We start from the raw sequence: 138,770 nt of genomic DNA on the forward strand, positions 1-138,770 counted from the left end.
GGCAGTCGGGGAGGGCTCGCCTGGAGCCTGGAAGAGGGGGAAGAAGAGACCAAAGGGAGGCCTCCGTGCGGGCTTTTCAGAGGTAGATTCTCTGACTTGGAGAATTTATAAGTGGAGACTACAAGGCTATCTTGATTCTCGCATTTTCTAACTGGGCCTAGAAACTAGGCCTCTATAACCTCGGTGCCCCCAAATGGAAACCGAAGATAATAAATACCTCAACTCAGCGTGTTGAGGGGCAAACACTATGGGACCTGGCCCCTGCCTCCTCTCCAACTTCACCCTGTGCTCCTGCCCAAACTCATTCTTGCCTCTGGGCCTTTGCACATTCTGTCCCCTCCCTCTAGAATGCTCTTCTCCTGACTAGCTCCTTCTCATCACTCAGGTCTCAGTAATCTCAATGTTGCCTCCTCTGAAAGACCACTGCTGTGTCAGGGAGCCCCTCCCTGTATTCTCCTTCATGGCCCTTGTTATATTTGAAACTATTGTTTTTTTGTATTTTGTCTGTCTCTCCTTCTGGAATGCCAGTTTCTGGGAGGCAGGAACTTTGTTTCATTCACTGGAGTTTCCCCAAGGCCTAGAACAGTGCCTGGCTTTGGGCAGAAGCACTCAGCCAGGTTTGTTGAATGACAAACTAAGCACCCTACCAGGCCTTGAGGACCCAGTGGCAACTAAACTGCCTTTATGGAATGTTTAGACTGTTACACCCTCTGTGCCCAGAGGAGAACTCTGAATGTTCTACCTGTCAGCATACAAGCTGAGTTCAAGGGACACTGAGCCCAAAAGTGAGAGAGCATCCAGTCCTGGAGCTCCACCCTCCTCCCTCCAAGGACAACTTGTAGTGTGTGACCCTTGGAAAGGTGTTGCCAATGACACCAACTGTTATTAAAATAAAGACACACTTTACTGGCAATTCATTCATTCAAAAAAATGGCCACCATGGGCCAGGCATTGTTGTAGTTGGTGGCAGGCAGAGCTTTGGACAGAAAGGAGGTAACCACAATAATCTCTTACCCCCTGCCACTGCCACACCTTATGTAGCAGAATCGCAGCCCAAAGATGATATGATTTTACTCTGATTCATAATGTTGAATCTTTACCCAATTTCCCTTTCTTTACTTTTTATTTTGAAATAAATATAGGTTTACAGGAAGTTCCAAAAACATTACAAAAAGGTCTTACGTACATTTAGTTTCCCTCAACAATAACATCCTGTATAAAACCAGAAAATTGACATTGGCACCATCCACAGATTTTGCCAGTTTTACATACCCCATTTGTGTGGGTGTGTGTAGTTCTGTCAATTTCATCACCCGTGTAAATTCATGTAACCTCACTATAATCAACATATGGAACTGTTCCATCACCACAAAGATCTTGCTCCTGCTACCCCTTAGTAGTCACACACATCCCACCTTAGTCCCCCATCCTTAACCAACCCCTGGCAATCACTAATCTATTCTCCATCTCTCTAATGGTGTCATTTCAACAGTATCGTAAAAATGGAATTATATGTCACCTTTGTGATTGGCTTTTTTCACTCAGCATAATTCCCTTGAGATCCTCCAAGTTGTCACGAGTGTCAATAGTTCATTCCTGGTGACCTCCCTGGTGGTCCAGTGGTTAAGAATCCGCCTTCCAATGCAGGGGATGTGGGTTTGATCCCTGGTCAGGGAACTAAGATCCCACATGCTGCGGGGCAACTAAGCTGGCACGCCCAGAACTAGAGAGAAGCCCGTGTGCTGCAAAAAAAGATCCCACGTGCCCCAACTAAGACCCAACCACCCAAAAATAAATACATACATACATACATATTTTTTTTAAAAAATCATTCATTCCTTTTCACTGCTAAGTGGTATTCCACCATCTGGATGGACTACAGTTTATCCATTTACTCATTGAAGGACAATTTGAGTTGTCCCAGTTTGGGGATATTAAGAATAAAAATGGCTATTGAACTTTTGTGTGTATATTTTTTGTGTAGACACGTTTTCATTTTTCTGGGATAAAATGCCCAGGAGTGCAGTTGGTGGGTCATATAGTAAGTGCATGTTCAGTTTTTTTTTGTTTTTTTTTTTGCGGTACACGGGTCTCTCACTGTTGTGGCCTCTCCCGTTGTGGAGCACAGGCTCCGGACGCGCAGGCTCAGCGGCCATGGCTCACGGGCCCAGCTGCTCCGCGGCATGTGGGATCTTCCCAGACTGTGTCCCCTGCATTGGCAGGCGGACGCTCAACCACTGCGCCACCAGGGAAGCCCGCATGTTCAGTTTTATAAGAAAATGCTGGGCCATTACCATGGTGAAGCTGGGCAAAGCAGCAGAGCAGGGGCTGCAGCAGCTCTTCAAGAGCGGCCAATTTGCCACTTGCTGGGGGTTTTTATGCCTATCTTGGTTTACCCAGGATTTAAGAGGGGTGCAGATGCTGGGAATGGCTGAGCCAACCTATTTTGAGCTTACTTTGGGGTCAATGACTATTTGGTCATCTGGATTTGGAAGCAATCAATGGACAGGAACAACATGGAAGGTGTGCGCTCTGGCTGGGATGAGCTGGAACAGTGCTCACCAACCAATGGCACACGGCTCTTACTTCACAGATGCATCTCTACTGACTTATTTATGATAGACTGCATCAAAATTAATATTTTAAACACGGTTTTAAAATATAAAAAAGAAACTGCCAAACTATATTCCAGAGTAGCTGTGCTATTTAACATTCCCACCAAAAACGTATGAGAAATCAAATTTATCTGTATCCTTGTCAGAATTCGACATTGTCACTATTATATTAGTTGTTTTAATAGGTGTAATAATCTTATTGTGGTTTAACTTGTGTATCCCTAATGGCTAATGGTGTTGAACACAATAAATATCCTCTTTGCTAAAATGTATGTTGATGTCTTTTGCCCATGTTTTAATTGGATTGATTTTCACTGAGTTTTGTGAGCTGTTTATATATCTGACATGAGTCCTTTGTCAGATATGTGACTTGCAAATTAGGTTTTAATTTTTGACGAAGTTCAAGTTTCAGTTTTTTTCTTTTATGGACTTTTTCTTTTTTTTAACATCTTTATTGGAGTATAATTGCTTTACAATGGTGTGTTAGTTTCTGCTTTATAACAAAGTGAATCAGCTATACATATACATATATCCCCATTACCTCCTCCCTCTCGCGTCTCCCTCCCACCCGCCCTATCCCACCCCTCTAGGTGCTCACAAAGCACCGAGCTGATCTCCCTCTGCTATGTGGCTGCTTCCCACTAGCTATTTTACATTTGGTAGTATATATAAGTCCATGCCACTCTCTCACTTTGTCCCAGCTTACCCTTCCCCCTCCCCGTGTCCTCAAGTCCATTCTCTACGTCTGCGTCTTTATTCCTGTCCTGACCCTAGGTTCTTCAGAACCATTTTGTTGGGGTTTTTTTAGATTCCATATATATGTGTTAGCATACGGTATTTGATTTTATCTTTCTGACTTAACTTCACTCTGTATGACAGACTATAGGTCCATCCACCTCACTACAAATAACTCAATTTTGTTTCTCTTTATGGCTGAGTAATATTCCATTGTATATATGTGCCACATCTTCTTTATCCATTCATCTGTCGATGGACACTTAGGTTCTTTCCATGTCCTGGCTATTGTAAATAGAGCTGCAATGAACATTGTGGTACATGACTCTGTTTTGAATTATGGTTTACTCAGGGTATATGCCCAGTGGTGGGATTGCTGGGTCGTATGGTAGTTCTATTTTTAGTTTTTTAAGGAACCTCCATACTGTTCTCCATAGTGGCTGTATCAATTTACATTCCCACCAACAGTGCAAGAGGGTTCCCTTTTCTGCACACCCGCTCCAGCATTTATTGCTTGTAGATTTTTTGATGACGGCCATTCTGACTGGTGTGAGGTAATACCTCATTGTAGTTTTGATTTGCATTTCTCTAATGATCAGTGATGTTGAACATTATGGAGTTTTTGGTATCATACCTAAGAATTCTTCACCTAGCCCTAGATCCCAGTGAAGATTTTCATTTGTTTTCTTCTAAACGTCTTCTAGTTTCATGTTTCACCTTTAAATTTATGATTTTTTTCTTTTTGCTTATGGCTTTCCAATTACTCCAGTAATATTTGTTGAAAAAAACTATTCTTCATTGAATGTTCCAAAATCAGTTGGTTGTACTTGTGTGGGTCTATTTCTGGGTTCTTTATTCTGTTCCGTTGATCTATTTGTCTATCCCTCTCCTGATAAACTGTCTTAATGCATCTCTTCAGTGAAATATTGCAATCAGGCAGTGATTCTTCTCACTTTATTCTTGTTTCTAAAAATTGTCTTAGCTACTCTGGTTTCTTTTACCTTTTCATGTAAATTTTAAAATAAGCATGGCAATATGTCAAAAAAACCCACAAAACTTTGCTGGATTTTAATAGGAATTGCATTAAACCTAGAGATTACTTTGGGAAGAAATGACAATTTACTATGCTGAGTCTTCCAATCCAAGAACATGACATGTTTCTCTGTGTAGGTCTTTGCCTTGTTTCATCAGTGTTTTGTAGTTTTCAACATACAAGTCTTATGTTTTGTTAGATTTACATGTTTCTTTTGTCTTTCAAGTGATTGTAAATAGTATCATCAGGTTTTTAATTTCCATTTCCATGTGTTCATTGCTAGTATGTAGAAATAATACAATTAATTTTTGTATATTGATCTTATATCCTATGACCTGACGAACTCATTTAGTTCTAGTTATTTGTAGATTCCTTGGAATCTTCTACATAGATCTTCATCATATCATCTACAATAGAGTTAGTTTGATTTCTTCCATTTTAATCTGCATTCCTAATTTCATTTCCTTTTTCTTGCCTTGTTGTGCTGGCTAGGACTTCCAGTATGATGTTGAATAGAACTGGTGAAAGCAGATATCCTTGCCTGTCCTGATCTCAGGGCTGGTAAGCACCTAGTCTTTCACATCATTAAGGATGATGTTAGCTGTAGGTTTTTGTATAGATGATCTTGTCAAGTTTTATCATGAATGAATGTTGAATTTTGGCCAAAAAAATTTTTTTGCATCCATTGATACGATCTGTGATTTTCCTTTCCTACAGGCTTTTTGAAATACTGAAAAAAAGCTTAGAGACTTCCCCATCTGACAATTCGCTCAGACTGGGAACTCAGCTCCTACCACTCATCTAGTGCACCATGCCTCAGTGTGTTCCAGAGAATGCAACTTGGCCTGGCATGTGGCCAAAGAATCCCAATGTAGGAAATGCTGCCCAGAGTATGTATCCACTGCTAGACATTTACAACACACATCAGCATAGCCAAGGCTCAGAAAAGCCCTGCGATATAGGCTGTTACTCTCAACATGGAATTTCCCAAACTTATCTTACCAGAGTCCTTTTTTGCACAAACTCCATTATGTTCCACAAGACTTTCTCTGAAACACACTTAGGGAGCCACTCAACTGAGTCTGACCCTTAATTTGCCGATGATCCAAAGGTTGAAAGAGAAGTCCCCTGACCAAGGTCACAGATAGTGGCATCACAGACAGGCACAACAGGTCTCCTGCCCCTGACCATGCTGCTTTGACATACTACCAAGTCAGCGGGCAGCCCTGCCATACCACACGCCACCATGGAGAAGAGGAACGTACCCACATCACCAGTCTGGCCCCTTTAGTGGCTCTCGGGCCCTTCGTCCCCACTGAGCTTGAGGATCAGGGGCTCAAATCCTTATAGGTTCAGTGGGGTCCATGGGTGGTGGGTATGTAATGCAGGCTGGGCCAGTCATGCTGTTCTAGCTCCCTAACGGTAGCACACGTTTCAGGGATGGGCGTGCAACCTGTTGGTCTAACAAGACTCCAGACCAGGAATTATTAGAATTACTGGGGGGGAAAAACAGTTTTTGCATGGAGATGATGCTAAATTAGAAGAAACTGAGCTAGAGGTACCAGGAAGCACCAGGCAGAACAAAGTTGTAAGATGAAGAGAGACCTGGTTCCTTAGGACATGCCTGAACCCCATCTGGTCAGGCTGAAGCAGAACCTCCCTCCAGAACTTAAATGACAGACTAGTTAAGTGCCGCTTCCCTCAAACCAGTTAGATGGAATCCTGTCGGTTGCCAACAGAATCCTAATTTGCCCGTGAAGCAGTGTGGCCTGGAGCAAGTTGTCACTGAACTGGCCCTGTAGATCCCTTTCCATCAGGAGGTATCATTTCCCCCAAGATTCCACAGCGAAGAACAATCTTTTCTGCCCCCCTCATCCCTGTCCCCTACCCACCCTCAGACCGACACCCCCATGCGCGCTTCCCATCAAAAGGATGAGAACACAGGCAGTCAAAGGCAGCTTGGGCAGTACTCGATATACATCATACATTTATTATTAGTGAATATCCCTCTGAAATCAGCAACAATATTAAAAAAAATAATGATTGCACTACTTGGTCAAGCAGAACTAGCAAGTTTCATTTTAAAAAAAGTACAAATCTGTTAAAAATTTCAATCAGTATACACATATATAATACAACATACTAGTTATGTTAAATGCTACAAACCAATGTGAATCCAATGGAATGGAGAAAACCACACATTTAAGCTTTAAGAACCATTTTTTTCTCTATATATTAGCATTTTCTCAAATACATACATGGGAAAAATGAGGTAACTGTAAAATGTGCAAGGAACAGGGCCCCCCAAATTACATATATTTATATATATATATGTAATTTTATATATATATATATATATATATATATATATATATATATATATATATATAAAAAAGACCTTTCTAACACAGAACACAGGCACTGGGCCCAGCCAGGGCTGGGGGACAGCACCCACTGTCATGCCTAGGCCAGAAGTTGGTAAATAAAAGAGTAAACAATGACAAGCCCCCACCACAGGAAATCATTGGTAACATGGCATCTATAGCAAGGTCGGCAAATCACAAACATCCTAAATAATTGTTTTATAAATCTTTTTTTTTTACTTTTTTTTTTTAAATGTTGTGTTTCCCCCCCAATAGCTGCTCGTTGGAATCACTGCTGCAGTCAACACACCATCCGTGAGCCTGTTTCCACCTGCCCCAGGAACCGTTAAGGGTTTCGAAAACCTTTTTTTTGGGGGGTGGGGAAGGGAGGGGGTCGGAGAGGGTAGTTCTCTGTGTAAAACAGGTGGGGTTTCAACACGCTATAAATATAGAAATGTCACCTGGAGTTATATACAGTAAGACTCTGGGTTCTCCATGGGGTGGGGGCCAGGCTGATGGGGCCCCACGGCAGGCTGGGGGGAGGTGGTGGGCCAGGGCCGCTGCGGGAGAACGAGGGTGGTTGGAGCATCCCTGAGGCAGCAGGCGCCAGGGGCTGCCTGCTAGGATGTGCCGGCCCCACACGCGGTTCGTTCGGGGCAGCAACCCCAGCGGGGGGGTGAGGAAGAAACGGAATGGGACCCGGGTGGGTGAGGGTAGGGAGCTCGGCCAGACCCTCCGGGGGCTCCTCCAGGTCTTGGAGGGCAGGGCTCAGGCTGGGAGGGGGCCCCTGGAGGCGGGGTCCACACCCTCCTTGGACCCTGTCCCCCTGGGACTTCCCTGGAGGAGACACGCCCAGGCAGGTGGGAGACAGGCCCTGGCTAGAGAGGGAGAAATGCCCTGAAAAGCGTACGGTCCCGGTAGGCTCTGGGGACGTGTGCAGTACAGTGCATGGCAGTTATCAGCTGAGCACAGACCCCCCCCCCGCCCCCCCAACCCCACCCATGACCGCCAGCCGCCTGGCCCCGCCCCAGCCGCGCACATGCATGCAGACCAGGCGGCACCACTAGACCATTCCCTGCCCCTGGGCACCTGGTCCTTGTTGGTCCCTATACACCCCCCCGCCCATTAAACCAAAAGAAAAGAAATTGTTTAAAAAATCCACACCCTCAAATCCTACACGTGATTTTGGGCCAAATGAATAAACAAAAACTGCTGCTCCTCACGTTCATGCAAAACGACAGAGAGGGGAGATGGGGCATGGGTCTGGGCCCTGTCACCGCCAGGCAGGGGCAGCCACCAGCAACACAGGAAATCACTCTCCCTGGCCTGGTCCAGGCCCCCTCAGGATACATGCCGTCCCGGGTCAGGGCCTGCCTCCCACCTGCTCGGGAGGTTGGCTCTGATGCCCTCCAGCCTGGGCTTGGGGCAGGAATGTTGTACCCGAGGTGAGGGTCCTCTAGGGAGCCAGCCCCACCCCACAGCAACCTGGGTGGGGCTGGCTGCCTGAGTCTGTCTGGGGTCAAGGCAGGAGAACCCACTGGCCTCCTGCCACTGTCTGTCCACGCCTGTCAGTGCCACCTGAGCAGAGAGCACACCACTTCAGTGCAAGAGACCAGGCGACCGAGGACAGCACCCCCTTTGCCCATCCCGGGGCCAAGGATCTCCACCAGCCACACGAGGGGAATGAACCCCTGGCTCCCAGGGCCGGCAAGAAAAGGAGACAGACCCGAGGGCAAACAGGAGAGACTGAGTTAGGGACTCAGGCCGCTCCCTGGCGGGCGTCTTTTAGACTGGTGGGCAAACGGGGAGGGAGTCTTTGGAGCTTGGCAAATGCAAGGGCTTATTGCAGGGGCTTCTCTCGGGCTGACCCTGGCACCAGCTCTGGAGATGCAGGCAGGAACGGCAGGGCAGGCCTGGGCCACGCCCTCCCCGGCCTTCCGGGGCCCCCGGAGTTTCCAGAGCTTTGGGCAGGGTTCTCCTGGGTGGCTGTGGACCTCACTCAGCCTCCCTGGGCACCTCGGAAGCGTCAGCCCGACAAATGGGACACGTCCGGTTGGCCTGGGGGGAGCAGCCGCACATGAGGCTCCACTCTCACCGGACCCCCAACCCATCCGGGGCTGTTCTGCTGCCCGGTGGGGACCTGGCTCCCTGAGTGGAGCCGGAACTTCTGGATGCTGAAGAGGACACGAAGGGAAGCCCTCCAGTCCACCCTCCTCCCTCACTACACCAGGAACACCTGGGAGCGGGCGTGGCTACGTTACCTTCAACCACTTGTCGACACACTTGGTGTGGAACTCGTGGTTGCAGGGGAGGACCCGGAGCAGCTGCCGTGCCTCGAAGTCACTGAAGCAGACGACACACCTGGGAGGAGGGCACAGAGCGTCACCCGCACACTAAAGGCGAGGGCAGGTTCGCGGCAGAGCACGAAGCGCTACCCTGGGAAGACCGCAACCCATCTGTGCTCACAGAGAGACAGGAGGGGGCGCAGGGCACTCACAGCGTCTGCTCTGACTGGTGGCTGTCGGGATGAAAGCGGTACGATGGAAGCTGCTCGATGTCCGCTTTGGTGAGGCCGCGAGGCTTGGCGTCTCCCAGCCGCTCTGCCAGGTTCAGGAGGGCCTGGACATGTGCAGGAGGGGAGGGTCAGTGGCAGCCAGGGCTGGAAGTCCCCCAAGCCCCCACCTCCCAGGACAGGGCTCCACGGGACCTCATAGTTCTCCATCTCCACGTCATCCACATCAAGATCCAGGCTGATGGTGGGCCCCATTGCTGTTGGTGACATTGGCAGCATCGAGCTAGGGGGAGATAGGTACGCGGGCCCGGGGTCAAGGTCAGTAGGTGTAAGGGGCGCAGAGCTGCTCCCGACTCCCGCCATGAAACAAAGCCCAGAACTCTGCACTGTTCACACCAGGGACCCCAGTGTCTGTCCCAAGATGTCGCAGTAGGGCAGGGAGCCCAGCTGGTGAGCGTGAGTGTGCATGTATGGTTTGGCGGGGATGCTAGGTGGCTCGAGGCCCCGGGACCCCACGGGGCTGTGTTTGGGTCTAACCGCTAGAGGCCCCAGAAGAACAGGGCACCACAGCTCTGGGGCAGATGTGCAGGTACTTACAGGAAGTAGGGCAGGAAGCTGGGGTAATACGGTGGTGGCGGAGGCGGCGGGGGTGGTGGCGGGAGCGGCTGTTGTAGGCGGTATCTCTGGGTGCTCAGTCTCCGGGGCATCATGTGGGAATATGGCTGCAAGAGGGGGGCCCGGTGCACGTCAGCCATGGGCCTGTCTCCCGGTCACCCTAGATCCTGGGTGGGGACTGGCACTTACCACACCAAAGGACAGCTCCTGGTGCAGGGTATCGTGGGGCAGGTAGTGCAGGGGCACGGATGGGGACAGAGTTGGGCCCGGGGCAGAGGTGGAGTAGGTGAAGCTCCCCAGGGGGTGCTGATCCCCCCGCAGGTCCACATCACTGTCGAGCCGCTGCAGGGGCTGGGAGAAGCAGGGGTGAGTCAGCAGAGTCAGTGACAAGGAAAGCCCCCACCTCCCTGCCCCACTTGCCATCCCCTCTAGCATCAGACCCATCGCTCAGACTCACCATACGTGGGTGCTGGGTCTGCAGCGACACAAACTGCCCAAGAGGCGCCATATGAGCGGGCTGGGGGTGTGGGGCTGGCGGTGGAGGGTGCAGGATATAGTGGTCACTGGAGATAAGGTGGGGGTAGGCCTGATAGGGCACAGGGAGCTGCTGCATGGTACATGCCTGGATCAGCTGCTGAGAAAGGGGGCAGAGGCTGGAGAATGTTCTTCTGGGCTCTGGGCTGGGTCTGCTTGTGGCTGGGCCAGGGGCCATTCCACCCAGCGAGTGGTCCCAATCAAAGGCCTCTGGACCATCCATCCCTGGCCTAGGCCTCCCAGGCAGGACGTCTTGCTCTTAAGACCCACAGTTACCACTCCAAACCATAAAGCAGGAACTGGGAGCAGGGAGGTCTCTGAACTCTGAAGTGCCCTCCCACTGGACGTGAACGCACATATGCCGTTCTGGACAGGGCTGTGGCCTGGAGCCGAGCAGACACTGACAGCCTGGATGGGCGCTGTAAGCTCAGCTCAGTTCCGACACTGGCCTGTGCCTGGGGCCTTCAGCTGGGGGCAGGGCAGGAGGCCCAGGCGCTCACTCACCGGGGGCGGGAGGCAGCAGAGGGGATAGTGCTGCCCGCTGAACATCACGGAGCATGCTGGGAGCTGCTGGGTGCTGCAGCCAGGGATGTGTTGGCCTGTAGGCAAGGGGAAGCCTTGGGTCGTCACTGTGGTGACTGTGTAGGACAGAGGGACAGGTCCCTGGTGCACCTGCAGGAGGAGAGACCCAGGAACTGTAGGGAGGCCACTCTGCTGCCCCCAGGTGAGAAGCAAAGTCCTGCCGGGCCAGCTCTGGTGAAGGTGAAGTCAGGGCTTGTTCCCTCTGCTCCTCAGACCGGCTCGCCAGAGGCCAGGGGCAGCGGGGCGTGGGCGTGGGGGGGTTCCGCTTACCTGCTCGTGGAGATCAACCATGAACGGGCTCTGCTGGGAGGCTGGGTGCAGCATTCGGGGGCTCCCGCCGGCAGGAGCCGAGGCTCGGCGCTCCTCTACGGGGAGGTATGCTGGTCGGGTCGGCGGCTGCTGGGAGGGTAAGCGCTCATCCTGGGTAGGTGGGCTGGCCAGGGGTCCCTCACGGCCAGGGCTGCACCACAGAGAGGAAGCCCCAGTAGCACTGACGGGGGCCGCTCATTCACAGAGCATGGAGAGAAGCCAAGGTCACTACCCACTGGGGAAGGAAGACAGCTCAGGGCCCTGTGCCCGACCACCCCTGGCCCCTGTGCCCCAGCCCAGGCTGAAAGCTCCAGTACCAGGGGCTCCGGGCTCCACAGGACTGGGAGGTTCCCTCCTACCTTCCCCAGAGCTGGCCTGGGCTGCTGCTGGGTCCTGCAGAGAATCGCCGCTGACCCACAGGGGCAGAGGGCAGCCACCTAGTCACTGCCAGAGCCCATGGCTGCATCAGGGGAGGCAGAGGGGTGGAGGGGCTGGGCCAGGGCTCACAACCCTAGGAAGCAAACCGACAAAGGAACTAAGGTACAGAGAAGTCCAGTCCCTTGCTGCATTAGGGGTCGGGGAGACAGATTCAAACCTCTGCAGCCTGGTTCCAGAGGCCACTGATGCCCACCACACCCTGGGCTCCCCAGGCAGTGCTGCGCTCTGGCACTAGGGTTCAGGCTTGGCCTGCAGGGAGTCCAGGCCTTAGTTTCCTGCTCTGCGAAATGAGATCAGGGTCCGCCTCAGGGTAAGTTCAGAGGGCTGGCCGGCATGCTTCCAGGCCAGGGGGCTCTGGTAAGGCCCCCTCAGGGTGGGGTCTCCAGGAAAACCTGTCCTGGCGTGGGGATCTACAACTCTGACCTCTAGGTAACTGGGGCTCCTGAGGGGACTCCAGCTTCCTCCCTTCTGTCTGGTTGGCTCAAGATGGATTGCAAACAGGCCTGGGGCCTAGTTCTCCTTCCACTAGTAACAGGTGAGAGGTTCTGACTTGGTTCTTGCCCTCGGGGTTCCCAGTCCAAGCCAAGTCAGTACAGTCGTTCCTCAGTATCCACGAGGGATTGGTTCTAGGACCCCCACGATACCAAAATCCGAGGATGCTTAAGTCCCTTATATAAAATGGTATAATATTTGCATATAATCTACACACATCCTCCCATGGACTTTAAATCATTTCTACATTACTTATGATACCTAATACAATGTAAATGTTATGTAAATATGATGTAAATGCTATGTAAGTGACAAATTCAAGTTTTGCTTTTTGCAACTTTATGGAATTTTTTTCCTTAAGTATTTTAAATCTGCAATTGGTTACATCCATGGATGTGGAACCCATGGATAGAGAGAGCTGACTGTATACTTTCTTTCCATAATCTGTTCCCACAGTGCCTACCCAAATGGGACTTCACCTACTTTTCAAGTAAGGTACTGTTAGCCTCATTTTGCAGAAGAGAAAACTGAGGCTCAGAGACGAAAGGACTTGCCCAAGGCCTCACAATAAGTGTCAAAGCTGGGAGGTGGGCTGACTACCAGTCTCTTGCTGCACACTGATGCTGATGGGAAGGGGTCCAGCCCAAGGGTTCTGGCAGGACGTGATGAAGGAAGTCAACCTCTGGTGAACTGGTGGGTCTGGCGTGCAGCCAGGCCCTTTGTGTGTGGGGGGAGTGCATGCAAACCAGACCCAACACAGCCCCCAAGTGGGAGGTGGGGCTTGCTGAGAAAAGAGGAAGCAAGAACCTAAACCTAAGGGAGGAAGTTGAGTGAGAATGGGGCGGGGCAGGAGCTAGGGTCCAGGTGGGGGAAGTTGGGGGGACCACTCATTAACTCCAGAGGTTGGAATGAGACCCTGGCAGGGAAAACTCTGGAACCTGTCAGACCCTGCAATGCTGAAGGGCGCATCCAACAGGACCAGCCTTTGGCTGTTCCTGCCACAGGGAGCCCTGCCTCCATCTAACAAAACTCCTATGCTTCCTTCATACCCAGCTTTAAGTGTCACCTCCCTGCTAACACAGCTAGGGAACCGGTGTACTGTCCCCTCAACACCTTGTTCCTTTCCTCTGTGCTGGGCTTTACGTGCATGGGCCCTGACTTTCAAAATGAGCCTGAAAGGGAGGCTCTTCACCTGATAAGACAGCACAGGGCCAAGGCCACAGCCACAGTAGAGCTGAAATTCACATTTCTCCCACCCAACCTGGGCTCCAGCACTTGGCAGAGGGGTGGGCAGGGCCCAGTGACCAGCTTGTGTCCAGCACAGGGCAGGCCTGATGTGGTAAATGCACACTGGAGAGCCAATTACATAGGTCTAAGGCCATGTCTGGCAGCAGTGAAGTTAGTGCCAATGATTAAAAACTGGGACATAAAAAAATCTGTCCTTTCAGTGTGTTGTGTGTGTGGCGGGGGGAAGGAAGCAGAAAATCTGGTCCCACTGGGCCCTCATTTCTGCTTGACCCACCTCACTCTGGGCATGAGTTTTCTCTCCAGGCCACCCCAGGCCCATTCCTTGCCTGCCCACCACAGGTGACTGGGGTCGTGAGCCCCCAGCGTGGGCCAAGTGCATATCCTTACACTCATGTGTACACACACAGCCTCCTTGATTCCTGCTGATAATCCAGCCAAGCAAACAAAGGCCAAGAGAGACTCAGAGGAAACCCCTAAATAACTTAAACAGCAGACTCCTGACCCACCCCAGATTTTTGGATCAGAATCTTTGGAGGGTTGGGGAACAAGGGCACCTAGATTTCTACTAAATTCCCCAGCAGTTTCTACAGCACAGGCAGGTGCTTGAGAACCTCTGTTCTAACTGACCTCTGAGATCCTGGGAGCCCACAGTCCTGCCTATGAGGAGTACACAATACTTCCCATGTGCCATCCTGATAAGTCCTCATAGCAACCTTCAGAAGTAGGCATGCTGAGGCTCAGAGAAGTGAGGTCCAAGGCCAGTCAGTTGGAGCTGTGAGTGCTCTGGGACATGGCAGTGGCCTCAACTGCTCCTCTTGTGCCAGGCTGTCTTGAAGTCCGGGCAGTGTCAAGGCTCAGGGGTGCAGAATCACAGAGGCCTAGGCCCATGGGAATCTGCTCTGGCCAGCCTCTTCAAGGACACCCACACCTCAGGAAAGGAAGTGGCAAGGAGCCGAGAAACCCAACCACCAGACAGAAGGCCTCTAGCTGTGACTGATGGTGCCAAAGATGACAGTGTTGACCCTTGCATTCTTACACACAATACCCTGACTTCTGGCCAGAGTCTTGGCTGAGGATTGGGCACATCGCTCCCCTCTCTGAGCCTCAGTTTATTTATCTGTAAAATGGGAATAGCCCAATAATCACCTCCCAGGACTGCTTAAAGGCTGCTGCACTGATTTGTAAAGCTTAGGTGTGAACGATCACTATCAGAAAATACAACAGGCTGACCTTCACTCCCACCCCCCAAGCAGCTTAAAGATGCTATTTTAAGCTCTGCAGGAGGCAGCTGGGAAACATGCCTCCCTCAGGGAATATCCCCTCGCAGCTGGCAAGGGAGGGGACCCTGGTTCTTGACTGGAGACAGAGATGGCCCATGGGGAACTCACCCACTTCACAGTTGAGGAAACTGAGACCAGGAGAAAGAAAGTAACTTGCTGCAGACCACAAAGCCAAAGAAGGACAGAATTAGTCCTGGCTGGCCCGTTAGGCCCAGATTTCCTCAACCCCTGACTCTCATTACCATCAGTAACCTCAAGAATTACCTAATGCCAATTCTCTACCGCAGGCCCTAAAGGAGATCAGGAGAGCTTTCTCCTTCAGGCATCCTGACTAGACCTATTGTGGAAAGAAGCAAGTAAGGCCCAGAGCTGGAGCAGCAACTTGCTCAAGGTCAAACAACAAGGCCACCACCTAACTGCTCTGCCTTTCACCACACCTCCTCTGCGCTGGGCTCTCAGTGAGGTCTCCGTAAAAGGGTCTTGAGGGTCCCTAAATCCAATCTCGCCCAGAAGCAGGGACTGCACCTTGCATCCACCCCCTCCCCCAGGAGGCAGCCAACTCCCTACTTCCTATCCCCATCCTGGTCTAGGGAGACCCTGACATATCATTTGGGCCTGGGGGCTGTTTGCAGGTACAGGGACTGTTTTGCAGATAAGCTAAGTCAGGCCCTGAGAACAGGAGCAGACTCAGGCAGGCTGAGAAGCCCCCCTCCCACCCCTCAAAAAAGAGGCGCGTTGGGCCCAGCACTGACTGGTGGGCAAGCAGAGCTCCCTAACTGTGGTGCCTGGAGGCAGCTGAGAGCAGGACCACCAGGCTTTGAGTTAAGAGTTGTTGGCCAGCCCAGACTCCCTGGGTGACCTTGGTCAAGGAAATCTTCCTTTCTGTGAGCCTCAGTTGCCACAACTGTAAAATGGGAGTGGAAATCTCTCCTTCCCAGAGCTCCCAAATAAAGCCACAAGAGGCAAGACGCAAAAAACCAGGTGGTCACATTACTGGGGGAGGAAACCAGTGTCCCTGAGGAGCAGGCCCCTCCTCAATGTGGGCCAGGAGCAGGTTGCGGGATTCGGGGAGCTTCCTCAGCCATCCCTCCCTGGGACTGGGGACGTGGGTGGGGAGGACGTGGTACAGATACTCGCCCAGAGAGGGGCCTCCCTCGTCCCCCTCTCACTCCTTTGTGCCGGGCTCGGAGGGACATCGGGGGCTGGAGGCCATACGGCGGCGTCGGGGCCAGAGCGCTGTGACTTTAAGAGCCGAGGATCCCGGACCATGTGCTCGGCGTGAGACAAAAGCAACAACAAAGGAAGTGGCGGCGGCAGGGGGAGGGGGCGGCTCCTTCCTCTCCAACCGCAGCGCTCTGCCTCTGGAGAAGGGAGACTCGGCCTGGCCTTGGGGGGCGCTGGGGGTGGGGAGGGGTCCCGGATTCTAGAGGCCTCGCCATCTCCCCTCCGGACTGCCCGTAATTAACTCCTGCAGAGCCAGCTAGATCACAGCCCTCAGTCCCAGGGGAAGGGGGGGCAGGAATTCCAGGGATGCGGAAATCGGGAGCTGGAGGCTCTGGCCCCGACTCACCTTCGGCCGCCTGGCCACACGTTGACTCCTTTGTTCCCGATCTAGGACGGCCAAGCTGGGCAAGAGGCGGGGGGTGGGTGGGAGTGTGCTGCCTGGACCCTTTAAGAGCCCCCGCCCTGAGGAACAATGTGCTCCCTTCCCCACCCCCCCGGTCCGGGGGCAGTCCGGCTCCTTCCGGGGCCCTCTTTCTTTGTTGTCCGTCCGCCGGGCGTCTGCCTCGCGAGGCCCACGCGCGGTCAGTCTCTCGGCCCAGGCCCTCTGGGAGCGGGAGGCGGCGCAGGACGCGGCCGGGTTTGCGCAGCTGCCGGCGACTGGCCCTTTAAGAACTGTCCGCGGCGGCAGCGGAATGTAACAAACCCCACATTTGATTCACAACATTCGAATCGGCGGGGTCGCGCGCCGGGCGGGAGGGGGGCTCGCGGGGGCGCGCCGGGAGGTTCCGGCAAACAGTAGCCGGCTGCTCCCCGCGAGGGCCCCGCCCCTTGCTAAGAGTTCCGCCCCTCGGGGGCGCCAAGAGCCAATCATTCGCCGAGACTCGGCACGTGATTAGTGGGCCGCCATCTTGGAAGGCAGATTTTTTTTTTTTAAAACCTCCTCTCGCCCCCACCTCCTCACTTAAAGTGCCCGCAGCCATCACAGGAAAGGGGCGGGGCCACATGGTCTGACCTAAAGACGGGAGACAGCGCGGTAAGCAAGACAAATTGGCTGTAACTCTAACTTGCTATGCAAACTCAGAAATCACTCATGCTTCTGAGGCTCAGTTTCCCCGCCATAGAAGTGGGTCCCGCCGGGAGAGCCGCAGCCCGGACTTACTGTGTCACGGTCCCCTCCTTGGGACGGCGCCTGGGACACAAGTGCAATGGACCTGACCTTCGACGGGGCAGGAGCGGCTCTTAAGCCAGTCCGAGTGGTTAGGAAGGCTCTAACAGCCCTGGGCCGGCAACCTCCCCGGAGATGACGTCAGCCCCGAAAGCTACTGCGCCGCGATGACATCATGGCCTGGCCGCCTCGCATCTCCTTGTTTATACTGCGCGGTGGCTTTAAAAAGTTGGGAGGGGTTGGATTGCCCAACGAACCAATAATGGGCAACCCATGCAAATAAGCTAACGCTTGTCGGGAGGGATTGGCCCGGCTCGCGTTGCCGTCACAGAGACATTTAAACACCCCGCCCCCAGCGTGGCCCGGGAAAAGGGCGGGGAACAGTTTGAAGCTGGAGCAGCAGTCGTCCCGCGCTCTAATTGCTCTAGGCGAGGCCTCGGAGAGCTCCCTGCTTAGGGGGATTGGGGAACTAAACCCAATGAAGTCTTTAGTTTTCTACTGTACTCCTAGCAATTATGAGACGCATTTCTACAACCTGCCCATTTTACAGATGGGTAGAATCAAGAGGGGTGTCATTCACCCCAGGTTACAAAGCGAGGAAGAGTGGCCGAGCAGATACTTGAACCCAAGCCAAAGCCCAGCGTCGTTCCCCTTTGCCTCGACGCCTCCCCAGGCAGACGTTATACAAAGTGGGGTATTATCTCTACATCGATAGCAAAAAAAAAAAAAAAAAAAAAAAAAGCTGGGAGCTGGGAACAGGTCAAATAAATTATGCATATAATCAATAACTGGACTCCTCTGTATGCAGCTGCACTGACATAGGGTTACCTCCAGCACAGCCCTAAACAAGATACCAGCAAAAAATGTTAAACATTTGTTAAGCCTGTGTGGTGGGGTTGCTGGGTGTGTGTGTGTGATTTTCTATGCTTCTTTGGTATATTTCATAATCCCAAATTTAAAAACTGAAAGAAAGATACTGAACAGAGTATAACAGTATCAATGTTTTTAAAAATTGGATATATACAGTATCTGTATATAGAATATTCCTGGAAGGATATACAGGAGACTGATTAATAACTGTCCTCAGGGAGAACTGGAGGAGAGCACTGGGTCAGGATAGACTTTTTATTGTATACACTTTTGTACATTTGCTCCTTAAAAACAAAACAAGAAAAACTCTATACAGTATAACCTACTGAAAATTCTAAAGAAAATTACTGTGAAAGAGTATGTTTTAAATATTTTAAGCCATAAAAAACTTGTGTTCCTTTAGAGTCAGAAATCCCCCTTTGGAAAGGGTATCCAGTGGAAAAAATCCAGAAGGAAGCTGGGGAACAGACATGCTTATCCAAGTGTTGTTTAGACCAGCAACAATCTGACACCACAATGTGGATGGCAGCCAGCAACACAATGACTGAAAATGGTACCCACTTAGAGATATGTTTGCATATCTCTAAGGACAGAAGATCAAGTTCATGATGCAGTGCTACAGATGTTACCTGGAATGCCAAACTCTATCCATCATAGTTAAACTACGTGTGCATGAGAATAAATGGGGTTGCGTTTCTCTAACCATCTCCTTATCAGCAACTGTCCCTTCTCCTAAATCCCTTCCAACCTTTTATTTTTCTCACTCTGTAAAAGCAATCAGAAAATCCTTCCCACATTCAAACTGCCTACATTGTTAAGACCACCCCCCTGCTTGCCTGTGTAGGGATAGAACCTGCAATGGCTCCCTAATGCCTGGCTTTCAGGGCTCTGTTTAACAAGACAAGCTTCCCTTACCAAACTTTTTTTTTTTTTTTTGCGGTACGCGGGCCTCTCACTGCTGTGGCCTCTCCTGTTGCGGAGCACAGGCTCTGGACGCGCAAGCTCAGCGGCCATGGCTCATGGGCCCAGCCGCTCCACGGCATGTGGGATCTTCCTGGACCGGGGCACGAACCTGCGTCCCCTGCATCGGCAGGCGGAGTCTCAACCACTGCGCCACCAGGGAAGCCCCCCTTACCAAACTTTTCAGGCTCACCTCTCCCCAGCCTCTCTCCCACGACCATGGCAGTGCTCCCTCTGGCCTTCCCTGCCTGAGATGCTCTCTCTCTTCCTTCCTACGAATCCATTCCTCTTCTCTGTCCCTTGAGGCTCTGCTCCCATCTCACCTCTTATAGGAAGCTGTGAAGTCTCTAGCTTGTACTGAACTCCTCTGTCTCTGAACTCAGGCCTAGACACACCCTGACCTTCACTTCATGCCATTTAATTTGCACACAACCCTGTTATGATTGCTTCGTGTCTCACTCAGTAATCTCCTTCTGGGCTTCCCTGGTGGCACAGTGGTTAAGAATCCGCCTGCCAAAGCAGGGGACACGGGTTCAGTCTCTGGTCCAGGAAGATCCCACATGCCGTGGAGCAACGAAGCCCGTGCACCACAACTACTGAGCCTGTGCTCTACAGCCCATGCGCCACAACTACTGAGCCCGCGTGCCGCAACTACCAAAGCCGGCGCGCCTAGAGCCTGTGCTCTGCGACAAGAGAAGCCACTGCAACAAGAAGCCCGCGCACCGCAACTAAAAGTAGCCCCCACTCGCTGCAACTAGAGAAAGCCCGTGCGCAGCAGCGAAGACCCAACACAGCCAAAAATAAATAAATAAATAATCTCCTCCTGGCGGAAGAGGATACAGCATTTTTAACTGCACTGACATTCAGCCTTCACTGAGAGGCAGACACCACAGGGGTAACCAGTCTCATTTTATGGTTGAGGATCTGAGGCTCAAGGAGGTGAAGTGACTTGCCCGAGGCCACAATGTGAAAATCCTTTACCACTCCCCACCCTCAGAAAGCGACTCCAGTAACCACTCCACAATCCAGTTACTCCTTTGAAGCCACCAAGCCTCTGACTGTGCCATTCTCTCAGTCTAAAATGTCCTCAACACCCCTACTCACCTCTGGCCAAACCCTGCTCAACCTTCGGGGCTCAGCTCAAAGGCTGCCTCCTCGGAGCCTCTCCTGACCATCTGCTGGCTTCTTCAATATACGGCATGACTATTATCACATCACATCAGGATGGCAGAAGGTATCTCCATGGAACTGCTCTCCCTACCCGCAGCAGGGCCTGGCTCACACTTCCTTGGATGCCCAAGGAAGGGACTCTGTATTGCCCTTCCTTGCCCCTGATGCTTCAGGGCCAGGAAATCCTTGCCCTGTGTTCTCTCATGCATGACCCTCTAGTTTACGCCCCTGGGAGGCCCTCAGTAAATTCCCACAGACCTCTGGGTTCCCCCGAGGACCGGAGGCCAATAACACATCTCCCTCTGAAAAACCTTGCTGGGTGCATGCAGAATCACTCTGGAGCAAGAGGGAGGGAGGCTCAATTTTACCAGATTTCCCAGAGAAGTCAGAAGTCTGGACTTTCCTCTCAGGTTCACTGACAAGTCTTATGCTTTGGAACCCCAACGTGGGCCCAACGGCCTGCATGCCTACTCTGTGCCCCATTCTTATCATCCCACCCCCACTCCCTTGAAGGCAGGTTCTGTTACTTTCACCTTACACAGATGAGGAAAGTGGCTAAGGAAATGACTCCCCTTGCCACAGATCCCAAAAGTGTGGCCCAGGTGGGGGTGGCTCACTCTTGCCCAGGCATCTGCCTCGAAGCTCTGTGGAGAAATCAGGGTTCTAGAGTCTTCTGCATGATCTGGGCAAATCCTACCCTGATCATCTCATTGGTCCTTCCAATGACCTAAGAGCTAGGTACCAGTGTTTGCTCCAAGAAGCTTGGGCAAGAGAGGATATGATTCACCCACCATCACACAGCCATCAAGGGGCAAACCTGGGATCACATTTTAAACGAACATTAAGTTTGGTGCATGCAATGCAAATGCCAACACAGGGTCCCCAAGTGTTGCTCAATAATCAAAAGCACAGATGTCCTGGGGCAAGAGACTCTCCAGATCCCAGAGTGGAAGAGTGGCAGAGAGGGATTTGAATCCTGGTCCCTCGAGTGCAAAGTACTGGATGCTACAATCCAGCTTCCACTCCCAGGCCTCCTCTGCAGGAGATGGGAGGGATTCTGTGCAGGCAGGAAGAAGGTGGGGTCATCGGTTCCTGCTGGAGCCCTCCCCTGCTCCATCTGCCTACCTAAGACCTGGACAGCTGGCTGCCTCTTTCCCTCCATCAGGATCAGAAAGTACTCCACTCCTTTTTTCTAAGACCCCTCAAGCTCTCCTCCAGATGCAGGGCCTTCCCAAGTGGAGCTGGCAGAACGTAGAGATTGAGGGACCATCCAGGGACACACAACACAGCCTGGTAAAGCCAGCTCAGGACACAGACCTCCCAGCTACCCCAGGGCATCAGACTTGAGCCTCACGCTCCAGGCTGGGGGTTGACAGGCCCCCTGCCAAGTCCTCTCTGCTCAGGACAGGCCTGAACACACCTGAGCCCCAAGCTTTGTCTCCCCTAAAAAGCAGAGGCTGTTTGTGCATATGGGGGAGGGCAGAGTGTCTGTAAAGGTGTTCCCAGGTCTGGCTTCAGGGCTGCAGCACTCTGGCTCCAGCTTTGAGACTTGGTCACTTACGTGGTCTCACTCTTCTTCAGTCTCATCTGTAAAACCAGGATGATGACAACACTAATGACAGATGACATTTACTGAGCACTTAGTGTGTGTAGCACTGCTGTTCATCTCCTATAGGCTACTGAGGGGGCAGGCATACACTGATGGTTAAATACAGAGCCTCTGAAACCAGCCCACCGAGGCTTGGACCCTGGCTCTGCCTTTTATCAGCTTGGTGACCTTGAGGAAGTCACCACCTCTATGAGGCTCACAGTTTGTCCAGGTGTAAAATGGGGGTGATTATACCTACCTCAATGAGTCAATAGTGGCTCTCACTTGTGTGTGCATCTTCGGCGGTACCTGCCTGGCTTTCTGGGTCTGGGTCTGCGCTTGAATGTGTGAGCTTTGAGGGTAGGGCGTTGGGAGGGGCTCCCCTTTCTGACTACCTCCCCGCTGTAGCTCTCACCACTGGAACCCGCAGGGTCTGCAGAGGAAGGAGCCAGGTACCATCACCACATCATCCGGTGATGAAAATCGGGGGCTGTAAGAATGGGGGTGCCTGGCAGACCCAGGGAGAGATGAATCCAGCCGAATTCCCCATTTTCCCTCTATCCAAGGCCAGTTTCCTACACCCACATCTCCTTCCTGCCCCCGACACCATCTCGACTCGGGCTTAATAGCCCTCAGGCAGCAGAAGGTGTGTGACCTTGGACAAGACACAGACCCTCTGGAGTCCCCGCCTTCCTACGCCCTCAAAGCAGTAACCAAGCCGCTGGCGCGCGGCGGTCTGTTCCCCGGACCCGCAGCAGCCCCAGGGCAGGGCTCGGGTCGCTCTGGATCCCCAGCGGCTGGGACAAGGAGCGTTGGTAAAGTGTTTGGGGCAGCCGTGACGAGGCCAAAGGACTGCAGCTCTGTCCCGGGCGCCTGGGGCCCAGCCGAAGCCGACACTCGCCAGGGGTTGCGATCGGGGCATGAGTGGGGCGCAGGGCACGCTGGGACTCGTAGTTCCCAGGGCCTCCCGTACTCGGGCTCTTAGACCTACCGGGCGGAGCAGCTCTGGCTCCGGGTCCCGGGACAGCGAGCTCCGGCTCTGCGGGCGCAGGCAGCGGCCTCGCTGGAGGTCCCTGTGCTACACTGCCAGCCCGCGGCCGCCCCCTATCGCTCCGTCTCTCTGGCCCCGCGCCTGGGGCGCAAGGCGCAGGGTCCAGGCCGGGCGTTACCTGGGGCCGCGGCGGGGCTCCACCCCCACCGGGAGGCCGAAGCGTCGCTCCCGCTGCAGCCGGGGGTCCCGGTCCAGCTGCGGCTCGCGCCGCCTGCCGCGGCCCCCCCTCTGGCCCCAGGCAGTGGAACCGTCCACGAACCTCTTCGCCCGGGCGCGCGCACGCGCGCGCGGGGTCCACGCCGGCTGCGCAGCTTCACCCTCCCTCCCGCGGGTGTATGGAAGTACCTGGACTGCACCAAGCGCGCGGGAGCGGAGGGTGGGAGGAGGAGGAGCGTGTTTCGGCCACGCCCACTCAGTGTCCAGCGGCAAAGGGCGCGCAAGGGCAAAGAGTCCGGGGCCTGGCCTTCCAGCCGCCCCCTTACTACTGTGTGCCCTTGGCGAGTGACTAAATAGGAAAGATATTACGACTCCGTGGTCGTTCAAAGAACCTTCCCTTAGCGGACAGTTTGTTCCCCTCCCTCAGCCTCGGAATTGTGTGTGTGGGGTGTGTGTGTGTGTGTGTGTGTGTGTGTGTGTCAAGGATCGATATACAAAGATTAAAGACTATGGGGTCAGCAGTTCTTGGTTCCTCCCTTTGTGTCGTTCTGTGAGCTTCAGTTTCTTCGTTTGTGAAATGTGAGCGATGATACCGCCTTTGGGCGGTAGGGAGACTAGTGATAAGAGAATGCGTATGCCCATGGCTAGAGCTAGCCTGGACCAGAGCGTGGCTGATACCTGCTCAGGCCAGGCATCCCCAGTCCCAGAGGGGATCCCCGCTGCCTGCATCCTTGGGTATAATTAGCCGGCAAGGACTACAACTTCCAGCGCGCCCCGCTCCGGCTGGGTCTTTCCGGGAGTTGTAGTCCCCGAAGTCCTCACCTCTCAGAGGCTGCCCTCAGGAGGCCCCCTTTTCTGAGCCCAAGACTTGGCACCTCTGCAGAGGACTGTTTTAGACCCGCTACCTCGAGGCCAATTTATTTTTTAAAGCTTGCATTTGTTGAGCTCTTCCCACGTGCCAAACAATATTCTAAGTGCTTAAAATGAATTAACTTAGTTGGTCCATAAAATCCAGCAACCCAGTGAGGGAATATTATTATTGTCCCTGTTTTATAGATTTGAAACCGAGACATAGCCAGCTAAGGGATTTTGCTAGGAAGCAACAGGGCTCAGGATTTCTGCTCAGGCGGGACATTCAGAGCCTGCTTTCTACCCCACTCTGGTTCAACCTTTAAACAAATGAGTTTATTTGTTTTTTGGGTTTTTTTTGTTTGTGTTTTTCTTTTTAAATCAGAACTACATTAAAGCCTAAATTAGGGTATACTTTGTAACTCTACAGTAAAATAAACAAATCTTACGTGTATAGCTTAGTGCATTCTTCATAAATGTATACCTCTGTATAACTAAAATCCAATCAAGATGTAGAAAATTTCCATCACTCCAGAAAGTTTCCTGTCACCCACTTCGAGTCAATTTACTCCGGTCATAACTATCGATCTGTTTCCTATCACTATAGATTTGTTTTTCATGTTTAGAATTTCATGTCAATGGAATGGCTGACTGTATAAATACTGCCTTCTTTCATTCTGCATCATGTTTTTTGAGATCCAACCTGTGGTGCGTATCAGTAGTCTGTCCTTTTTTTACCCCCAGCTTTATTGAGATCTAAGTGACATATAACATTGTGTAAGTTTAAGATGTACAATATTATTCGATACATGTGTATATTGCAAAATGTTTCCCAAGATAAGGTTAGTTAACACATCCTTCACCTACACAGTTGCCATTTTGTTGTTGTTTTGGTGGGAACATTAAAGGTCTACTCTCATAGCAACTTTCAAGTATAAGATAGATCCAGGGTTTCCCCGGTGGCAGAGAGGTTGAGAATCCACCTGACAATGCAGGGGATACGGGTTTGAGCCCTGGTCCATGAAGATCCCACATGCCGTGGAGCAACTAAGCCCATGTGCCACAACTACTGAAGCCCGTGTGCCTAGAGCCGGTGCTCCACAACAAGAGAGACCACCGCAATGAGAAGCCCGCGCACCATGGCGAAGAGTGCCCCCCGCTTGCCACAACTAGAGAAAGCCCGCGCGCAGCAACGAAGACCCAACACAGCCAAAAATAAATAAATAAAAATAAATAAATTTATTTAAGAAAAAAAGATAGATACAGTACTGTTAACTATAGTCGCCTTGCTGTACATTAGATCCCCAGAACTTACTCATCTTATAACTGAAAGTTTGTATCTTTTGAGCAACACCTCCCAGTTTCCCACAGCCCACAGCTCCTGGCAAACACCATTCTACAACCTGTTTCTATGTATTTGACTTTAAAAAAAAAAAGGTCTACACATAAGTGAGATCATCCAGTGCTTGTCTTTCTTTATCTGGCTTATTTCACTCAGCAAGATGCCCTCCAGGACCATCCATATGGTCACAAATGGCAAGATTTCTTTATTTTTTATGGCTGAATAATATTCCATTATGTGTGTGTGTGTGTGTATGTGTATATATATATATATATATATATTATATATATCACAGTTTCTTTATCCATTCATCCATTGCTGGACACTTAGGTTGTTTTCAAGTCTTGGCTATTGTGAATAATACTGCAATGAGCACAGGTAAGTTTTTTGTTTTAGTTTTGTTGTGTTTGTTTTTTAACTTGCTGTCTAGTAATTCATCGTATGAATGTACAGTAGTTTTTGAAACCCAATCCTTTGAACAAATGACCCCTGAGTTCCAGCCACCTTGGTCTTTCAGTTCCCCCGAGGGCCCGGTTCTTTCCACAGTGGGGTTTGGACACACTGTTCCCTCTGTCTGGGCTTCCCTTTCCTTCCTCTTGGCCTGGACTACTCTGCTCTCATACAGAGTGTCCCTCAGTGGGAGCAGGGATGCCGGTCCCCACCCCACCAGTGCCCACCGCCAAGCACAGTGCCTGGCTAAGGTGAGCAATAAGCCCCTGTCTGCTGAATGGACCCAGAAGTGGCAGCGGACCCCAGGAGGGCCGTGTGACACCAGGTTGCATTCCTAGAGGGCTCAGAGGCCTGTTCAATCTCAGAGCTCCACGAACTGGACTGACAGAAAAAAAGCACATGTTATTTCACTTCCCCCTATTTTCCTGATGTGGAAACTGAGGCTCAGAAATGGAGAGTGGTTTGCCCTAGGGCACACAGCCAGGAAGGGACAGAGCTGGAATGGGAACCCAGGTCTGCCTGGCCGTAATGCGGGCCTGGGATGGTGGTGGTGGGGAGTGATGGGAAGGGCCCGAGGGAAGGCCCTGGGAGAGTTTTTCCAGAGCAGAGTGGGGAAGTGGGGCCTGGTGCTCCGGAAAGTCCAGCCCCGTGGAAGTGGCCGGGCAGCTCTCAACTCAATAAAACAAATACAGTTGTGGCCACGGAGTGGAGGTCATGGGATGAGGTGAGCTCCCCATCACTGGAGGTGTGCAAGCCGTGGCAGAACAGCCCCTTGGAAGTGGTCCTTTAGAGGGACTGTGTGCCCTGGGAAGGGGCTCAGTGGTCTGGGGGGAGGTGAGGAGTTGGTCTTATGGGTCCCCAAGTTCTTTCTAAGGTGGGAGGTTGAGAGTCTCTGACACCAAGGGGCTCCTCTTGGGCTGGCCCCTCAGCTGTAAGACAGAGCGATGAAAAAACTTTTACTCTGCAAAGCTGTGTGCAACAGGGAGGGATGACTGGAAGGTTGAGGAGGGATCAGACACATGCACAGAAAAGAGCCACACTCAGCGCAGGCTCTCCAGGTCACCTCTGAAGCTGCACGCTGTGGGGGAGGGGTGGCGCCTCCATGTTGCTGATGAAGAAGTGGCAGCTGAGGTGAGTGACTTGTTGGACATCATACAGCTGGTCAGAGGGCAAGTGAGGACTTGATTTCAGCTTGATTAATTTCTGAGCACATAGTGAGTGCACACAATAGGTTGCCAGCAAAGACAAGCAATGAGAAGTTTTTCTGATCAAAACCTTTAAAAACCACACCCCTGAGACAGTGGCTATGAAGGATCCCTGATGTGTGTCTGAATTGCTACCTCAGGTGCACACCTCTTTATCACTTGCCCTGTGCTGGTGCTTTACCATGTTACCTGCTTCATCTTTTTTTTTTTTTTTTTTTTTTGCGGTACGCAGGCCTCTCACTGTCGTGGCCTCTCCCGTTGCGGAGCACAGGCTCCGGACTCGCAGGCTCAGCGGCCATGGCTCACGGGCCCAGCCGCTCCACGGCATGTGGGGTCTTCCCGGACCGGGGCACGAACCCGCGTCCCCTGCATCGGCAGGCAGACTCTCAACTGCTGCGCCACCAGGGAAGCCCCGGCTTCATCTTTACAACAAACCTATGAGTTGGTTTCTGCTGTTGTGCCCATTTTACAGATGAGGATTTTGAGGGTCAGGGAGATGAACTCCCTTGCCCAGGTCCCCAGCTGGTAAGCGGTAGGGAGATGATTAGGACCCAGGTCATCTGAGTCCACATTCTGACCTCTTAGCCGTACTGTGTGCCTGGCTGTCTGCCAGTACCCAAAGCTGACTCTGGGTCTGGATCTGTGACTCAGACCTGGATCATCACAGCCCAGAGCCCAGTGAGCTTTTCAGGCCGCCTTGTGGCAGGCAGACAGGTGCCCCTTGAGATGGTTATGGCACCATCTGGCCATACCCGGCTCATCCACACACTGGCCAAAGGTCTGGGCAGGCCAGGACATGCCCTGTTGGGGTCGGAGCAGTGATCCAGAGCTGTTGGCCCCAGCGGTCAGAGCAGGGAGGGATAGCAGGGCCTTAGGTTGGGATCTGCCCTACTTGGTCCTGGGCAGAGAGACCAGGCTAGCTCCCTTGGTCTGCGGTGGGCCTGGAGCCTGGAGCTTTGGGCAGTGTTGCCTACCTCTCCGCCTACCAATTAAGCCACCAATGATCCCACCACACCACTACAAAGCTAATATTCCATGAGCCTTCACTGTTAGTCACTGTGCTCGGGACTTTAAGTGCATGAATTCATTTCTTCCTTACCACCACCTTCTGAGGTAGGTTTCATACATAACCCATAATTTACAGATGAGGAAATTGAGGCTTAGAGAGATTCTGTAACTTGCCTCACTACAATTGAACCCAGCCCCGACTCTGAACCTGATCTCTTGACAGCTACGTTATAATAGCCGTGTCAAGTGCCATCCAACCTCCTGCAGCATCCTTTCCTTGGAGACACACAAGAGGAAACGCTTCTTAGGTATTAGGAATTGCACCATAGCTCCCAGATCCTGGTTCACGATTCCTCTCTCTCTCTTCCACCCCTGGTCTCTGTTGCATGGATGCTGAACTTAATGGATCCCAGATCCTGTTTCCCTCTTTGCCTTGCCTGCTGGGAAGCTCAGAACCCAATTCATGGCCTACCTCTGACATTTATCCAGAACTTCAAGGTAAATATTTAAATATTTTATGGACTCTACTCAGACCTAAATTTTCCTCATTTTTCTCATTTGTTTTCCTTTCATCCAGGTTTCTTCACTTTTTAAGCTTGTTGTAGCACATAATTTTTCCAATTTTTAAAAATTGTGGTAAAATATATAACATAAAGTTTACCATCTTAACCATTTTCAAATGTACAGTTCAGTGGTATTAAGTACACTCATATTGCTGTGCAAACATCACTGCCATCTGTCTCCAGAACTTATTTCATCTTGCAAAACTGAAAGTCTGTATCCATTAAACAATTACTCCCCATTCCTCCCTCCCCCAGCCCCTGGTAACTACCATTTTCCTTTCTATCTATAATTTTGACTACTCTAAGTAGCTCCCATAAGTGGAATCAATTTTTGTCTTTTTGTGACTGGCTTGTTTCACTTAGCGTAACGAGGTTCATTTATAGCATTTGTAGCATGTGTCAAAATTCCCTTCCTTTTTAAGGCTGACTAATATTCCATTGTGCGTATAGACCACATTTCGCTCATCCATCCGTCAGTGGACATTTGGGTTGCTTCCACATTTTAGCTATTGTGAATAACGCTGCTATGAACACGGGTATATATGCAGCATATATATTTTGATAATCTGTTTTAAAATTGGAGGTTTAGGAAACAAACATTCTTTTAAAGTGCCTGGCATATTGTAACTACCTGATACATATCTATTGAGTGTAAGTCAGATGTGGCACCTGCCATGAGGAGAGGGCCACCCAGGATGATGACAAGACAGTGGGCATGTGTCCTGAGCAAGCTATGGATTCAATGCCCTGGGAGCTCAAACAATTGGTGGGTGGGGTCCTTGCTATGTGCCAGTCCCGTGCCAGGAACAGTATCTCAGTGATCTGGTTTTATCCTCACAAGAATCCTGTGAAGTAAGGAATATTATTTTCTCTAAGTTATGAATGAAGATGTCCAATATCATGCTACAGGGAGAAGTGGGGACTCCAGGAGGCTTAACAGGGAGATGGCCAAGCCAAGTTCAAACTCTGGCCTCTCTTACCCTAACTCTGTGCCCCATCCTTAGCATCTGGGTGGGGCGGTATAGGGATGGGGAACTTCCTGCCTGAGGGGCATTGTAGTCAGGACAGACTAACTCAACCAGACCTAGCAAAAAAAAGAATGTATTGTTTCAATAATGGAAGAGTCTGGTGGTGATGGCTTCAGGCATGGCTACATCTAGGGGCTCACACAAAGTCTTCAGAAGTCCACGTGTCTCCATTTCTCAGCTCTGCTTTACTCAGTCTTGGATTATTTCTCTGTAGATCTTTCCCTCATGGTAGTAAGACAGACAGCTGTTGGAAGTCGCTTTCTCACAGCTTGGACATCCCAGCGGGGAGCAACGAGGTTCTCATTCTCAGCAGTTCCAACAAAAGTCCTTTATTTGAGTCTCACTGGTTATAACAGACCCAGCTTTGGGGCACATACCCAAACTCAAACCAACAGCTCTGGCCAGGGGGATGCTGTGTCAGGCTGGTCAGGCCTCATCACATGCACCCCATGGGGTAAGGAGAAGGAGGGGCGAGGAAGTTCCCCAAAGGAAAACTGGGTGTTGTTACCAGGGAAGCGAGGAGAGCTGCTAGGTGGCCAGAACAGGGGGTGGGCAGGGGTAAGTGTGGAGGAGGCCCCACTGGGTGAGGAGAAATGGGGAGGGCTGAGGTGAGCGAGGAGGACTCTTCCCTCATTGCAGGGCCTTGGTGCTGCGGTCAGAGTTGGTTCCTGGCTTACGGCCACTTCCCCTCTCTGAGCCCCATGACACTTCTCTGTAGCGTAGGCATGGTTATAATGGAACCTGCCTCTCCTGGGCAATGTCAGACATCACAGAGACCATGATGTAAAGCACACCATAGGTGCTCAGTAAATGCTGATCCCAACTCCACTCAGGAGGCACAAGGACATCCTCCCCTAGGACTTCCCTGGAGCTGAGAGTGTATTTGCATCTCACAATCTCTTTTGGTTGTTTGAGGGCTCACTGAGTGCCCATCCTGGGCTGGGTGTCTCCCTGGCCACCCTCACTTGCCCCTGGTGTGGGAGGACCCAGCGCCCCACGGTCCAGACACAGGCAGCATGGCTCAGAGAGGGGCGGTGACTTCCCCAGGCCTCCCAGCCCCAAGAGCTTGAGATCCCCTTTCTCCTGTGTCAACACGGGGATGGTTGGGCCTGAGACTGGAGGAGGAGTTGGGGGTTCGGCCTCTGCTGGGAGGCCGTGGGTTCTGGGAAGATATTTAAAGCCAGTCTGAGGGTGGATGAGCTCCTGGTGTGTGGGGGGTAGATACCCTCTGAGGGCCTCAAAGGAGGGGAACAATCAAGGTTGCCTTCACTCCTCAGTGAAGACCTCGTGTTTGATTATTATGCTATTTTACTAGTTCCCTTCCCTGACCTATTGCCTTTCTCACCTTCCTCACAGGTCCTCTGCCACGGAAGACTCTTGTAGCAAGGAGGGGATGGAGGGCTCACCCTCCCTGCCTCCCGCCTGCCCCAGGGCTGGGCCTGGTTCCCACATTATCTGGGCTCGGTTCTGCCAGACCCTGGCTCCTGTGACCTAGGCCCCCAGGCCTGGGAGCACAGGGACTGTCACCTTGATCCTGCCCTCCTACCCTCTCCTCATCTGTGCTCCGGGCCTCCTGAGGAGTCCTTCCCATCCCAGGAGGTGTGGTCTCTCTCAGGGTTAATGATTGCTCAGGAGAGGCGGAGGTGGTGTCAAAGTCTGCTGGCCGCACCACCGCAGGCCCCAGAAGGTGCCCACCTGTGCCGCAGGGCCCATCATCTTCCTCCGGGGCCCCTTCTGGGGCACAGGTAGGGAGGGCACAGCTCCTCTGCAGCAGGGCCGCGGGGTCTCCCGGCCAGGGGTAGGGACCGAGTGGGGCGGTTGGGGCCATGGCGTGCTCTGGGGGTCTCCCCCGCAGCTGGGTGGGAGCGCTGGGAGGAGGGAGCAAGCACTGAGCAGACCTGGAGTGAGTCCCAGCCTGGCCCAAGGCCTCAGTGTCTCTTGCAGCGTGAGGCTAGTAATACCTATTCTCAAGGTTCCGATGGCTCCCTTCCTTCTAAGGCCTTGGGCGATTTGGATCCAATGAGGTTTCTTCTCAGGACAGAGGGAGGCAGGTGCCCTAGAAAAATGAATTCACATGCCCCAGCCCCTTTCACGGGAAGCCTGAAGTGGGGAAGACAGGGTGGCTGAGCCAGGGGCTCCAGAGCTCAAAGAGAAAGGACTGGGCTCCAACTCCAGGTGCTTGGGTTCAGATCCCAGCTCCATCCTGACTTTGGGTGGGCTCCATAACTCTTCTGGGCCTCAGTTTCCTCATCTGTAGAATGGGGACGGTAATAGTGCAGGAAAGACGCTGGAGAGCCCCAGAGCAGTTTGGCCTGTGGTCGGTAATGAAGTCCGGTGCCTCCTCGGCCCAGACTCGGAAGTGTCTAGTTGGGACTCACTACAGGTGGCCCCCAGCTCTGGCACATTCCCAGGCCCCGACACATCTCTTTGCCCTGGGGTACCAGGTGGAGACTTGGCTGAGAGCTGAGCCGAGCCTGGGCCTCTTCCCTGAGGCAGGGACTGCTGAGTTGGGGCACCAGGCACAAAAGCAGGGGCCTGGGGACACTGAGATCCAACTTATGGAAACAGGCTGTGACCAGTGTGTGGACTCTGGTTCTTATCCACATCCTATTCTCAGGCGGGGGCGGGGGGGGGAGAAACTGAGGCCAGGAGGATAAGGCCTTGCCTGGGGTAAGTGAAATGTGGCAATCCAAACTCCGGATCATTTGACTCCATGTCTGTTTACCAGGGAAGCAGCCTGGGGATGGGACTGGAGGGGCCCCAGGGCCCTGGTGGCATCAAGTGGAGCCCAGATCGAGGCTGGCCCAGGGGCTCCTGGCTTGGGAGCCAGTCTGGGTCTAACACTCTGCCCCTTCCTCTGGGCCATCCCTCTCTGAGCTTCTCTGAGCCTCAGTTTCTTCACCTGGACCCCAGAATAATAATTCCTACAGCTGGGAAACAACTGTGAAAAGTAAACAAGAAGGTGAGAAAGCAGAAATGAGAGTTTGTGGTCAGTTGGAAGTGGTGGAGTGGCTGGTGGCTGAGCCTGCCTGCAGGGGCCCCATGGGTGAGGAGGGCCACCTCCCTCTCTGACCCTCCTGGAGGCCCTGAGCAGTCCTAGGGTCCACACTCCCAGTGCCTCCGAATTCTAGAAAGTCTTGGAGCTGTGGGCTGTTGAGAGCTGTGGCTGTCGCAGGGGGTGGGTATGCCCCTCCCAAAGGGACAGGCCCAAGGGCCTGCATGTCTCATGGGGTGGGGGCCAGAGCCACTCTAATTCACCTCTGCATCCTTTTTGTTTTGTTTTGTTTTGTTTTTGTTTTGCGGTACGCGGGCCTTTCACTGTTGTGGCCTCTCCCGTTGCGGAGCACGGGCTCTGGACGCGCAGGCTCAGCGGCCATGGCTCACGGGCCCAGCCGCTCCGCAGCATGTGGGATCTTCCTGGACCGGGGCACGAACCCGCGTCCCCTGCATCGGCAGGCGGACTCTCAACCACTGCGCCACCAGGGGAAGCCCTCTGCATCCTTTTTGACCCTTTCCCAAGCACTTTTTGAGGGCTGGGAAATGGGAAGTGCAGAGAGAGCTTTGGGGACGGGGCTTGGGGGAAAAGAAGCTGTAATTTCTAGAATGTAGGTAGCCTCATTTTTCAGGAGACAAACTGAGAGTCAGAGAGGAGCAAAGCAGAGCCCCAGGGCTCAGCTGTGCAGGGACTGGGGCCTGGAGAAAGCCATGCCTCCTTCACTCCCATGCCTCGGCCTCGGGCTGCCTGGCACGAAGGAGCCCTGGGGAAGGGACTGGCCTGGGCCCTGTCAGGTCCCTTCCCCAATATAGTCCATGGGCAACTCCATTCAATTCTCCTCCCCCTCTCCCTCCCCCTCCCCTCCTCTTCTCTTCTCCTCCTTCTCCTTCTTCTTCTTCTTCTTCTATTTAATAGTATTTTCAATGTTGTTAGTTTCAGGTGTATAGCAAAGTGATTCAGTTATACATATATTCTTTTTTCAGATTTTTTTCCCTTATAGGTTATTACAAAATATTGAGTATAGTTCCCTGTGCTATACATTAGGTCCTTGCTGGTTATCTATTTTACTCCATTCACTTCTTGTTCATTGGTGCTCACTCTGTCCCTTGCCCCTGCTGGCGTGCCACGAGCTTAGGGGCCAGTGGAGGGGCCACCAACGCCTGAATTCGGCTCCACACCTGACCTGGCCTTGGAGGATAGAGAGAATTTGCACATATGCAGAAGACTAGGGAAGGTGTTCTGGGCAGAGGGGAGGACTTATGCAAATGTCTGGAGGCAGGAAAACAGGCTGTGTACTGAGAACAGGAGCATTCAATGCCCATGGGCCACAGGAGGAGAAGAACGGCTTGTGTGGGAAGAGACCCAGCAGCTGTGAGGCCCTAGCTTGCCAAGCAGAGGGACAGGAAGTGGCTTCCGCAGCCAGTGGGAGCCATGGCGGAGGTTTGAGCTTGGGAGTGGCCGAGCCTGGTGACGTGGGCAGACTCACTGGTGGGGCAGGTTCAGCCTGAGCCTTCCCCAGCTCACACAGACTCTGTGCATTTTTCTCAGGTGACTGAATCCAGAGGATGATGCTCTGACTGTAGAACTTTGGCCTCATTATGATCAAATTAGTGTGCATTTATAAAAGTTTTTGTGACAAGGAGGAGGCAAGATTGCGTGAAACCCAGGGCTGGGGCGAGGCAGTGAGAAAGAGCGCTGGACCGGGAGGCAGCAGGTTGGCGTCCAGGCTCTGCCCTGGGCGTGGCGTGTTGAACAGGAGCCTGAGCTTCCCTGGGACTCAGCCCTCTCTTCCTTCCTGGGGGATGGTGAGGGCTTGACGCAAGTAAAAGACTCCGTGTGCCTCACACAGAACATCAAAGGTCATCATGCTGCTCTGAGTAAGGGTCACAGGCTTCTTGAGGCCCCATGAGAATGACAGGGGGGAGTCAGAGGAAACTTTGATGAGTGATGGGTAGAGCTGGGTGGGGGAAGGGGGCCTGGAGGCGGAGGCCTCAGGGACCCTGCAGAATGAAGCCTGTGTTTAAGGCTGTTCTGCCCCCATCTCGACCCTGGGGGCTCTGCACGGCCTGTGGGAGAGTCTGGCCAAAGGGGAAGAGAAAACCAGAAGCCTGGCAAGAGAGAGCACAGACATCCTGCTCTGAGTTCTGATCCCATTACTCATTGGGTCACGTCCCTTTCCATCCAGGACCACAGTGTGCTGAGGAATCAGTGGTAATGGGTGCAAAGTTCCAGCCACAGCACTCGGCCATCGTGCCTGCTCCCTTCCCCTGGGGACTGGATCCCAGGACAGGAGTCTCCTGTCTTCCCTACTGCACTTTGACTTGGTGAGGAGCACGGCTGGCATACCTGAAGCTGCACACTTAAGTGTCCAATAGTCCTATGGCTGCTAGGAGGGGAAGCCTCTAAAGGAGGGGAAGCGAGGGAGCAAAAGAGGTGAGGGTGTTAGGTCCAAGATCACACCCCAAGGGGGTGCCAGGGCTAGCTGCATCCGGCCAGTGTTAAGTGTCCCGGATTTTGCTCACACAGTGGATGCCAGCAGTCTATCAGCATCACCGGAGCCCAGCTCCATCTGCATCTCCACTATCAGCCCACCACCACCATCATCATCTCCGCCCCACAACCATCAGCACCACCAGCTCCATCTCATCCCCACCCGCATCATCACGATCATCACTGTTGCGTCCACCCCCACCTCATCCCCACCGCCATCACCACTTCCATGCCCTCTGCCATACCTACCCCTAACCAAACTGCTCTCTCTGAACCCCAACTCCATCGCGCCAGCACCTCTCATGGCATCGCCATCCCCACAGCACAGTCGTCGTCTCACTGAGGACTGTGGCTCAGCACACGTGATTCTGAGGACTGAGGGCTTTTTTTTTTTTTTTTGTGGTACGTGGGCCTCTCACTGATGTGACCTCTCCCATTGCGGAGCACAGGCTCCGGACGCGCAGGCCTAGCGACTACGGCTCACAGGCCCAGACGCTCCACGGCATGCGGGATCTTCCCGGACCGGGGCACAAACCCGCGTCCCCTGCATCGGCAGGCAGACTCTCAACCACTGCGCCACCAGGGAAGCCCCTGAGGGCTTATTAATTCCTCCCAGGAAGCGGGTCCATCTGCACTTCCCAACCTGGCTGAGCGTAGCCCTGCTGTCCAGCGTGTGGGCTGTCCTCAGCTATCATCTTTGGAGACCTTGGCAAGCCAATAGTTTTCACAGCCGCTTCCCCAGGGGCACTGGCTAGAGTCCCACTGCAGGTGATGACCCAGAAATACAGCCCTTGGTGTCATCCACACACAGCCCTGCCCTGTTCTTGACCTCTACACTCAATCTCAGGGCATGGGCAGGATCATGGGCACAGGGGAGAGACGGGAGAAGTTTCTGTGGTGACTGCACTGGGAGTAGCAGTCATAAAGTGAAGATGGCCCCACAAGATGCACAAGGAAGGGATTTGCATTTGCTGAGCACCTACTGTGTGCCAGGCACTGAGCTGGCACATTCTATTCTCATTCGCCGCCTCCCCCCCTCCGCCCCCAACTTATCACTTATTGGAGGTATCATTCCCATTCTACAGATGAGGAAATAGGCTCAGGGAAGGGCAGTGAATTGCCCAGCGCAGCTCTGCAGCTTCTCATCTCTGTAAACTCAAGCAAGGCTCTTCACCTCTCTGAGCTTTAGTTTCCCCAGGTGTAAAGTGGGTATAATGGCTTTCACCCTTAAGTGCTCTTGTGAGTGTTACATAGCACCCGGGCCAGGGTCTGGCACGTCGTAGCTGTTCCTTACGTGGCAGCTCTTACTGTTCATCACCACAATGTTGAATGGCTGCCACACGTTCTGCCAAGGGCTCGGCCACATTTTTCTTAAGCATTTGCTTGTGTCTCATGTTTAGGTTACTTCCATTTTCCAAGGTCAGAAATAATCGCTTGTGATGAGCAACTTCCTGCAAAAAGTTTCTTTATTTTAGGTTAGTTAGATTACTGGGTCAAAGAGGGCGCATGTTTTAAAGATTTTGAGTCCACAGCTGAACTGGGTTTTTCCTCCCCTGCTGGAGTCCTGGTGGAAGGTGGGGCTGCACCCTTCCCTCTGTGCATGGGAGAGACCAGGGCCTTGAGCTTGGAGAACTGTGTTTGAATCCCACTCATTTCTAGCTGTGAGATCCTTAGCGGATCCGTCTGAGCCCCAGTTTCCCTGTCTGCAAAAGGAGATTAAATTATGTGAATTCCAAACATCCGGCCTCCAAAATATATCTCTACTCTCGCCTCTTCTCTCCAGCCCTGCTGCCACCATTTCAGCCCACTGGCACACAGCAGCTGGAAAGATCTTTAAGAAAAGTAAATGAATCCCTGTCACTCCCCTGCTCAAAACCCTGAAATGACCTTCTGTTTTTCTTAGAATAAAACAAACCATCCTCACCATGTCTTACAGGGCCCAGCATGATCTGGCCCCAGCCTACTTCTCCAGGCTCATCTCCCACCCCTCTCCCCTCTGTCCCTGTGCTCCAGCCACACAGCCCCTCTTTCAATTCCTGGAACACACCTGGTTCTTACCTGACCCGGGGCCATCTCTTGTATTGTCCGTACAACCTGGAAGGACCCTATAACAGTGCTCGCTCACAGGGCCTGCCCAGATGTCTTAATTGTAAAACCTGTGGGATTTTTATTTATTTATTTTTATTGAGGTATGGTTGCTGTACAATATTATATAAGTTTCAGGTGTACAAATAGTGATTCACAATCTTTAAAGGTTACAATCCACTTTTAGTTATTATAAAATGTTGGCTGTATTCCCTGTGTTGTACAATGTATCTTTTTAGCTTATTTATTTTATACCCAGTAGTTTGTACTTCATCCCCTACCCCTACCTTGCCCCTTTCTTCCCTGTTCCCACTGGTAACCACTAGTTTGTTCTCTATATCTGTGTCTGTTTCTTTTTTGTGATATTCACTAGTTAGTTTTATTTTTTAGATTCTACATATAAATGATATGATACAGTATGACTTATTTCACTTAGTATAATACCCTCTAGGTCCACCCATGTTGTTGCAAGTGGCAAATTTTTATTCTTTTTTATGGCTAAGTAGTATTCTACTGTATGTATGTGTGTGTGTGGTGGACACTTAGGTTGCTTCCATATCTAGGCAATTGTAAATGATGCTGCTATGAACATTGGGGTGCAATTATGTTTTTGAATTAGTGTTCATTTTTTTCCAGATACATACATGGGAGTGGAATTGCTGGGTCATATGGTAGTTCTATTTTTAATTTTTTGAGAAACCTCCATGTTGTTTTCTTAGTGGCTGTACCAATTTACATTCCCACCAACAGTGTACAAGGGTTCCCTTTTCTCCACATCCTCATCAACATTTGTTATTTCTGTTCTTTTTGATGATAGCCGTTCTGACAGGTGTGAGGTGATATCTCATTGTGGCTTTAATTTGCATTTCTCTGATGATGCTCAACATCAAGCATCTTTTCATGTGCCTGTTGGCCATCTGTATGTCTTCTTTGGAAAAATATCTATTCACATCTTCTGCCCATTTCTTAATCAGGTTGTTTGTTTTTATTGATGTTGAGTTTTATGAACTGTTTATGTATTTTGGATACTGAGCCCTTGTCAGTTGCATCATTTGCAAATATTTTCTCCTACTTGGTAGGTTGTCTTTTCGTTTTGTTGATGGCTTCCTTTGCTGTGCAAAAGCTTTTAAGTTTAATTAGGTCCTTTTTTTAAGTTTTGCTTTTATTTCCTTTGATTTAGGAGGCAGATCAAAAAAATATTGCAACAATTTTTGTCAAAAAGTGTTCTGCCTATGTTTTCTACTAGGAGGTTTATGGTTTACCTGTCTTACATTTAGGTCTTTAATCCATTTTGAGTTTATTTTTGTATATGGTATGATAAATTTTTCTAATTTAATATTTACATATAGCTGTCCAATTTTCCCAGCATCAGTTATTGAAGAGACCATCTTTTCTCCATTGTACATTTTTGTGTTTTTTTTTATTTGGCCACGTTGCACAGCTTGTGGGATCTTAGTTCCCCAGCGAGGGATTGAACCCAGGGCCTCGGCAGTGAAAGTGCGGAGTCCTAACCACTGGACTGCCAGGGAATTCCCCAGGATTTTTAATTTATGCAGATGACGTAGTGATGACCTGGAGAGGCTAAAGCCATTGAAGGAAGATTTTATTACTCACAGTTCCCTAGAGGAGGGGGCATGCCACTCCATGCAGGGCCACATGGGGAAGCACCAGGTTTGGTCAGGAGGCAGAAGAAGCGAGGGGAAAGCAGGGCCCAGAGCCCTTACTGCATTTTCCATGGGAAGGAAGGTGGGAAGGAAGCTACAGGTTAAGCAGCTGAGCAGGCTTAGGATTGGATAGTTTGACTAATTTTGGCAGGTTATAGGAGTCATGCTTAGTCATCCAGTACCTAATGCTGGGGAGATTTGAGGCAGCGGGAATATTGGTTTGGTGTGTGAGAGTTGATAAAGGTGGCAGCTGGGAATACAGGCTTTGATTTGGTTGGTTTATACATGAGAGGAGTGTTTGCAGACAAATCACTTGTTATCTCTAAGAATTAGCTAGCCCTGAGAGGGGCAGCCTTTCCCAGACCAGCAAAGCCCCCAAAATGTCAAAGCATCATAAAATACAGAAAATAAAAACATGATGAATGCACCAGATTGAAGGGGAGCAATTCTCACGTCTTGCTGAGAGGAGTCTTAAAAAGTCTGCAGCCCACTTTATCTGCCAGACTGCCTAAAGTAGTGTCCCTTTACTGTACTCTCGCAATGCCCACATTCTCTTCCTTCATAGCACTTAATGCAGTAAACAATTAGACAGTACTTTCCTTGCTTGTTTAGGGTCTGTCTTATTCACTAAGCATAAATTTGGTGAAGGCAGCACCTTGACTGTTATACCTACTGTTGTATCTCCCCAGTGCTGGGAACAAGGTCTGGCACATAGTGGATCAAGGACACCCAATAAGTATTTGTTAGGGGAATGAATGGATAAATAAGGGTACTCAGCACAGAGTAGGTGCTCAGGAAATGCCAACAGATATTTAAAATGACCAACCCTCTTGATACCCCAGTAGATCTGGGCAAAGTTGGGCAAAGACAACTCTTGAGTTGAAGGGGGAAGACTAAAGCTGGAACTTCAGGACAGGTGGAGGCAAGCCAAGCCCAGAGGATGGTGGCCAGATTGGTGCCAGTGTCCCTCTGGCTATCTAGGGGACATTGACCGAGAGGGGCCTGTGAGGTGACCAAGGCTGGCCAGGGCAGAATATGGGGCTCCCAATGATGAGGGGGGCAGAAGACAGACTTTTATCTCCTCCATAATAATAGTTGCTGACATATTTTTGCTAACATACTTTGAGCCAGGCACTGTGTAAGCCTCACACAGACCCTGTAGTGTAGGTCCTGTTATTATTCCCAATTTACAGATGGCGGAACTGAGGCCTAGAGAGGTTAAGTTACTTGCCCAAGATTACATTGGATTGACCCTCAGGCTCTCTAGCCCGTATGTTTACCCCTTGCACCCTGCCCCATCTCTCAGGCTTTCCACGTCAGGCCTCTGGGGTTACAGTGATTCACTGGCACACTTATTTATTCATTTCTGAAATGCCCCCTGAGCTTGCCCTGGGCTCAGCCCTGGGCTCTGTCCTGGGGTCACAGAGATGAATCAGACCTGGACCTTGCCTTCACATCTCTCCTGGTCTGGAGGGAGAGGCTGATCTGCAAAGAGATAATGGGCCCTGAGAGCTACAGAGGTTAGGCTAGGATCTGAGCAGCGTCTGGTGAGGTCTCTAGGCCAGCGCAGGAGTCAACTCCTCCTGTGGGAACACTGAAGGAGTGTCTGGACAGAAGATGACCTTGGGGCTGCTCATCAGTTAGCAAGGCAGGGAAAGGCATTCCAGAAAGAGGGAACTGCATATGCAAAATGAGGGAAAACGGAGTGGGTCTGTGGATGTGGGAGGTGTGAGGGAGGGAAGCAGGGCCGGATGGTCTGTTCGAAGCCTTTGTATGCAGTTTGGCAATGGGGAGTCACTGAAAAGTTTGGAGCAGGGGAGAAAGGTGATTAGAGGGAGTGAGGAAGGATAATTTTGGTTGAGAGGACTTGATTAGAGATGGAAGGGAAGGAGACCGTGAGGAGGGCTGAGCCGGGGAGAGAGGAAGCCTGTTGCAGGATGGAGAGAAGTGTAAGAGGTTCAGGGACTGGATTGGATGTGGGACATTCGGGAGAGGGGGAGTCAAGGGTGATGGGGGAAATGGGTGATCCCTGAGGCAGGAACACAGGAGGAGGGGTAGGTGGTGGGAGGGAGAGGAGTTGTGGTTTCTGATGTGTTTCACGGTCAAGGTTCAGCTCTGGAAGCCATTCCACATCCCCCTTGGAGGGCCTGTCATATGGAGTCTACCGTGGGTGAGGGTCCCTCCTTCTTGGTTCTCCCGTAGCTTTGGAGCCGGGCTCCTCTGGAAAACAGTGCTTGTCTCAGCCGCACTGGGGCAGGAGTGGGAGCTGCCCAGGACCCAGTGAGGGTGCTTAGCAGCAGCTGTGTTCCTTTGTGTGCTTTATAGCTTTAACTTATCTTTGGAAAAGTTAATATATTCACTTAGCACGAAATCCCAAAGGTACAAAAGAGTATGCAATAAAAATCCTGTCTTATGGAATGATTATGTACATGCAAGCACGCAACACATTTTCTTGACAGAGAGCAAGAAGCATTTGCGAAATGTATCCTGCTCTCCCTCTTGCTTTGGTAACAATTGTCTTTTGGGATGAAAGAGCCTTGGGGGTTCAGGTATCTCTTGATGACAGTGAATCAAAGTCCCTCTTTTCCCAGATGAAGGATAGCTTGCAATGTAAGATGACCAAGAAGACTGGGCAGGGCAAGGTTTTCCAAGCGTTCCTGCCCAGCTGTCAATCAGCAAGTGGAGCACAATGCCCTTCCCAAACTGACTTGACCAGGGAACCCTTCTGTTATGGGACATCTTACAGGGCTGGGGTTCCATGGAGTACACTTTGAGAAAGGATGCAAAGGCAGCTATTAATTGTGTCAGCAAGTGGGACAAAAGACCGAGCCCCCCCCCACAGAGGCTCTGGATGGTCCTGGACAAGTCATAGTCCCTCTCCAGGCCCCTGATTTTGAAGGATGCTATTAGCTTGGACTCTAAACAGGCAGGTTAGTGCAGTGGTTGAGGGAATGAATTCTGGGGTTCAAAAGACCTGTTTTCAGAGCATGGGCTTGCCATTGACTCTCTGTGTGGCCTCAGGCAAGCCCCTTAGCAGCCACCTAGTTGTAAGAATAAAGAGATTATGCACGTAATATACTTGGATCCGTGCCTGCTACACAGTGGGCACTGAACCCTGGGGTCAAGTTCAGGGTCAGTCTCAGGCTGGGGCTCTAGATCAGGCTCAGCTACCCTGCCCCTCCCTGCCATGCCTCCCAGCTCCCTATCCCCTGGAACATCTGGCAAATGGGCAGAATTTTTTTTGTGTGATTGAGGTGAGTTGCCTGGGTTCAGACCCGACTGATCAGGGTCCACCAGAGGAGGGAGGCCTGGGTTCATGTGCCCCTCCCCTGATGCCTCTTCCCCCAGGACCCTCCAGACGTGATGGTGTGGCCGTGGCTGTCCTGCCTCTTGCTTCCTGCCCTCATGGTGTCTGGTGGGTACCTCCCCTCCCCCACCAGGGCAACACTAACCTGGGGATCCTCAGCAGAACCCTATGGCCCAGCCCCGGGCTTGGCTGCTCTGGGGAGGCCTGGAGAGGAATCCAGTCCTGGGCCGGTGAGCTGGACTGAAAGTTGGCCAGTGGGACTGGTGTGGGCTCCCACAGGGGCAGATGGGGGTCAGTCTTTATGGAGGTGTCCAGATGTTCCAACACTCTGTGTCCCTACAGTGTCAGCCAACGTGGCCCCAAAATTCCTGTCCAACATGTCGTTAGTGAACCTGCCCGAGGACCTACCAGTGGGTGAGTAACTGTCCCTGTGCCCAGACTGCACCAAACGCTTACCCACAAGAGGGCCCCAGGGGCTCCCCTGTGGGCTTGCTCGCCATCCCTACAGCTCCACGGCTTGTCATGGGGCAAAGGTGGCCTGAAGGAAGTTTGTTCCAGAAGTTTGTTTTCTCCTTTGCAGCTTTTGGGTCGAGGGCCCTCACACAGCACCAAATAATCAAGACTCACCCCAAGAGAACATTCCTCCCATTTCCCATCTCTTTCAGTCCTTCTGATTTCCCAAGGGAGAAAGTATCCATTTGGTACCATTATTTCTCTTCTACCTCTCTCACTTGCTCAGCTCTCTTCCTCCTCTGCAATTTTTTTTTTCAGACAGAAAGAGAGCAGGCTTTAGGCTCAGAGCCTTTCATGCACACATCTCACCAGAAATTGATACTTTTGCTGTCTTCGTTTGTAGAGTTACCTTCCCTCTATGGCGAGTGAGATGAGTTTTCTACGTCCAGTAGCCATCTAGTTTGCTTTTAAAATAAATGTATTTACATGAAACAGTAAGTCAGTTAAAAGGAGGGTCATAAACAATGAGACGTGGATGTGGTAATGATCTTGGTAGTGTACAGGAGTGAATGATGTTCATGAAACATTGTTTTGGATGAAGCCACAGGGACTGGATGCCAAATTCCCAGCAGGCAGGATGGGGGTTGAAGAAGCTGAAATGATAGATGACTGTATTCATTGAGATACAGGGTCAGCTGCACATAACAGACCCCAAATAACAGAGCTGTAAACGAGGTCAAAGTTTCCTATTCTCTTACATAGTCATCTAGAGCAGTGAGCCCAGGGCTGTCAGAGGCTCTGTTCCATCAGGCTGCTCCGTGCCCTATGCTTCTGGCATCAGGGACCCTCCTTCCATTTCCAGGTTCTGCCTCCCTTAGGGCCTGGCCCTCATCCACATGGTCCTAGATGGCTCATGTCACGCCCTATTCCAGTGAGAGCTGGGGGCAAGAAAGCGCCAAGAGGGCCCATTTCTTTCTCCTAGGGACAGGGCTTCAGGTTTTACACATGTTACTTCTGCTCACATCTCATTAGCCAGAACTTAGCCACATGCCCTAGCTGCAAAGGAACTGGAGAAATGAGGTCTTTATTTTATTTAGCCATGTGCACAGCTCAAAATCTGGGGTTCTATTAGTCTGAGAGAAAGGGGGCTGTGAATACTGGGGGACAATTTACAGTCTTTGTTGCAGTGTCAGAATTGGGTCCCCAAATATCTAAATCTACTAGATGAAGCAAGAGACTGCATCAAAGGTGAAATCCAAAGTCTGCCTTGGAATCCAGAAACCCAGGTCTAGGTACACGAAGAAAGGTTGGGCGATGGGCTTCAGAGCCACGAAAGCCACATCCATTTGCATGTGGTTGCCGGGACAGCAAAATCTACTAAGGGTTATATTAATAAAGGTTTAGATCCCAGGATGAGGGAGGTGATAGTCTCATTACATTCTGAGTTGGCACAATCCTCCCTGGAGGACTGGGCTGAGGTCAAACTATTTGATATCTGTGAATACAACAGAGAAGTAGTATATACACGTTAATGATATTTTATGTATGTTTTCATAGCTGTTTGGTTGTGGATAAACACACACACACACCTCCAAACAAATGTTACAAACATATGTAACCCAAATGTCCTCAAGATCTCCATTCTCTTGGGTGACCCTTTAACGTCAAGTCTGATCTCAGGCAGACCAAATGAGAGTCTTTTCTTTGATAACCACAGGGCCCCTCTCTGGGCTTTCTTAATCCGAAGAGCAATTTCTTCCTTTCTGAGATGAATTGCATGGCTCTCTTGGGATGAGAAAGCATTTTCAGTCAGGTTTTTAAAAAATGTTGTTTAGACCTTTTATTTTGAGGTATAATATATATACATGGAAGCACACCGACCCCCTCTCTGCCCTTCTAGTCACTCCCTGTCCTTTCTCTCCTGCAGAGGACCTGTTTTCTTGACACTCACACTGTATAATAGTTTAGTTTTGTCAGGCAGATGTTTTAAAATACGTCAGATTTGAGTTTAAAGACAGACACCTAATATATGTCTTTTATTTCTGTAGCTCTTATTGATTTATTTGTTACAGTTAATTCTTTTTCAGGCAGACTTTTAAAAAAGCTTTTTCTCCCTGATCCTTCTTTCTGTGTCCATGAACACATGTTTACAGAGAAGGATTTACACATCCCCACTCACTTCCCATGGGTATGGGTATAAGGGCCATATCAGTTTACATTTTGACATTTTTGAATCAGGATGTGTCTTATATTTGAGATAGTCAGTTAACACAGAGTGACTCCCCACCCCAGCAGTCATTAAATTGACAGTGTGTCTCACAACAGAGGAAACATACTGTAGATACTAACAGCTTTCTAGCCCGATGGTCTTCCTGGAGGAGGGGGCCTGGGTGGGAAGGGACCAAGCTTTCTAAGGAGTTTCTGGAGGAGCCAGAACTATTTGGTCAAAGAAGAGCAGACTCCAGATGTGCTGCCCAGACTGTCCCTGCAAGGCTGTCGTGGGCAAGGGTGGGGGCATGCTGGTTCTCTGAGAGTCTCGGGCTGGGTGCTGGGCCCCCCCACCATGTCACTGTTCTGGCACTTCTGTTTTTGTAGGCCTCTCCCTCCAGAAAAATACATTAAAAATATACTTTAATATACTGCATTGGCATAAAGACAAATATCCTGAGGGCTAGATTATAATCATTTATTCCTTTTGATTTTTTTTTTTTACCGTTTGAAAAAATGAGGTATAATTGACATACAATATTATATTAGTTTCAGGTGTACAACATAATGATATATTTGTATATATTTCAAAATGATCACCACAGTAAGTCTATTTAACATATGTTACCACACATAGTTACAGATGGCTTTTTTTTTCCCTTGGGATGAGAGCTTTTAAGACCTAATCTCTGAATAATTTTCAAATACCCAATACAGTATTGTTAACTCTAGTCACCATGCTGTACATTACATCCCCAGGACTTATTTATTTTATAACTGGATATGTGTAACTTTTGACACTCTTCACCCATTTCTCAGTCCCCTGCACCCCACCTCTGGCAACCACCAATCTTCTCTGTATCTATGATCTTGGTTTTTTGTTTTTAGATCTCACATGTAAGTGAGATCATACAGTATTTGTTTTCCTTTGACTTATTTCTCTTAGCAGAACTCCCTCTAGGTCCATCCATGTTGTCACAAATGGAAATATTTCATTCTTTTTTTAAGGCTGAAAATATTCCATTGTACATGTATACCACATCTTCTTTACCCATTCATCCATTGATAGACATTTAGGTTGTTTCCATGTCTTGGCCCTTCTAATTTTAAAAGAAGTTTGACATTCTTGTGGGCCTCGTGGGCAGCTTGGCCAGGCCAGCATTGAACTAGGTGGCCGTGGACCCTGTGCATTCCCTGTCCCGTCTGCAGGTACTGAGGTCTTCTGGCTGATAGCTCAGGACCCGGACAATGATCCTCTGACCTATAGGATTAGTGGCTCCTATGCCTACTTCTTCAGTGTCACCCCGAATACTGGGGAAGTGAAGCTGGCCAACCTTCTGGACTATGAGGTAAAGGGAAGCAATCTGAGAAGGCCTCGTGCGGGATTGGGGAGGTAGGGAGGGCTCTGGTGGGCACCCGAACAGGGCTTACCTTGTTTCCCTTCTCTCTGCCCACTGCAGACACTCTACTGGTTTCCCATCAACATCTCTGTGAGCGACGGTCACAATAATCCAGTGAGTCAGAAGTGGGGAGGGAAGGGAGGTCCAGGGATTAGAGAGCAGGGGACTGAGGGCCCACTGCTAATTGCCCACCGCAAATAAGCAGAGAGAGCCCCAGCTAACAAAAAATGAATTGAATGTTTATTTTTATTGAAATTACACTTCTCCATTTTTCGTCATACAATATTAACCAAGATTTTAGTATTTATTATAATTTATATTAATTTATACAAATATATGGTTTATCTTTTGTGTATTTTGTATATCTATTGTATATCATTAATTACATTATTATTTTTTAAAAGATTTATGTACTATTTTTTATTTATTTTATTTACTTTTGACTGTGTTGGGTGTTAGTTGCAGCATGCAGGATCTTCACTGAGGCACGCGAGCTATTCGTTGTGACGTGTGGGCTTCTCTCTAGTTGTGGCGCATGGGTTACAGAGCACATGTGCGCTGTAGTTTGCAGCAGGCGGGCTCTAGTCGAGGTGCGAGCTCAGTAGTTGTGGCGCATGGGCTTAGTTGCCCCGTGGCATGCGGGATCTTAGTTCCCTGACCAGGGATTGAACCCACGTCCCCTGCATTGTAAGGCAGATTCTTTACCACTGGACCACCAGGGAAGTCCCAATTACATTATTAACTTGTATTAATATACTTATTAATAAAAAAACAAGTGCCAAATACCTCCCTACCCTCTCTCCACTGAGGTCATCACTTTCAACCCCTTTGGCTGATGGGTTGGTCTCAGTGTTCATGTTTCTCAATAACACACTTATACAGCTGTGTCTTGTGTCTGTGAAAGTTGGGGGTTTTGTCTTTATAACCTATTCCCCAAACCCTATCCATTAAAAAAATCATTTTAATGACTTGGATATTCATAAATATTTTCTCTTTGTAAACAGTTTTAAAAGTGCAGATAGAGCTCAAGTCCCCTTGGGCAACCCTTCCCAGCCCACTCCCACCTGAAGTGTCTGCCATCACCGTGTTCTTTTCTATCCGTCGCTAAACACTGACATGCATATATGCATCCACGGAAGAGAGATGGTAGTTTTGGGTGCATTTTCTGAAATCCAAGTGGGATCCTACTGCATATATGGTCTTGAACTGCCTTGATGACTCCACAATCAGCTTTGGAAGACTTCCCTGGTGGTCCAGTGGTTAAGACTCTGTGCTTCTGCTACAGGGAGCCCGGATTCGATCCCTGGTCAGGGACGTTCCGCATGCCACGGGGTGCAGCCAGAAAACAACAATCGGCTTTGGGGTCCCTTCTGTGTCTGCACATGAGTCTCCTGTTTCCTGTATGTCTATAGCCCAGTGTGGGGACTATAAGCTCCATGGCGCTTAGCTCGTCTCCTCAACACTTAGGTTGTTCACAGCTTTACGCTATGGCTAACAAAGCTAAAAGGAACATTCTTGTAATAGGACATTTTAGATTTTTTTTTAATGATTTCCACAACATACTCTCCAAATGGTTCAGTAAATCTGTGGAGAAGAAAAACTAAATAAGGGGTAAATCTGGATGAAGAGTATCAGGAATTCTTTGTACCATACTTGCAACTTTTCTGGCCTTTGAAATGGTATCAGATAAACACAGAGGGGAGAGGGGGAAGCTGGGGCAAAGTGAGAGTAGCATCAACATATATACATTACCAAATGTGACATAGATACCTAGTGGGAAGCTGCTGCATAGCACAGGGAGATCAGCTCGGTGCGTTGCGACGACCTAGAGGGGTGGGGTAGGGAGGGTGGGAGGGAGGCTCAAGAGAGAGGGGATATGGGGATATATGTCTTCATATGGCTGATTCACTTTGTTGTACAACAGAAACTAACACAGCATTGTGAAGCAATTATACTTCAATAAAAATGTATAACAAAAAGTCACCCCAGACGCCACCTGATTGTTCTCCTGAGAAGCTATACCAACTTGCACTCCCGTCCTGATACTCCTGAATTTGTTTTCTCAAGCTCCCACATTTTCTGGGCTCACCTGGGCTTTCTCACTTGCAGGTGCGGAAGGAAATGGTGGTGATCGTGGAGGACAGAAATGACAACGCACCCATTTTCCAGAACACAGACTTCTCCATCAGAATCAATGAGGTAACATCTGCCTTAACGGGGTGTGTGTGTAGGATGCAGACATCCCACAGATCTGCTCAGAGTGGGAAGGACCAGAGATAGACAGCAGGGCATCCAAGATTGGGAAGTGCACCTCCTAGAAAGGGCAGCTTGATGAACCAAATTCAGGGGGTTGCGTGTAACCCCACGTACCATAGTTACAGCAACATTTTGCAATCTATCAGACTGGATTGGAATTCTTTAAGTTATGATAGTCAGGGGTGGTGGGGGGGAAGGAATTGATTTTCTCATGTTTCTGAAAAATTTAACAGTATATCTGACTTCAGGCATGGCTGGATCCAGGTACTCAAGCCATGTCATCAAGAAGAGATTTCTCTCTACCTAGAAGCTCTGCTTCTCGTGTTGCCATCATCCTGGGGTGGGGCGAGCAGTTCTCCCTTACGGTGATAAAAGTGTCCCCCAGCAGCTCCAGGCTCATATCCCACTGGCTTTGCAATTGCAACACAGACTGTCTCTTTCTCAATGGTCCCAGCCAAACCCCCAGGACTGACTCTCATTGGCCCATTTTGGGTCAGGTGCCCATCAGTTGAGGAGTATGGAATGCTCCAGTTGTCTAGGTCTGCATCATGTGCTTTCCCCTCTAGCAAGAGGAGCAGCCCCACTTCAACTGCATAGGCAGGGAGGAGGTTTCCCAGTGGTCCCAGGGCAGCAAACACAACACCACTCCTGAATCTTCATTACCACGTGGCTTCAAAGTCCTGACAGGTGTGGGTCCCCCTCCCCCAGGCCAGACTTGAGGCTGGTGAGGTTCAGACAGCCCTTCAACAGGCTCTGATTGAGCGCCTACTGTGTGTCTGGCACTGTCCTTGGTGCTGAGGATATCCAGTGAAGACAGACTTGGTCGCCACCCTCGCTAGCTCACATTGTAGTGAAGAGCACAGACAACAAAACATTTAATCAACAAAGTATTAAACAAACAGGATTATTTCAGATGGTGATGAGCTCTATGAAGAGCATAAAACATGACTGGGGGGGGGCCTGCTTTAAGTTGAGCCAGTCAGGAAAATCTTCTCTGGGTAGGTGACATCTGAGCAGAACTAAATGTTGAGGAGCCAGCATGGGCTGCTCCAGGAAAAGGATATTCCAGGCAGGGAACAGCAGCTGCAAAGGCTCTGAGGTGGGAATCAGCCTGGAGTGCTGTAGGCATAGCCAGGAAGCTCATGTGTGTGGGGGGAGGAGGCTGAGGAGAAGGTGAGGTCAGAGAATTGGGCAGTGGCCTGAACCTGGAGGGCCATGGAGGCAGTCTGGACCGTATTCTGGGCAGAATGGGGGAACCACTTGTTGGTTTTGAACACGAGACTGATGTGGTCTGGTTCAGGATTTTCAAAGATCTTTTTGGCCACCGTGAAGAAACAGTGAGGGTGTGGACAGGTCCTAGAGGAAAAGCCTCCCAAAAGAACCTTCCAACTCTGTGAGGTGCTGCGTGGAACCTATTGCTGGACGCTACAGAGAACACACAGGGCTGTTTAAGCAGAGGAGTGGCACAACCTGAGTTCTGGAATGGTCACTCATGGTGGTCCTGAGGGGCGCTGCAAATCAGAAGCCAGCTCAGGTTTCAGGGAGGCTGTGTGGGGAGAGGAGAAGGGGGAACTCTGCTCCCTGCCTCCATCCAGATGCCCCCAGAAGCCCAGCCCAGGTGGGAAGGAAAAGGGGACATCTGTGGAATGCTGGGTTTCAGGCTCTGGAAGGTCCATCGCTATCCCCGTGGTACAGTTGGGGGCACTGAAACTCCAGGAGGGGGCATGATGTGCTTGGGCATGGAGGAGATGTGTTGGAGCTCAGAGGTGACAAAACCCTTGTTACAGACCTTGCCGGTTGGCTCCCTGTTGTTCTCTGTGCTGGCCAAGGACAAAGACACGGGGTCCGGAGGCGCCGTGGTGTACTCCATAGAGAAGGTAAGTGTGTGCGGGTCCACGTGGGAGTGTGGGCGCCACCTCTCCTCATGGCCGCCAGGGGGCAGCATCTCCCACACAACCTGCAGGGACCTTACGGAGCACGGGCTCTGCGACGGCCTAGCCCTGGTCCCCAAGCCTTCCTCTGGCCCCCCCCGGACCTCATTTGGCCCAGCCGCCTAAGGAGGGTGCCTGCTGCAGACCGGACTCTCCTTCCCACCCTCTCGCCTGGGGCACTGTCTGTGTCTTTGCGCGGTTAGCGTCACACCACCTGGTGGCTGCGGCAATCCTGGCTTCAAAGAAGAGGAAATCAAGGCTCAGAGAGGTCCAGGGTCTTGTCCAAGGTCACACAGACAGTGGCGGGTGTGACCCCAGTTTCACGAAGACACATTGGCTAGCCACGGCCCCCATCATTGAGCGCCCACTACGTGCCTGGAACCTACCTTAGCTCACTTGACCCTGTTTTCGTCCCACTGAGGCGATATCCAGCCCATTTCCCAGGCTCAGAGAGGTTAAGTGACCTGGTGAGGTTGAGAGCAGAGCCAGGATTCGACCCCAGGTCTCTCAGAGCAGGTCCTGGGGGCAGGGCCGTCCGGGGGAGCCTGGCCTGACTGTGCTCTGCCTCAGGTCATCCCTAGCACGGACAGCAGTGAGTACCTCTTTGAGATCCTGCCCAACGGCTCCATCATCCTCAACGGCAGCCTCAGCTACAACAACAAGAGTGCCTTCTATCAGCTGGAGCTGAAGGCCTGTGTGAGTGCAGGCGCAGGCAGGGTCGGGGGCATCGGGACCCGAACCCCTGGCTTCACGGAGACCCATCTCCCGGCAGGACTCGGGCGGCGAGTACAGCAACAGCGTCATCGTCCAGTGCTCCTCGCCTGTCTTCGTGTCCATCTCTGTAATCGATCAGCCAGACCTGGACCCCCAGTTTGTCAGGGAGTTTTACTCGGCCTCTGTGCCTGAGGATGCACCCCAGGTGTGCCAGGGAACTGGAGGGGTCTGGGTGGAGACAAGAGGTGGGGAAAGGGTCTGGCCACTGACCATGCCTTCTTGCAGGGAACCTCGGTGCTGAAGGTGGAGGCCATGGATGGCGACAGAGGCATCAATGACCCTGTGATCTACAGCATCTCCAGTGAGAATGGGGTGTCCCCAGGCTGGGGCTGAGGCAAGGGAAGGGGTGGGGGCTCCGTCAGAGCCACTGGAAGTAGCTGCTCCTGCTGCCTTTTCCCAGACTCCACAAGGCCTGGCTGGTTCGACATTGGGCCAGACGGGGTGATCAAGGTCAACGGTTCCCTGGACAGAGAGCAGCTGCTGGAGGAGGATGAGGAGGTGCAGGTGCAGGTCACGGTGAGTGAGAGGGCCACTGCCCACTTTGTACCCTGACTTTCTAAACTCTGACCTTTGATCTCAGCTCTCTCTGAATTCTGGTTTTCTGATCTCTGCCTCTCGGCCTCTGCTCTGCTCTCAGGCCACCGAGATGCACCCCAACATCTATGGGCAGGAGGCCAAGGTGAGCATATGGGTCACGCTGAGAGTGACAGACGTCAATGACCACAAACCTGAGTTTTACAGCTGCAGCCTCCCAACCTGCACCTTCACCCCCCAAGAGGCTCAAGTCAACTTCACTGGCTACGTGGACGAGCACGCCTCCACCCGCATCCCCATCGATGACCTAACCATGGTGGTCTACGACCCAGACAAGGCAGGGGCACCCAGGCCACGCGCGGCATGGGTTGAAGTGATGGTCGGGAGATCGTTGGGGGAGGGAAGTGGCGAGTGACCAGCAGAGTGCAGTACCACAGCGGTCGGTGGGGCAGTGGGCAGTGGGCAACAGTGGTGCTGACCATGAGTGGTGGTCAGAGTTGTTGGGTGACACTTGGAACTGCTGAGTGACGTTGAGCCGGCTGGTAGTCTTGTGTTCAGGGTGGTGCTACGTGGCGGAGAACAGAAAGGCAGCACTGAGTGGAGGTTGGTCCTGGATGCTGGGTAATGTTGAGTGGAATGTAATTTTTGGCGGTGTTGAGTAGAGGGGGTAGTGATGTGTGGATGGTGAAGTTGAGGGGTGCTGGGGTAGTACTGGGTATTGGGGGATGTGGGCAGTTTTGAGCACAGTGTGGTCTGGGTGGCTGTCAAGTTGGACAGTATTCCTAGGTGGAGGTTGATCCTGAGTGGTGGGTGATTTGGGTAGTATTGAATGCTGAATAACTGAGGATGGTGTTTGGTAGTATTTGGTGATAATGAGTTGGTACAAAATGTCGACTGGAGGGTGATATTGGGTAGTGGTGGGTGGGTGGGTGTGTTGAGATGGTGGTTGGCCTTGACTGGAGAGGGGTGTGGAGTAGAGGGCGTGTGGATAATGGACCGATGTTGGACACTGATGATGTTTGGTGTTGGTATGGGTGGTGGAGGGCGGTGCATGGTGGCTGGTGCGGAAGACTCAAAGGGAGTGAGGGGTGTGTGTCCAGGCGCTGCAGCCCAGGCTGGGGCCTCAGGGAGGTCTTCTTCTGATGAGCCCACATTGACAGGGACTAGGGACTAGCCTATCCTCCTGGGACCTGTGGCCAGGGATTGGGAGAAAGATGCAGGTGGGTACATTGCAGGAGTGGGGTCCCTAATATACAGCCCACGTCTACAGGGCAGCAACGGCACCTTCCTGCTATCCCTCCGGGGCCCTAATGTTGAAGCCTTCAGCGTCTCCCCGGAGCGGGCGGCGGGCTCAGTGGACGTGCAGGTGCTGGTGAGAGCACCGTCACTGGTGGACTACGAGACACAGACGGTGATGCTGGTGCAGGTGAGGGGTACTCTGGGGCACCACGGAGAGCGGGCCATGGGGTGCTCCAGTCCCAATGTCGCTGCCTCTTCCCCTGTCCTCAGGTCGTGGCCACTGACTCGGTCAGCAGAAGCTCCTCGGTAGCCTTGGTGACCATCCACCTTAGAGACATTAATGATCACAGGCCCACATTCCCCCACAACCTGTACAACCTCAGTGTCTTCGAGCACAGTGCGGTCGGCTATGTGGTCACCAACAGCATCCAAGTGAGTGATGGGGGACAGGGCTGGGCAGGGCTGGGAGAGATGCGGAGATGGGCAGGCCTGGGGCTGTGGCCCTGCTGGAGTCCCTGTATCATCTGATGTCAGCGGGGGCCAGCAGGTGTGTATGCGCGTGCACATGTGTGTGATGTCTATGTGTCAGTCTGAGTGTGTCGGGGGCTTCTCCCTCTGGGTCAGGAAGCAGGACGGCCCTGTCCTCGTCAACTGCACGGTTGACAGTGCAGGTATGGCTTCTGCTCAGTGTCGCATTATCTATCTCTCTGCCTCACAGGCCTCCGACCCAGACACGGGCGAGGGGGGCCGCATCACCTACAGCCTGCTTCCGGGGAATGGGTAAGTTACCCGGGTGGGCAGCGGGCAGGTGGGCGAGGGGGACCCAGGCTCACCTCTCTGCCTCACAGCAGGGCTAGAGGAGTCAGATAAAGTATAGGGTACCCAGTTACATTTCAACTTCAGATAAACGATGAATGGGTTTTCTTTCAGTATAAGTAGGTTGCAAATATTCCAAAAATATTCCTAAAATATTTTTCATTGTTTATCTGAAATGCAAATTGAAGTGGGCATCCTGTATCTTTATTTGCTCCATCTGGCCACCCTGCACAGGGTGGACATCTTTGCGGTGGATCCAGGCTCGGGGACAGTGACGGTGAGAAACAGTGAGCTGCTGGATCAGGAGAAGCAGGCCGTGTACTACCTCACGCTGCTGGCCACGGACGGCGGGAACCTGTCGTCCTCCACCACGCTGCAGATCGTTGTGCTGGACATCAATGACAACAAGCCCGTGGTCAGCGGCTCCTACAACATCTTTGTCCAGGAAGAGGAGGGCAATGTCTCCGTGACCATCCAGGTGTGAGCCGGCCTGTAGCTGATGGGTGGGAGGGGCACACGACACCAGGCCCGCCTCTGTAGTCATGCTGGTCCTGGGTTGGAATCTGGGCTCTGCTGTGTAGTCCTGAGAAAGTCACTCAGTCTCTCTGGGCCTCCGTTTCTTCTTTGGAAAATGAAGACAATCTCAGTACTTATTCCCAGGGTCATAACGGATGTAAAGTGCTCGGCACAAGGCCTAGCACAGAGCAAACCCTCAAAAACATATTGCTCTTTTAAATTCAGGCGCCTGCCTCATTCCAAAAAGGATTTGAGGTGGCTTAGATTTAAAAGTGTGATAAAAGAAATAAGGAAAAAGAGAAAATAAGGATGGTATTTTTTTAAAGTGCACAAAGGTAGAAGCCATACAATTGCTAAGAGTGGGCTGAATACTCAGTTCTGAGCTTCCTAATGGCCAAAGCAAAAATGGAAATGAGATCAGTGGTCAGGTTCACAGACTCTGTGAGATAAAAACGCACTACTGGCTCCAGAGGAACACTGGAAAGAAGCTTCTCCCCTGATTCTGAGGCCTTCAGAAGCTTCTCCACTGAGTCATCTGTAAGGGGATCTTGTGAGAATTGAGAAACCAGGTCCTCGGAATGACAATCACATGGCCGTGGAGCCCTCCCATCTTTCTGGGGCTTGTGGTTTCCAGAGTACATTCCCATCCCTGATCTCTTGACAAACTTATGAAGTAGGTGCTCTAATGCTCCCCATTTCACGGAAGGAGAAAACTGAGGCTCAAAGAGGTTAAGTGACTTTTCTGTGGTTATACAGCCAGTCAGTGGCAGTGCTGAAACCTGGGCCTTCCTTCATGCACCTCAGTGCTCCTCACCCTGGTCTGTGAGCTCTTTGGGGCAGGAGCATTTCAGATCTGCTGCCAGAACCATGGTGCCCAGTGTGAGCCCTGAGAAGTGCTTGGTGAATTAACCAGCCTGAGTTCAGAGTGCCAAGGAATGAACAGACAGAGTTTTTCATTTCATAAACACGATCCCAACAGATCTGAAACAAAAACCTGAAGGTGGCAGTGGGCAGAGAGGAGGGGAAAGAATTGGATCCAAGTGGGACTAGCCTAGCTCTGTATTCAAAGCCATGTTTGCTGAGCACCTACTATGCACCAGGCCCTTTGCTGGGCCCTGGGTCCTCCGAGATGAACCCACCATAATTCCTGCCTTCAGGGAGGGTGGCGGACCATCATCCAAGGGTGTCACTTGTGCTGTACTGAAGGTAGCACAGGGGTTGTGGAGGACCAGGGGAGGCACCAATCTGACCTGGAGTCAAGCAGACAAGGTGTAGAGGGCATTCATGTGCATGTGCAAAGGCCTGGTGGCAGGGAAGAGCATCTTGTGCTCTCCATGCTGGATCACCCCAAAAGCACACATGTGTTCACAACCTTGGTAGGACAGAAACACACACACACACACACACACACACACAGATTGGATGAAGAATTTCAGCTATTTAAAAAATATAGCACTGAAGTAGTCATCATGGGAAAGTCAGAATCTTGTTGGACTTCACACTTATTTATTTATTTGGCTGTGCCGCATGGCTTGTGGGATTTCAGTTCTCCAACCAGGGCTTGAACCCGGGCTACAGCAGTGTAAGCCCAGAATCCTAACCACTAGGCCACCAGGGAATTCCCCCACACTTTTTTTTTTTTTTTAATTAAATTTATGGCTGCGTTGGGTCTTCACTGCTGCGTGCAGTTTTTCTGTAATTGCGTTGAGCGGGGGCTACTCTTCGCTGCGATGAGCGAGTGGCTTCTCTTGCTGCGGAGCACAGGCTCTAGGCGCGCGGGCTTCAGTAGTTGTGGCTTGCAGGTTCCAGAGCACAAGCTCAGTAGTTGTGGTGCACGGGCTTAGTTGCTCCGCGGCATGTGGGATCTTCCCGGACCGGGGCTCGTACCCGTGTCCCCTGCATTGGCAGGCGGATTCTTAACCACTGCGCCACTAGGGAAGTCCACACACATACACTTATTTTTGTTTATTTTAAACTTCGACTGTCTATATTATACTGCCCCCACTCCTCCCTCCCCACTAGAATATCAGCTCCATAAGGGAACTGTCTTGATCGTGGCTCTATTCCCAGTACCTAGAACAGGGCTGAGCATGTGGTAGGTAAACATTTGTGGGATGAATGAGTGACCTCAATGTTTCAGACCTCAGAAGCTCTTGAAAGCTGTTGGTCTGGCCCTCTCAGATGCAAGACTGAGACTGGGAGATTGGGGAGCATCCCTCTGGCTTTAGGCCCAGTTACTGCCCTCATGGGCCAGCACTGGAGGGAGAGTCCAGACTGCAGGGCAGGGGCTGGGGCCGGGGAGCACCTGATGGCTGACGTCCCAACCCTGCTTACCTGCACAGGCTCACGACGATGACCAGCCAGGCACCAAACACAGCCTTCTGCGCTTCAGCCTGCTGAGCAGCCCCTACAGCCACAACTTCTCAGTGGACCCCGACAAAGGGATCCTCAGAAACCTGGGGCCCTTGGACCGAGAGGCCATCAACCCCACCCTGGGGGGCCGCATCGTGCTGACGGTGCGGGTATCTGATTGTGGCGAGCCTGCCCTCTGGACTGACGTTAATGTCACCATCACTGTGGAGGTAAGGTCTGGCTCTGCCGGGGACAGGGTCCAGGATGAGCCCTGTACTGGGGGGCTCCTGAGCAGATGGCCAGCTCCCCGTCCTCCCAACTCAAGTCACATTTCTGCCCTTTGCAGTGCGGTGGGTAAAAGAGTTCTGGAGCCAAGCTGATGGGTCAGAATCCTGGCTCATTTGTTGTGTGGTCTTAGGCAATCGCTCAACTTCCCTGTGTTCTCAAGTTCCTCATCTGTAAAATGGGGATGAAAATAATATAAAACGAGTTAAAAAATGGAAAGTGTTTCAAAGAATGCCTGGCCCAGAGAATACACTCAGTGTATTCCTGGTCCTGCAAGGGAGGGATTGTTTAGCACCATTTTATTGATTAAGGGACTAAGGCACACAGAGGTTCTGTAGCCTGCCTCGGGTCACAGAATGGGGTTTTGAATCCAGTCTGTCTGGTTCTAAGGCCGCCACTGGGTCACAGGCACCTTCCTCTATGATGTCCACAATGTGGTTGGTGCCCCCTCGGGTTGTGCAGTGCACAGCCTGAACCACCCCACACAGCAGCCCTGTTTCCCACTGGGTTGGGATGTGCCGCTTTCCCACGAGGATCAGAATGAGACCTCAGGGAAAATAGAGAAACAGAAGTCGGATGAGGACTTGCCAGCTGTCCTTGGGGTGGAAGTAGGCCTCAGAGAAGGAAGAAAGCGAAATTGCATTTCCTGAGCCAGAAGAGTCCTTTCACATCCATGAGCTCTGTGAGTAGGGAGGACCACTCCACTTTGCAGATGAAGATATTGAGGCCCAGAGAGGTCAAAGTCACATGTGAGGAAGAGGTGGAGCTGGACTGAACTCAGAGCTGTGCTCTTAGCCCCTCCTGTGAGGTAGGACGACCTTGAGAGTGCAGCTGGCCATGTGCACGGAGGCAGTAATGCCATTGCTGGGAAATTGCCATCAGAAATTACATCTGGTTAAGGGGGAGAGGGCTCAGTTTTCAAAGATGTTCTCTCTACCATTATTTAGAAAAAGCTGAAAGCAAAAGCAGACACCTCTGGGCCATCCTGGGGAAGGATTGGGAAAGCCAAGGGCGCCCAGCACGCACCAGCATCAGGGGAGGAAGCACAGGCAGAGTTGGCCTGATGCTGTGACAACAGGGGCAGCACTCTGTCTGGGCGGGGTGACCAGGGCTGGAGAGGGAAGGCGAGAACAGAACACAGCGGACGTCTCAGGACAGGACCAGGTCAAGCCCTGGCAGGTGCCCCCAGCCCAGCCCCACCTGAACACAGAGTGTGTGTCTTGGGGTTGACCGAGGGCTGGAGGGACAGGAGAAAGGAGGGGACCAGGGAAATCTTGGGCCTCTGTGGGATCATGGTGGTATTGGGGCCAACCCAATAAATCCGAGAGATGGGGAGTCAAGCTGGGCCAGACAGGGACACAGGTGGGGACTCAGAACTATCCCTCCCAAGAGCAGGGTCTAAGACGGCTCTGAGTGGTGCACAGGGAAACAGAGTGTACACCAAACTTCAGAGTACCGCCACAGACCTCTGAGCCTCAGGGGTGGGGTCTGGGCGAGTTCTGTCTGCTTGAAGCCTGTTTCATCATCTAGGAAGCGGGCAGTGCTGTCTGAGGAGACCTGGACAGAGAGTCTGGGCCTCGGGCCAGGGGAAGTATGGGCTTCTCAGACTGGCTCTGGGGATGCTGAACCTGGGGTCTCCTGAGTTCCCTGGGCTCAGAACTGCCTCTGTCTGCAGGACATCAATGATAATCTTCCCATCTTCAACCAGTCCAGCTATTCCTTCTCAGTGAGGGAGAGGGACCCAGGTAAGTCCTCCCTCGGCCAGGATATACAACCCCTTCGAGGGCAGGCCTGAAGCCCCCAAGGGGAGTGAGGACAGAGGATGCCCCCAGTGGCCAGGTCAGGGGTCCCTCCACACTCTGCCCCTCATTCACAGGAGTGGTGGTGGGCGTGGTGGAGGCCTGGGATGCAGACCAGACGGAAGCCAACAACCGCATCAGCTTCAGCCTATCAGGGGGTGGTGCCAACAACTTCTTGATCCGAGGCTTGGTGCTGGGGTCTGGGCTGGCAGAGGGCCACCTCTGGCTGCCCTTGGACGTGAGCCTGGACTATGAGACACAGGACTTCTTCAATCTGACAGTGAGTGCTGAGAGCCCAGACCCCCAGGGGCGTGACGCCACAGCAAAAGTCCTCGTGAATGTGGAGGACGTGAATGACGTGCCACCCACCCTGGACTCAACCTCGCTCCGGGGCATCCGTGTGGCTGAGAATGGCTCGCAGCATGGTATAGTGGCTGAGGTGGTGGCTCAGGACAGGGACACCATGTCCCAGGTGGAGGTACAGCTTGTGAACGTCATCTGTACCAAGGCCGGGGTCGACGTGGGCAGTCTGTGCCATGGCTGGTTCTCTGTGCTGGCCAACGGCTCTGTGTTCATCCATCAGAGTGAGGTCATCGACTATGAGACCTGTGACCTGGTCACGCTGGTTGTGCGGGCCTATGACCTCACAACGGACCCCCGCTTCCAGGCCTACAGTGACAATGGTGAGGCAGCCTGGCCTGCAGGGCTCAGCAGGCTGTAACATAGGGGCTGTGGGAAAGAACTGGCACCTGCAAGGTCTGGGTTCAAATTGTGGCTCCAGCCCTTACCAGCTGTTCCACTGGGAAAGTCATGACACCTCCCCAAGCTTTAGTAGCCCCATCTATCAAGTGGAGCTGGGTAGTAGGTTGGCTGTGAAGATTAAATGAGAATATATATGTAAAGCATTTCATGCAGTGTTTGGCACATAGTAAGCACTTAATTAATGCTATTATGTTGTGAGGCAGCATAAAAGAAAGAGCACACTTCAGAGCCAGATGTGCACTCAGATCCCACCTCTGACACCAAGTAGCAATAACAATCATATTAACAGCTAGCGTATATTGAATCCTTACTACAGCCAAGAGCTATGCCAGGTACCTTGCAAGCATTTCTTCATTTTATTCCCACACAATCCATGTGGTAGGTGGTCCCTATCCAATTTTATAGATGAGGAAACTGAGGCAGTTCAATAATCTAGATTACACAGCTAGTAAGTGTCAGAATAATGTTATGGTCAGGTGGGACATACCTGGGTTGGACTCAATCTTGGCCCACTGCTCTTGCTGTGTGACTTTGGACAAGTTGCTTATCCTCTCTGAGGTCTGGGGAGGATGCGCCCTCCTACGAAGGCCAGAGGAGACTGAGTCAGCATCCTGAGTCAGGAGCAGGGGAGGGGACTGAGCATGGGTGATGCATGGGAGGGAGGCTGCTAGGAGCAAGACTGAGGATGAGACTTTCTGGGTCAGGTCTTTGCTTAGATACCAAGACCAGCCAACATTTCCCCCCTAGGAAGCCTCCCCATCACCATCGAGGATGTGAATGACAATGCACCCTACTTTCTGCCTGAGAATAAGACTTTTGGTAAGCAGCAAGCCCCTCCCTCCCCACCCACACTGTACTCTTCCAGGACTACCTTTGGGCAACTCCCACAGATGCTCCTCAGACCCCAGGTGTGCACTTAGAAAGGGAAGAAGGCCTCCAACCCTGCCTCTCCCTCAGGGTTTCAACAGGAGGGGAGACCTGAGTTTTCACCCCAGCTCTGTCCCAACTCACATCTGACCCTGGGGCAGGCCCTCCTTCTCTGGGCCTCAGTTTCCCCATCTGCACAATGAGAGGTGGAGGACCTGCTAACTAACGGCTTAGGGGTAGTTGTAATGGGGGTCTCTGGTGGTAGAGAGGTTAAGGGCAGGTTTGGTGGGATGAGCCCTGAGCTGGGCTTACGGTCAGCACTTGGCCAATTGGGCACTGGTCCTGACCCCACTGACCTCTTCCTGTCCACACCTGTAGTGATCATCCCAGAACTTGTGATACCCAACCAGCAGGTGGCTTCTGTCCAGGTAAGTCCTTGGCTCCAAACTTTGTCACTCACATTAGCTCCAGGAGACACAGGGCCTAGGCCTTTAGGTCCTTCAGCTGCCCCCAGAATGTTTTAACACTAGAAAGAAAATCTATTGGCTCCGACATATGAAAAGAAAACCTCAGAATGGAAATGAACACCTGCTTAATTGATATGATTAAACTCCATTAACTGTTAAATGTAGTATTCATAAAAATTTCATGACCGTAAAAATCACTTGCAGTGGTTTTCTCACTACACCAGAATTCTGGAGTATTACAGAGAAATCATAGTAAGTGTAAATTAAAGAAGTTCCTCGTATTAAATAATTTTGAGAGCAAAATTGTAAAAATACTTTCAATTTTTATGGCATTGTATGTGTTTATTAGAGGGTGGCAGCTATGACAGGGGGGGCGGGAAGTGCGGCCTCCCACACAGCCCTGGGGCCTGGGCCTGGCTGGGCCTCTTACTGAGCTGGGGAGCTGCCACACCTTTCTGGAACTCACTTTCCCTCCTGGACAAGGAGCTGTCAGTTCTTTGCAGTAACGCCTTAGGGTTAAGAGATGGGTTATATGTGGGCGTCACGCCCTGTGCTGTGGAAAGGGCACAGGTGTGGAGATGGATGGGCCTGGCCCTCCCCACTTAGAGCTGTGTGTGCCTGTGGGCAGGACAGGGTCTGTCTCAGAACCCCGGCATTCTCCCATAAAAGGGGGATAGTGATTCTCCCTCTCTAGGTTCTTTCTAGGCTTAAACATTCAGTTTTCCAGTCTTCAGCCAATTGCATTCTAATGTCATGAGTCTGGCCATGGCTTTGAACAATTTTCTTTAAATTGACTCCTTTTTGAAACATAAACACCAGCTTTGGCCTCATCCTGAAAAGTGACGTCAGTGGACTCACAGCTCTGTGTGTTGGTTATATTCTTCTCTAAAAGGCACTAGAATGAATAAAATTGCTTGTGCCCTCTCCCCCCATCATTTTGTGGTCCAATAGGGGAATTCGTACTCATGTTAGCAAGCACTGAAACGAGGGATCTAAGGGAAGGTGACTGGCACACAGTAGGTGCCCAGGAAATCTGAGTGTCCCTGAGCTTGTGTGTGTGTGTGGCAGTGGTGGGGGTGGGGGAGAGCAGGGTGGGATTTCCACACGGGAGGGACTTTGGGCAATGACCTGTTGAGCTGGGGCGCCAGAAGCAGGGACTTGTTCAAATGCTGTTTGTTTAAAGCATTTGCTCAGTGGCCTGGGGAAGGCTGATAGAGATCATGGGGACCAGCCTCCCAGGCCACCCTAGCCTCAGACTCCTGCTGGGGATGGAGGGGTGCCTGGCCTGGCCTGGTCCGCAGTTGTTGTTCGCCCTTGCTCCTAGGCCAGAGACAATGACTCAGGGAAAAATGGGGCCATCCTGTTCTCCATACTCCAAGTGGATTTCATCGCTAAGGATGGGGCCGTGATCCCTTTCCAGGGCTTCTTCCATGTCTCCACTTCCTTGGAGGCCAGCGTGTTCATTGGCAACATTGAGTAACTGTGGGCAGCCCCTGGATGGGGTGGGGGGAGCCAAGCAGGGCCTCAAGGCAGTGAGTTCCTCGTCCTGGGAGGTGTACCAGGAGGTTCCAAGGAGACTTCAGCTTGGGTTTCAAGACTGAGCTCTGCTCTCCTACCTTCCATAGGCTGGTGACCAACCTTGATTCCACTCTCCAAGGAACTTACCAAGTGACGGTCAAGGCCCAGGACAGGCCATCTGAGGGTCCTGCCCAGGAAGCCAAAATCACCCTAAATGTGAGTGTCGGGTTCTGCCTTCAGTTCCTAGTGCCCTCTGCCAACCCCTGGGTCCCTTGTGCCTCATCTTCCCCCTACCCTCTTTCTGTAGCTCTTCACTGTGGACCAGAGTTACCGTGTGAGGCTGCAGTTCTCCATGAGCAAGGAGGAGGTGGGCGCCAACACGGAAGAGATTAAGGCGTAGGTCTGGGGAGCTGGGAGGGGCCTGTGGGGAAAAACACGGCCCGGGAGCCTGGTCCCTGACAGAAACCTGGATGGCATGTCCCTGACCCACACTTGACCTTGTCCTTGTCTTTTTTTTAAATTAATTTTTATTGGAGTATGGTTGCTTTACAATGTTGTGTTAGCCTCCACTGCACAACAAAATGAATCAGCCATACACATACAGATGTCCCCTCCCTTTTGGACTTCCCTCTCATTTAGGTTACCACAGTACATTAGGTAGTGTCCTTGTCTTTGACCCTGTACCTGTACTTGCACTTCCTTTCTGCCTGTCCCCAGAAGCCTATGGTTGCCTGGGCAAAGACAGGCCTAAATAGGGCTGCCGTGTACAGTTGCAAAGGCTGTGCATTGCACAAGGGCACTCTGCTTGCTAAACTGGAAACCCAGTCCCAGAGGAAGGGGCATCCTTGTCTAATTTGCACAGAAGTGCAACTTGCTTAGCCAATGGAGCTGTCCAGAGGTGGTGCCCCTCACACAATCCCTAATTCCACTGGCAGAGCCCTGGCCACAGGCCTGGGCTAAGGCCCCTACCCCAGCCCTCTGTGACACCTGCCCCCTTTGCAGGGCTCTTGTCCAGGCGACCAGGACTACTGTCTACATTGTGAACATTCAGGACATAGAATCCATGGCTCGGTGAGTGCCCACAGGACCGGTGGTTGGGGCGAAGAAGAGAGGACCAGCAGTAGGAGGGGCCTGCCTGTCTGGTGGTTCTGCGCTGCTGGCTTCACCTCTGCCCCATTCCAGGGCCCGAGGCCGTTCCTACCTCGATGCCTACTTTGTCTTCTCAAATGGGTCAGCCTTGACCCTTGATCAGCTGAGTGTGTGAGTAGGGCTGCCCTTGGGGTGGGCAGGAGGGTGAGCAGGAAGCCTGGGGGATGCCAACGTCCCTCGGGCCTGAGCGGGGCTCTGTGGCCAGGACGATCCGGAATGACAAGGACTCCCTGACCAAGCTGCTGCAGCTGGGGCTGGTGGTGCTGGTGAGTGTCGGCAGGGTGGAGGTAACAGGGGGGTGAGGAGGGGGGTGTTGACCCTACATCCTCCCCCATCACAATCCTTCTTCTCCAGGGCTCCCAGGAGAGCCAGGAGTCAGAGTTGCCGGACACGCTCCATAACGCCATCATAGGATTGGGAGTGGCTTTGCTGCTGGTCATCGTGATCATGACCACGGTCCTCGTGTGTACCCAGAAGAGGTGCTGCTCCCATCACCCCCTGTGTCTTCAACCTCGCCTGTCCCACCACCCAAGATATCTGAGGGGTAGAAAGACCTGGGGTTTAGGTGTCAGGTACATCTGTATTCAATCCCAGGTGACCCGTTATGACCTCTTGGGTATGTTAAACTCCCCTCCCCAAGCCTCAGTTTCCTCATTTGCAGAATGGGAATGACACTAGATTCCTCAAAGCATTCAAGGGAACCATGCGCATTTCATACCGAGCAAGGTGTCTGGCACATACTATACATTTAATAAATGCTGCTTCTTTTTACCTTTCCAATACATATGAAGCAAGTAGCCACATCTGGGTCTGATTCTAGGCTTTGCCACTGGTCAGCTGCGTGTTCTTCAGCAAATCATTTCCCTTCTCTGGTTCTTCCTTGTACCCTCTGTTAAATGGAGCTAACACTCCCACCTGCCAGGGTTGTTGTGAAGTCACACTCTCAGGGCCTGCATTGGGCACACAGTAGGTGTGCAGGGAAAATAGTGATGCCCCCCCGCCATGTTCCCCCCAGCTACCACCGGAAACTTCGGGCTATGAAGGCTTCCAAGGAGGCCCGGAAGACAGCGGCGGGGGTGATGCCCCCAGTCTCTGCCATCCCCGGGACTAATGTGTACAACACTGAGCGGTGAGTGGGGGTCGAAGGATGGGTAAGAGGCCCCATGGGGTGGTTGAGGCCCATGGTCGCTTGACTGGGCCTTCTTTCCAGTGCCAATCCCGTGCTGAACCTCCCCACCAAGGACCTGGGCTTCGAGTCCCAGTCTTCCTCCAGTGACTTGGACCACGTCAGGTGAGCAGTGCTGGTTGTAGTGGTAGTCATGGTGGTGGTAATGGTGATGGTGACAGTGATGGTGGTGATGGTGATGATGGTGATGGCGATGGTGCTGATGGTGATGGTGGTAGTGGTAATGGTGATGGTGGTGATGGTGATGGTGGTAGTGGTGACTGATGGTGGTGGTAATGGTGGTGGTGATGATGGTGGTGATGGCAATGGTGGTAATGGTGGTGGTGATGGTAGTGGTGGTGAGGTGGTAGTCGAGGTAGTGATGGTGATGGTGGTGGTGATGGTAGGGGTAGCTGTTGGCCAGAGACAGGGAGGGCTGGGCCTGCCAACTCTCTGAGCTCCATTACCTCCCTTTCAGCCTCAACTCCCTGGATGACAACTCTGTGGATCTGGAAAAGAGCAGGCAGGAAATCAAGGCAAGATGGGGGATGAGCTGGTGCCTGGGGCTTCTCACTTGGGGCTCTTCTCTGAAGGGGTGGGTTTCAGGACAGAGCTCGAGGGACCTCCTGCTGCCATGGGTGTGTCTGCATCTGGCCCTGGGAAACCCCACGGCTTTGGAATGGGGCCGATCCTTGCTCCTCTACTCATTAACTGTGACCCTGGGTGGGTGAATTCTTCCCTCTGGTTCTCAGTTTTCTCATCTATAAATGGGGATCAGAACACCAAATATGCAGGACTGCTGTGAGGATGAAATAAGAGTGGGTATGAAAATGATCTGGCATACAACGAGTGGTCAGGAATCTGGTTCCCTCCCTTTATATCCTTTATATAAAAGCTGGTGGGGCGGGGGGAGGAGATCCAGAGATGAACATAATCTAGCCAGGGAGCAAAGGTAGGCTCAGATGAACAACAATACCATCATTTATTCAATAGGTTAGTTGGTTCAATTAGACCAAGCATTTGTGCAGCCTGGGCTGCTGACTGGAATCACGTGGGGAGCTCTTTAGGCCTGAGGATGCCAGGTCACAGCTCAGAGATTCTGATCAGATAGCTGGGGTGGGCCTGGGCAGGAAGGTGCTGCTAAAGCTTCTGGGGTTCTAATGTGCAGGCAGGAGTGAGAACCACGAAAGTAGGAGAGTAGATCAGAGGGCTGAATGGGGGATGGGACGCCAGAACCAGAAGGAACTACCCTCTCCTTCCCACTCTGAAAACCACCACTGGAGTAGAAGCTCTAAGACCCACTGAGCTTTTATAGTCTGCGGTTCTCTCTGTGTGTGTGTGTGTGTGTTTGCGTGCACGCGTGCGTAGGGGTGGATATCCACCCACCATTCACCTTATCCACCCTACTTTGGGTCCTGCCCTCAGCCAGGCCCTGCCCTTCCAGGGGGCCTCTTGCTGTTCCTCATGATTCAGGACTTATTTTCCCTTGAGGACCCCTTACTTGGAAAGATTTGGTCAACCAAAGCCTCTCGTGGGTGTTAAAATATCAGAATGCTGCCCAGGGACCTGGCTGTAACATGGAGGCCTCCAAATGGACCCCCAAGGATGGGGGTCATCAATGGTGGTCCAGGCTGCCAGGCAGTGCAGGAGGCCTCTGGGTGGATGGCTCATCTCTGGTTCAAGATGGTTTGGGGCAAAAACTCCAATAAACATATCTGGGGGGAACTGAGGCAGAAAGGAACAGTCTTGTGGGCTGGAGCTTGTGACCCAGCAGGTAGGCCCTGGTGGAGGCCAAAGCTGACCCCCAGAGGGGAGTGGAGTCAGAGACCCCAGCAGTGGGGCTGGACCTGTGGGCTGGGGAGGTTCAGGGAGCTCTGAGTCTGGAAAGGGAGAGGGGGCCAGGCCGCTAAGAGTCTTCAAAGCCAAGAAAGAGCCAATCCTGCAATGGCAGGGGGTTGTTCAGTTTCTGAGAAGCTGCCCGAGGCTCCACCCCAACTCCTGCAGTGGTAGGTGGGCCTTGGGGTCTCTGGGTGGGGAACGCAGGTGGGGCTTCCTTCCACAGATCCCTTGGTGCCCTGACTCACCTAAGACTTCCGTAAATGTTTGTGTGGAAGGTCTGTGAGATCTGAGGGCCCATCCAATCCAAACTTTTCAAGCAACCAAGTCCAGGGAGCGGTGCTGAGCTGCCCAAGGTCAGAAAGCTTGCAAGGCCAGGGCAGCCCAGAACCCAGGTATCCTGTCTCCCGGGCCAGGCTGCACTTCCTGGGCTGTACTGCGCCAACTGGTCCCACTGGGGATCTGTGTAGAGGGCTCTGGGAAGCTCAGGCACAACGTTTAGTCCCTCCTGGGGCCCCTCATGTGTTCCACTGTTTACCAGGGACTGGAACAGTCCCAGTCTGGAAAAAGCCCTTAGTGTGCCCTGGGGAGGATGGAGGTGGTGGAGGCTCTGTCCCCGTGGGTGTCTATGTGGTGGAGTAGCTGAGCCTTGGGGCCTGGCTGGTCCACAGGAGGGATTCTTGGGAGGGTGTGACACATCACATGGGGAGGGGTAAGAGGAAAGGCAGGAGACGAGAGAGTGTGTGCCATGATGGCCTGCAGGTGGGATCCTGGGTGTGACATGTCCCTCTGGGGTGGCAGAAGGACCTGCCAAACTCAACCAGGAGCAGTGCTGAGCCACGGACAGGCTTTAGAGCCAGCAAGACCAGCGGTCCAAACACCGCTCTGTCCCTTCCTGGCCAGAGAGCGCTCCAAAGCCTCAATTTCCGCATCTGTAAAGTGGGGGACATGATCCCTCCCTTGGGGGTCCTGTGGGTACCTCAGGTGATGGATGGTTGTGCCCAGCACGGTGCCTGCCATGAGGTACAGGTGACAGGAACTGTGCTGGACTGGCTCCTTGGCACAGGACACAGGGCCTGGCATCATTCAGGACTGGGCAGAACACCCAAATGCCACCATGTCCATGGGTGGGCAAAGGCCAGAGTAGACCCCCTAGGCCCTCCCCTTCACCTGAGCCCATCTGTACCACCAGTATCCATGGCCCCCTCTGGGACAGAGTCAGGAAACTGAGGCCCCAGCCAAGGAGCCATCTGGTCGTGGGCTTGAAGGGCCACCCACTCTCCTAAGGACTGGGGAGGTCACCCCATCTTGGCCCTGGCCTCACACCTCCCCTCCCTCTTCCCACAGAAGGAGCCCCTGCACAGTCTGATGGGGCCGGATCCAGAGCCCCTGAACAGAGTGCTGTCAGGAATGAAGGTGGGCACACGTGGACAGCAGAAGGAGGAGCTGGCCTTCACCAACACTGGCCTGAATACCACAGACCTGTGATGGGGGCCCTGCCACAGGACCCTGGCCACAGAGCCCCACATGGGCCCGCACTCTTCTGGGTCACCTTGGAAGAGGCCTTGTTACCCCCAAATTATACCTACCCCTCCCTGAACATAATAAGATATCATGTTGCTCCACCCCCGTCTGCTTGTAGCCAATCACAGCTGACAAGAGTTGGGGGAGTATTTTATTACCAATGTATATATTGTGACAGTTTGTAGCCAAAAACCGCGGCTGGAGGGGTGGGACACGGGAACTGAGTTGTCACAAGGGACTTGTGGGGCTCACAGCACTGGGGGACCGAGGGCTGGAGAGGGTGGTCTTTCAGGGACTACTGTGGTTGTAGAATGAGCTCTCCATCCTGCCCCCAATACCCAAGACCAGTTGCCACCCAGGCTGTCTGTGAGCCTCTGACTCTGATCCCCGGACCTGTCTGAGCCCTCTCCCCTTTCTGTGACTCAACTGCGCCCCCAGGGCACTCCTGCAGCTGCCTTTGGCCTGTCTGGGAATTGTGGACCAGTGTCCAGTGGGGGTGGGGATAGGGTTGGGGATTGGGCCAGGTGAGGGGGAGACAGGAACTGGGGACAACTACCAGCATGCAAGAGATGCCCAGGCCATGGGGCCAGCCCGCTGCATGGACATGCACTCGCATACACCCGGGGCCTTGCACATCGGGGGTCTCACATGTCAATCCTCGCACACTTGGGGTTTTTGTACACAGTCTCTCCCGTTCTGGGGACCTGGCCGCCGCTGGAGACCACAGTGCACCAGTCTGGACATCTCAGGAGCCTGCCTCAGCTCTCAGGGCTGGGAGCGTGGGTGCTGAGCGGGTCCCCAGAGGTCGCCCAGTGTGACCGGGAGGGGGTGAAACTGAGGGCTGTGAGGGGACAGTGGGGTGTCAGGGCTGGGTTCGTGGGCTCATGACCACGAGGGAGCCGGGTAGAGGGCGTTCATTTGTGTGTTTAGGAGGGGAGGGGGCTGGAAAGACAGGATAAGACCCTAGAGGCTGCCCGCCCCTCGGAGGCCTGTCACGCGTCGAGGGGATCCCTTCTAGGGGTCTGGGGTCAAGAAGGGAGCCTGAGAAGGTTGGAAACCCGGGCGTACAAAAGGGGAGCAGATCACTCGGCCGTGGGTCCGGCCCGTGAGCAGCACCGCGGCCGGCGAACACTCTGCAGCAGCGCGCGGAAGAGGCCGGGTGGGCGCTTCGCTGCGCCCTCTGGGGGCGCGGTGCGCACGGAGCCCGCACGGCCCGAGCCCTGACGCGCAGCGGGCGGCGCCGCGGGCGCCCCTTGGCGGCCGTGCTCCTCGATCTGTCGCTCCAGATGCTTCTGGATGGCCATGCCCAGTACCTCCACCTCCATGGCGGCGCCGTACACCTCCCACGTCATGCCCTTTTCGTCCCAGCTCACGTCGCGCACCGGCTCAGCGGCCTCTGGGGGCGCCACGGCGGCTGCCAGTGCGGAGCCCGGCCGCACCCGCACTTCGGGGAAGGCGGGCGGCGCGGCGGCCTGCGGCGTCATGGGCTCCGTGGCCACGGAGCGCGTCTCGGCGGCGCCCAGTGACACCTGTAGGCCCGCGTCCCGGCGAGAGGGCGGCCTGGGCGCGGGGCTGGGTGCGCGCGGCGCCGCCTGGAAGCTGAAGGCCGAGCCGCCCCCGCCGTCCTGCGGAGACATGGGGCTCACGGCCACCGACACACAGGCCTGCGAGCCCGCCTGCGTGCCCGCGTCCTCGCGTGGCGGCGTGGCGCTCGCCTCCCACGACGGCGCCTTGGTGAAGTTGTCGCGAGTTCGCGGCCCCGGCGACGGCGCTACGGCCTCCAGGCCCGGGTTTCTCTCGGCCCTAGTGGCCGCCGGGTCCTTCTGGCCAAGGCTGCAGGCCTCGGAGCTGGGCAGTGGCGCTGGCTCCACGCGACCCCCGCTATCCGCGGGGTAAGAAGCGGAGCCGCAGGGTTTGTCATCTGCCTGCCTGGAGGAGGAGGCCTCCGCCTTCTCCAGGGTCAGGTGGGCCTGCTGCCCAGAGGATGGGGGTTCCCCTTTTCCCTGAGGCGCAGAGTCAGTCTTCCCCAGGGCTACAGGCTCCAACTTCCCAGAGACAACAGAGGATCCAGGATCCCCCTTCTCCGAGGTCAGCGGCTTCTCCTGCAAAGATTTAGCCTCTGCTTTTCCTGATGAGGCCGTGCCCTCCTGCCCAGGGGGCCTTGTTTCTGCTTTGCCCTCAGACTTGGGTTCTGCTTTCCCTGAAGCCCTGGGATCCACCTTCGTGGAGTTCATAGGATTGCCCTTCTCTAGAGGCAGAGGATCCACCTTTCCCTCTGGGACAGCTTCTGCTTTTCCCGAGGATGCCTGGACTGTTTTTCCTAGGGTCGTGGGGGCCACCTTTCCTGCAGACTCGGAGTTCATGTCTCCAGGGGGAACAGTTTCTGCCTTTCCCTTGCATACAGGGTCCACTTTACCCAAGGTGGGGGGATCAGCCTTCCCTGAGGCCATGAGACCCACCTTTCCAGGGGCCACAGGACCTGACGTTTCTGAAGATAGTGGATCTGCTTTTCTCCCAGTCACTGCCTCAGTTTTTACAGAGGATGGGGGACCCGCTGGGCCTGAGGACACAGGGTCTGTCTTTCCTGATGATTCAGGATTCACTTTTCCAGAAGATGATGTTTTTGTATTTCCCACAGAAATGGGATCCCCCTTTCTGGAGGACACTGGGTCCCCCTTTCTGGAGGATGCAGTTTCTGTCTTTCCCACAGACATCAGTTCTGCCTGTCCAGGAGAAAAGGGCTCTGGCTTTCCTGAGGACACAGGATCCACTTTTCCCAAAGAAACTGGACCCGTCTTGCCTGAAGACACAGGGTCCATGTTTTTCAAAGATGTAGGATCCATCTTTCCTGAAAACATGGGATCCACCTGTCCAGTAGACATGGTTTTTGTCATTCTCATAGACATGGACTCTTGCTTTCCTGAGGAGGCAGGATCCATCTTTCCCAGGAACTGGGGGTCCTCTTTTGTAGAGGACACGTTTTCTGCATTAACCATAGATGCAGGCTCTGTCATCCCTAAGTGAGTAGGATCCACCCTTCCAGATGACCCCAGAGCCACTGTTCCAGGGGATACAGGCTTGATTTTGCCTGATGACCCTGGAGTCAGCATTCCCAAGGACCCGGGATCTGTCTTTCCTACAGATGCAGAATCCGTGTTTTCCAAGGACATGGGATCCACCTTTTCAGATAGCTCAGGATCTCTCTTTCCCAAGGATACAAGATCTGTCTTTCCTGCAGATGCAGGACCCACCTCTTCCGAGGACACTTGAAGGTCTTTTCCTGAATACCTGGGCTCCTCCTTTTTTGGGAATGCAGGATCCATTTTGCCCAAGGATACAGGATACTCCTTCCTTGCAGACATTGTATCCACCTTGCTGGAGCACTCAGGATCTACCTTTCCCAATGATCCAGGATCCTCCTTTCTTGGGGTCACAGGATCCATCCTTCCAGAAGCCACAGGCTCCGTCTTTCCTGTAAACATGGGATCTGCCTTCCTCAAGGACCCGGCATCTTCTTTTCCTATGGAAATGGAATCTGCCTGCTTTGAAGACTTGGAATCCATCTTCTGAAATAACATAGGATTTCTGTTTTCTGAGGATGAAGCGTCAGTTTTCACTGAGGACACAGGCTCTGGCTTCCCAGAGAAGGTGGTTTCTGGTGTCCCTGAGATCAAGGCTCCATGTGTCCCTAATGTCTCCTTGGCGGCTGCCTCTTGGGGAGGGATGCAGGTCAGGGAGGGGAAGGCCAAACTCCTGCCAGGGCCCTCAGAGCAGGATGCCCTTTCCCCAGCCCCAGTGGGGTTGCTGTGTCCATGCCTGGGCTTTGGGCAGGGGTGTGCCTTGGGGGTGCAGGGCTGGCCTTTTGCTGGGAGGGGCAGCAGTCCCTCATGGCCGGGCTCCCAGCCCCCAGGCTCCCATCCTGTGGGCAGCAGAGGGCTGTGGGCTGGGGTCCTGGGGGGCTGGAGTCCTTTCGAAGCAGCTGGAGCCAGGCTGGGTCTTCAGCGCTGCCCAACTGCCCTCATGACCATGCTTGGGCCCCAGGTTTCTGTCTGGTTCTGAAACACAGAGAGAGCAGACTCAGACTCAGAGGGGATCCAGTGGGGAGGAGCCTCCATCTGGGCCTCCTCCTTCTCACTCTCTTTCTAGCAGGCGGGGCTTCTCACCACGTTCTCTGCCTTTGTCTGGTCCCCTCCTGCCCATAGGGTCTGGGCTAAAAACATGAACCCAACTATGTCATTCCCCTGCTTCACTGCTCCCAGTGGCCCTCTGGATAAAGGTCAGGCTTCCTAAAATGGCATTCAAGGCCCTTCACAACTTGGCCACAGTCTAACTTTTCCAGTCCATCTACCATCACCCCTCCCTTATCAGCCCACCCCATGCAACATGCTACCTAGAAGTTATGCTTTTCTCCTTTAGGCCATGGGTCACAAATTCTGATGCCATAGGAGCCAGGTAGGTAATTTAATTGAGGGAAACAGACTGGGTACAGAACAGTAGGGAGTGGTGGGGACTAAGGCAAAGTGGAGGGCACATGCCCTGTCTAAAGGGGGAGCCATACTCCATCCCTGGAGAAATGCATCTTAGCAGTATCAGTCAGAAGTGGGAAGTATAGAAGTTTACTGTAAAATATCCCAATTAATTCAAGATTAAAAAAAAAAAAACCAGTATGTGGCCCAAAAAAAATATGTCTGCTGATCACCAGTTTATGTCTGTGTAGGCCCTGGGGAGATGGGAATGGTTTACAGTCAAGGAAAGGACACAGGCTGAAATGTGTGTTTTCAAAGGTTGCTCAGGGATGGTGTGGAGGCTGGAGGGGAGGGGCTGGCCAATCATTTATTCAATCTCTCATTCATCTAATTCTTCATTCGTTTACCCAGCCCCTTCTCTGCGACAGTCTAGATGAGAGATGGTACAGCGAAGGTTGTGGGAATGAAGAGTTGGCAGGATTGAGAGGTCTGAGGGAAACTAACAGGAACCAGCTGGCGGTAAGAGGTGATGGTGGGGGTGGCCTGCAGGATGCTGACTAGGGTGGCGGGTGCTGGACAACAGATCTGGGAAAAGGGGGAGTTGCATTTTGGACAAGCTGAGTGTGTGGTGCCTGGGGGATATCCAGGGAGAGGGTCTGGCAGGCAGCTGGATCTGCATGCAACTCTGTTTTATTATACACTCAGCGGCCAAAGCAAGCAGAGTTCCCAATTCCCCCCAGACCTCTTCCTCCTGCCATCTTCTCCAAAGCCATATTGCTGGTGCTCAGGCCAATATCCCTTGACTTTTTCTCACACCCGGCATCCCATCATCAGCAAAACATAATGGATCTACCTTCAAAATATGTCGAGAATTTGGCCACTACTCTGAGCCAAACCTGCACCTTCTCCCACCTGGATTATCCTTGCTTTTTCCTTCACCCCATATAGTTTTTTCTCAACACAGGAACCAGAGGGATCTTAGTAAAACTCAAGGTAGATCATGTCCCTCCTTTGCCCAGAACCATGCAATGTCTCGCCATCTCACGCAATGTAGAAGTAAACTCCTTACCATAGCCCACAAGTCCCTGCATTTTCTGGCCCCGTCACCGCTCTTGGCCTTGTCTCCTACTGCTCTCCTGTGATTACCCTGCTTCAGTCACCCTGGCTGCCCCGCTGATCCTTGAACCCACTGCCTTGGGGCCTTTGCACTCGCTGTCTCCTCTGCCTGAAATGCTTTCCTTCCCAACATCTGCACCTCCCTGAAGCTTTCCCTGACCCAACCTGTGTAAAATAGCCTCCTTCACAACACTGGCTGACGCTCTCCATCCCCCTTGCCCCGATCAGTTTTTCTTCATGGTACCTGTCTCCAGCCACCATATTGCATATGTTTGTTTATTGCTCATGATTTGTCTCTCCCATCAGAATGTCATCTCCAGAAGTGTGGGGACTTTGCTGTGTTCACTGATGTGGTCTCAGGGTTGAGAACAATGACTGGCACATAGTAAGCAAGCGGCTCCCAATAAATATTCGTTAAATGAATGACTGAATGACCTGTCTATGATGTTAGTCCAACCATGCCACTCCTTGGCTCAAAACGCTCCTTGCTTTTTCGGGGGAAGTAAATTGGTTGTAATGTTTTTGGAAGGACACTTATCAATTCATATCAGTTTACAATGCATACAGCATTTGGGCCAGCAAGCCCACCTCCGGGGTGGTCTTGAAGACAGACAAATGGTGCATTGAGAACATGGCTGGTGATGAGAAGAAAACCAGGAAGTGGGCTTGTAAAATGTGGGACAAGCACAGAGGACCTCCCCTCCCCCACAGCTGTTAGAATGTGTGGAGTGATGAGGAAAGATGCCCAAGATAAATTAAGTGAAAAAAAGCCAGAGGATAGCATGGCTAGTGGGATCCCATGCGGGTAGGCAAGGACAAGGACAAATACACATCTGTAGGTTTATTTATAAAGAGAAAATTTCTGGAAGGAAACCGATGAAACTTTTAGCAGTGATTGCCTTTGTGAAGCGAGACCAGGGATCTGGAGGTGGAAGGGACTTTTTTTGAATGCCCCTTTGCGACACTTGAATTTTGGTTGTGTGCACATATTTTTTTAAAAACAGGAAAAAAAATAAACTTTTAATGACTCCCTGTTACTTATAGGGTCAAGTTCCAACTCTTCAATGTGCTTCTAAGCCCCTGTGTATTTACTCACCTGCTGGGCTTTATCTTTCATTATGCACTCCATCCCCCAAAGCATGTGTACACACACACACACACACACACACACGAAAGCTCTTTGGGCTCAACCAGGGGTTCACATTCTTTCCAATCTTGGCCTCTACACACCTTCCCGCTTGGCTGTTATTAAACCTTCAGTCCTCAGTTTAAATGCCTCCTCCTCCAGTGAGCCTTCTTTGCCTACCAGCTTCCTCAGGGTCCCTGTGGCCTCTTGTTCTGCCCCTAACCAGACTCTTGTCATTCTGCTTGTAGCCCTTTACACCTCTGAGTCCCCGCCTAGCCCTCAGGTCCCTGGATGCGGACTCAGCTGGTATTGTTCACGACTGGGTCCCCCAAGCTTTGGGCATATGAGACTTGGGGGGATAAGGGTTATCACCAAAATGGGGGCATGGGGGGAGGGGCAGTTTGCAGAGGATGGTGCGGGACTGGGTTTTGGGAAGTTGAAATGGGGTGCCTGGGGGACTTATAGGGGAGATATCCAGGAGGCTGCTGGGAGACAGGTTTGAAACGCAGGAGAGGTCTGCTGCAATTCTTCGGATCTGGTTTTCGTCAGCATAAAAATGGCAGGTGTATGGGGAGCTTGGGCTGGAACTGGAAGGAGTCACCAAGGGCTATAGGAGGTGTGCTCTGAGTCTTCACCACCCTTCCTTTCACCCCTGGTAGCTCAGCCCTGGGGTCCTCTCACACCAGCCCCTCCAACAGGCTCCCAACCCCTGGGTGAGGCATGGGTAGTAAGTTGGGACAGCTCCCTGATTTACCAGCTCTGTGACCTCAGGCCAGTCCCATCTCCTCACTGGGGACCCTAACAAACCTACCCCCTGCTCCCACAGGGCTGCAGGGAGAATTAAAGATGAGGGGTGTGCACGTCTCTGCTACTTTAGGGCTGGGCTGTGTACATGCAAGGCCTGTTTTTATCTACTCAGCCTGTCAGAGCCCAGCTGTGCTCCCAGGAGGGGGCAGGGGAGGGAGGGCCAGCAGCACAGGCACAAACTGGCAAAACCTCACCCTTGGACATGCTTGATTAACTCAGAGTGCTTAAAAATTTTTTTTAAGGAATTTAGTCATCAACATTTAAAAATTAGAAGGTTTCATGTAAAAATAAGATTTCTAGCTTCTCTTGGAAAACTAAAACTTGGCAATCTGAGCATGCTTCCTGCATGGCAGCAGTCAGCTGGAGCCAAGCAGTGGCTACTTCCTTAGTTGGGGGTACACTCTCCAATTAGCCACCATCTCTACCCCTCCCAGTGGTGTCCTGGACACTGAGGTTGACTGCCCGCTGCCACTGATCACTGATTTGCACCATCATTCTTCTTATAGCAGCCCTTCATGCATGCTGCCCACCTGGCCAGTAGTCACCTGAGTTTTGACCCTTGACCTAGATGCCAAGAAAGGTGGGAGGTGACCTCAAGCCCTTACTATGCTTATTATGTGCAGATCCCATACACTTTCCAGGCAGATGTTGTGTTCTTATTTTCCAGAGAAGGAAACTAAGGTTCCAAGAGGCAGGCATGGCCCAGCTGGTAACATACCCCTTCCGAAAGTCCTCCTGGAAGAGGCCAGCTTCTTAGTTCTCAACTCACAATTCTCTGATATGGGATAAGGTCCCGGATTGGGACAGAGAGCCTGGCCAGGGAGTTAGAAAGATGTGGGGTCAAGCCCCAGCTTAGTCATTGACTTGCTACATGACTTTGGGTGAGTTTTTCCACACCCTGAACCTCCATTTCCCAATCTGTGAAATGGGGGAGAGGATGTAGCTATATTTAGTAGAGCTGGCTGAGCCCTGGGTTTAAGATCTGCCAAGATACCATTCCCAGAGGCTCTGCTGCTCACAGTTCTGCTAGACTTTTCCTGGTTCTCAAAGAAGCCTCGGTATCGGCCAGCCTCTTCTCCAAAAGGCAACTCAGGCCTGGGGCCCTACCTCCTCACCTCCCATCTCCCACTGGAACCCAGCTCCGTCACTCTCCCACTGTGCGCTCAGCCCTGGACGCAGCATTCTCAGGCTCATTTTAGTCCCTGGACTCCACAACAATCTCACGAGGGGGGCATTATCATCCCATTTCACAGATGACACTGAGGTCAGAGGGAGAAAAGACTTGACCAAGGGCACACAGCTGGGATGGGGGGCTCTAATTCAAAGCCTGTTTTGTCTGAATCCAAAGCCTGGTTCTTCCCACTCATATCAGCTGAGATCCTGGACACTGATGCTTGGCTCTTAAGACCCCATTCTGCTCTTCAGGGTCATGCCAAGGGTCCTCCCAATCCCCTGGACCTAACAGGCAACAGTGTGAGGGATCGTCTAGGAAAGGAAGCAAGAGTGTCCTCCGTGCGGGAATCCACCTTTGGGAACACCCTATGAGCAGATGAGCCTGCGCACTTCTCCCGCCCGGTTGAGGTAAAAGATTGAAATGACCCCCGGTTGTATGGGCTGGCTCACCCAGCATGCAGGAAAGCACCTAGGTGGCTTGTGGACATCTGCACCAGCTTAGGCCAGCCTGGGGAGCCAGGGCCTGGCTCCTACCTTCTGCTCAAGAACTTGGTGTGCACATGTGCAACACATGTGCAGAATGCCCTGTGTCTCATGGCGGCCACTTGGACCCTGTGGGTATGCACATGTGTGGCCACATGGCCTCAGAGCCTCACTCATAGGAGAGATGGCCTGGGTATGTGCACAAGTGATTGTGCCCTGCCCCCAGGCAGAGAAGCCCCTGTGAATGCTCACTCAGGCCCAGAGACCTGACCAGCCAGTTATTTTCCTTTTAGGATTTCTTCCCTAATTGGAGCCAGGGCGCCAGGCACCTGCAAACACCTCCTCCCATGGTGATAAGATTGACAAAGGCTTGTGGTACTTCAGCAGGTGTGTGAGAAACAGTGTGTGTGTGTGTTACAATCCTGGTGTGCTGTACTTCACCCTCTCATCCCCTTGTCTCCTACAACCCTCAGAGCAGCAAAGCTTCCTCCCTGGGGCTGGAGGGGAGATGGAGTCTAGCAAAGGGTGATAACCAGTCTTCCTTCCAGAAATGGCCTCCAGACCATCCGTCCATCTATCCACAGGAGAGCAAGACTAGACATGCAGGAGTGGGTGTGTGTGTGTGGAGAGCAAGCTAAAAGTGTGTGACGGAGTGTGTGACACGCCTGCTCCGGGGGTACATGAGGGATACCATGACGTGCAGCTGTGAATAGGCGCAAGCAGGCCAGAGCAGGATGGCTGCGAGTGCTTTGTGATCCGGGAGTATTGCTGAGTTGAGTGTGCTGTGATAGGCAATGGCTGGTGTGAGTGTGTAGCTATGCCTGGGTGTGTACCAAAGGTGTACGGGGTGGGTGCACAGGTGACCATGTGTATGAGTCTGATGGAATGATCAAGGGACACAGTGGGTGTGTGACAGTGTGTGTGATGGAGCCCCAGCGTGTAGTCCACACTGAGCGTGCGACAGCGAATGTGCTCCATGGTGCCAATAGAGCCACTCGAGCGCCGAGCTCGCTCCAGGGGGAAAATGAATCAACGCGGGCGGACCCCTCCCCGCGGTGGCGGGAAGCGTCCCCTCCCGCACCACCGCGCCAAACAAAGCGGCAGTCAGCGGCGAGGCCAGGAGCGGGGCCGGGGTCTTACAGGGTGGGCTGGCCCGCAGGGCCCCTCGGGTGCTCGGCCAGGACTGCGGACCCACCCCCGCCCCGCCCCTGAGTGGAACCTGGAAATGGACACCCGTCGCCCCGGCCGCGCGCGTACATTCACCCGGGCGCACGCCAGACACACGCTGCGCACGGTGCCCAAATCCCGCCACCCAGGAGGTTCGAGGACCCTGGACAGCGGCTCTGGGGCGGCCGCGAGCCGAAGAAGGCGGTCGACACCGCCCGCCTGGAGCGGGCAGCAGGTGCAGGCGCGGCGCTTACCCGGCTGTGCCGCCGTTCCGTCTCCCCGGCGCGCTGCGCTCCGACTCCCGTCACCGCCACCGCTACCGCCACCGCCGCCGCCGCCGCCCGAGCTGCCTCGGCTGCCTCCGGCAGGGCTGGCGGGCGGACCCGCGGACTCCGCTACGCCATCCTCCGCGCCGGCTCCGCGCTCCAGACCCGCGCCCCGCCCCGGGCATGCGCACTGGCCGACTCGCGGCCTCAGAACCCGGGAGGGGGCGGTGCCCGCAGGGAAGCAGGGGCCCAAAGGAGGGAGGGGCGCCCCTCGCCCGCCGCCCCTCACCACGGCCGCTGGGCTCCTGGGTTCCCCGCCCTCCTCGACCCGGTTTCCATTTCACAGACAAGAGACTAAGGGGTGGAGAGGCTGCCTATTAGCTGCGCCCCTGTTGAGGGAGGGGCGCGCTGTCAGATCTCACTCAATCCAGCCCGGTGAACGCTCTCTGCTTGTTTCACCGAGGAGGAAATTGGGGCCCAGAGAGGGGAAGCCGCTTGTCCGCGGATACTCGGCCCCTGGAGCGGGACCCAGGTCTGCGCGATCTCCGAGCTCCCCCCGCGCGGAATTTCCCGCCTCCGCCTTGGCCGTACTTCCGGCCTTCTCCCCTTCACCTCGCCCCGCCTCCGCCCCCTTTGTCTCGCCTCCACCCACGCTCCCGGGAGTGGAGGGACCTGCGTGGTCGGGGGAGCGCCTTCGATTTCCCCGCTACCGGCCTCCCTAGCCGGGGTGCCCGCCCACCTTCTAGTCTGTGCAAGCCGGGTTCTCCTCCTCCTGGGTACCCTCAAGCAAATCATTTCACCTCTCCGAGTCTCAATTTCCTGATCTGTAAGGTGGGACTAACATTAATCACCTCACAGTAAGTGGTCTCGGAAGGATGAAGGAGCCTGAAGTAGGTGTTAAGGGCCTTCCAGCTAAATCTGAATTGCCAAGGACATGAGGACTTGCTGCCCACTCTGCCTTAACTTTTCTCAGCAGAGAAATTGTCCCCTCCCCTTTGACTTCCCAGAGAAGAAAAAATGTCTGTAATTGCCAAGAGGTGATAAAGCCCTCTCGCTTGTACTGTGAAACCACCTACTAAAAATGGTAACAACTAACGTTAATATAATGCTTATTTAGGGGCAGTGTTTTTATGGTAAAGCCCGCAAGTTAACCTAACAACTAACGTTACCTTAATTTTGTTTTCCGGTTTCATCTAATTTCAATTTCCAATCACTTGTAAGCAAGTTAATATTAATGTATTATATCCCCGTTTTTCAGATAAGAAAACTGAGATACTGATGATAAATCACTTGTCTGCGTTAGTAGTGAAGCTAACTCCTGAAACTTCAAGCTTCACCCTTACTTTCTGTTCCTCTCACTTACCTGGTGAACCATAAGTCACCGTGATCGTTAAAAAAAAATTTTTTTTTTTAAATCTAGATGGCAACTGAAGGAAAAAAAAAAAAAAAATCTAACGGATGACGTCTTTAGCCAGCATCCCAGGGAAGCCAATAACGGGAGCACAGAACCAATTTTCAGCACCACGGACAACACTCATGCAAGGGCGGCTTCCCCACGTCTCTGGCCCTGAAAATTGCTCATTCATTGCCACAATGGCACTTCGCTTCACAGTTTACAAACCCTATTCTACGCTCATCGTTTCATTTTACTTTCCCTACAGTCCTTCAAGGTAAACATCATTGGCTCCATGATACAGATGAAGACATCGAGGCCTGGGCAGGTTCACAAGACATGAAAAGTAGCAAGAACGTGGCTGTGATCTAAAAAGCCCCCCACACCCCCACCCCGGGGCAGGGCAAGTGCGGATGGGAGCAGGATCAGGGCATGAGTGGGGAGGCCGTAGCAGCTGCCCAGGTGAGAGGTAATGATGCCTGAACCATTGGGATGGAGAGGAGGGGCCAGATCTGATAACTATTTAGGGGTAAAGTCAACACGTCTACGTCATGGGGTGGATGTGAGTGTGAGTGGAGAGAGGATTATGCTGCCCCTCTGAGGTTCTGCCTGATGAACCCCGGGGAAAGAAGGGACTTGTGAAACAGCCACACTGAGACATCCGAGTCCAAAACTGAGCTCTGAAGTGGCGAGGCCTGGCAACAGACCAGGGAGCTGGTGATGGAGGTCAGGAGAGGTGTGTTGGTACATGAGGGGAGAGTATAGGCCAAAATAGGGTGAGACAAGGGCCCATCCTGAGGAACATTAACATTAAGGGAAAAGGAGGCTGCAAAGGAAGAATAAGTGGTCTGAGAAACCAGAAGAAACCCAGGAGAGTGTGATGTCTCAGAAGCCAAGGGGAGAGAACATTCCAGAAGGAGGTCAGGGTAAACTGCATCAGGAAGACAAGATACAGCCTGAGAGTTGTCCTCTGGACTTGAAAAAAAGATAATGGAAATTTGATGAAAGCATGGTTACTGAAGTGGTGGGGGTGGAAGCCAGACTGGGGTGGGGTGGGGCAGGGACTGATGAGTTAATGGGAGCAAGGAGGTGGAGAGGGCAAGTAGATGACTCTCAAGTTTGGGCTTGGAGGGAGAAAGGGGATCTGATAATCTCTACAGGGGCACTGGAGGCATTCAAGTCCTGATGGGAGGGGGACAGTAGAGAGGGAAAGGGAGATGCCAAGAAAGGAGATCATAATGGCTGGGCCCAGATGCTCAGTGTGGAAGGATAGGATGGGATCCAGCACCCTGGGGCAGCTCACAGACCCTGAAATGAAGATTCAGGGAATATGGTTTATTTGGGAGGTGCAGGGACACCAGCAGGGGAGTGGGAAGGTGACCCAGGAAGGGAAGGCATCCAGTAAGAGGTGGTTATCAAGCCAGCTACCACAGTGGGTGAGTGAGGCTTAATCCTGCAGGAAGTCTTGGGAAATGGGGTAAATGCACATCTCAGAATTCCCCTGGCTGAGGGCAAGGGAGCTGGCGTATTTATATCCCAGCATCTGGCAGACATTGGTGAAGAGCCAGCCCATGGGGCTGTGTGTTAATTCCTAAGCACTTCTAGCCCACAGTGCATGTGGACAAAGTGGGTTCCATAGCCCGAGGACAGCTCTTCGATAATGATGCGGGTACTGGCTGTTGGGAGTCCTACTGGTGGGCACAGAAATAGTATGGTCATCTGAGGGGATGTAGTCAGAGCTCTGGCCATGTCTGCTACATGCGCACAGTCAGGGCCTTTTTCCATCGGTGCCCTTTGCCACACTCTAACCACTCTTGTTCCACGGTGACTTGTTGATAAAAAACACGTTTAAAAATGAAAAATTTCAGACAACAAAACAAAACACCTGCCAAGGCGGAGCAGGAGCTCAAAAAGGGCACGGAGGTAGGCAGCGTGGGTTCACATTCTGACTTTGGCAGTTGCTAGCTGTGTGGCCTTGACTGAGGTCTCTCTAGGCCTCAACTTCATCATTTGTAATTCTTAGCTCTCGGAGCTCTGAGGAGGATGTAGGGAGAAAAAAATCCCCAGGGACCAAGCATAGTGTAACACTTGTGGTGGATGCCAGGGTATGGCAAGCCCAGCACTGTGTACCCTTGTCTGACCACAGGACCTCCATTTTCCTTGAGGAACCGCGTCCTCACTCCAGTCCATGTGGTGGAGTGGGATGGACCCACTGCCATTTTCAGGGATGGGCAGTGACCTAGGCCTGGCCAATCACTGTGCAGTGATTAGTTCCAGGGGTAGAAGTAGAGCAAAGGACCACAGCCAGGGCAACTGGCTCTCCCACTTCCTTGGAGCTTTAGGGGGTGCTAAATTGGTGGTGTGTCTGCCTGGAGCTGCTGAGGGTCATCTTTGTCCCCACGTGGAGCGAGTCTGCCTGGGCCCGGACCGTGGCTCATGGGGTTCAGGCTCATCCTGTGACAACCAACATGATTGCCCGCACCGGTGTGAGTGCGTGTGCGTGCATATCTCTGGTTGGTCCGCCTCCGTGAAGCCATATACACTCATACACACCAGAAGATAAACAAATGCCTGCAGCTCCTTGGCTGGCGCCCAGGCTGGGGGTGGAATAAACAATCCCAGTGACTTTCTGAAAAGCAAGCATGTGTGGCAACAGGCACCATGGAGACAGGCAGACTGTACCAGAGCAGAGACAGCAGCCACCCCCCAGTGCCACCCCGGCCCCACCGCCACACACATGCAAATACACATGCACATCTCATGTTCATATCTACACATGGTTCCGCTTTCAAATCCAGGCACATCACCCTTGGGATCTGGCCCCCATTCCAGCTTTGCTTGCCTTTGAGAAGGTCTGAGATTTCCAGTACAGTGGCATTCACAGTTCCTCACCCCTTGCGTGGACACTGGTCCTGGTCTAGGCCAAATTTCAGCAAATCATAGCTTCTAGGAAAGGTGTGTGTATGTGTGTGTGTGTGTGAGAGAGAGAGAGAGAGAGAGACAGAGAGGAGAGAGAGAGAGACAGAGAGGAGAGAGAGAGAGAAGGGGAGAGAGAGAGGGAGGGAGAGAAGGAGAAAGAGGTGGGAGGGTGGGCAGGATCACATGGCAGGCAATGCCATATAAACCCAACTTTCTGGAAAGTTCTCTTTGCTTCAGAGGTGCACACACAACACACATTCATCTGCTTCTTCAAGAAACACTCACCCAGACCCCTCACCCCCTGAGGCTTGTATGGACACAGCCCTGGATACAAACACTCAGATATGTATCCATCCTCATGCATGCAGGGCATAACCCAGTATCCCCTAGATGGTGGTGGTGGTGGTGTACCATTTACTGACTGCCCAAGTGTTTTACAGTCATCTCTTTATATTTAACCCTTAAGAAAAACCACCTGAGATTGATATTGTTATTATTCCCATTTCACAGATAAGGCAACAAAAGTTCATAGAGGTTAAGTAACTTGCCAGGGTCACACAGAAAGTGACAAAGCTGGCAGCCAAACTCCTGCCCACACTATTAGCCCCTCTTCATTTAGTCAGATATACATGCAACAGCCATGCGTGCACAGGTGTGCGTGTGTACACAAACACACACACACAAACCCTGCCTCCTCCGTCAGTGCAGGTAACTGATGTCCATGGAGTCATTTTTCCTCACCCTGACCTCCTCATAGGCACCACTCCCAGACCCACACAGCACTGCCCTGATATTCATGAGAGCCCCTCGTCCAGGCACCTATGAGCACAGCCTGCTGCCCACAAAGTTCCCCTCCCCACAGCAGCTGTAGGCTCCGGCCCAGCTGGGGGCCACCCTGGCATTTGGATGGGTGACTCAGGCTGAATCATGGCCCAGCTGCTCCTTGGCAGCCCTCTCCCCCACTCTGCCCAGAAAGCCTATTTTGAAGGCAGAGATGGGCCTCGGGTAGCGGACAGGGAGCGGGGCAGTCGGGGATGGGGACAGGGAGCATGGGCGCTTGAGCAGGAGGGTCTCTGTGCCCTCCTCTACTCCTCAGTGGTCTGCGGGTGCTCTCAGGCAGCCCCCGACCACGCCCCTCATTCTGCCAGGGAAGTGGACCCTTCTGCCTGGACACAGGCAAGGGGCTCCCTCTCTGATCCCAGGGCCCACTTTGGCTGCCCTGCCCCACCTTTTGGCCCTAATAACAACAATAATAACAATATTTACTATTCTAATTGATCACTCACATGTTACAGTATTCTACAGTTTCAAAGCACTTTCTCATCAGTATTGCATTTAATTCTCTTATCAGTCCTCGAGTGGACTAATAGCATCCTTAGGAGTGCAAATTATCATCCTTACGTTTGAGCTGAAGAAACGGAAGCTCAAAGGGATTATGTGAACTATCTAAGGTCACACAGCCGAAGTGACAGAGCCAGGAACCAAACTTAGGCTTCTTGGTCCAATCTGTGGAAGGTAAGCATTAGGGCTGGAGTTAAGCTGCAGTTGGGCACGGCAGGGCCATGGTGGGGACACGGTTGGGGCATTGGAAGTGGCAAGGTAGGGGGCCTGCCTAGTGGCTTGGTGTGTGGCAGGATCATGACAAAATTTTTCTCTTTACCCTTCTACAACTAACAGATTATGGAATCATTTATGCTTTTAAATCTTCTTTTCCATGTTTCAGGCCAATGTCCTATGGCTAACAAGTGCAGAGCCATGGAGTTTCTACTGAGAAGTCTTGACCCACAGGACCTTTGCTTTCCAAAGCCTTAGTTTCCTCATCTGAAAAAATGGGTCTGGGCCTCCAGTGGGGCAGGGTGTTGAGAGGCGTGAGTGCAATCATGTGCATCATGCCCTTTAGAAGCCATGAAGGACTTCACAAAAAATGCTGTTTTTCACATTTTGTTTTATCTTTAAAAAACACCTGTGGGTACTGGGCAGAGGGCAGGTGGGCTTCTGGGAACCTGGGGGCAGTACCAAGAAGGGGAGTGGGTGACAGCTCTTCCTTCCCCCAGCCTGGGCTCGGCCTGGCCTTCCCCCACCCTCAGCCCAGAGCTGGTTTCTAGGCAACAGGATGGATGCAGGGATGGTTCGGAGGGGAGAGAGCTAAAAATAGGGAAGGGAGAAAACAAAAATAAAGTTCCAGAGAAGGCTGTGGAGCCACATTACTAAGGGTGGGGGCGGGAAGACAGGGAGGGAGATGGGTGAATGGTGGGGCACAGGGACAGCCCCCATCCCTTCATCAGGAGAGAGGGCAGTTTCAGGTTACCCAGCCGGCAAAGGTCCACAGAATGCTGACATGTGTGAGGAGGGGGTCTCCGTGTGCACAGCTGAGCGGATGGGGGTGACAATGAGGAGTCAGTTCTGGTTAGAGAACTAGGGGAAGCTCAGAAGAGGGAAGGATTTCAACAGGCAGAGTTGCAGGCAGATGTCCAGGTGAAGGAAAGAAGCAGGCTAAGGAAAGGAAGGTGTGAACCAGGTGGGGTGGGGCTGGACCCACAGATCTCAGAGGCCTGGCCAGGCGTGGCCTCGCCAACCACACACACCGTGTCCACAAAGACGCAGCAGGGCTCTTCCTGTGCTGTGATGCTCGCCCTCCCCAGATTTCCCAGGCCACTTCCTTTTCATTCAGGTTTCAGCTCTACCTCGCCTCCTTAGACGCTTGACCTGACCACGCAATTGAATGCTGGTCACCACCCTTACTGTGTCACATTCTATCACATTGCTCTGTTTTTTTTTTTTTTTTTTTTGCGGTACGCGGGCCTCTCACCGCCGTGGCCTCTCCCGTTGCGGAGCACAGGCTCTGGACACGCAGGCTCAGCGGCCATGGCTTACGGGCCCAGCCGCTCCGCAGCACGTGGGATCCTCCAGGACCGGGGCACGACCCCGCCTCCCCCGCATCGGCAGGCGGACTCTCAACCACTGCGCCACCAGGGAAGCCCTGCTCTGTTTTATGTTCTCCATAAAACCCAAAATTATCTTGATCCATATATTTGCTGATCCATGGACATGAGTTCTGCCAGGGCAGTGACCTGCAGGGCTGTTCCCTGCAGCCCCTTACTTCTAAGAACACAGCAGGTGAGCAACACACACTGTCGAATGACTAAATGCACACAACGTGTGGGCAACCTCCATGTACACGTGTGAACAGAGATACACCTGCATCCATATGTAAGTGTGCACACTCAACACACCCCCCCCCCACACACAGTCTCACTTGCAGTCTCCATGAAATTGCGCAAGCATCTGTTATCTACACTCTGCTGCCTCCACATTTCCCTGTCGTTGGTGGGTTTTGTTTGTCTCCCCTCAGAGCAAGTCCCTTTTGGAAAATTCCAAAGGAACTGGGCTTCGGAGTCAGGCTCGGGGCTGGATGTGGCCTTTGCCACTTCCCAGCAATGTGACCTAGGGCAGGTAACTCTGCCTCTCTGGCCTCCATTCTCTCATCCATAAATTGGGGCTAATAAGGAATCCTTGAGGACAGTTTCAAGTGAAATGAATGGAGGCAAGTGCTGGATGCCTGGGAGATACTGGGCACTGGGGAAATGGCTCTGTCCCTGTCCTGAGGGTGGAGCCCATGAGCTGTGTGTGCTCACACAGGCACTCACAGTCAGGAATTCGGTCTGACACAGGGCTGGCATCTTCCGTTGTCACTTCTGGGCTTGTGCCTGGAATGCATTTAAAGTGACCTCTGCACATGAGAATACTGGTCTCTGAGCAGAAAATCAAGCTCAGAAAACCAGGTGTGTGGCTTGGCACCCGGGAACGAGGAATAAACCTCTTCACAAGCCAGATGGTGAACCTGGTTTGGGCATCTAAAAATGGATATCAGGTGCTGGTAGCTGGCAAGGGGTTGGCAAACTCAAATTCCTCAGAGGTCAGGCAGTTCATGAAAATGAGTGAAGTGGATGGGAGGCACACAACAGGGAGGGAAAGGGACTGTCGCCAACTGGAATCAAATGAAAAATATTTAAACCTTGTGCTAGAAAATTAAACATCTCTACAGGCCAAATTCAACCTAAGGGCCACGAGTTTGCAATCCCTGCTGACTGTGGGTTGTAAATAATGTCTTAATTCAGCCAAAAAGGATCTGGGCATCCTGGAACCCGCCACGTTGAGCCAGAGAATTGGAGTCCACCGGTTTGTTCTCCCTACACACACGTCTGCCATAAGCCTCCTACTTCCAGAAGTAAAGGCTCGTACACTGCAGGCCAAGGTGACCCGAGTGGACCCCGGTCTCCCCCAGCGTGCAAGGCCTTCTCGAGCCAGGCACCACCCCCCGCCCCGAACAACTCAGGGAAGGAGGGGGCGCTAAACACCTGGCGGTTGACTGAATACAGCAAGCTCCTTCCAGCCCTTGGGGCTGAAGGGGCGAAGCAAGGTTTGAGTCGGAAAGGAGGTCGGACCTGGCAGAGAAGGGGCTGGGTCTTCCTCAGGCAAGAATGGGGGTTATTGCGGCAAAGCAGAGCCGGGCTTCCGCATGGGTGAGTCAAGTTAGCCCGCGGCTGCGGCAAAAGAGAGCAAGAGCGCTGCATCGTCGGGGGCGGGGCCTATCACAGGTTGGGGCGGGGGAACTTCTGTGCCAATCAGAGCAGTGCCTTCGCCTTGATGGAGGAGGGGCCGCTGCGCAGCAAGGCGGCATCTCCGCCCCCCTACTTCCCTGCACCGCGGCGGTGTTGGGGGCCCTCTAGTGCCAATACTCATCCGCTCAAGGCGCCTGGTCGGCTTCCCAGATTTCTGCATACCCTTGCTCACCTCAGCCGAGGTCGCAAACTTTCGGACTCCTTTCCGGGAAGGGAGGAGCACTGGTTGCCCGAACTCTGCTTTTTTCCGTGGCAACTGCCCATTTCCCCTCCCCTGGGATGAGTTTTTCTGCGGTGAGCAGGTGTGCGCAGGGGTATGTGCGTATCAGCGTTCTCGCGGGGAAAGGTTTGAGCGAAGCAGCTTCTTCCAGTGACCGCGCTGCTGTTTTCCCAGAGCTTCATCGCGGCGCGTGTGCAACGCAGGCTGGTCTGCACGTGTCGGCCAGCGTGCGTGCACGCTGGACCGCGCGTGCGTGATCATCGAGGCGCCTGCGCTGCATGCGCCTTGAGCCCGTCGGCCCTGCGCCTTGGCTGCAGCGGACTTCCCTCCGCCCAGCACGCCCAGTAGGAGCTTTACTGTCCAGTAGGTGGCGCCCGAGGCCGCCTTCCCGCCTCCCAGCCCGCAGCGTGGCCCAACCTGGGGGGAACCCCTCCAACCAGGTCGTCCCCCGGGGGTGCGGGGCGGGTAGGAGCTGAGGCCAGATGTGGTCAGTCTTGTACCTGGGCTGAGTGTGCCGGGCTCCAAAGAGGGGCGTGGGGCAGGCTGGGACGTGGAAGCCTGTCGGTCGTCCCCATCCGGGGCCCAGCCCAGCCCAGCCCTGCCCGTGCGGCGCCTGCTACAGACAGATTGGCTTTATTCATGGACACCCGGGGGGCGGCCGGGCCCGCCCGCCCGGGACACGCTCACACGGGGGTGGGGGACTCTCCATGCCACAATCACGACACACGACGCCCGCGCTCGGACCGGGCCGGCTGGGGGAGGGGCATGGCACAGCCTGGCTCCTGGTTTTGGTTAAAAAAAAAAGGTTCTTGGGGTCGATGTGGGAATGCGGGTGTGGGGGGGTTCTGGGACTGCCCGGGGCCCCTCAGAGAGCCTCTGTCGGGGGTGGAGGGGAGCCGCTGCTTTCCGACTCGTTTAAAAACACATCGAACATGCTACATCCGCGCAGACACTGGATGGGATGGGATGGGGTGGGGAGGGGGCAACATAGGTGGGGCGAGGCTACCAGCCGTGGCCGCAGCCCCGGCCCTGTCCACGCCCCAGGGTTGGTCGCGAGCAGGTGAGACAGACAGACTCTAACACAGGCTCCGAGGGGGCGCCTCGGAGCGAAGGAAGATCTCGTGTTTTAAGGGGAAGGGGTAGAAGGACAACCCTGGCTCTGGGGGGCGGGGCACGGGACAGGGAAGGGATTGTGCTGCTGGTGGGGGGCCGTCCTGGGCCCTTACGCCTCTGGCTCATACTCCCGATACTCCTCCTGCATCAGAGGGATGGGGGTGGAGTGGAGAAGAGCAAAAGAGGAAGGGGTTGGAGACCAAGTGGCCAGGCCCGGCCCAGAGACCCCTACCCCTCAAGGAGGAATAGTGCATGTCCCTCTCCCTGGGCAGAAGAGAAACCTGGAAGTTGGGGACATCTGGGATGTTCTGGGCAGGGGTGCCTGGCGCCCAGTGCTAGGCCCCATCTGTCCTCCCTCCCTGCTGCCACCTCTGGTGTCTGGGTTCTAGAAAAGGGGGGCTTGAAGCTCCCAGGCCTAACCTTATCCTGCCAGGAACCTCCCACCCCAGCTGGGGATGCCCAAAGCCCCACCCAGCCTTGACACCCCTCACCTGGGGCGGTTCCTCATAACTCTCCCCTTCTGGCTCCATCAGGGGCTCAATCAGCGGCTCCTCTGCAGCTTCCTGGGCCACTTCCTCTGGCTGCAGGCAGAGAAGAGACAGTGCCCATGAGGCCAGCTGGTGATGCCCCTCAAATTCCTACCTTGGGAAGCTTTTGGTTGATTGGGGGAAAGCTAGGCTTTGTTGGCAATGCAACCAGAATTTTTAATTAAATTGTTTATTTGGAGTGCCTTGGAAGTGGGATGGAGGAGTGAAATTCCTCCAATTATGGCTTGAAGCTGGGGGTGGCGAGGGGGAGAGGGCTCTCCATACCCCTCTCCCCAGCACGTGGCAGCCTCCTGTGCTCCCATCATATGGACTGGGTGGGATGGGGAGATAGATGGCACACTCAGTCACCCATTTACCCCTACCCTCTTTGTGTCAGCTCTGTGAGGGGGTGCGTATCAGGTCCCCAGAGATAACCCTGGAGGGAGATGGAGGCTCAGGGACAGGGCTGAGCAGGGGCTCTGAGCCATTCCCCTGCCACTTTCCACCCATCCCTCCCCCAGGGCCCTGTGTGGCCTGGTTTCTTCAGCTGTTGCTATTTTAAGATAAGCTGGAAGCGACAGCTCATGGTGTTGCTTGGATGTGTGAGCTAAGACTCTCCCCTCCCCACTGCATCTGCTGTCCAGACCGGTGCAGACCAGCAGGCACGCAAATAGGGGGCTGCCAGACACATGGCCAGTCCCCTGTGGGCGAGCACATGTATGTGCACAAACATGGGACTGAGCTGACTGCACACGTGGGCACTCACAGTAACCTGAGGTCCAGGCACGGCTGCACAAGGCCACGTGTGGGGGAACCTGTAGGCAAGGGGCACCCCACCTCCCCCACTTCCACATGTAACCACTGTCCCTCCCTACTGGACAGAGGTGAGAATCTTGGGACCCTGGAGGGCTGGCACCTCTACACTCAAGTTGCTCCGGCTCCATCCAGGTAGCTTCAGCTCCTTCACATTACCTGTCATGGGCCCTGTGGGCACATGAGGTTACGCTCCTGGCCTGGCTCACTTTCCCCAGTTACAGGTGGGTCCATCAAGGTCCAGGAGGGGGGAAATGTTAGTTTGCCCAAAGTCACCCAGCTATGACCAGAACCCAGGAAAGAAACAGACTATTAAGAATCCCAGCTCTGCACATTATTGGGAAACAAATGTCCAACAACAGTAGAATGGATGTGTGCTCTGTCATCCTATCACACAGTGGTTACTTCACCTCAAGGATGGGGAACCACAGTGCACACCACAGCATGGTTGACTCTCACGCTTACTGATGAATGAAAGAAGCCAGGTACAGAAGAGCATGTGCTCTAGGATAACATTTCTGTGAAGCTGAAAAACACCCAACTTATTTGTGGTGATAGAAGTCAGGAAGCAATTAGCTGTGCGGGGGGAGACAGGGCCAGGACAAAGGTGAGGAGAGTCAGGTGCCTGGGGTGCAAAGGAGACCCTGGAATAAGCATCCTCCCTTAAATTTTGTGCCCCAGATACCTCACTTCTCTCACCCTAGTCTTGGCCCCGGGAGTAGGGACTGGGAGGAGGTGTAAGGGAGGCTTCCAAGGGGCTGATGTTCTGTGTCTTGATCTGGGTGCTGGTTACTTGGGGAGAGTTGAATTTGTGAAAATTTCATGGAGCTGCGTGCTTTCTGCATGAATGCTGTACTTCAATAAAAAGTTCACTTAAAAACCATCCTAGCCTGGCCATTCACTACCTCTTTGGCATTAGGTAAGTCGTTTTACCTCTGATCTCAGCTGCCTCGGGTGGGAAATGGGATGGTGTCTCTGCTTTGTATGCATATGGGGAGGCTTCTATGATAACGTATGTGAGCAAACTGGGAGGTAGAGACAGAAACTTGCGCCCCCAGCTTGCATGGGTTCTCCATGGGCCAGTGGCCCCAAAGGCCTGGCTTTGGATTGTAAGTCTATGATCTTGAGCTCCCTTAAGAGAGGAGGCTTGAAGTGTCAACAAGTGCTGGTAAGAGGAAGGCAGCCTGAGAGAAATGGTTCTGTGCAAGGCCCCCACCAAGCCTTGAGCTGAGAGCTCAGGCCCAGACCTGCCTTCTCCGCATCCCAGCTCTCAGCGCTGGGCCTGGCCCCATGTTGGCACCAAGGGACTACAGTGACATGAACCTGAGCTTATCCTCCCAACCACCTTCTCAGGGGGGCAGTCAGGATTTGTGATCTTGGGCAAGTCATTTTACCTCTCTGAGCCTCAGTTCCTTCATCTGTAAAATGGGCTAATTGTGATGCCTTCTTTACAGGGATGTTGTGAAGATTCAATGAGAGACTCCATGTACAATATCTAGAACAGTGCCTACCCACACAAGAGATCAGTGAATGGGAGCAATCACTGGAAACATAAGGATAAGAAATGGGAAGTCACACAGCTGATAAAATGCAGAGACAGGACTTGAACCAGAACTTCTGAGTCAAGTCCCAGCTTTCAGACAGGGGAAGGGACCAACTGTGCAAAATGTCTGGAGTGGAGGGTGCTGTGGGATCTCCTCAGCATGGATACCCTCATGCTGAATGCACACTGATCTCCTGATCACGCTGAAGAAAGCCCCACCCCCACTGAGGCGGAGTCTGCACTTACACGTGGACAACACAGAGCACCCCATGGGAGGCGTGTCTCTACAGACATCATATAGACCCACAGAGTGCACTGTCCTAGCACACCTATGGTGACACAAGACCTTGAGGGTGCACACAGGCTGACCATGTGATCGTGGGGCCATCATCTCTTACCGAGCACTCACTATGCCATCCAGGGTTTTTACATCAGTAGTTCTCAAAGTGTGATCCCTGGACCTGCAGCATCAATATCACCCAGGTACTTGTTAAACATGCAAATTCTCGAGCCCCACAGACCTGCTGAATCAGAAATTCTAGGGATGGGACCAACAGTCTGTATTTTAACCTGGCCTCCTGGTGATCTAATGCACACTTAAGTTTTTGAGAACCTCTGAGCTACATTATCTCTAATCTACCTAAAAGTCCTCTTGTGCTCATCTCCCGTCTTAGAGGCAAAGAATCAGGCTCAGAGACATGATGGGACCTGCTCAGGGTCACACAGGAAGTAGTGGAGTTAGGATTCAGATCCAGCTCTGTGGGGCTCCAGAGCTCACAGCTCTCACCCTACAGCGTGTCCTAATGAGGTATCTGACTTCCTGCACACGTGGGTAGCCGCCACCACTTGCCTGGGGTAACATGTCTGCACAAATGTGTGACACACAGTTCACCCCTCCCCATGGCCCACTTCTGCTCATGCCTGCCTCAGGGCCTTTGCACGTGTTCTTCCTACTGCCTGAAATATACTTTCCACATGGCTTGCCTCATCCCTTGGGTGTCAGCTCTAAGGTCACCTCCTCAGAGAAGCCTTCCCAACTTAAAGTAGCCCCCTCACCCCTTGACTGTCTATCCCCTCACTCTTGTTGTCTTTTCTTCATAGCACATACCCCTGTCTGAAACCATCTTGCTTACTGGTTAGCTTTTTACTGTATCTTCTCCCACTAGAGTGTCAGCTCCATGAATGTAGGAACCTATTCTGTCGTAACCCCTAGAACAATCCCTCTCTAGCATGAATACTTGTTGACTGAAAAGACATGAGTGAACAATCAGAGACATATGTGGATGAGGCCAAAAGCGGTCCAGATGACTCTCACAATCAGGATACATGTATCCAGCCAGATCTAGGTCATAGTCACGGGGAGTGCCATGCCCGTACACAGCTTCATGCAGACTCATTCTGAGCTGCGTCTAGCAGGGCCCTGCAGAACATGAGGCAAGGTGGCTTGTGCCCCAGGCTGGCTGGGGGAGCAGGGAGCCTGGTGGCAGGTTTATGGGTGTGCCTGGCATGTGTGTGTGTGTGTGTGTGTATGTGTGTGTTGTGTGTGTGTTGGAAGGATAGCTCACCTTCAGATCGGTGGGAAATTCCTCCTTCTTCACCAGGCCTGTGGCTGCTGCGATATTCCCAGCCCCAGAGAACACAGCTCCTCCCAGATGAGATGCCTGCTCCTTGGTTTTCTCAGCCACTGCGTCAGGGAGGGGGTTGGGGGCCAGGGTGAAGCAGGCATAGATGCCACCCTCCTCCATAGTGTCCCAGGGCCTGCCTTCCCATGGAGCACACCCCCAGGAAGCCTTAGGGGTGCCCTCTTCCACCACCCCTCCCCCGCAGTCTCTGGGGGCCAGCCAGATCCCAGGCCAGGGTGAGGACACAGGGCTGAGCAGGGCTGGGCCGGTACCTGAGGCCACTCCTTGTACAACCCCTTCTCGGGTCTTGCTTCCTATGGGGACAAAAATGAGCACACATAAGGGCTCTGAGCCAAGGGAACAGACTCCAGCAAGCACAGCGGTTACAGAATGGGCAGAGGGACCCAGTCAGCAGTGGGCATCCTGGCCCTTCACTGCCTCCTTGGGCTCCCAAATCCCACAAGTGCCCCCCATGCCTATATCATCAGGACTTCCAGTTCTCCCCACTCTCTGTCCCCTATCACCCCCACCTGATATGATACCCACACCTCTGGTGGATGTTGCCTGAGCGCCAGCACTGGGAAAGCACTCTACCTGCGCCGGTTCATTTAATCCTCTGCCCAGGATGGGAGCAGATGCGGGTGGAAGGGGGGTGGAACTGGGGGCGGGGAAAAAAGGCTCTGTATTTGGAAAGGTGCCCCTGGTGCCCCTGATGCATAACTCCCCACATCCTACCCGAGGACACTCACATCCCAACATTCCTCGCTCCATTTCTTCTAAAGACCCTCTTCTAACTAGAGTGCAAATCCCTCCTTCTGGCCAAAGTTGGGAGAGTCTTAGATGCAGAATGGGTGTATAAGGGTGACTTGAAGATGGTAACTGACACCCATGGCATTGGCTGGGTCTTTCCAGGAGTGTAGCAACTGGGAAAGGCAAGAGATCCTAACCTGAGGTGGTGGGGGGTGGATGCCCTCAGGGGAGTGGGCTGTCTCCCATCCTGAGGATTTGGCAACCCAGACAACAACTGACAGAGCCAGAAACGGGTGTCTGGGCCAGCTGAGGCTGGCAGGAGGAGGGTGCAAGAAGACAGGATTCTCAGGGCTAAGTCCAGTTAGACCCAGAGACTCGCAGGGATCAGGGGTTGTGCATGCACATCCATTTATTCCTCCCACAAATGCTTGTTGGCACCTGCTCTGATTCAGGTTCCAGGCCAATGGCTCACTGTCAGATGGAGGAAAGAGAAGAGCAGAATTGGTGCCCTGGACCTCAAGCAGTGGGGAGAGGACTTCCAGCCTCCAGGGGGTGCATGATGGGGGAGGGGGCACTGCCTGGGTCTTGACAAATGGGGATTTGCAGGGATATGGGATATGCAGAAAGCAGAAAGCAGGCTGAGGAGGGTGTTCCAGGCACAGGGAACCATGTGGGCAAGGCATAGAGAGGTGTGTTTTCAGGGCCTGAGCGGAGCACATCGACGGGTTCTGTGTGCTCAAAGCAATGGAAACTGAGGCAGGGCCACGAAGCACATTGAATGCTAGGCTACAGGGAGCTGAGGCTTTGATGAGTAAGAACTGGGGGCCATCAGGAGTTCCTGGTCAGGGGGAGGAGTAGGAGGTGCCCATCTAAGGGGAAAGGGAGGGGCCGAGTCTGTTAGCAAGGACACAGTGTCAGGGGTGCCAGGGGTCCACAGGAGTGAAAGGGCTGAGGGAGAAGGGAGGAGGGAAGAGGGAGGCCAGAGCTGGGGTCCAGCAGGTGTGAGCTCAAGCCTTCTCCCAGTCTCCATCACCTCTGCCCTAGCTCCAACCACCCTCATCTGGCAACTATGTTACCACCCAGCGGGCCTCCCTGCAATTTGTTCTGTCCCCAGAGGCCTGAGGGACTTTCCATTCTGAAGTCAGATCCTGTTGGTCCCTGGCTTACAGTCTATCATGGCAATTATAATAATGCTTTGCCCGGGCCTGCAGGGGCCACTCATGAACTGGCTCTTGCCCACCTTTCTGATCTCATTTCCTACCACTGCTTTCTGCCCTCTGCTCTCGAATCCAGTATCCTTCAGCCCATTCCAGGGCCTTTGCACCTGCTTTTCTGCACCCCCTTCCCAACCTCCTTATTCTTCGGGCTCAGCTCAGATGTTACCCTCTTTGTTTACCTTACCAAAGTGGCCCCCACCCCAGCCACTGGATGTCAAATCCCACTACTGGAATATTTGGCATCACTATCAGGAGAGCCGGCACCTACCAGCACATAGTAGGTGGTCAATAAGTATTTTTCGAATTATCACAACTCCAAGTCTGCCAAAACCCTGGGCAAGTTAACCAGCCCTCTACAGCCTAAATAGGAGATAATTCTACGGGCCGCACAAGTTAAGCCCTGAATCAGCAGACAGAATTCAATCAGTGTCTTGCCCCACTTTATGCAAATGATCCTGCAGGCTCCCTCTTTTTTCCCACTTAGGGTGAGACATTTTAACCACTTGGACTTTCTCCTGATGACAGCTGTCAGCTGCAAGGAGGGTGCACCCAGAGGAGAGATGCCAGTGGTGGAACTGCTGGGAGGAGGGAGACCCAGAGAGCGATTCAGAGGTGGAAGTAGCTGGAGAGGAGGGCTGGGAGGGAGCCCCAACAATACTGGGGGGAGCACAGCAAGGGGAGGGGGCATTTTGGAGTCCATAAAGCTTGGCTCAAACTCCAGCTTCGCGTTTTATCAGCTGTGACCTTGACCAAGATAGTTAAACCTCTGGGAAGCCCCAGTTTCCCTGGTCTGTGGATGGGCAGGGAGCATTAAATGAGGTAATAGATGTTATGGATGTATTTCACAGGGTACTTGGCAGAGAGTAAGGGCTCAGCACCAGGTAACTATTAATAATGGGAAGAATAAGGAAAAGAAGGCTGTCTCCTTTGATCCCCGCCTTGGTCCCTGGACTTTCAGCTGAACCCCACCCTCACCAATCTTTCCCCCATTCCCCCTCCAGTCAGTCTCATCACTGGCCCAGGTTCCATCACTGGCTATGCCTTCAGTGACCCCTGCTGACCCAGCCCCATCTGCTGACTCATATTCTCCTGCCCAGACCCCCCACTCCCTCCTTCTAAGGACCTCGGCTCCACTCCCTCGGAGGACACCAAACCCCTGCACCCCGGAAGCCCCGCCCCTCGCCCACCAACGTAGAGGACACCCTCCTTGGTCTTCTCCGCGGCCTCGGTGACCCCCTGCTTGGTTTTCTCCGCGGCGGCCACGACGCCCTCCTTGGCCATGGACAGGCCCTTCATGAACACGTCCATCCTGGCGGCCTGAGGAGGGCGAACACACGGGCACGGATGTGCTGGCCCCGCATTCTCATCCCAGCCCTTCCGGAGAGACGCTGGTGTCCCCTCCCCTCCCTCCAGAGACCGAAGGCGCCCTTCCGGGCCCGGAACTCCCTCCCGCCTTACCCCCTCCCCAGCGCTAGGCCACAGGGCCGCAGCGAGTCCTAGCGTCCTTGAAACCGGGGACGCAGGAGAGGCCACCGCCTCGGTTATCCGGGGCCCTGCAACCTGCAGCCCCGCGGAACCGGAGTGCTGGGCAAGGCGCTGGGCAAGGCGCGAAGCCCCGGGGCCTGTCTGTACACACACGACAAAGTCACACGGCCATGCACACAAACATACTCCATGGACACGCTCACGTGCACACACAGGACATGCAGGCGTTCAAAAGCGCACGGACACTCTGACACACAGGGGCCACACGGCCGCGGACGCACGTCCACACGGCCACCCAGGCAGTGGCAGACACCGAGCAACAGAGACACATACCCCGGGGCGCACACTGACAGGCACCCACCGGCGTCCTCTTTCCGTTCTCCAGCCCCTTCCCCATCCCATCCAGTTCCCTCTCCATTCCCAGCCCTTTCCTCAGCCCGGGTGCCCGGAGCGCGGCCGCCTCACCTGGATGCGGGTTCCGGGCTGGGGATGGAGCTGCGGCTGCGGCTGCGGCTGCAGCAGCGGCAGGCGGATGCAGGGGCTCGGCTAGGATGGGCTGGGGTGGGCTCGGGGCCGATGGGGTATCGGGCCGTGGCCAGGCGCTCAGTTTGGTCTGCAGCAGGCGGGGCGTGAGCCCTGAGCCGGGGCGCAGTAGTGCCCTGGCCTTGGGTGCGTCGCCAGCCACCGCTCGCTCCTAGCGCCCTGCTCGCTCGCGCGCTTCTGCTCTGGCTGGGGCGCTGCGGCAGCTCTGAGCTCAGCGCCCCCACTGGCGGCCGCGCCACCCCTCGGCCTGACTGACGGGGGGCGGGGAGGGTGACATCTCCGCGGAGCCCGCAAGCCTCACGGGGCGGGCCCGAGACAAGCCGCTGGGGAACCCGGAGCGTCGTCAGACTCAAGTCCTGTTCCCAAGAGTCTAGTCTGGTGAGGGAGAAAATGCGGCGTGCTGAGTAGGGACGTACAGTTGGTTTTAGAGTTCAGACCTGTTTGGATCTCAGCTGTGGTTTTATTAACTGTGGGACCTTGGGCTACTCAGCTCTCCTTTCTGAATGTCAATTTCCTCTTCTGTAAAATACGGATGGTTCATTCAACGAACGATTATTGAGCGCTTAGGTGCCAGGCAGGTTTGAGGCTGGAGACAGGGGAAAAGGAAAACGAGGTCCCTTGCTCTTCGAAGTTTACAGTGGTGAGTTTCTGTGTGTGCAGAGATGGGTCACAGGACAGAAAATAAACGTCAACACTTAAACCAAACAAGGTTATTTCAGCTTCTGAGAAGTGTCATGAAGATGATGAAATGGAGATGAACCAGAGTTACTAGAGGAGGGGCACTTGAGACCAACTGGTCAGGGGAGGCCTTTGTGAGAAGGTGAATGGGAGCAGAGACCCCAGAGAGGCGCCAAGGCCGGGATGCTTGAGAGCAAGATCCATAGAGAGGGAACTGCAAGTGCAAAGGCCCTGAGGCAGGACTGTGCTTGGGAACAGATAAAAGACTGAAGAACCAGGAGGGAGGGAGAAGGAGGTGGACATGATCCTTTTTAGTGTGGTTATGGTCTGGATTGTCAAAATGGCCATAGAGTGCCAGGCACACATAGGTCCTTAGTTGGTATATGACAGAATTATGACCAAAAAGCTGTGGGATCCCAGAGGAAGGGGACTCTGACAGCTCAAGGGAGTCATAGAAGGCTGTACAGAGGAGGTGACATCAGAGCTGGGCCTTGTGTGATTTCATCTGGCAGACAAGGGAGGAAGGGAATATTAGGCTGTGGACATAGCATGGGCAAAGGCACTGTGGTTGGAAATGCAGGGTGTGTGAGAGGGCAATCAGGAACCAGACTACGCAGGGCCTGGAAAAAAAAATGTTCCCAGATTGCTGGTAGAGCTGCAAATTGTTACATGCTTTTTGGAAGGTGATTTGGAAACATTTACCAAAGACATAAATGCATGCTCCTTTGGAGCCAACAGTTCCTCTTCCAGGAATTCATCCCTTGGATCTCTACCCATACAAGCACACAAAGACATTTGTGCAAGGATGTTCACTGCAGCCTGGTTTATTGTAGCAAAAAACTGAAAATAATCTAAATGTCCCTCTGTAGAGGACTGGCTAGTTAATTGTGATTCATCCACTCAGTGTGACTCTGTACTGCCATTAGAAAGGATGGGCTAGACCCATATGTACTGATGTGGGAGTGTGACAAGACATGGTGTGAGGTGAGAGAAGCAAGGTGCCAAACTGTAATGTGTGGAGCTAGGCAATTAAAAAAAATTATTTTATTGAAGTATAGTTGATTTACAATGTGTTAATTTCCATTGCACAGCAAAGTGATTCACTTATACATATATATATATACACACACACATTCTTCTTCATATTCTTTTTAATTATGGTTTATCACAGGATATTGAATATAGTTCCCTGTGCTACACAGTAGGACCTTGTTGTTTATCCATTCTATATATAATAGTTTGCATCTGCTAATCCCAAACTCCCAATCCATCCCTCCCTCACCCCCTGCCCCCTTGGCAACCACAAGTCTGTTCTCTATGTCTGTGAGTCTGTTTCTTTTTCATAGATAAGTTCATTTGTGTTATATTTTAGATTCCACACGTGAGTGATATCATATGGTATTTGTCTTTCTCTTTCTGACTTTACTTCGCATGATAATCTCCTGGTCCATCCATGTTGCTGCAAACAGCAGTATTTCATTCTTTTTTATGGCTGAGTAATATTCCACTGTATACATGTACTACATCTTCTTTGTCCATTCATCTGTCAATGGACATTTAGGTTGTTTCCATGTCTTGGATATTGTAAATAGTGCTGCTATGAACATTGGGGTGCATGTATATTTTCGAATTATAGTTTTCTCCCACTATATGCCTAGGAATGGAATTGCTGGATCATATGGCAACTCTATTGTTAGTTTTTTGAGGAAGATCCATACTGTTTTCCATAGTGGCTGCACCAGTTTACATTCCCACTGACAGTGTAGGAGGGTTCCCTTTTCTTGTGGAGCTAGTCAATTTGGATACAAGGAAAATACATACACTCACACAGTTATATATAGACACCTTATATATAAATATAGACATCTGGATATACAAAGAACACACCTGCAAGGACTTCCAAAACACTGTTAACAGTAGTTGCCCCTGGCAAATGGGATTGAGAGAACTCAGGGAGAGAAGCTTGTACATTTCATTACCTTCCTTCTTGTGCTGTTTGATTACTTTACCTTGAATAGTATTTTACTTGTGTAATTTTAAAAGCTGGCATGGGGAACAGCGTGGCCTCTCATCATTGAAACTGTCTCCTTCCTATGTCTGGGGGATCCCGCACCTTATGAGACAGAGCACATCTCCCCACTCCAGGAGCTGACGATGCTTTCCCAGCTTTCCTTGCTGCCAGGACATGTGACCTCAGCCCCAGACTTGGAACCTGAACCTAGTGCCAGGAAGAAGCAGGGAAGGAGGAGAGTCTGCTTTGGTGAAGGCAGGTGGTGGTGATGGTGGTGGCAGTTCCTGCCAGGGACCAGGGGCAGCACTGCTTTTGGAAGCATCAGTCACCAATAGGGCAAGCTGTACTGTCTGTACTCAGCTGTAGCATCTGGGGAGTCTTCCTGGGACTGCCTGACAATGTGATTTGGCCATCATTCCAGGCTGCACGGTCTCCAAGGGGACTCTGGCTTTCCAGGAGAGTTTCTGAGCTGCCCACTAATGGATAATAAACTCCTTCTCTGTTTAAATAAGCCAGAAGTGATGTTTATGACTCTTGACTAAGATCCCCTGAATGTCAGATGAGGAAGGACCAAGAAGTAGGGAGGAGAGGGGAGGAAGAGAGAAAGAAGACCATACGAAGGGTGTCTGTACTCCTTATTTTAGGAATTGGGAAGTCACTGAAGGATTTTAAGTACAAAAGAGACCTAAATGAGACTTGCATTTTATGGGGCCCAAATGGAGGTGGGTTGGAGGGGGACACTGCTAGAATCAGCAAGAGCAGTGAGGAGGCTGGGTCAGAATCCACTGGAGGAATGATGAAGCCTGAACCAGGGAAGCCTCGGTGAGGCTGGTACAGGACTGGAGGGGAGACATGAGCATCACTGAGGACATAACTTATTAGATGTTGGGGAGGAGGGAGTGAGACGAGTTCAGGAAGATCGCCAGGTTTCTGGCTTGGACAATGGGGTGAGTGATGCTGCTGCAAAATGAAATAGGCATTGAGGAGGTGGGGCAGCTTTGGGGGGTGATGGTAAGTTTGTCTGGGGCACACCGAATGTGCAGGACGAGGAGTCCAGCTGAGAGTTGGATATCTGAGCCCGGAGCTCAGGAAGTCACTCCAGGCTGGCTTCAGGTATCGATTTGGGCCATGGTATAGTGGGAAATCTTTAATACATGGCTTTCCAAGCAGGGAAGCACCTTGATTTGTAGAGTTTGCCCATACCCGTGGTGTAAATTCTCCTGCTGTGGTTGATTTCAAGCTGTCACTGTGATGTCTCTGAGCATTTCCACCATTCAGGTAAAAAATAACCTTGAAAGCATAGATAATAGTAAAATAACTAGGAATTTATGTTTTGAGTGTTTATTATCTTTGTTTTGAACATATTTATATAATCAGAAATTTATATAACTTAATTTTTAATAATGGCCTTAACACCTGGCTCACAAAATTCCTGAAACTTTGTTCTCAGGAGCTGGTCCAAGCCAGCCCAGTACACCATTGGATTTGTAGTCATTTGCATAGAGGTGGTGGCTGGAGGATGCAATTGCCCAGGGGAACAGGTAGAGTGAAAAGAATGGAGGGGCCAGAACAGAATCCTGATTTACTGCAAACTTCCTGAGTTCCAGAGCCCAGGGAAAGCCTGAGAAGGAGCAGCACAGAGAGGAGGAGAAACTGGAGAGAGAGGGAAGCCAAAGCAATGAGTAGTAAAGAATCCTCTGATGGTCAGCAAGCAGTCTGTGTGGGAGTTTAACAGCAGCAATAGGAGGTGCTGGGAGTCCATGAGGGAAGAGGTACCTAGGGAAAGCCTCCAGAAGAAAGTGACATTCAAGCTGGGTTTTGAAAGATGAGAAAGACCTTACAAGTGGTGGTGAGCTTTCCCAGCAGATGATCCAGCAGGTGGAAAAGTCCAGAGTGTAGAGGGAACAGAAAACAGGTTGAAATCTGAATCAGGTGGGAAGTTCATTTGGCTGCTAATCAGAAGTTTAGGCAAAGCAGGTGTTTATCCTTTCACTTAAAGAAGTCGTGCTACTGCAGTAGGCAGTCCATAGTTGGTGTGATAACTTCACAGTCCCCAGGGACCCAGAATCCTACCTTCCTGTTCTACCATTCTTAGTACCTGGATTCCACCTTCAAGGCCCCTTCAACGCCCAGGGTGGCTGCTTCAGTTGCAGCCATCATGTCTATGTAGAAAGCAGGAGGAAGGGAAGTAGGGTAAAAAGAGTACCTGCCAGTTTTCTGTCTCTTTCTGAAGGAGTTTTCCCAGAAGCCAACAACTTCTGCCTACTTCTCATTGGCTACACCTAGCTGCAGGGAGGCTGGAAAACTCTGGTCATCTTGCTGGGCTTATGACTTCCTAGAATCAAAGTATGAGAAGGGGAGAATGGTTACTGGTGAGCCACTAGCAGCTCTGTCTCCCCTCCCAAAGTTTTGCCCCCAACTTATTATTTTTAAAAACTTCAAGCATAGAGAAAAGTTGCAAACATAATACAATGAACAAAACCTTCAGAAAAGTTGCAATATTAGCACAGTGAATACCCAAATATCCTCACCTACATTTGCTACATCTTTGTTTCTCTCTCTGCATATGTGCTGTCTCCAGAAGAAGGTGGCATGGTTACTGGGCCACTACTTTCTAGCACAATGGATTCTTTACCCCATGTCACATGGCCAGCCCCCCTTTAGGGCATAGGATGGCAGAGCACAGGCCCCTGGGTCTCTTTCTGGCCAGGCCCTAAACCTGTGAGTTCTCGGGGCCCTCTCTTTGTTTCTGTTCTCTCTCCCCACTGGAAAATGGGCCGCTCCACTCCTCTCTTTTGTCTCCCCTTCTTAAGAGTGTACCAAGGAGCACAGCTATTGAAGCTTCTGGAGAGGAAAGGCTGGGAGAGTGTGAAGAAGGGTTTGGGAGAAAATCCCAGCTGGAGCAGCAGGTGCTCTCTTAAGAGAATCCTAGGGATCCTAGCTTTGCCTGGGTTCTGCAAAAATCCAGAAGTGTCTTTATAACTCTGAGTGTGGTGCCTGACAGTGTGATTGAACATTTACCAACATTATTGCTGTCCGGGCCTCAGGATGGGGAGGAAGACAGGCAGGCGGGATTGGGGTGCTAAGAACAGAGTGGGGGTGGGTGGGTGATATTGAGTGAACACCTGTGTGCCAGGCACTACATCATTAAGCCCTAAAATCAATCCCTTAAAGCAGGCACTTTCATTCCCACTTTACTGATGAAAGAACTGACACCCAGAGAGGGAAAGTCATGTAACTGGTCATTGGCCTCTATTCTTTTCAGTCGGTTTTTCCTGAGTGCCTACTGTGTTCCAGGTACTGTTCTAGGTACTGGAGATTCAGCAGAAAACAAGATGCATGAAGTCCTTGCTCTTCTAGAACTTACTATTCTAGAAGGAGGCAGCAGACAATTAACAAATGAACTAGTGACCAAAGAAAATGCCTTAGATTGTGTCCCTTTCGTCAAAATCAGTGACATTCACCTCGCTAAATCTAATGGTCAATTCTCCCACGTGACTCTGATTTCTGGGTACTTGCTCGGAGCCAGGCCCTGCTCCAGGAACTGGAGAACAGAGTCGTGAGTAAAAGAGGCCCTGGGGACCTTATATTCTAGTACCAGAAAGCAGATGTAAAATAAATAAGTAAAATATAGGGTGTGTCAGGAGGTGATAAGTGCTTGGAGGGAAAGCGAAGAAGAGAAAGAGCATGGGGGTGCTGGGGTGAGGCTGAGGGTTTGACCAGTTAGATGCAGTGGGCAGGGAAGGCCTGGCTTGAGGTAGGAATTGAGGGAGTGGCCAGAGTAAAGTCCTAAGGCAGGCGTGGGCCTGGCACGTTTGAAGACCTGCAAGGTGGCCAGCGTGGTGGAGTGAGTGAGGGGTGGAGAGTAGCGGGGAGGGAAGGCTGAGAGCTGGTGGGACCTTACAGACCCTTGTAGTGTGAGCTCAGGAGTGACGTGATCTAACTTTCCTTTTTAAAGATTGCTGTGTAGCGAGTAGATTGTTCTTGGGCCAGGGTGGAAGCTGGGACCGGTTTGGATGCCATCACAATAGTACAGGGAAGATGACAGTCCACTTGGGCTAGGGTGGTGGCAATGGAGATGGAGAGAAGCGGCTGGATCCTGGATATTTTGAAGGTAGAGCTGAAGATGGGTTACAAGAGAGGAGTCAGGACCAGTCCAGAATTTTTGGCTGAGCAGGTGGAAGGATGGAGAAGATTGTGGGAGGAGCAGGTCTGGGGACAGGGGAAAGTCAGGAATTCAGCTTTGGATGCAATAAGCCTGAGCCAGATGCACATTAGATACCCAGGTGGAGCTGTGAGCAGGCAGCTGGATGTGCTCTTTGGGATTTCAGATTGGGGCCACAGGTGCACCATACTTGTCACATTCAATGCCCGAGACTGGGTGAGACCGTGAAAGAGCAAGTGTTGACAGATCAACACTCTGTCAACACTTAGTCCTGGGGCCTTCCAGAGCAAAGAGGAGGAACAATCAACTTTGTTCACATCTTTACCCCCCCCATCACCTAAAACAGTGCCTGGCACAAAGTAACTGCTAGGTCAGTATTTTTTGAATGAATGAATGAATGAATGAATGAGTGGTGCTAAGTGCTAAGAAGGAAATAAAATGGATGCTGAGTTAAAGAGTATATGGGGGGGCTTCCCTGGTGGCACAGTGGTTGAGAGTCCGCCTGCCAATGCAGGGGACGCGGGTTCGTGCCCCGGTCCGGGAAGATCCCACATGCCGCAGAGCCGCTGGGCCCGTGAGCCATGGCTGCTGAGCCTGCGCGTCTGGAGCCTGTGCTCCGCAGCGGGAGAGGCCACGGCAGTGAGAGGCCCGCGTACCGCAAAAAAAAAAAAAAAAAAAAAAAAAAGAGTATATGGGGGACTTCCCTGGTGGTGCAGTGGTTAAGAATCCACCTGCCAGTGCAGTGGACATGGGTTCGATCCCTGGTCCAGAAGATCCCACATGCCATGGAGCAACTAAGCCCATGCGCCACAACTACTAAGCCTGCGCTCTACAGCCCGCGAGTCACAACTACTGAAGCCCGCGTGCCCTAAAGCCCGTGCGCAACTACTGAGCCCATGTGCCGCAACTACTGAAGCTCGCGCGCCTAGAACCCATGCTCCGCAACAAGAGAAGCCACCACAATGAGAAGCCTGTGTGCCACAACAAAGAGTTGCCCCTGCTCGCCACAACTAGAGAAAGCTTGCACGCAGCAATGAAGACTCAATGCAGCCAAAAAAAAAAACAACAACAAAGTACATGGGGGAGAGTGGTCTACTTTAGATAGAGTGGTCAGGGAAGATCTCTTTGAGAAGGTGGAATGAGTCAAGCCCTGAAGGACAGGGAGAAGTCAGTCATATAAAGAGTTGGGGAGAGATGTCAAGTGCAAAGTCCCTGAGGCAGGAATGAGACTGGCCTCTTGGAGGATCAGCCCTGTAAGCCTGGATCGTGCAGGAACTTGCAGTCCCAGAACCTAGACTTTGGATCACATCCTGGGTACCCTGGAGAGGTTCAAAGAGAGGAGTTAAGTGATCAGACTGATTGTTTAAATAATCCCTCTGAGCCACGTGGAGGATGTTTTGTAGGGAAGCAGGAGTGGAAGCAAGGAGAGTGTTAGGAGAGAAAAGGCAGTGGCCCAGGCCAGAGATGGCGATGTTTGCTGAGGTGAGGGAGGGAGAGTAATGGGCAGATTCGAGATATTTTAGGAACAGAATGGCAGGATTGGGATTCAAGAGCCCCTGCTTGTTCAACCCCACTGTGAAAATGTCCTCCACAGACAGACTTGGGAGGGCCTGGGGTAGGGACCAGAACCCCATAGGGCTGGGGGGGTTTCCTCCTGGGGTCTCTTCATAGTCACCCAACCCCAGACTCCAGGGGCTGCCCCACGCTGGAAGACGTGGAAGATGGTGAGAAGGGCTGCTGTGGCTGCTAGGATCATCCCATGCCAGGTTCTGGGCCAGGACTCTAAGGCAGCTAAAACCATGTCCGGCACTTGGAGAGGATCCTTTCCCCCTTTTTCTCCATCAGACCTGGATTCGTGATCTCTCCCCAAGCCTGGCCCTCCTCCAATGCTTCTCCTGTCCAAAATTCTTCAACATTCCTCCCATTGAGAGGTGGGATTATGTCCCTGTTGTTGAATGTGGGCCCTGGGACTCAAAAAGAGTACACTGGACATAAAGCTGTGCCAGGTTTCAGGCTGAGGCCTTAAGAAACTGGCAGCTTCTGCCTCTCATCTCTTGGGACGTTGGTTATGAGAACCCAGCCACAATGCTGTGAGGAAGCCAAGTGGTCACATGGAGAGGCTACATAGAACTGTCCCAGCGGACACCCCAGTTGAGGTTCCATCTGTCAGCCAGCAAAGACCGCCCCACTGTGAGTGAGCAGATAGCCCCAGCCCCAGCCTGTAAGCCACTCCAATCGGTAGGGCTTTGGAGCAGAGATGGGCCATCCCTATCGAGTGCTACCCAAATTGCAGCTCTGTGAGCAAAATAAATGATTATTATAGTTTTAGGCCACTCTGTTTGGGGTGGTTTGTTATGCAGCAACAGGTAGCTGGGACTTCATGCCCACCTCTCCAGAGCCTATCCACAACCAAGCACTGCTGAGTCTTCCTTCTGAATACATGTTCTCTTCATCTTCCCTGCCACCCCATCTGTGACCTGGACAGCTACGTCAGCATCCAAGTAGATCTCCTCCCACTCGCTCTTAATTGCACAGGGTCTGTTTCCTACACAGCAGCCAGAGAACTTGCTAGAAAGCCCATCTGATTACCTCCCCAGCCCCTCTGTACCCACTTGAAGCACCCAATGGCTCTCCACTCTCCTAAGATCAAGACTCACCATCCTTGCCCCCTTTAGGCATCAGCGACAGTGGTGGTCTTTCTTCTCTTCCTCCGGTACCTCACGGGCCCCTTGCCCCAGAGCCTCTGCACGTGCTGCTTCCACTCCCCGAGATGCCCTCCTCCACCTACCTAGTTAACGCTTGCTCAAATGTCACCTCTTCTGTGAACTGCCTCTGAGTCGGTGGTTCTTGAAACGGGGTCTCTGACCAGCATCATCAGGGAACTTGTTAGAAATGCCAATTCTCAGGCCCAAGCCCTGTTCTAAGGCATCAGAAATTGGGAGACAGGGCCCAGTGGTCCGTGTTTAACAAGCCCTGCAGGTGATTCTGATCCATGCTCTTGAGAAGTGCTGCTCTAAAACCCTCAGCGCAGGTCATGGATTTTGTCTTCTCCCATCTGTGAATTCCTCTCCTTCAGGGGTCTGCATTTATGATGACACAGGTCTTTGTGAGATTACCTGATGCCTGGCTCCCCTGATAGACCAGAGCACAGGGGACACTCATCTTCTGCTCCTCACTGCCTCCTAGGCCTAGGCCTGGCGCACCCTGGAGCTTAGGGATGTGGGTTGAACAGATATTAACTGTTGGCCTCCAGGTGGTCATGGGCTTCTCTGGCTGTGGGGGAGGGGAAGGGACCGGTCCCTTACAGAGCTGGGACCCTCAAAGTGGACAAGGGGAGGGTGAGAAACCTTAAGAAGTTTGGGGAGCGTTCAGCCCCTGCAGAAAAGGCTGCTGTTCAGAAGGCAGGGAAAGGGTCTCCCCAGCCAGAGCTTTCCCTCCCTCCCTCACCTCCCCAGTCCCTCCTCCACCCTGGGGTAGCCCTCAGCTGACTGCTATTGACCACTGAGCCAGGCCTTGTTTTGTGGGCTTCACGTGTTTTATATCATTTAATACCTAAGCTTCTGCGTTGTGTATCATTAACATTCCCATTTTATAGAGAGGGAAACTGAGACTCAGTGAGGTTCAGGTACTTGGCTGAGGCCAGGGCAGGGAGGACTTGAACCCAGGCTGTATGACAGGTGCATTGGCCCTCGCCATCCATGCCCAGGTGGAGAACACTCAGATGGCCCAGGAGGTAGGAAGCAGGAGTGCAGTGGGCCGGCAGGCCTGTGTGGAACCTCATTTGCTCTTCCCTAAGGCAGCGTCAGCTGTAGCAGATTGGGAGAAGGAGGCCCCAGTGTTGCCAGACCTCTCTAAAATTTCAAGAGCAACCAAAAATGTGGATTTTTAACATCCTCCTTGTTTCTAAATAATCACATTAGAAAGAAAACCCTTAGGTGCTTCCAGAGACCAGATAAATGCCTGTGTCAGATGACATTGATGGTGAAATTGAGGGGGTGAATGACAGCAGAGCCAAAAAGGAGACACCACAATGTGTGTATAAGGTCTCGGACCTGGCCCCGCCCTGCCCCCCTCCCCCATGTCAGAGTCGCAGCTTCTGCCATGTCTGGGACGGTCCGCTTTAAATTCAGCGTCCACCCTTGGCGGGATGCGGTTTCACTAAGGGCAGACCCCTAATACTGACCCTTACCATCGTGTCTCAGCCCCCAAATGGCCAGCACCATGTGGGCGGAGGCTAGGTCTGCCTGGTCACAGCTGTGTTCCCAGCCCCCGGGCTGCATGCAGGTGCTCACTAAATGCTTGCTGATGGAAGTAATAGTGTAAGCCCTTCCCCCTCTGAACACCCCACTCCCCCACCCCTACGCTGGCTCCTCCCAGTCCCCTGTCCTGGATGAGCGGGGCGGGGCGATGGTGGGTTAAAGGCCGGCAGCTGGGGACCCCCTTGGATGCTGGGTGCCCGTGGAGTCCAGGCTGTAGCATGGCTACGGCGCACTCTGTAAGTCCACCCGCCCGCCCCCTTGGGCAGCGAAGGCTGGGGCTCACCGCCCACCTTGACTTCTTTTTTTGGTCAGGCCAAAGAGGCTGAGGGTGGAATCCAAAAGTGGAAGAAAGAGAAGGAGGAGAAAGAGAAAGAGGAAGAGGAGGCAGCAGCGGGGGTGTGGGTGGGTGAGGAGGCTCTGAGGAAGGCCCGGGCCGAGGGCCCCGTGGAGAGCAAGCTGGAGTTGCACCCACTGCTGAACAGGTAGGCCCTACTCTTGGCATTGGAATCACTTCCTCATCTGGGAATGGCCAGAGCTGGCCTTAGACTTGGGCTCTGGTGGCCCTTCCAGCCTTAACCCAGCTGAGATTCTGGGTTAAAGGCCCTCACTCATCCCCTGGCCCTTCAGGATAACTGGCTCCAGTCACCTTGGGCGGCCTGTGCCCCAAATCCTATCTCCCTGTTTGCCCTTGGAGGGACAGGGCTTCCCTGCCAACCTAGCTGCTGCTGGGGGCGGGCGGGTGGGTGCACTCTGCTTCCTCCTGGCCCCCCCTCCTCCAGGTGGGCTCTGTGGTTCTTCAAGAATGACCGCAGCAGGGCCTGGCAGGACAACCTGCATCTGGTCATCAAGTTTGACACCGTGGAGGACTTCTGGGCGTGAGTGTCTGTCCCTCATGGAGGAGGCTGGGGCCATGGGGTTCTGAGCTGGGGATCCTTCGCAGACCCCACCCCTCCAGGGAGCTGCTTTCTACACAGCTTTCCCAGTCTTCCCTGGGGCCTTGCAGCATCTGCTGAGGACTGGGGCTTGGTGGGTTCTGCAAGGAGCCGGCAGGGGGATTGGGCTGGGGCACATCCCCCCGCTGAAGCCTCCTTGGGACCCAGGGAGAGAACCTGGGAAGTGGGAGAAACAAGGAGTTGACCCTGACTCTGCTGCTCCATGCTTTGTGACCCTGGGCAAGTTCCTGCCCCTCTCTGAGCTTGTCTCAGCCACAAAGTGAGTTTTAAGGCTGTCTCAGTGTCTGTGGTGATCCAGTGAGGAGATCTGAAAGGTGCTTCACAAACCCTAGAGGTGGGTGAGAAGGTGGGATTTGAAGGTCTGGGCAAGTGGGGATGGAATTCCTGGCAGGGGGCACCGGTATGAGCAAAGGCTTGGAGGCTGGAAGGTGGGTGGAAAGCAGTGGGGTCTGGTAAGAGATTGAGGGGGTCTGAGGCCAGTTGGAACCAGGCTCTAAAAAGCCTGGACTTTCAGCCTGGGATGGGGCCTCTCTCCAGGATGTACAATAACATCCAGCTGGCCAGTAAGCTCTCTTCCGGCTGTGACTACGCCCTGTTCAAGGTAAGCCCTGCTTCCCCACCCCCACCCTGTCCCCAGGGCACAGGGGGGCTGATTCTTCCCAGCTTCCTCCCTCACAGGGGGTTTGGGGGTGGGGTGCCGAGGACAGCCTCCCTCAGAGTCAAGTATAATTTCAGATCAGAGGACCGCTCTGCAGAAGCATGGACAGAGTGTCAGACCTGAGCTGTACCTTGAAGGACAGGGGAGGGGGAAGAAGGGGGAACAAGGAAGGAGTCTAGGTTTCTGGCCTGGCTCCTTAACTAGGGACGTGCATCAGAATTGCCCTAGGACACTCATCAATGTCCAGGCCTGTCCCTGGAGGTGCTGTGCAGTAGGGCCCTGACATCAGCATTTAAAGATTTTCCTTAGGTGACTTGTTTCCAGCAGCTGAGCCTGGAATGTCTGCCTTTGGCCACACTGGGGTTGCCCCAGATGCTTTCTTTTTTTTTTTTTTTTTTTTTTGCGGTACACGGGCCTCTCACCGTTGTGGCCTCTCCCGTTGAGGAGCACAGGCTCCGGACGCGCAGGCTCAGCAGCCATGGCTCACGGGCCCAGCCGCTCCGCAGCATGTGGGATCTTCCCAGACCAGGGCACGAACCCGTGTCCCCTGCATCAGCAGGCGGACTCTCAACCACTGCGCCACCAGGGAAGCCCCTCCCCAGATGCTTTCTTAATGACCTCCATTTGAACTCTCATATCAAGGAACTTGGTTCAGTAAAGGAGATAAACACACACCCACGCAAGGCTATGTGAGGTGACAGGTGTTGAGGCTTAGGGGCCCATGGGAACTCACAGGAGGGTCTGGGGGGCTGAATGGCTGGTAGAACCTGCTTTTTCAGGAGGGATGAAGGCAGAAAGGTCCTGGCCTGTGGAGGCCTACTGAGGGGCTAGAGCAGGACCTGGGGAGGTGGCCAGGCCCTCACTTTCCTCTGAACAAAGGGAGGTGGTTGATCTGCAAGCCTGCCTCCCAGGATGGCATTGAGCCCATGTGGGAAGACAGCAGGAATAGGCGGGGTGGCCGCTGGCTGGTCAGCCTCGCCAAGCAGCAGCGCCACAGTGAGCTGGACCACCTATGGCTGGAGACGGTGAGTGAGGGACTGGGCGGGGAGGCTTCCCAAGGGAAGGGGCTGGGCTGGTGTGTAGCGGTGGTCTCAGGGTGGTGGGGGCAGACTCTGTGCCCACCAGGAAGGCTCATCCTCCTCCTTTTTTTTGGCTCCAGCTGCTGTGTCTGATCGGGGAGAGCTTTGAGGAGCACAGCCGGGAGGTGTGTGGGGCCGTCATCAACATCCGAACCAAGGGGGACAAGATTGCCGTATGGACGAGGGAGACAGAGAACCAGGAGGGCGTGCTGCGCATTGGGTGAGGGGTATCTCTGGCACAGGGTGGGGGCTGGGTCTCTTCTAGGAGAGAAGGGGAAAGTGGTGGAAGGGGCGTGGTTTGGCCTGCAAGGGAGACCTCTGGAACTCTGCATGCTGTCTCTCCCTTCTTTCTTCACCACTTGTGTAAAGGGTGTGGCATCTCAATTTCAAACTGTTTCTTAACAGATCTCTTTTCCTTTGCACTAGGCACATTTTGGGTTTCCACATGGGTAAGACAAATACAACAGGAGTTACTGTGTTTGGAACCAGGGTAGGAGCTCTGAGCAAAGGACCCAGGGCCCCACGTTATCTCCAGGACCTGCTGCTGACTGCCTGTCTCCTTTCCTCTCCCACTTACCTCCCAGGCGTGTCTACAAAGAGCGCCTGGGACTCTCCACAAAGACCATCATTGGGTACCAGGCCCACGCAGACACGGCTGCCAAGAGCAACTCCCTAGCCAAGAACAAATTTGTGGTGTGAGGGGACCCTGGCACCACTGCCCAGTTGGCTGCCCCTGAGTCTCCCACTGCTGTGTGTGTGTGTGTGTGTGTGTGTGTGTGTGTGTGTGTGTGTGTGTGTAAAAGGGGCTGGGCTGGGGGCAGATGGCATGGTTCTCACCTATTCTGGAGTGAATACGAGCACTCTTTAATGTGAATTGGGGCCCGGGACAAGAGGCAGTTCTGGTGGGGGACCCAATGTGAGGGACCAGGGCAACGGAAAGGTGGAGGAAAGCCTGGGCTTGTTTCACCCTGGGGGTTGGGTTGGGTAGAGTGGGGTGAGGTGAGTTATTGGTGGGAGGAGGGCTCAACTGCAGGTGGAAAGATAACAGGAGAGAATCCTAGGATCCAGGACTTACTCCGTGCTCCCCACCTCGGGGAAAGAGGCTAGGTGGCCTGAGGGTCAGACTCTTCCATTTGAGGGAAGGGGGCTCAAGGCTGCTGACCCAGAGCTGGAGCTCAGGGACAGGAGTGGGGGGCTCTCTCGATTGATCACTCTGCTTTAAAAACTTTTATGGATTGCCTCTCATCAGATTTGTAGCCTTGGAGCCTACCCCGTATCCCACACCTCCCCCCAGCCAGCTGTGCGTGGGTCCCTAGAGGGGCGGGAGTGGGGGCGGGGGCAACTGATGAGGCCCTGGCCCAGGAAAGGTGGTCAGGCCTTACTATGGTTCTGCTAGACGATGATCAACTGGAAGGTGATGAAGCTTAAGCCCCTTTCTGTTTCCTAAATAAATACTTTTAAACAAAACCAGAATTATTTTTAAAGAGGACTCTAATAAAATTGAGTAAAATTCAGGCCCCCCAAACCTTGATCTGCTCTAGTCCTGCCTTGAGAGGGCTCATGTGAGACGCCCCAGGTACCAAGGAGCCTGATCAGGGTGGAAGCTGGTAAGGGGGAGAGGGCTTAGACGGTGGGCGGGGGGCTTTAACCGCCAAAGGGGCTTGAGCTAGGGCATGCAGTATATGCCCCTGGCAAAACTGAAGGGGCATGGAGCAGCAGGAGTGGCCCTCACAAGACCCAGGTGTCATCCACTCTGAGTTTGAACCAGTAGAGGTAGAACTGAATTTCTGGGGCTTCCCTGGTGGCGCAGTGGTTAAGAATCTGCCTGCCAATGTAGGGGACATGGGTTCGAGCCCTGGTCTGGGAAGATCCCACATGCACGCAGAGCAGCTAAGCCTGCGAGCTACAACTACTGAGCCTGCACTCTAGAGCTGGTGAGCCACAACTACTGAAGCCCGCTCCGCAACAAGAAAAGCCAGCCCGATGAGAAGCCCACGCACGGCAACTGGAGAAAGCCCGCGCGCTGCAACGAAGACCCAACGCAGCCATAAAAAAATTTAAAAAAAAAGAATTTCCGTCCAGTGAGGAGCGCTTTTTAAAAAAATTTATTTTTATTGGAGTATAGTTGCTTTACAATGTTGTGTTAGTTTCTACTGTACAGCAAAGTGAATCAGCTATACGTATACAAATATCCCTCTTTTTTGTATTTCCTTCCCATTTAGGTCACCACAGAGCACTGAGTAGAGTTCCCTGAGCTATACAGTAGGTTCTCATTAGTTATCTATTTTATACATAGTATCAAGTGTATATATGTCAATCCCAATCTCCCAATTCATCCCAGCACCCAAAAAGCGCTTCTGATTGGACTCCACTGTAATAAAACGTCCTGCACGTGTGCTAAACACCATCCATATAACCATCCTCCTCTCGCTCACCAGCTCAGTAGTTACTCCTCTCTAGGGATGGGAACAGACGGCAAGGCCGGGGATTGGGGTGGCGCTGGTCCTGAGCTTTGCGGTGTGGGGGGAACTAGGGGTCTTTCGTGTCTGCGACTTGCGGCGCCCTCAGCATCTCAGGTTGGTCTGAAGGACGCTGCAGCGGCCACCGCATAGGGAGGAGTCAGGCCTAGAGGCTAGCCTCCGACAGGGCTGGGTCGGGCTGTGCGAAGGGGCCTGTATGGGGGTGGGGTCCGGAGGGGACAGTCGGGAGGGGGCGGAGCCAAGCCCAGAGACTGGGCTCCAAAGGGGAGTAAGGCTGGGGGCGGAGCCTATGGAGGGGGCGGAGTCAGGCCTAGAGGTGGGGCTCTGAGGGGGACCAAGCAGGGGGCGGTCCGGGAGCCTAGGGCGGTCCCTGCGGGGCGGACCCTGGGGGGCGGGCGGGGCCCGACGGGCGCTCTGGGTGGCCGCAGCCATGAAGCCGCAGCCGCCGGGCTAGGCCCCGGGCGGCTCCAGCCCCGGGCGGCCCGCGGAGGGCTGGGCCCAGCCCCCGGCTCCGGTTCCCGGGCCGGCGGGCGGCCGCTCACCATGCCCGGCAAGCACCAGCACTTCCAGGAACCCGAGGTCGGCTGCTGCGGGAAATACTTCCTGTTTGGCTTCAACATCGTCTTCTGGGTGAGAGCGGGGTGGGTTCTGGGCCCTGTGCTGGGGATGGCGGGAGAAGGAGGCTCAGTCCCCTACTAGGGGGAGACACTCTCTGCCACAAGGGCTTGGGACCGTCTCCCCACTCCTTCCTCCCATTCGCACCTCCACGCCCACCCCCAGGACCGCCCAGGGGAACTACGAAGAGGCCCGGATTGCAGGGGACGGGTCCCAGCCACTGCGGTAGTGGGGGGGGGGGCAGTCTTCCGGGGTCTTCCCGAGGCCCGGCGGAGAAATGGGAGGTGTTTCCGTGAAGACCCCACGGGCACGCTTAGTGCGGGCGCCCCCTCTCCCTCCCAGCCCCTTTGCTACCCGGGGGTGTCGGGGATACGCGGAGCCCCACCCCTGGTTTTACCCGTAGGGAGGAGAGCCTCCTCGAAGGTCGGGATCCCGTCTCCTGCCCCTTTACCTCTCCAGTACCCGGGCCTGCTGCCTCGCCTTAAGCTCCTACAAAGGGGAAGGGTAGGTCAAAGGTCGAAGCCCCACCCCCACCCCAAAGAGGCTTGCGGGCAGGGAGGGCCAATCGCCCTAGTTCTCGGCCGGGGACAGGGGATATTTCCTGATGAGAGGCCAGGAGAGCTGGCCCTGGGGAACAGAATTCAACATCCACAGCTGACCAAACCGAGGCTCCAGGGCAGGGCTGCCCCTGCCTGGAGAAGGGAGCTGCTGGTGCCCCTCCCAGGGTGGCATCTGTAACCCTGGGCCCTGCCAAGTCATCTTTCCCTTCTCCCTCTTCATCCCATATCTCCAAGGCTACTTGCTGCCTCTGCAGTCTCTGCTTCTGACGTCTTGGGTCAGAATGCCAGACCCATTCAGTTTTGTTTATCAGGACTCAGTGGCACTGCCCTCTACCCACATGCTGCTTATGCAATGTGGGTGTCCTTTGGCCCCAGCAGTGCCCAGCCTCGAGGGTGTGAGCCATGTGCAGAGAGCACTAGTCAGGGAAGTCTGAGGCTCTGGGTGAAGCAGGCCTAGCTGTGAGACAGTGGGCAAGTCACTTCTCTCTGGGCCTTAGCTTCCCTGGCAGCGAGTGGGTGATAATGAAGCCTGCCCCTCAGGACTGTTACGCAGATTAAATGAATTATAACTTACTGTATTCTTGCAGCTACTTTATTATCTACATTTTACAGGTGAAGGAACAGGCACAGAGAGGTTAAATCTTTTAACCCAGAGTCACACAGCCAGTAAGTGCAGAGCCAAGGTGACAGCTCAGTGGGCAGTAGATGGAGGTGAGGCAGAGCATTAAGCAGAGGGAACCCCCAGATGTCAAGGGGCGAGAGGCATGAGAGACCCAGGCTTGTTCCAGGGTCCCCCAGGATGGGGAGCCCGAGTGTGAAAGGCCCCAGGTATGGGGCAGAGAGTTTGTGTTTTATGTTGAGGGCAGAGGGTAGCACTGAAGGCTTCAGTGCTGGGTGATGGGTATGTTCTAGCTTCTGTTTTGGAGGCAGATCTGCCTGGCTGACATGGGGAGGGTGAGTGAGGGGCAGGGTTTGGAGGTAGGGAGACCAGGGAGGAGGGCTGGGGCAAAGTTGGGGTGGTGGCAGGTGGGAAAGGTGAGGAAGGCTCCAGGGGGAGTTATGAGGCTGAACTGACAGGACTGGGCCACTTGGGGGTTTGGTTTTGGGTCAAGGTGGCCTGAAGGAGGTACCTGTGAAACAGGCCCAGAGATTTTTTTATTTTAATGGAAAGCAGACCCTTATGTTACCCTGCTCAGGACCTTCCAGTTTTTTCTCACTAGAATACAGTCCAGACTCCTCCCCGTGGCCCACAGCACCCTGTGGTGTCTGGCCTTGCTGCCCTTCAGTTTGTCCCTTGCACCGCCAAACATGATCTTACCTCTGGGCCTTTGCCAGTACTTCCGCCTAGAATTCTCTTCTCTTCAATGCACCTTTTCATCATTCAAACCTCAGCTAAAATGTCACCATGCTCCCTAACTGAAACATGCCCCCACTACCCTATTAACTCCCCATTTCATCACCCTGTTTGATTTTCTTTAAAGGCTCTGTTGGTATCTGAAATTACCTTGTTTGCTCACTGTGGATTTCCCCCACTGGAGTGTAAACTCCATGAGGGCTGAGAGCTCATGTGTCCTATTCCCTGATGTATTTCTGGTGCATGGAATGGATCCTGGGACATGGAGGCGTTTGCAGCAGGCAGGTGGACTAAGGGCTCTAGAGCCGGGGAGAGGTTTGGGTGGAGATCAGGAGATGCCAGTGTCACGATGGGGTGAAAGATGAGTGTGAGAAGAAGAAGGGTAGAAGGCTGAGGTTGGAACCTGGTGGGGGAGGGGGGTAGCCATGTGCATGGCGCAGGTGAAGCAGAGCATTGTAGGAGGGAGGCTGAGAAAGGGCAGGAGGAGGAACGGCGTTGCGTTAACCATGGAGAGGTTTGGGAAAGAGAAAGTAGTGATCATTCACCTAAAGGCCACGGGCGGGTCAAGTGGGATGAGGCAGGAGAAGTGATGTTTGGTTTCACATCCCAGATCCAGTGTGGGGGAGGGAAGGAAAAATATTTCTAGAAAAAGAGTACAGCAGTGGGAGGAGCCTGGGGTTGGAGAGGGGAAGGTGCTAAAGGTGGCAGGTCAGGGGTGGAGCTGACTGAGGCTCTGTGCTGAGGGGAAGGAGCCTGTAGAGAAAGCAGGTGGGAGAGGGAGGTCTGAAGAGGTGGGGTCATGGCCTTGGGCTTGGGCCAGAGGGGCACTCTCCCTCTGAGACTAGATGTCCTGCCCGGGTTCAGGCAGCTGCCCTTGATATCCAGGGCTCTTCCCAGTACGGAAATGAGGTGGGATAGTGGGTGGTGTTTAGAAGGCCTAGGCCGGTGCCACTCTGCTGATATGGGGCTGAATTGGGATTCCCTGTCATTTAGGGGTCTTTGGCTGTGAACTACAAACATGTACTCTGCCAGATCGAGGTTGAAAGGGTGGGACAGGAGTGAGGTGGCAGTCACAGAGTTGCAGGGCAGCAGGAGGACCAGACTTGGGAGGGGGCAGAGAGGATGCCAGGAGCCTGGAGCCCTAACATAGGCCTGGGGTGAGAACAGAGGCTCAGGAAACAGCTGCTGCCACTTGGTGGGACTGTTTTGGCCATCCTCTGCTCCAATTCTGAGTTCCGAGAAGGGGCCCGCCTTTGTCCATCTTAGGGCTGGGGACGGTTCAGTCTTCCAAGCTGTGTCCTGTGGGAAGGAACACTGAGATGCATTCTTGGGAAGATTGAAAGGACCCTGAATGTAAATTGATATAGCCACTATGGAGAACAGTATGGAGGTTCCTTAAAAAATTAAAAATAGAACTACCATATGACCCAGCAATTCCACTACTGGGCATATACCCTGAGAAAACCATAATTCAAAAAGACTCATGTACCACAATGTTCATTGCAGCTCTATTTACAATAGCCAGGACATGGAAGCAACCTAAGTGTCCATCAACAGATGAATGGATAAAGAAGATATGGCACATATATACAATGGAATATTACTCAGCCATAAAAAGGAACAAAACTGAGTTATTTGTAGTGAGGTGGATGGACCTAGAGACTGTCATACAGAGTGAAGTAAGTCAGAAAGAGAAAAACAAATACCGTATGCTAACACATATATATGGAATCTAAAAAAAAAAAAAGAAAAAAAATGGGGCAGAAGAACCTAGGGGCAAGATGGGAATAAAGATGCACACCTACTAGAGAATGGACTTGAGGATACGGGGACAGGGAAGGGGAAGCTGGGACAAAGTGAGAGAGTGGCATGGACATATATACACTACCAAACGTAAAATAGATAGCTAGTGGGAAGCAGCCACATAGCAGAGGGAGATCAGCTCGGTACTTTGTGACCACCTAGAGGGGTGGGATACGGAGGGTGGGAGGGAGACGCAAGAGGGAAGAGATATGGGGACATATGTATATGTATAGCTGATTCACTTTGTTATAAAGCAGAAACTAACACACCATTGTAAAGCAATTATACTCCAATAAAGATGTTAAAAAAAAAGAAAGGACCCTGGATCCCATTTACAGCCCTTTCCCCTCTTTCTCTCTTTCCCCCTGGCTTCCTGAAGACCCTGAGCAGTAGTGGGGAGGGGGCTCTGCTGGGGGTGGGAAAGGATGCTGGTGCCCCAGCCCTCAGCTCTTTGCTGCTGCTCCTGCAGGTGCTGGGAGCCCTGTTCCTGGCCATTGGTCTCTGGGCCTGGGGTGAGAAGGTAAGGCGGTGGGGTAGGGTGTGGGGCTGCTCTGGGTCAAGATGGTGGGAGGGCCAGCCCCCCCCATTTGCCTCTGCTCGCCCTTCACAGGGTGTTCTCTCCAACATCTCGGCGCTGACAGATCTGGGAGGCCTTGACCCTGTGTGGCTGTTTGTAGTGGTAGGAGGCATCATGTCGGTGCTGGGCTTTGCCGGCTGCATTGGGGCCCTCCGGGAGAACACCTTCCTGCTCAAGTTTGTGAGTGCCCTCCCACTGGGGACCCCAACCTCCTCCCACCCACTTCTTGCATAGTTCATGCTTAATAATGGTAGTTTTATTATTATGTTATTGTAACAATAATCACTAGATTTGTATTCTCCACGTTTATAGTATCCTTTCTGTTGTACGGGACCGAAACCTAGTGGCCTAAGCTAAAAGGGCCACTAAGAAAGCCCAAGGGCGTGTTAGCTGCCAGCGCATTTGGATCCAGCAGCCACCACAGTGTCACTTGTCCTAGTCGCTCTGTTTCTCAGCTCTGTCCCTCTGGGTTGGCTCCAGTCCTCTTGGGGTGGAAAGATGTCCAGGAACGGGTGGCTGCTGGCTTCAAGCTGCCCTCCCAGGAACTCCTGCTGGAGGCTGAGGCTCTCCCTTCCCAACCATTCTGCCCAAGTACTTCAATTGCATCTCCTTAGTCCTGATTGGCCGCCTCTGGACCAATCCCTGTGGTCCCAGGGGAGGTAATGCTCTGATTGGTGGGATCTTGACGCCTGCCCAGTCCTCTATGTGGGAGTGGGAATGGGGAAAGAGGTGGAGGTGGCTCCTGCGTAGCAGCAGAAACTGAATGTGTGTGTGGAGAGTGGTTTCTCAAAGACAGCAGGGTGGGTAAGAACAGCACTGTCTTTTTTCATCATAAAACAACACTAACATGATAGAAGGTGGGGACTCTTGATGATAGAAGGTGGGCTGTCTTGGGTCGGGGTGCAGGAGGTTGGAGCCCCACCCAGTGGCAACCCCAGACCCTGTATCTCTGACCCCCCACTGTCTGTGTGCCCCCAACCCCAGTTCTCCGTGTTCCTTGGCTTCATCTTCTTCCTGGAGTTGGCAACAGGGATCCTGGCCTTCGTCTTCAAGGACTGGATTCGAGACCAGCTCAACCTCTTCATCAACAACAATGTCAAGGCCTATCGGGACGACATTGACCTCCAGAACCTCATTGACTTTGCTCAGGAATACGTAAGTCCAGCATCCAGCTCTGACCACATGCAGGAGGCACGTGCTGGGCAGATGAATGAGGGAGCAAGCTCCCTGTGTGCTGGGTCTGTTCCCTCGCCCACCAGGCCAGGCAGGCCCCAAGGAAGCGAGCCAGGAGGGCCCCTGTCTGAGAGGAAGCCAGGCCCTCGTGATCTCCATGTGCCTGGCCCTGCATGGTCACAGCATTGGGGAACAGAGGCCGAGGCCAGAGGATTCAAACTGGCAGCTCCTAGGCCAGGCTTACAGAACACTTAAAGGAGGAAACGTGGCATAAAAATATAGATTTCTTCTTCTACTAAACTGGGCCCACAGTATGGGCTGGCGCTACATTGCCACTGCCCCCTTTGCTGGTAGAGGGACTGTTTGCCGTGTCCCTGCCACGCTATTTTATTATACCTGTCAGCCCTCTTCCCTCATTTATATTATTCGTTTGGCCTCTGAACATATTCGAGTTTGAGGCCCGCCCCCCAGAAGCTCTGCCCTCAAGCTTGCAAACCTAACCCCTGTGAAGAAGCAGTCAGTGAACAGTTCACAAAATCCTAGACACCTCCCGCCTGCACGTTCTCACCCACTCACGCGTAGTCACACACACTCAGAGTCATACTCCTTTGGTGCCATCCACCCCAAGAACTGCTCTGGGATCCAGAGGTGAACCAGAGCCGGTGCCTGCTTTGAGGAGCTCTCAACCCAGGGCAGAAGTAAACAGAGAGGCAGGTGGTTAGGGTGTGATTTATTTGTTCATTCAACACAGAATTGTTATGGACCTATTCTGTGCCAGGCTCTGGGCTGCGGGCTGGGGATTCAGAGGTGAAAAAAGCTGGGACCTGTGTTTGTGGGGATGGTAGTCTGGGGGAAGAGACAGATGATAAAAGAGCAAAACAAACAAATGTGTGTGCGTGTGTGTGTAGAATTATAAATCGTGGTAAGGGCTGAAATGGGGAAGCTCAGAGAAGGCGAAGGCCTCTCGGGGGCAGCCTTGGGAGAGGAGAAGGCCTCTCAAGACCAGCCTTGAGCTGGTCCCTTGAGGGCCAGCTTTTTAGCAGCCTGTGCCATGTCAGTGAGTTAAGGCTGTGTACTCCTGTCTCCCCACTAGATCATGAGCTCCCTGCTTCATTGCAGCCCCACGATGTGCTGGGTAGGGGTAATGGTGATACAGGTGCTGACAGCAGCATCTGTGAAGTGGAATGGGATCATTGTGAGGGGGGCAGGATTGCCCTCCTGTCCCGGCAGAGAGGAAGAGAGAAGGTCTTATGTAAAAACCGCTGGGGCAAGTGTGGGGAGACGGGTCACAGATGTGGGGTTCAGTGGTGCCTTTCCCCACAGGGTTTGTTGAAACTCGAACCCCTCAAGGTGGCCTGGAGGAAGCCGCAGTCCTTGGGCCACCATCCCTGCCCCCCCCTTCCTTTTCTCAACCTCTCTTGGACTAGGGGACAAGCTCAGGAGCCCCTTCCTACTCCACCCAGCCCCCACCAACCCAGGCAGGAGCCTCAAGCTGCTCTGGTGGCCCTGGGCCCAGGCCTGGCCTGTCTGTGGCAGAGCTACCCGCCTGCCTGGCTGCCTCTAGGCCCCCTCCCGGCCAGCCCAGCCCTGTCTTCCTGCAGCCTGGGCCTGTCCCCAAACAGGATGGGGCTCCTGGGCTGGGCCTGGCTCACCTGGGGTTCTTCTCCCACCCGCTAGTGGTCTTGCTGTGGAGCCCGAGGGCCCAACGACTGGAACCTCAATATCTACTTCAACTGCACTGACGTGAACCCGAGCCGGGAGCGCTGCGGGGTGCCCTTCTCCTGCTGTGTCAGGGACCCTGTGGTGAGTGGGGCCTGGTGAGGAGGTGAGCCTCGCAGTTCGCAGGCCCAGTCTGGGAAGAGCCCATCCCCGGGCTGGCTCGACTCCACCCTGCTCTGGGGGCTGTGGATGTGGATGTCGGGGGAGGTCAGCTTACATGGGAGTAGCCCTGTGGGCTGGGGAGTTTGTGTCCGTGGGCAGTGCTGAGGCCTGTTGGATAGGGACTGCTCCTCTTGGGCCACCATGCTGGGGTGGCAGGGTTGGGGGTTCTGACCCTTTTATGGCTTTCTTTAGAACAGAAGCTTCTCTCGGTGACACCCCTCCAGTCACAGTGCACAGGGACAACGAGGGCCAGGTTTCTTCCCATTCTTATAAAACTCGAGCAGTCAGGGTTCCTAAAACTGAAGCAGTTCAAGCTGGTGTTGTGGCCATGCACCCTGGCATCAGGGAAAGAGGTGCACGGGTCCCAGCCAGCCTAGCTTAAGGAGCGGTGGACACAGCGGAATCCACGGTTCCATCTGCTTCCCCTGAGACCCCATGGATGCCCCCCCCACTGAGTTGCTCACTGGCCTGTTTCTTCTCAGGAAGATGTCCTCAACACTCAGTGTGGCTATGATGTTCGGCTCAAACTGGTGAGAGGGGAGGGGACAGGGCTGAGGGCAGCTGGGGGCACTGGGATCGGAAGCGGGGGTCCCCTATAGGCTCTAAAAGGCCTCAGGGATTCGGGGGAAGGGATGCTGAGTCCTAGGAGGCACACGAGGCTTGGTACTGCCAAACACAAGGCAGTGGACGCCACTAGAGGGAGAAAACAGTAAGATATGGATAAAGAAATACGAACAATAATGTGACAATTTCAGCTAAGCACTTGGAAGAAAATAAAATCAGAGAAGTGATGGGATTGGGGCAGAGCAGTCAGGGAAGGCCTCTCGGAGGAGAAGGCATCTGTGCTGAGACCCCGATGAGGAGAAGGCCCTGTGGTGGAGCTCCAGGCTGCAGGCACTAAGGTGTAAGGTCCTGGGCGGGGCTGAGCTTAGCAAGCTGGACTGAGATGGGGCCTGCAGTGGTGGTGGTGGGTGGGCTGAGCCGAGCCTGGTGCCCATCTGTCCCCAGGAGCTGGAGCAGCAGGGCTTCATCCACACCAAAGGCTGCGTGGGCCAGTTTGAAAAGTGGCTGCAGGACAACCTGATCATCGTGGCTGGGATCTTTGTGGGCATCGCCCTCCTCCAGGTACCACTGTGGCCCTGCATGCCCTCACTCTGCCCTGGACAACCTGCCCTGCCAGTGGCCTCTCCCTCACCTGCTCTCCGTCTTACAGATCTTTGGCATCTGCCTGGCCCAGAACCTCGTGAGTGACATCAAGGCAGTGAAGGCCAACTGGTGAGGCTGCCTCGCTGGCCATGGCCACTCGCCTGGCTGACCCAGGGACCCCCCCCCACCCCGCGCAACTCTCCCCATGATGGGCAAGGCTGCAGGAGGTGTTTCTGCTTGGACCTGAACCCCACATGGGGCTTGCGTGCCTCTGGGCTGTGCACCCATGGAGAGAGCTGCATGGCTCTGCCCGGGCTGCCTGTCCTGTAGCTGTGTGCACGGAGGGTGGGTGTGGCCGGTGGGTGTGCACAGGGAGCCGCCATCTCAGCTGTTGTTGGGTGGTTGGCTCTCCAGGGGACTAGGAAGGGCACAGCTAAGAGGGGGCAGGCCAGGTGGGGTGGGCTTGGGGCCTGCTGTTGCATGGGACACAGCCTCACGTATCTCAGAGCTCTCTCCACTAGCTGTGACCTTGACCCTGCCAGGAGCCCACTTCAGCCTCAATGTCTCAGACTCTAAAATGGGTCCAAGAATTTTCTCTCCCTTGCTTGCCTCTCAGGATCAAACATGATGATGGCTACAGACTACTCAAATAAACAAAACCTTGAAAACCACTGGCTTCCGCCCGGCATCTTGAAGGCTCTGTCAGCTGCAGGTTCTCAGCAGAGCTCTCCATCTTGGGCCCCAGCCTGGAGCCATCCGCCAATGTGTTTTCTTGGCCTGGGTAGTATATACATTTGAGCCAACCTTTAAAACTTGGTGTATTTCACATAAAAGTCCAGATCCCCAGCTTCTTGTGAAGATTGGCCATCTGGCCACAGCAGCTCTTGGGACATCGTCTCCTGGGACATGTGCTTCCTGTTCTCTGAGGGACCCACCTGGCCTGTGCTGCTCACCGTTTAGGTTGGGGTTGGCCTCCCCACTGCTGTAGGGTTTTTCCCTGCAAACACTGCGAGGCTGCCGTGGGCTAAGCCTGGGGCGAGGCACCAGGATGTGAAGAATGGGGAGGCTGGACCCTGCCGTGAAGAGGCTACACAGCCTAGGAGGAGTCCAACCACACTGGAGACTGAGACGGGTGCCCAGGAGAGTGGCTGAGGGGTGGAATGGAGATCAGGAATGTTTGGGGAAGGAAGTAGTTGGAAGTTGAAAACTTGGCACACGTGGGGTTGGGGGGAGCCTGCTTTGGGACCCATGGTGGTTGACACGGGCTCACTTGGAATCAAATCGAAAATCTTCATGGAGGCCTGCAGGGCTGCCTCATGGCCACCAGAGGGCGCACCAGCAAGCTTTGCCTGGGTCTGGCTACTTCGTCCACAACCTCACTCTGGTACAGCCAAGTGCCTGGTGTGTCCACCCAGCTTACCAGTGCTTTGGGTTCAGGGAATTTGAGAACTTCGAAAGGAGCAACTGGCTCAGACTTGTGAAGTCTGCTGCTCTCAGCTCTGCCTCTTAGCTGCATGAAGGGGTGTGTATAGAGTGACTGCCGCACCCATCCCTAGGGTGCCCTTTGTGGATAAAAGGAGGGATTTGGGCTGGTTCACAGATCTCTTACTCAGATGCTCTTAAGGTTGTATAAATGAATGAAGTAGGCCTTTGACTTGGGAGGTCTTTGCAGTGCAACTGGCTTTCCTACTGTTCCTGAAGACTATACAGAGAGACATTGCTTTATGATGAAAAATATTTGGACCATCAAGTTGATAATGGCAGCTGACCTTGAGGTACAATACAGTGGTGGGGACTGGCAAAGCACAGGTCCCCATCTGAAGTTGGTGGTTGTCATTTAGTTGTGGCTAATTGCTATAAAGTGGGAATGCAGGTCTAATGTCAGAAATCTGGAGAAGCCAGAGATCCAGGCTTTTATGTGAAATATCCCTATTTTTAAGGTGTTGACAGCTAATGAAAAAAAAAATGCAAGCCCAACAAAAGAGGAGGGAGCCAGCTTTGGCCCCTGTGTCACTACGGTTCCCTCTGGGATAATCACCCATTGGGGTCCTGGCTGCTGTGCCATTCAGGGGTGCTGGGAGCTGCTGCCAGGAGGGGAGGGTGTGGGGTATGCAACCAGCATTGTAGCTCCCAGACACAGGCTGGACAGTGTCCTGGGGTCCCTGACAGGTACCAGTGGAGTACAATAAATACAGCTCACGATATTGTGCACGTCTTGCAATTTTTAATTTCACAAGCTTTTACTTTTCATTTTCCCCCTCAAACCTCACAACCCCCTTGTGAGGTGGAGACTCTTTTCCTGATGAAGAAACTGGGCTCAGAGAGGGGAGCGAGTTGCCCACCACACAGCTGGAGGAGGCACCCAGATCTGAGCCTTCTCGCCGGAGTTCTGCACCAGACCCGTCCTGCCTTTCTGATGCATTTGGGTGACACCTGCACACTTGAAGTGTGAACCAGTAAGGGACAGCAAGGGATTGTTCCCCAAGCATGAGTTGAGCTTCCACACAGGTGCTGGGGATGTAGAGGAGGGAGAAGGGCAAAGTCCCAGCCCTTGTGCTGCATTCTCGTGGGGGAGACACAAGTAGGCAAATAAGCATTTTTGTTAGTAATATAAGCTATGAAGAAAATAAGGGTGATGAGCTAGACAGTGATGGCTGGAATGCCTGTGAGAAGGGACCCCTTGCTGGGGTGGTGGAAGGAGTCCCATATCTGGGAAGCTCCAGGGGAACAGTGTTTCAGGTTTTGGTACCAGCTGCCCTAGAGGCCCTGAAGCTGGGTAGGCTTGGCATGAGGGAGGCTGGGGTGCTGGAGAGGTGCAAGTGAGTGAGGGGCAGAGGGCACGGACAGAGGGAAGTGGTGGAACCAGGATATATTTGGAAATAGGACTGATGAGATGCATGGGAATGACTGGAAGGAGTGGTCGTGAGCTTGGCTGTGGACCCAGAGTTCTCCGAAGCTCAGTTCTGCTACAGGACATCCATCCATCCATCCATCCACTCAGGTAGGCCCTGGCTGGAGGCTGGGGTTGCTGAGGCAGCTCAGACTTGCCCTTTCCCTCCCGGAGCCCACGGTTTCCTGGTAGAGGTAGTGGTGCAGTGTGTATGTGGTGACGAGCACATGATGATCACTGCACGTGGCGTTTCATGCTTGTGAGAGACAAATCTCCTGTCCCCAAAGGAGAACTTGGAGCAGTTCTTTTCCTTGGACTGAGGAGCCCTTACCCAGATGGGACCTCTCCGGATGTGTAGAAAACACAAGGAAGCTTATAAGCTACCTACTGCCCATCACACTCGGATCCCTGGGACATGGGGACCAAGGTCACCCTCCCACCCACCATCAGGGACACTGGAGGTGACAGGGGTGGGCATTGTCTTGCAGCCTGGGAGACCCTCAGGAGCCATGGGCCTACCTAGTCTAACCAGAGGAGAGGCTGCCAGCAGCTCCCCTATCATCTTGGCAGGAGGGCATCTTCTGATATCAGGCTACCTTGTGCGTGAGGGGAGGGCGGGGGAAGACCTGGAAGGGACAGATTGAGCCGGACCATTGAGCCCTTGGATCTCTGGACGAGGAGGTCAGATGCGCTATGGAGTCCGGGGCCAGGGTTCACTTCCAGAGGGTGGCTGGCGCATGCCTTGGAAAGAGACACTCCCGGCGGCCACCAGAGGGCACCAAAGCGCAGCCCACGCAGGCAGCAGTCAGCTGTGGGCAGAGAGGGGCTGTGGGTCGTTGGAGGGAGGTCCGCGTGGCTAAGCAAAGACATGCCACCTTCCAGAGACCTGGGGGCCCACCCTGTTGGTACCAAATCCAGACCTTGCCACCCTCTGCTTTATTCTCCGAGGACTTAGAGCAAATGACACTGCCTGCCCCACAGATGCCTCTCCCAGTGCAGTGCTCAGGGAGACCTGAGCCCACCTTCCCATCCCTGAAGGCGGTGATGTCTGCCAGACAGAGCTGGGAAGGGGGTCACTTTCTCTAGGAGGTTGAAGCGACATGCTCCAACACATACACCTCCATTCGCTCATTCAGCCAGATTTACTGAGCACCTAACTGTGCCAGACGCTGTGGTGGGCACTCGGGATACGTAAGGGAACAAAACGAGACCCCCATCCTTGTGGTGCTTACAGTCCAGATCAGGGTTGGCAACCTTTGTCTGCAAAGGGCCAAATAATAAATATTTTAGGCTTTCAGGTCATACAACCACTCAACTCTGCCTTTATAGCAGAAAGCATCTCTTGACAAGATGAACGAATGGGCTTGGCCATGTTCAAATAACATTATCTGGACACTGAAATTTGAATTTCATATAATTTCCATGTGTCACAAAATACTATCCCTCTTTTGATTTTCAACAATTAAAAAACATAAAACCATTCTTTTATATATAGCTCTGGAGCTGTGTAAAAACAGGCAGTGGGCCAGATTGGCCTCACACACAAGCTGGTATAGCCGTCCCCCACTGCCCCCTCCCCCCAGGAAGGGAGAAGACCAGGCACAGCGAGCCTCACTGCTGTGGAAATAGGAGTGAGCAAGGGGCCTTGGGAGTGTAGGGGCTAGGTCAGGCCTCGGCACTAAAGAGGGTGGTCAGAGGGAGCCTTGATGAGACAGCAAGATAGAGCAATGACTTTTTATATTAACTTTAAATCATTTTGGTAGCACAGGTAAAAATAGGAACCCAGTCTACTTAAAAAATGGATGACTCTAAGGTCCCCTTACTGCCCTATTCTATTCCCCTCTCCTCTCCCTGTGATGTTGAAGCTGTGAGCTATAGATCCCTCTGGACCACTTACATTTTAAAAATTTCCTCCTCATATTATGCACTCAGAGACAGTGTTCAGCATCGTGTGTATGTGTGTTAAGGGGCGGGATACTGTCCGCATCTTGCTGGACTAGCTTTCCCCCCACCGCTCCCCACACACACACCAGTGATGTGTTTTGAAGACAGAGTCACATTTGTGCATGTAAAGCTGCTTCATTTCTCCACTTCGGGGGTGTTCCCTGTGGGGATAAGCCATGTTTTGCCCCTCCATCCCTTTCCTTGACTGTCCATGGATAGTGGACAGTCAAGCTCTTCCCACTTTGGGGCTCTTTCCGCCACAAGGCTCTGGTGAGAGACACAGCCGGGCCTCCTCTCCTGGGGTTCCAGCTGGAGCAACCACTGTTCACTGCACAGGACGAGGGCTACAAGGGAGGGTGGCTCGAAGTCGGGACTGATGGCAGAGGTGGGCCCAGCAGGTCCCTTCCTGTGCCTAGGGGCATCATTTCTGCTCCTCAGCCCAGGCACCGGCCTGGTAGGCTGCGTTACCACAGATCTGGGACCTGGAACTCAGCCCATCAGAAGTGTGAAAGCCACACAATTAGTCCCTTGGCACTGTGAAGGCTGTTGCCACGGTAATGCCTCCCTGGTCCCTCGTGCAGCCATGCAGATAGATGGGGACATCAGCCTCCCGCATACAGAGGGGCCTGTGCTGTGGCCTGAGAGAAGGTCCTGCCCTTGATCGAGGCTGTTATCTTAGGCTCCTGGAGGACTGGATGCACCTGGACACCTGGGTCCTGCTTCCAGGAATGATCCTCTAGGAAGTAGCTTTCCAGGTCTGCCTCCCACTAAGGCCAAATGCTCCCCAGGCTGCTCCAGCATGCCCCATCCCTAATCTGTGGGCATCTCCTGGGAATCATGCCTTGGGGGGGAGTCCCAGCAGAGGGACCACATGGAATTCCAGCCAGCTCACCCATCAGCCAACATTTGCCAGGCACCTTTGTGTGCCAGGCTGGGAATTCTGCATTGGCTCCAACACAGTGTCTGCCTTCAGGGGGCTCATGGTCTGGTGGGAGATGCATACAGGTGAATCACCAGTCTTTATGAGTGATTTATTTGTTTGAATAGATGGTGCAGGCATGTGGTTAAAAACTGCAAACTGCGTGGAAGTCTCTGTGCAAATCTTCCTCTCGCCCCTGTCTCCCGGTCTCCTGCCCCTGCCCGGAGGCAGCCACTGCTGTCAGCCCTGTCCACTTCCCTGGAGATGGTCTATGCATTCAAAAGCAGATCTCCTCAAGAAACAAAGCCAGCCAGAACCCAATCCACATCCTGCACCACTGACGGCCTCTGTCTGCATTTTTCACTGACCAGCATTTCTGGGAGATAATTATGTATCAATATGTACAGATCCACCCAATGCTTTTCAACAACAGCAAACCCATAATAATAGCAAGAACTTATACTTACTCTGTGCTGGACGCTCCTCTAAGCACTTTATTTATATTAACTGATTGACTCCCCGCAATAGCTTGGAGATGGGTGCTCTGCTTATCTCACTCCACGGGCAGGAGGTTGGGGATGCCCATTGTGTGATGTGGCCTGAGTGACTCTCACCACCCTCCTGATGGACAATGTGGAGGACATTTCCAGGCAGTGAGCACTCTGGTACTTTTATCTTTGGGCACTTGTATCTCAGACGATGAATGCTTGGAAGTGAATGGCTAGGTCAAAGGGCAGGTACATTTTGAATTTACATAGCTATTGTCAAATTACCCTCTGAAGAGGTCACACTCGGTTACTAAGGTGGCATCTGCCCCTCCTGCTCTGGCAGCGAGGGCTAGCACTGCCTTTATCCACCTTTTCTATCTTTGCCAATCTGATAGAAGAAAATCATCTCTTCTCATGGTTTTCCTTTTCATTGCTCTTATGAGAGAGGTTGAGTGTCTTTTCGAACAGATCAGTACAATCTGGTAGAGTCAGAATTACACGGAGCGAGGTCCAAAGGGGCTAGGAGCCAAGAGGCTGGAGTGGTTTTTCTGTCAGGGGTAAGGGTAGAGGTGGTCCAGGAGCGTTGCTGGTGATGACATCTGAACTGGCCCTTGGGATATGGGGTAGACACAGGGAGGGCATTCTTGGTAGAGGGGAGGGTCCGAGCAAAGGCTCAGAGGGCTGGGCAGCAGGGACACCCGAACAGGCCAAGCCTGAGAATGCACCTCTTCTCATCAGTGTCACCCCTACTCCCTGAGTCCCGAATCCCCAGCCAGGCTGTTTCTTCTGCTCCCACACACAGCTTGAGCTAAACCATGGTTCCTGGGGTCTCTGCCCCAAGGGAGCATCTTCCAGGGACCCTAGAGGGGACCTGCCCCACCAAGCACTTAGTAAGTAGCCTCCCTTGCCCCCTCTCCACCCCTCTGCCTCCCCTGCCCCTCCCACCCATGCCCACCACCAGCTGGGTGTGCGTACATCCTCATTAGCACGGTTCAGTGGCCAGCACTGGTAATTGATCTCCCTCCAGCCCAGCGTGGACAGTAGCTAATGGGGATGATTGGGAAGGGAGTTGCCGCTGAGGGACGCTTACTTGGAGGCCCGCACATGGCGGAGAGGCAGGCAGGAGATGGAGATGCAAGGCCTTCAAGTCAGCTGGGAAGTCTGCAGCTGCCTCTGCCCACCCCTCCAGGCTGCCATCCGACCCTCAACTTGACCCTGGGGCAGGATTAGCACACAGGTGGGCAGAGGGGCTCTGGAATTCAGCTGCCTGCTGGGGTGGAGGCAGGGGCCAGTCTTGGAGGTGGGATTGGAGTTCTGGGAGGGCATCCTAGGAAAGCTATGAGTGCTGGGGCCCAAGGTAAGGCAGGGTCCCCAGTTAGTCATGTGTGGAAGAGGGACCAAGACACTCCAAAACCGAATTGGCCAGCCATAGATTCCATCGTACAGTCAGTCAACAAATATTTATTAAGTGGTTACGGCGTGCCAGGCACTGGGTAGCTGCAAAGTGACCAGAACAGTCAGGATCTTCTTCATGGGCGGGGAGATGGACAGTAACTAGGAAAATACTTCATGTGGTAATAAATGGTGATAACTGCTCAGAAGAAAATAAACAGGGTTACATGACAGGGATGCAGGATGGAGTGCTACTTTAGGAAGAGGGCTGGGGAGGCAACATGTGAACTGAAACCTGAATGGTGACAAAGAAAAGCACTCCAGGGCTTCCCTGGTGGTGCAGTGGTTAAGAATCCGCCTGCCAGTGCAGGGGACACGGGTTCGAGCCCTGGTCTGGGAAGATCCCACATTCCACAGAGCAACTAAGCCCATGCACCACAACTACTGAGCCTGCGCTTTAGAGCCCGCGAACCACAACTACTGAAGCCCGAGAGCCTAGAGCCCGTGCTCCGCGACAAGAAAAGCCACCACAATGAGAAGCCCACGCACCTCAACCAAGAGTAGCCCCCACTCGCTGCAACTAGAGAAAGCCCGAGCACAGCAATGAAGACCCAATGCAGCCAAAAATAAAATAAATAAAAATAAATTTATAAAATAAAGTGAGGTGCATTTAAACAAAAAAAAAAAAACAAAAGAAAGAAAAGAAAAAAGAAAAGCACTCTAGGCAAAGGGAACAGGCAGTGCAAAGGTTCTGAGGCAAAAATGAGCTTTGGGTGTTTGAGAAAGAAGACTGGAGCAAGTCCGGTGAGGAGGAGATGAACTGAGAAATCAGTGGCAATAAAGTAAGGACGATCATGGTCAAGGCCAGAAGCCCAGTTGCCAGGTGTGTGGGGTCATGGTGAATGGGTCCCCTTTCCTGGTGGTGTTGGCCACATGCAAAGGCAGAGAGAAAGGTCTGCCCTGGGGTCAGCATGGCCAAGGTAGTCGGGCTTGGGAAGACCCCTGTCACTCTCTGGTCATGTGCCTGCAGACTGGGGAGGGGCAGACTTTCAGTGGTGTCAGGACCAGCCTCAGCCTGACTTAGAGGAGGCACAGAAGCCTCGCTGGCCATTCTGGGACAAGGTATACCGTCTCTGCTGCGTGTACGGCACAATGACATTCTGCATCATCTAACTTCTGGCTGACTTGAGCTACAACTCAGGTAATCCTTCCAGCAACTAACAAATATATTAATGAGTGTAAATGTTAAAGGATAAAGCTTAATAAACTCCCAGAAGCAGGTTGGAGTCAGCCTGGCAGGCAAGCAGGAGCACTCTAGAATTCTTACAGAGTTTTAGACATAAAACCCATGTATGTTTTTTATGGGCAATGTAAGCAGTTTCCATGGGTTAATCTTGACTGTTCTCTTGATTTTTGCCATGAGTGCCAACTTCACTGTAGAATGCCCAAGTTACTGTTCCTGTGGGGTTGAGGCATGTCCTGGACCCACAGTGGGCAGGTGTTTGCAAACCAGGAGAGGGGGTTTCATATGAAAGAACCACTCAGACTAGTACTCATTCTCTAAAGGCATGTTCACACCCCCATATCCTTGCTGAGATTGTCCCCGCAGCCTACAATGCCATTCCCCTCATTGAGGCTGGTCAGTTTCTCACATCCTTGAAGGAACTACTCAAATGCTCCTTTAGCCCCTGCCTCCCCTCTCCTACAGCTTAGTGTAGTATAGCTTTTGGATTACAGAAAATATGATCTAGAAAAAGCATTTGATAAATTTTAAATCAATTTATGCTTATTTTTAAAATCACAATTTCTTAGCAACTGGAAATAAAAGAGAGTTTCTTTAACCTGATAAAGGGCATCTACCAGACATATAAGACAAATGTTATACTTAATGATGAAACATTAGTAGCAGGAATTGGACAAGGATGCCTAGTATTGGCATTGTAGTGGAGTCCTAGCCAATGCAATAACACAAGAAAATAAATAAGTGTAAAGAATAGAAAGCAAGAAGGACTTCCCTGGTGATCCAGTGGTTAAGACTTGGCCTTCCTATGCAGGGGGTATGGGTTCAATCCCTAGTCGGGAAGCTAAGATCCCACATGCCTTGGGGCCAAAAAACCAAAGCATAAAACAGAAGCAATACTGTAACAAATTCAATGAAGACTTTAAAAATGGTCCACATCAAAAATCTTAAAAAAAAAAAAAAAAGAATAGAAAGGAAGAGACAGGGCAGGGACCATCTCTTTCACCTTGCTTCCAATTAAGCAGATACTTAATAAATGTTTGTTAAATTGAAGAAAAATTCAGTGTGTTCTCAAAGAAGTTTCTTGAAGGAGGCAGGAGCAGAACTGATCCTCTAATAGCAAGAGTCAGAGAAAATTCACTGGTGCTCACGAAGTTCCATCATCATGGTGCTGCCAGAAAGATAGAAGTATGATGTTTCCCTGAGACCAGAAGTGAGTGAGAGAGCTCTTGGGATGCCAGGAAAAGACTTAGTTATGTCCAGGAAAAGTAGCTCTGGCTCAAGACAAATTGGGTGTTGGGTACCTACTGTCTCTGCCTGGTCCCTGTCTCTTCCCCCATCTTCTGGAAACAGCACCTGAGTTATCTTTTGGGGAGAAATCTCCCCCACCCTCAGTCCGTGTTCTTCAAGGGGAGTAGGAACAGAACCCAGGCCTGACCAGTCAGCATGTTCCATCCCTTTGGCTGTGGAGGGTTGGCAAAGGACATCTGTTCCTGAATGTTTGCTGATAACAGAGATACTCCCTCTCCTTGGTGTTCTGGGTCTACTGGTGACCACCTTCCTGCCCATGGTCCCAGAGTGAAGCTGACACAGAGAGAGTCAAGAGAGGAGGATCAGTCTTGGCCTGGTGACCATACTTGATCCCTAGATCTAGTCATGTCTGATGGCAGAGCTTTCCTGCTCTTTCCAATGACATGAACAAATAGCACCCCGACTTTTTTTTTCAATTTTTAAAACAGTTTTATTGAGGTAATGTTGACATTCAATAGAGTACATATTTAAAGTGTGCAATCTGACCAATTTTAACATGTATACACCCACGAAATCATCATCATAATCAATAAATGAACACCCCAAATCATCATCCCCAAAGTTTTCTCAGGATTATTTGGAATTCTTTTCTCCTGTCCTTCTCTTCACCCTCAAGCAATCACTGATCTACTTTTCCTCATTATAGATTAGTTTACATTTTCTAGAACTTCATATAAATAGAATCATACAGTATGTCTGGCTTCTTTCATGCAGCGTAATTATTTTGAGATTTATTCATGTTGTTACATGTATCAATAGTTGATTCCATTTTATTGCTAAGTAATACTTCATAGTGCGGATATACTATTTAACTATTGTTTCCAGTTTTTGGCTACTTCAAATAAAGCTGCTATGAGGGACTTCCCTGGTGGCGCAGTGGTTGAGAGTCCGCCTGCCGATGCAGGGGACACGGGTTCGTGCCCCGGTCCGGGAGGATCCCACATGCCACGGAGCAGCTGGGCCCGTGGGCCATGGCGGCTGAGCCTGCGCGTCTGGAGCCTGTGCTCCGCAACGGGAGAGGCCACAACAGTGAGAGGCCCGTGTATTGTAAAAAAAAAAAGCTGCTATGAAAATTTGTGTATAAGTCTTTTTTTTAAATTGAAGTATAGTTGATTTACAATGTTTCAGGTGTACAGCAAAGTGATTCAGTTTTATATATATATATATACACATATATACATATATATGTGTATATATATAGATACATATATTCTTTTCCAGATTCTTTTCCTATAGGTTATTACAAGATATTGAATATAGTTCCCTGTGCTGTCCTTGTTTTTATCTATTTTATATATATTAGTGTGTATCTGTTAATCCCTCTCCTCCCTTTCCCCTTTGGTAACCATAAGCTTGTTTTCTATGTCCTCCCCTGCCCCCCTGCTCTGCTTTTTGTCTAAGTTGATTTGAGTTGAGTTTCTGTCACCAGCAACCAAAAGAGTTCTGACTGACACAATGGGAATGAGAATGTCTGGGTGGGAGAAGCTGAAGGTCTGCATCATACGTGCTGTCTCACAGGGGTGAGGTTTGGGGGGAGGGCAGTGCAAACAGCTTCCAAATGGAGCCCAATTCAGCATCCCTGCCTCTTCCTTTATTCTGTGCTGACCCTTCCAAGGGGGCTGGCCCCAAGATCCCAAGAAGAATGGAAGAATGATCAGATATCATTTTTGGTAAGTCGTTTTTATAAACTCAACTTCATTGAAGTAAAACTTACAAACAATAAAATGCACTCATTTTAAGTGTATATTTCAATGAGTTTTACAAATGCATTGCCTTGTGTAACCTCCATAACAATTAAAATACAGAACATTGTCATCACCCAGAAGGTGCCCCATGGTCCTTCCTGGCCAGTCTCTGCTCTTCCCCCAACCAGACAACTACTGACCTACTTTCTGTCACTGCAGGTTAGATTTTTTTCATATACAGTCAGTCCTCAGTATTTGCAGATTCCATATTTGAGAACTCACCTACTTGCTAAAATTTATTTGTAACCCCCAAATCAACTCTCGTGGTGCTTTCGTGGTCATTTGTAGACACACGCAGAGGGGTGAAAAATTTAATTCATATGACGCCATTCCCAGCTGAGACTGAAGAAAGCAAGGCTCTGCCTTTTGCTTCAGTTCCCACTGTAAACAAGCGTTCTCTTTGCAGGTTATTTAGTGCTGCGATTTTTGCATTTTGGCATTTGTTTTTGTTTGTTTGTTTTTGGTGGTGGTTTTGCTGTTTAAAATGGCCCCAAATGTAGTGCTGAAGTGCTGTCCAGCGTTCCTCAGTGTGAGAAGGCTGTGATGTGCCTGATGGAAAAAATACGTGTGTTAGATAAGTTTCGTAGAGACATGAGTTACAGTGCCTCTGGCCGTGAGTTCAATGTTAATGATTCAACTATATGTATTAAATAAAGTGTCTTTAAACAGAAACACACACACAACGAAGTTATGTATTGATTGGCTGATGCAAATGTGACCAGAGGCTTGCAGGAACCTAACCCCGTGCGTATTCTCCCAGGAGCGATGGTTCAGACTCACAAATTCAGTGTTTGCAGTGACTTTATAGAAGAATGAACCTCTGCGTTTGAGATCACACAGAGGCAGCCTTTTGAGTCTGGCTCTGCCACTCAGCATAATGCTCTTGAGATGCATCCACTTCGTTGTGCGTATCCATAGTTTGTCCCTTTTACTGCTGTGTAGTATTCCATCATGTGGACACACAGTTTCTTTATTCATTCACCAGTTGATGGAGCATCTGGATCGTGTCCAGATTTTGGCAATTATGAATAAAGCTGCTATGAACTGTATGAACGTACAAATCTTTGCATGGACATATGTTTTTATTTCTATTCCAAGTATTTTCACATGAGCAAATAAATGTCATATTTGCCTAATCCTTACAATAACCCTGACAAGCAGCCTCATTTTATACACAGGAGGATAGGAGCTTAGAGCTTGGTGGCCTGCCACAGGTCACACAGCTCACAGCTCCTGCCCCCAGCCAGGCTGCCTCTTCCCTGGTGGAGACCTGAGGGTCCCTAGTCAGTGTTGGCCCCGTGCTGGGGTTGGAGGGATCTTGGCTCTGTCACTGTCTCTCCATGGGCCTTGGGCTCCCCAGCTACAAAATATGCAGTTTCAGTCCCCTCCAAGGAGCCCTCGCTCTCCAAGTCTGTGATCTTTACCCTGTGGGGAATCTGAACAACTGGGCCAGGCCCAAAGCAGCCCTTGGGAGGCCAAGCCAGGCAGGAACCAGAAATTCAGAGTCTGGGTGGCTTGGCTTATCCGCTTATGGTACTTGAGCTGCCCGAGTCCACTCCTCTTGCTAGAAGTAACAGTTCCAGTTTTTTCTCTTGGGGATTCTCCTCCTCCATCACATGCAGCCTAGTGGGGACTGTCCATCAAGGCCTTACACTGGCCAAAGGAGGATTACCTGCCTGTCTCTGTGCCAGGGCTTTGAGTCCCGAGCAGAGGGAGGCCTGACACAGGGACTGATAAGTGGCCTGAGCAGGCTCTGAGCTGCTGTTGATTCAGCAAGCTGCCTGACAACTTCCCAGGGCAACCCGGGAACTTTCTGTTGCTTGTAATCAGTGAGCCCTGCACACCATGATTGCTATTCCCCTCCCTCGTGAACTTGCAGCCTTAGTGCGGGCTTGGCTCTCAGGAGACTCTTCCTCTGGATTTCCCTTGGCTTGAGGAAACCCAGGAGAGGGCGTCACGTATTTGGGAGCAAATGGCAGAGGAGGGGTCCCAGGCTTGGGGAGAACTCCCAGACTTGGGTCCTGACTTGTCACTCTCCCTCTGGGGCTCATCATCCTTATCTCTGAAAAGGGCACCCCTACCCCTGTTTCGTGCATTGTCAGCAACCCACTTCCTATGTGCAGGCGCTGTCCCTGGTGCTGGGGAGACAGGGTGAGGAGATGACTCAGACAGGCCCCTGCCCTAAGAGGGGACAGACAATGAGATGTCACAGCTGGGAGAGATGATGGAGCAAGTCCCAGTGCCTTGGAAGTCAGCTTGGGGCTTTGTCCACACCTTGGTCAGTCTTTGGACCAGAAACTGACCTTGGCTACCTTGAGCAAGGGGATTTGGAAGGAAAGGACAGAAATCAGGGCAGCACAGTGGATCTAAGTAGTGAGACCTTCAGATAAAATCTCTTCAGGGGGTGGCCATCAGAATGAAAAATTCTGCTGAAGAGTCAAAATCACAGAGAGGGGTCTGCCTAGCCTCACGGGCCTGTGTCAGTACCCACCAGGGTCTCTTGATTGACAGCCGCCAGGACTCCCTGTGGTGGAGAAGGGCTGAGTCCTCAGGAGCTGCTCCCTGCAAAGTGGGGGAGACACAGGGAAGGCAAAACCCACCAGTGTCCCCTGGTTGTCAGGCAAGGACTCATAAGAGGCACTGAAAGTGCCGGGGGAACTGAACTGTAAGCACATAAGGGTTTGGTATGTCAGGGCTCAGAAGGGGAGGTGGCCTCACCTGCCCCCACCTACGGAGTGACCGCCCTTGGGCAGGGCTTCCCGTCTGAACCTGGGAGGGCTCCATGCGTGTTTGGTAAATGCAGGTGGAATGAATGAAACTCTGCGCACGTGCCTAGGTCGAGAGGGTGCTGCAAAGCCAGACCCACGTGGCCCCTGCCTCCCAGGATTGAGTCCAGCAGTGGAGACAGATGTGCCCTGGACTAGAGACAGAACAAGACATGGTCACTGAGGCGTGTGGCGAGTGCCAAGGGAGTGTCCGGCATGGGTGCTCAGCCTAGACAGGAGGTCAGGGGCTCTCAGAGGAGGTCTGCGTGGGAAAGCTGAGAGGGTGGTTGGAAGACTGTGGCAGAGAGGGAGCGCATTCCTGGGGGACCCTAGCGTTTTGTTCTGGGGCCTGGCTCTGCCCTGTGGGCCTAAGAGGGAGTGGGGGGTATGGGCAGACAGGTGCAAAACTGTCCAGTGGGTGAGCTGGGTGGGCGGGGCAGGGGAAGGAGGTTTGGGGTGGGAGCATGGGAAGCCTCGGATTGGGGGAGAGGCGCGAGGAGATGGGGGCTGCAGTTCCCTGCCGGCTGCAGAGGACACCCCAAGGTTACCTTGGCCTGTGGCTCCACGGCTCGAGCCACTGTCAGCGATGACAACGGCGAACCAGCAGCCTCTCTGAGTTTTATTATCATTCAAATGAGGACGTGGATAGGTATTTCATTTGATTGGTAGAATAATAGGAGCCATTTATCTACCTCCTCTCAACCTTTCATATCTGTTTCACTATTTTATGGGATCGCATACATCATAGTAAAGGCAAAAATGTATTTTTTTCCCCCTGACTTGGGTCTGGGGGCGGGGGGGCAGCAGGGATGGGAAGGCGGCTCTCAGAGTGGCTGGCAGGAACTCAAGGAAATGAAATCGAAAAAGACTATTACCGGTGACAGACAGTTACATCGGAAAGGGAATAAGAAACTCCCCAGTGCGGGCGTGGATGAGGAGTTTTAAATGGAAGATGTAACACCCTCCAGCTCCGGGTCCAGCTAGAGGGTGGGATTGCAGGAAAGCCTTAGGGATGGGGGCAGGCGGGGAGCCAGGAGCGAGGTTGGCACAGGGGGCATGTGGCCCAGCTCTTGGAATTCTTTGTCTCTCTTCAGCTATGATAAATTACACATGTCATACAAGGATCAATTCTCCTTTTGAAAAAATTAGAACATTCCAGGTAAAATCCACTGTGACCACTAGTCCCAACCCCACCCCTTCCTCCCCTTCCCCAGAGGCAACTACTTAGGATTTTTTTCCTCTTGAGTTTACAAATATACAAAGATACCTTAAAAGAGGTAGCACTCTTTTGTGGATTTGTTTTCCTTTCTTAAGTGGTATCGTACTGCATCATGCAGCTTCTTGTGTTTTGCACTCAATATGTTTTCAAGCTCCGTGTGAGTAGACCCATGTGGGTCTCGATCCTTCCTGGAATTGCCAGGTCGTTCTCCCTTCCATGACTAGCCTGTCTTTTAGCCACCCAGCGACCCCTTGACGAACACTTGGGTGGCTCCCAGCTTTTCACAATTACTAACCACGCTGCAAGGCTCCTGGCAC

General features: G+C 52.7%; 6 protein-coding genes across 17 annotated transcripts; 3 read left to right on the top strand and 3 right to left on the bottom strand.

The window, feature by feature from the left end:
- Positions 1-7,191: 7,191 nt before the first annotated feature.
- On the bottom strand, positions 7,192-23,061 carry LOC149749848 (RING finger protein 44). 10 transcript variants are annotated; one of them, XM_089909710.1, is made up of 12 exons: positions 22,903-23,061; positions 21,993-22,166; positions 11,658-11,809; positions 11,260-11,449; positions 10,912-11,079; positions 10,331-10,507; positions 10,063-10,224; positions 9,856-9,980; positions 9,454-9,541; positions 9,244-9,365; positions 9,008-9,107; positions 7,192-8,804 (listed from the first exon to the last, which is right to left on the bottom strand). In XM_089909710.1, exons 3-12 carry the CDS (start codon positions 11,762-11,764, stop codon positions 8,742-8,744), a joined length of 1,302 nt encoding a protein of 433 aa, XP_089765836.1. In that variant the 5' UTR covers positions 11,765-11,809; positions 21,993-22,166; positions 22,903-23,061; the 3' UTR covers positions 7,192-8,741. The 10 variants fall into 10 exon arrangements, with proteins under 10 accessions (XP_089765836.1, XP_089765833.1, XP_089765837.1 ...); XM_089909707.1 differs by lacking the exon at positions 21,993-22,166; XM_089909711.1 differs by lacking the exons at positions 21,993-22,166; positions 22,903-23,061 and adding an exon at positions 22,725-22,856.
- Positions 16,024-67,741, top strand: LOC149749849 (cadherin-related family member 2-like). Its single transcript, XM_089908599.1, has 36 exons — positions 16,024-16,034; positions 16,372-16,674; positions 22,142-22,206; positions 22,300-22,442; positions 22,719-23,160; positions 42,269-42,340; positions 45,797-45,936; positions 46,048-46,101; positions 48,097-48,186; positions 48,810-48,930; positions 49,939-50,120; positions 50,745-50,870; positions 50,947-51,093; positions 51,174-51,249; positions 51,349-51,464; positions 51,586-51,819; positions 52,753-52,908; positions 52,992-53,153; positions 53,440-53,501; positions 53,772-54,015; positions 56,396-56,635; positions 58,366-58,435; positions 58,480-59,172; positions 59,999-60,070; positions 60,497-60,546; positions 61,910-62,061; positions 62,211-62,319; positions 62,411-62,499; positions 63,106-63,174; positions 63,286-63,363; positions 63,458-63,518; positions 63,607-63,731; positions 64,268-64,381; positions 64,463-64,543; positions 64,896-64,953; positions 67,601-67,741. The coding sequence occupies exons 1-36, from the start codon at positions 16,024-16,026 to the stop codon at positions 67,739-67,741; spliced, it is 5,148 nt and encodes a 1,715-aa protein (XP_089764725.1).
- Positions 67,649-72,297, bottom strand: LOC111169830 (uncharacterized). The gene is given in 2 exon segments (XM_030760638.2): positions 67,649-71,585; positions 71,588-72,297. Coding segments are annotated over 2 exon segments (2,805 nt in total). The 5' UTR covers positions 71,667-72,297; the 3' UTR covers positions 67,649-68,859.
- Positions 72,298-83,498: 11,201 nt separating this feature from the next.
- On the bottom strand, positions 83,499-97,364 carry LOC149749850 (beta-synuclein). 2 transcript variants are annotated; one of them, XM_089909714.1, is made up of 6 exons: positions 97,071-97,364; positions 96,308-96,437; positions 93,426-93,467; positions 93,097-93,215; positions 89,140-89,229; positions 83,499-88,790 (listed from the first exon to the last, which is right to left on the bottom strand). In XM_089909714.1, the coding sequence occupies exons 2-6, from the start codon at positions 96,426-96,428 to the stop codon at positions 88,758-88,760; spliced, it is 405 nt and encodes a 134-aa protein (XP_089765840.1). In that variant the 5' UTR covers positions 96,429-96,437; positions 97,071-97,364; the 3' UTR covers positions 83,499-88,757. The 2 variants fall into 2 exon arrangements, with proteins under 2 accessions (XP_089765840.1, XP_089765841.1); XM_089909715.1 differs by lacking the exon at positions 97,071-97,364 and having other exon boundaries at positions 96,308-96,487.
- A 10,308-nt stretch (positions 97,365-107,672) lies between these two features.
- Positions 107,673-111,650, top strand: LOC149749851 (eukaryotic translation initiation factor 4E type 1B-like). Its single transcript, XM_089908600.1, has 7 exons — positions 107,673-107,735; positions 108,676-108,743; positions 109,041-109,136; positions 109,752-109,815; positions 110,784-110,897; positions 111,032-111,171; positions 111,536-111,650. Exons 1-7 carry the CDS (start codon positions 107,673-107,675, stop codon positions 111,648-111,650), a joined length of 660 nt encoding a protein of 219 aa, XP_089764726.1.
- A 2,176-nt stretch (positions 111,651-113,826) lies between these two features.
- LOC111169848 (tetraspanin-17) lies at positions 113,827-124,764 on the top strand. Of its 2 annotated transcripts, XM_089909716.1 has the most exons (10): positions 113,870-114,061; positions 117,467-117,639; positions 118,233-118,283; positions 118,374-118,520; positions 119,325-119,495; positions 121,191-121,316; positions 121,877-121,924; positions 122,403-122,519; positions 122,608-122,669; positions 123,157-124,764. In XM_089909716.1, the coding sequence occupies exons 2-10, from the start codon at positions 117,553-117,555 to the stop codon at positions 123,191-123,193; spliced, it is 846 nt and encodes a 281-aa protein (XP_089765842.1). In that variant the 5' UTR covers positions 113,870-114,061; positions 117,467-117,552; the 3' UTR covers positions 123,194-124,764. The 2 variants fall into 2 exon arrangements, with proteins under 2 accessions (XP_022420114.1, XP_089765842.1); XM_022564406.3 differs by lacking the exon at positions 117,467-117,639 and having other exon boundaries at positions 113,827-114,061.
- The last annotated feature ends 14,006 nt before the right edge of the window (positions 124,765-138,770 follow it).

Source organism: Delphinapterus leucas, chromosome 3 (assembly GCF_059928025.1).
Source record: "Delphinapterus leucas isolate spDelLeu-1000000601 "Yukka" chromosome 3, BTC_Dleu_Yukka2, whole genome shotgun sequence".
Classification (NCBI taxonomy): Eukaryota; Metazoa; Chordata; class Mammalia; order Artiodactyla; family Monodontidae; genus Delphinapterus; species Delphinapterus leucas.

Bases quoted from the DNA above. Each gene is read 5' to 3' on its own strand.
- LOC111169848 (XM_022564406.3), top strand. From the start codon at position 113,975: ATGCCCGGCAAGCACCAGCACTTCCAGGAACCCGAGGTCGGCTGCTGC. The intron at 118,521-119,324 runs GTGAGTGCCCTC...CCCCAACCCCAG, and splicing joins ACACCTTCCTGCTCAAGTTT to TTCTCCGTGTTCCTTGGCTT. The intron at 121,925-122,402 runs GTGAGAGGGGAG...ATCTGTCCCCAG, and splicing joins ATGATGTTCGGCTCAAACTG to GAGCTGGAGCAGCAGGGCTT.
- LOC149749850 (XM_089909714.1), bottom strand. From the start codon at position 96,428: ATGGACGTGTTCATGAAGGGCCTGTCCATGGCCAAGGAGGGCGTCGTG. The intron at 93,468-96,307 runs GTGGGCGAGGGG...TTGTCCCCATAG, and splicing joins GGAGGGTGTCCTCTACGTTG to GAAGCAAGACCCGAGAAGGG. The intron at 89,230-93,096 runs GTGAGCTATCCT...CTCTGCCTGCAG, and splicing joins AATTTCCCACCGATCTGAAG to CCAGAGGAAGTGGCCCAGGA.
- LOC149749851 (XM_089908600.1), top strand. From the start codon at position 107,673: ATGACAGGTGCATTGGCCCTCGCCATCCATGCCCAGGTGGAGAACACT. The intron at 107,736-108,675 runs GTAGGAAGCAGG...GTGGGTGAGGAG, and splicing joins ACACTCAGATGGCCCAGGAG to GCTCTGAGGAAGGCCCGGGC. The intron at 111,172-111,535 runs GTGAGGGGTATC...CTTACCTCCCAG, and splicing joins GAGGGCGTGCTGCGCATTGG to GCGTGTCTACAAAGAGCGCC.
- LOC149749848 (XM_089909707.1), bottom strand. From the start codon at position 11,764: ATGCAGCCATGGGCTCTGGCAGTGACTAGGTGGCTGCCCTCTGCCCCT. The intron at 9,981-10,062 runs GTAAGTGCCAGT...CCCCTCTTGCAG, and splicing joins AGGAGCTGTCCTTTGGTGTG to CCATATTCCCACATGATGCC. The intron at 9,366-9,453 runs GTCCCGTGGAGC...GCACATGTCCAG, and splicing joins TGGAGATGGAGAACTATGAG to GCCCTCCTGAACCTGGCAGA.
- LOC149749849 (XM_089908599.1), top strand. The intron at 63,175-63,285 runs GTGAGTGCCCAC...GCCCCATTCCAG, and splicing joins GACATAGAATCCATGGCTCG to GGCCCGAGGCCGTTCCTACC. The intron at 64,382-64,462 runs GTGAGTGGGGGT...CCTTCTTTCCAG, and splicing joins AATGTGTACAACACTGAGCG to TGCCAATCCCGTGCTGAACC.